This window comes from Tasmannia lanceolata, unplaced genomic scaffold, assembly GCF_043159265.1.
Source record: "Tasmannia lanceolata isolate RefF3 unplaced genomic scaffold, GAP_Taslan_0.1 ptg000026l, whole genome shotgun sequence".
In the NCBI taxonomy this organism is placed as follows: Eukaryota; Viridiplantae; Streptophyta; class Magnoliopsida; order Canellales; family Winteraceae; genus Tasmannia; species Tasmannia lanceolata.
The window spans coordinates 4,685,981-4,830,159 of record NW_027518703.1 but is presented as its reverse complement, the minus strand read 5'-3'; the positions used below and the strand labels follow the sequence as shown (position 1 = coordinate 4,830,159).

General features: G+C 39.9%; 2 protein-coding genes across 3 annotated transcripts; one reads left to right on the top strand and one right to left on the bottom strand.

Moving 5' to 3' along the window:
- Positions 1-35,846: 35,846 nt before the first annotated feature.
- On the top strand, positions 35,847-69,400 carry EMB2754 (Vacuolar sorting protein 39). Of its 2 annotated transcripts, XR_013238942.1 has the most exons (14): positions 35,847-36,367; positions 40,844-41,055; positions 49,532-49,663; positions 49,771-49,914; positions 51,137-51,249; positions 53,325-53,742; positions 54,488-54,817; positions 56,023-56,244; positions 57,165-57,407; positions 59,908-60,348; positions 61,436-61,534; positions 61,872-62,074; positions 68,572-68,799; positions 68,936-69,400. XR_013238942.1 is itself a non-coding variant. In XM_077369054.1 (13 exons), exons 1-12 carry the CDS (start codon positions 35,935-35,937, stop codon positions 62,070-62,072), a joined length of 2,988 nt encoding a protein of 995 aa, XP_077225169.1. In that variant the 5' UTR covers positions 35,847-35,934; the 3' UTR covers positions 62,073-62,074; positions 68,572-69,400. The 2 variants fall into 2 exon arrangements, 1 of the variants encoding a protein (XP_077225169.1); XM_077369054.1 differs by having other exon boundaries at positions 68,572-69,400.
- Positions 69,401-70,645: 1,245 nt separating this feature from the next.
- LOC143858507 (BAG-associated GRAM protein 1-like) lies at positions 70,646-134,759 on the bottom strand. The gene is made up of 18 exons (XM_077369146.1): positions 134,380-134,759; positions 122,001-122,051; positions 121,554-121,651; positions 112,331-112,406; positions 104,366-104,494; positions 104,230-104,276; positions 92,601-92,724; positions 92,327-92,443; positions 89,640-89,669; positions 89,448-89,547; positions 85,001-85,107; positions 84,040-84,183; positions 83,843-83,947; positions 80,982-81,128; positions 80,810-80,863; positions 78,339-78,402; positions 77,394-77,455; positions 70,646-71,167 (listed from the first exon to the last, which is right to left on the bottom strand). The coding sequence occupies exons 1-18, from the start codon at positions 134,581-134,583 to the stop codon at positions 71,048-71,050; spliced, it is 1,779 nt and encodes a 592-aa protein (XP_077225261.1). The 5' UTR covers positions 134,584-134,759; the 3' UTR covers positions 70,646-71,047.
- Positions 134,760-144,179: the final 9,420 nt, after the last annotated feature.

Below are 144,179 nucleotides of genomic sequence, written 5' to 3'. Positions count from 1 at the left end.
GACTGCGCTAGTCCACCAAGAGAGTAGAAAAGAATTACTAGGCAATCTCAAATTCAAATTCAAATTCAAATAGCATGATAAACAACATTAATTAGCCCAGACCAGCCGCTAGGTAGCCTAATGAAGTAAAAACAATATCAAACACTTCAAAACCAACCACAAACCCCAATACGGGGACTCCAATGAAATCAGATGATGCCAAAGTAATCATCTGATTTCCTACACATATAATATTCCTACAAACCGCCTTGAAATCAGACGATATTCGTGTCAAGGACATCGAATAGTGCAAATCGTCTGATTTCCTTCTTCAATTAAACAATTTATTTAAAATAAAAATTAATTAGCCCAGACCAGCCGCTGGGTAGCCTAATGAAGTAAAAACAATATCAAACACTTCAAAACCAACCACAAACCCCAACACGGGGACTCCAATGAAATCAGATGATGCCAAAGTAATCATCTGATTTCCTACACATATAATATTTCTACAAACCGCCTTGAAATCAGACGATATTCGTGTCAAGGACATCGAATAGTGCAAATCATCTGATTTCCTTCTTCAATTAAACAATTTATTTAAAATAAAATGAATGAGTATGATAAGCTTTGAGATAATCTCACCTGAACACCATTTATTACCGTCTTCAAACCCTAACTCAAAGCTTAGTACAAGAGAAGAATATTAAAAATTTTAACAGATTATACAAATGCATCAAATGATATTTCTGATTTTTATAAATTTTGATGCATAACAGGGGGCATATCTGAAAGGTTGGGTAGGCCTACTAAACAAAAGAGGGGAGCGCTACTTAGATTGAGCGAGTCCCCTAAAGATGGGCTTGGGCTATCGCCTTCATCGCCCCGACGGGGAGAGAGTCCAGAGATTCTCAATCCCAAACTTTAATGAAAATTCTGAAAATAAGGAGAAGTCCTAGAAATTGGAAATGAAACCCAAGCATCGACCTGAAATCCAAAGAGGAGGGAGGGAGAAAAGTCGAGGAAGGGAATCCTAGCAATTTCGTAAATGCCCAAACAACTAGAGTTCCTACATGCCACGGAAAAGCAAATCTCTAAACTACACATCCTACCACTTAGGAGAAAGCCTCAATGATTTTCCAAACACCCTAAATGATTTGACCCCTCATATGCCATGAAAGAAGTGATAAGATGGGCCATGAATATCTTAACCAAAGAGTGAATATGATGTACTCACTAGAATGAGGCAATGCCAATATCAACCTATGACGCCATTATCTGAACTAGAATATTTGGATAAAATCACCATTAGCATTGTCATACACTCACCTGCTTGAATGCTGATTATATGAATGGCATGTCATGTGAGTGATCAAACATTAAACCTGATGAGTGAAAAACAATATAACGATGCTATTATCATGATAGAGTAGCATAGACATCAGCCCTCTCATACCATCTTAAGGCAATAATATCACTTCAGGTGTATTTTCCAAAGATACACCAGCTTACCTTGCCTCCTCCACCCGATATAACATTCAAAGATCACCTCAATTTTTCCAAGAAAGCTTAAGGCGGCCATTCTAACATAAATGACAAGCTGAGATTAGCGCGCCTAGCGAACAAGATAAATCCAACTGTATTTGGTTGGGCTACTATCCTTTCTCACAAAAGATATTAAAACAAAACACAGGGCTCAAATAGCATGCCCGAATAAGAACAGGTTCTCCGATACAAATCATCTAATAGATTTAATGATTTAATCTTTCCATTCAAACAATCCCGACCTATAGGATTAAACCACACCAACAAAATACATTAGGAACAGGATAATTGGATCAACTGATCAATTTCTTATCAAATGAAAATTTCAGATGCAATCAACAAAGAAATGAGCTAAGGGAAAGAATTACCGAGAATTGTAGAGATGGAATCCTCGTCGGGAAGTCAGTTTCGAGACCTTTCTCCTTCTTAGATCGGATGCTAGTGATGGTTTGCGGCAATGGAAAAGGTCAAAAAATGGCGGAGCGAGGAAAACGCGGCCGGATCTCTTACTCTTCTTTCTGGCTCTACTCCGAACTCTTCTCTGCAATTCCCCTTCAAAAGCCTAAAATCTCTCCTCAGATCTGCTGAGAAGGTTAACAGATATGGAAGAAGATGGGAATGGGTTTGTTAGTGGGTTAAATGAAGGTTGATGTGGGTTTGAGAGAGTGGCTGCAAATATGAGAAAATCGAAGTGGGTTTGATGGGATAATTGATGGTGGCTGTGGAGATGGGAAAATAAGGATGAAATTGGGTGGTTGATGGTGGGGGAAATGGGTTTGGGTGGTCGGATTAAACGGAGGAAGCGGAGATTGGCCGGTGTGGGTGTGGAGGTAAGAGATGATGGCTGTAGCGGCGGGGGCTTTGATGTGGGTTTTGACGAATGGAAGAGATTGCAGAGGCGAGGAGGGAGTGGGAAATTAGGGTAGGGATGGTCGGATTTGGGGATTTCTCATCGGAGAGGATGGTAGGCGGAGGTGGGTTTCGATGGAGGTGGTGGCCGTGATGGATGGCGGGGATGATGGTGGTCGGAGGTGGTTGGGTGCGGCTCTGATGGAGGTGGTTGAAGCTGTGAAGGTGGTTGGGTGATGATCGGAGAAGGGTTTGCCGGGTTCCGACAGAAAATGAGGCCGGAGAAGAAGATGGTGGTGGCCGGCCGGAGTTGCAGAGATGGGTTTCGGCTGGGAGTAGAGATCAAGAAGAAGAAGAAGAAGAAGCCGGAGATGGGGATGGTGATCGGAGGTGGCACGGCCGTGGGAGAGAAAATGGTGGCCAGCCACCCAAAAACCCTCGTCCCTCCTCTCTCTGCCGTTCTTTACGAAGAAAATGGAGATCTCTCCTTTTTTCTTTCTTTCGAAACCCTAATCGGTTGGGTTTATAAAGAAAAAGGGAGCGATATTCGACCCCCTTTTTTCCCTGGACAGCCCCCCATATGGTGAATTTGTGACCATTTTTCTATACTAGCAAACGGGGCTAAACAGAAAACATGGGGGGGGAATATTTTTCTTCTCTCTCTTAATCTAAACCCTAGTTTGTTTGGTATTTATAAGGAAAATGATAAATTCTCACACCCACTACTTCATGGACAGCCCCTTCTGCAGATAGCTCACCCCCCCTTATACATTCGAACCACGCCTCTTTCCTGGCTCGCCCTATCTACCATTTCTCGGCAGATTTTGCTGAAACATTACGGGGACCTCGGTGGGACCCTAAGCCACCTCAGGGTTTAATTTATGATCCCAACTCACTGATTTGACGAGGTTAAGCATAAAACATGGAGGTGCAGGGCACGGTCAAAATGCGGTGTCTACACTCCACCACCATCCGACCGTCTCCGGCCACCATTTCTCGGGTCCGAGTAACCCAATCAAACCCTCTCATTTCCCATTTTCATCACCTCTATCCCCACAACCCATTACTCACAAATCTAACCTCATCCCCTTTTTTTGGAGCAGCCATCCCACCTCCATTAATCCCACCTTCATTTCTATCACTAATCCCCACTTTCAAACACACTCAGTCCTAGATCCGAGTGGATCCCACTACTCAGTGGAGGCGTTTTATCGAGAAGGGTTTCTTGGGCTGAAAATGGTAGTGTTGCAATGGCAAGGAGGGGGAGAGGCCTTTAGGGTTTGAGAATCAAAAAGAAGAGAAGGTCTGTTGATGGAGATGTAGAAGGAAAAGGGTTTTGAGATTAATAGAGGGGGAGAGGCCTTTAGGGTTTGAGAATCAAAAAGAAGAGAAGGTCTGTTGATGGAAGGGGGCTTCATTTTTAAACTGCTAATGGTCGAAGAAGGCGACCAAGGAGGAACTCTTGTTCAGCCGAGGAATTACCCAAATCAGTTTGGCTTGGGGTTAAGCATCGACTAAGGTAATCTTCTTTCTTCTTTCTTAAATGGTTGTTTAGAATGTGGGTTATGATGATAGTCTGAGCTTGGTGGTCTAATTTTCTTAAATTTAGTAAACAGGTGGTATGGTATCTCCCATTAGATCAAAGGGTTTCTTTACCCTATTTTGTGAACACCATTTGTCGTTTTAAAGTTTGGATGTTTGAGCTCAAGGCCAAATTCATTTTGGGTACAGTTCATGATCCCTTGAGATTATTTTTTTTTGATTTGGCAGTGTAAGCGATGCTGAGTCTTAATAGCTTATGGTTGAGTGCTTCAAACAAAAATGTGTTACATGTCTTGTCAACTCATGCATTTCAAGGGGGACATTTTGATGTCCAGTAGAGAATTATTCGAGTTCCATGGATTAATGCCATTAGTATGTTCTCTTACAACATGATTTCAAATTTCTTTATTTGCTAGTTGAATTCCTAAGGCATTAACTCTTTTTCAAATAAATAAAAAAGAAGGCTGCAAATAGGTGGTTTTGCCATGTTTCAATAATTGCATCACATCATCATGTCTTTTATCTTAGGTCACTATAATCTCCATAAAGTCGACAGAGATTGAAGGATAGAGTGAATTGGTACAATTAGGGAAACATGGCAGTGTTAATGCCCCGAGTCTAAAAGAGATTTTTCATTTTCTTCTTGCGAAAAATGTTATCTATCAGCACATGCATGCTTCGATGTTTGTACAAACAAATTTATCTCCTTGGTGGCTTGTAAGGATCTCTTCTGAGAATTATAATTACATGCAAAGATGAGATGAATCGTGGGAATACCAAAATGTAGTGGTACGGATACCATTTCTTTAGTTCTTTTTATGCCCAGGTGTTAACACTATCATGTTTTGAGTTCATCAAAGACAAGAATGTTACACTTAGTGATCTACAGGAAAACTCTCATGCAAGAGAGTCTACTGAACCAGAGGAACTTGTCTCCCTACCAGCTTATCAGGAGACTATCGATGGAGATTCAACCATGTCTAAGGAAGTTGATGTGAATGATGATTCCATCATTCCTAAATCTCATGAGCCTCGTTCAAAGCGGATCACAAAAGCTAAGTCTGTTGGGGATGACTTTATGACATATAGTGTTGAAGCAGATCCACAGACATTCAAAGAAGCGATGAGTTCTAGAGATGCTCTACTCCGGAAAGAAGTTGTTAATGATGAGATTGACTCATTGCTCTAGAACAATACTTAGGAGCTAGTAGATCTTCCTGAAGGTCCTAAGCCCATTGGTTGCAAGTGGGTCTTCAAGAAGAAGTTGCTTGCAAACGGTTCCGTAGAGAAGTATAAATCACGACTGGTGGCTAAAGGCTTCCCTCAGAAAGAAGGTATAGACTTCTTTGACACTTATGCACCAGTTTGTCGGATTACAACAGTTCGTGTTCTTATTGCTTTAGCAACAATAGAAGGAATGATTGTGCATCAAATGGATGTGAAAACGACATTCTTGAATGGTGATCTAACTAAGAAACTGTAAATGCAACAACCAGAGGGATTCTGTGTTGAAGGTCAACAGATCAAAGTGTGCAAGTTGATTAGATCTTTCTACGGTCTAAAATAAGCTCTAAAGCTATGGCACGAGAAGTTTGACAAAGTCCTTAGGAGTGATGGATTTAGTGTCAATAACTCTGATAAATGCCTATATAGCAAGGTTGGTGGAGAAAAGGCAGTAATCTTCTGTCTCTATGTAGATGACATGCTGATCATTAGGACAGATATACAGATTGTTACTTCTGTGAAAGGTTTTCTTTCATCACATTTTAGTATGAAAGACTTTGGAGCTGCCAATACTATCCTAGGGATCAGAGTTCTAGGGACAGAGTCTGGGATTGGTTTGTCTCAATCTCATTACATAGACAGCATGCTGAAGAAGTATGGATATTTTGATCTGGCCGAGTTATCAGTTCCATATGACTACAACCAGAAGCTCCATGCCAATACTGGAAGAACTGTAAAGCAAGTGGAGTACTCAAAGGTAATTGGTAGTCTGATGTATGCAATGAGTTGCACCAGGCCAGATATCACATTTGCAGTGGGGATGCTCAGTAGGTTTACGAGCAATCCAGGTAAGCAACACTGGAATGTAGTCCAGAGACTGATGAGATACTTGAAGCGTACTCTCAACTATTGTTTGTTCTTCTCTGGTTATCCATCAGTTGTAGAAGGTTTCTCAGATGCCAGTTGGTGTTCAGAGCCAGACGAGTCTAGATCAACTGGAGGCTTAGTGAAAACCTTGGGAGGTGCTACAATTTCATGGAAATCCAAAAGTAGACCATAATAGCTAAGTCTTCTATGGAGTCAGAGTTTTTTACTTTGGAAACTGCTAGAGATGAGGCTGAGTGGCTCAAAGATCTTCTGCTAGATCTTCCGTTGAGAAAATTGCGTTTGTCAGCAATTATTATCTTTTGTGATAATCAAGTGGCAGCACTGTTACAGAAAACAAACTCTTCAATGGAAGAAAGAGGACTCTTCATCTGAAGCACATTTATCTATCTGATCTGATAAGTAGAGGAATCATTGCAGTGATCGATGTTCGATCATCAGAGAATGTTGTTGATCCTATGACAAAAGGTCTGAAAAGGGGGTTGGTCCTACAAACATCCTCCAGAATGGGACTTATGTCCATTTGAGGTATGACAATTTGCATTTGAATTATGGTCATTTGCATTTGGGAATGATCATTTGTGTTTATATCTACCATTGTAATGTCATTTATGGTTCAAAGACTCGTCTACCTAATTATGTCATTCATGGTTCAAATAATAAAACACAAGTAGACTGATTCATGATTGCTTGCATTTGTTGCATAAAGGACTAAGTGCATGTGTTGCATAAGGGTCTAATTGCATGTGTTGCAAAAAGGACTATGCATTTGTTGCAGAGATAGTCTCTTTCCTGTCATGTGTGAAGGATGGTTTTTATACCTTAATCCCTTCAACAATCACAGTAATCCATTTTATTCATAACCAACAGGTTTATACCCTTATGAGCTGCACGAACCTCGCCCTCTGTCACGTCTGCCACTCCAATGGGGCCCTCAAAGTCCCAAACTACTTCCCCTTGGACATGTCTCAACACCCCTCTAATGCCAGGTGAACCCGAATTACCCAAGCTCGAACCATCAAAGTTTAATTTTAGGAAGTTAGGAAGTGGTGGCTCCCACTTTTCGAGATACTTTGTGCTTATTTTCTACACTCCAACATACTTCTCTCTATCCCTCCCATAAGTCATAAGGAGACATGGGTGAAAAGGACGAAAGGGATCTCACCCAAGAAATCGTAAGGGCAATCACTTTGATGAATGGGAATGAAGGGCCCTCTAGAGAAAGCTTTGAATAATCTAGCATTTCTTTCCTTCCAAAGAACCCAAATAATAGCTAAAAGAGATACATTCCATAAAATTTTTCCTTCTCTTCCATGGAAACGCCGACTAACCATGAAGGAGATCAATTAGGTTTTGAGGGAAAATGAAGTGAATACCAAACCTACTAAGAAGTTTGCCCCATACCTCCCTAACCACTCTGCAATGGAGAAGAAGGTGACTTGCGGTCTCTCCTACCTCTATGCATAAGGCACAGTGATCAACAATTAGCATCTTCATCTTCCTCAGAAAATTCACAGTTTGAATCCGGCCACCACAAGCTGCCCATCCAAAAGTACAGACCCTTGGCGGAGCTGGGATGGTCCATACTTTGGATATATATGCATCCACAGGGCATGCCACTACGTGATGATAGAATGACTTTACAGTGAAATCTCCTGATGAGTTCGAAATCCATACCCTTTTATCATCCCCATCTTACTTTGTATATCCCTCATTTAGCACTCCCGTGATTTAGTGATGGATGCAATCTCCCGGTCAAAGAAATTCGTTCTAAACATCGGTTGCCAAACCACATATCCTTCTATTTTTTCCATGTACTCTTTTACAAATCCAGCCTTGAGTGAAGCCATTGCATATAGCTTCAATGTTAGTTCAAGATTATTTTCAGTTTTTTGTTTGAGCACTATTAAATAGGTGTAACATGGAATGTAAATTTTTTATAGTGTTTGTTTGAGAACTACAAAGGGAGGATGAGATGTCCCTAAATTACAAAGGCTCTATTACATTCGACATAAAACGGGCATAAAACAAATTTTACAATCATTTTTTAATTGGAAATGGGTGTAAAGTTTGTTTATGCTCATTTTACACCGAAAGAAACAGAGCCAAAAAGAGCAAAAACAAGATTAACCAATGGGAATTTATTCTAATGACTAAACCATCTTGATCAATGACGTTCCTTGCCAAAACATCTGCTTCTTCATTTGCCCCTCAAAAATGATGGTTTAAACATCAAGCTCTTCAAGTCTGGTTTCCCAGGCTCCCCAGGCTCAAAATTTTGCTGATGCAGCATTTAGAAATCTGTTTTTTGCCAAAATCGTCGCTAGGTTTCAGCTCTTTTCCATGGTGAAGATGTAAAGAATGGTTCTACACCATTCAAACTAGCCCTTGTGGCCAAATGCTCTTATGGTCGGCCATCATTGTTTGTAATATAAGAGGCGATCAAACAGAAATTTCACATCTCTTCTAATCTTGTTGTATTGATCTTGGACCAAAGACATCTCATCAGGTTTGGATCTGAACGGGATTTTCTCTTAGTCATTAAGGCCACGTTTGGATACCCACAAGATTTAGATTTGGATTTAGTTGATATTTTGAACCCGATCAGATCCTTAGATTTCCAAATCAGCTACAACAATGCAAAAAAATCTGATTTTCAAATCTGTTCTGTGAGACATTATTTGAAAATCAATATTTGTGGCAACTTCCTTCACCGCCGTTGCTCTGGCAGGAGCAAGACATCCCTCTCTCTCTCTCTCTCTCTCTCTCTCTCTCTCTCTCTCTCTCTCTCTCTCTCTCTCTCTCTCTCTCTTAAAACATGATAACATGATCATGAAGATGATTGATGTATTTTGTATCCAAAACTCAAATCCAAATCAAAATACAAATGCATGAGGTATCCAAACGGACCCTAAAATTCAAGACTTCCTCCGGTTTCTGAGATGGTTGCCAAACTTCAAGCCAGGAGTGGAGCCTCCCATTGCTCCAATATGGATCATCCTCCTTGGCCTCCATCTGTATTTCTTCAATGAAGATTTCCTGGCAGATTTCCTGGCTTCGAAAGGAGGTCTCCTTGGGAGGATGCTCAAAATAGATGCTCCAACCATTCAAGGCATGATTTTCACTTCTTCTTTTATAGTTAAAGGTCTGTAAGTCCTTTCATCTTGCTTTATTCCATTTTCTAGGAAAATGATGCCAACACAGCTATGTGTCGTTAATTGCGCTAATTGGCTTACCTACTTCTTTTATTTGGCTTGGTCCTCTCACAAGAACCGTTGGAATTTCCCAACAGCCCTTTAAATACTAAGAGACCATATGGGTTGGTGCAATTAATTAATCATGGTGGTGCTAAAATCATTTTTTTTAGAGTACAGACTAGTGATGCCCATAGCAACCCCCATTCTATTGTGTAAATATAGTGACGAGATGCCTAATATCTTGTGGCTGAAATTAGGGTATCCTAGTAAAGTGGTTGAGAACTGTAACATGTTGGGCTATGGTACAAGAGTTATTTTAGTGGGATAGGGAAGAAATGGTTATCTCCTAATTGGAAATCCATTTGAGTTATTTGAGTAATAATATTTGTCATAGATGAATGTATAAGAACATGGGCATATATCTGTTTAATTTGTGTGAGGGAATATAAGAGTTTTAAATATGATAATCTTTCGTCTTTGTTTTTTCTCAAGTATTTTTAGATTCGAGATAATTGCATGACTCTTGTTTGATTCTCATTCATTTGGCCTAGTATATACTTATGTATTTCTTAGGGATTATTTTTGTTTTGGCCCTTAGGTAGTACGATTCTCATTGGAATTATTGACATTCAAATTGTGTAGCTGTAAATAATCTTTGGAGTTAATATAAATGGCATAAGAGACCAGGTGCTTGCACTTGGGCGGATGAGGTGCTCTTCGGACCTTCCAAATTTGTAACCAGGAACGAACCTTTTGTATCTCTGGTTATCCATTGCAACAGAGCATAGTATGGGATCCAGGGCTGACTTCCTTAGATGACTACTCTTCTTTGTTTAAGGTATATCTCGAATCCGGGCTAGCCCCCGAATCAAGAGGTATCTCACTTTACATCGCCACTCATGCTGTGAGGGGCACTCTTTCGAGAATTCCTTGGTAGAGCTCTCCCTCACATGGATGATCGAGAGACCTTCGGGGGCTCGTCCCCCGCCTCTCTCGGATCGGGGTCTACAATTGGTAGTTGATTATATAGAGAACACTATATTGTGGACCCCGAGAGCTAGGCAATGTTTCAAGAACTCCCCAGCAGAGTCGCTAGCCTGTGGACCCCGATCCGAGAGAGGACGAGTGCCGAGGACACGAGATTCCCCTGCAAACCTCAAAGATCTCCACATGTGAATGAGAGCTCTACCAAGGAACTCTCAAAATAAGTGCCACTCTCACAGTATAGCACGAGTAGCGATACATAACGAATGAGATACATCTTGATCCGAAGCCAGGGCTCGAAACCAAGATGTACCTAAAAATAACTCAAAGTCGCCATCCATGGATACGCCATGGAACCAAAAATAAATGCTCTGCTGCAATGAATAACCAGAGATACAAAAGGTTCGTGCCTGGTGACGAATGGAGAAGGTCGGAAGAGCGCGCCCAATTCGCCCGAGTACGAACACTTGGTCTCTTATGCCATTTATTTATTAACCTTTAAGAGTTTTGGGCGAAAATCATGTAAAATGGGAACGAAATATCCCTGAGAAGACGTCTATCTAATCATGCATAACTCGGGGATAAAATAATAAACATGTACCAAATAAATTGAAGAACTGCCGCCTAATTACTGCTAGGTTATGAGTGACATACCTAACTGGTGTCTAAGTTCTGGTGGACAAGCACATGCATACTACAGCTAAAGGCATAAGGTCTATACAGGAAAGTAAGAAAACACAACAAAACATACAATATGACTCGATACCACACACGAAGCAACACAACAAATCCTAAGACTCTAATGATTAAACTCGAGTCCTTGGATGGTCTGATGTTCATCCAAAGAAGCCTATGTATCCCCGCCTCCCCAAGAATCAGAGTCAGGTAGTTCTTCGCACCTATTCTAAACTATGATGCATAAAACATCTAGACCTCTATCCTAGACTCGATCTAAAAGACCGGACTAATTATTATAGCTTCTTGCGCGATTATTTAAATTCCAATGGATTGGGAATTTTAGGACACCCTATATGCCCTAACTAAATGCAGGTTAGCCCTAAGCTAATGCAGGTGGTTCCTACAACCTATGTGTAACTAGGCTGTGTTTCCTAGGAAAAATAAAGGGTGGACTAACGCATCCTATTCTAGTCATCAGTCGGCGATGTGGATCGCCAACTGATCGGACAAAGGCGCTCCTATAACTCTAGGACAAAATCCCTAACTCTAAAACAAGCACACAACAAACAAACAATACAACAAGGACAAACCCCTAACTCTAAAAACACTCTCTATCTAGGACAAAGTCCTAACTCTAGAGGAAGATCTTTTTTTTTTTAAATCAAGGCTATAAAGTTGTTTATTCAAAAAGGTTTAAAATGCTATTTACAAAAGTTTGGCTGGACTTGGGATAAAGATCCCAAGCTGCACTACGTACCTCGTGGAAGAGGATCAAGCCAACGTAGTTCGAAAGAAACTTCCTAAACTACGCCTCTAAAAACACTCAACACTTTAGATGGCTTTTAAGCTTTCAAATGTTTTTTATGTTTTAAATTTCTGATTTTTTGGAGTTTAAAGTTTTTCAATATTTTTGTAAATTCATATTTCAAATTATCTCAATGTTCTTATGATTGCAAATGATCTCAAAGTTCATGGATTTTAAAATTTCAAATGCTTTCACCCTTTTGGTCAAAGGCCAAAGGGAACACATAATGCAACACCCTAGGGTAAAACCCTTAGGGTAAAGGGGAAACCCCAAACCAGCAAACTAGTATCCCAAAACAAAATGCAACAATCCACAAACAAGTAGACGAGTCCCAAGAACAATGAAAATGATCTAAGATCCCAAGCCAGCAAGGCTCTAATAACAAAGAAAAAGACAACGACTCTAGAGGACTAACTCCTAAGCCAAGGATAAACTAACAGTCTATGAAATAGACTCCTAAACATTGCAATGTTACAGAATGGGGGGCAAACAAGTCAAAGCCTTGCTCTAGAGGAAAAGGTTGCTCTAATATGAGGCTAGGCAAGCCTCCTAAAGGGGAAACTCTCTAAATGAGACAGGGCTTGTCTCCAAATAGGGGCTTTATAAATTAGGCAAGGTATGCCTCCTATATGAAAACTCTTTACTAAAGCAGACTCCCTAATGGATGGGCTCTAAACGACAAGGCTTGTCTCCAAGGAGAACTGCCTAAATGAGACAGAGCGTGTCTCCTAGTGTAACTCACTAATAAGACCACAATGGTCTCCTAAATGAGGGCTCTAGATAACTCTTTCATCGCCCCTGCAATGAAAAGGAAGAAATACCATCTAATGGCGTCTAAAAGACTAAGTGAGTCTACTAAACTAAAAAGGGGCAAAGCTATTCGGACTAAGCTAGTCCCCTAAAGATGGGCTTCAAAATAACAAATCTTGAGAATCACCTCAAAGAAAATTACAGTTAACCAGCAATAGCAAATCAAAAATCTTATCCAAATACGCCATGATTCAAAGAAAATATCCTATTAACTAAAAACTATTACCTTTCTTAAATGACCAATACAGACCCAAAAGGTTTTCATTAGCTTACTTCACCATGAGAAAGACAAACATATAAGACTAGAATCTTCAAATTAACGACAAAAATATGAAGGTCTCAATCAATAATTGAATTCTACAAGTCAAAGACCATGCTGAATATTCATTTCAACAATCATAGTATACTAGGACTTCTTGTGAAGGAGTACTAAGACACCTGAATCATGACATTGTCCAGAAAGTGACTATACTGATGTTATAATTACAGGAACTTTTATGAATACAAAAATCAAAACTATATCAACTCAGATGTCTGTGGGACATGATCCCGCGAGAGGGGCGTGGGGCGCGAGCCGCCGCGCGCTCTCTCTTTGGTCTCTCGTTCCCACGCGATTGGCGTGTGCATTTTAATATTGATTTGAATTCGTCTTTCCTGTGAACTTGGGATCACTAAGGCAATCCGAATTCCACACGAAAGAGATTGACAGAGTCGCCACCTAGATGTGGGATCTAGGACCCATAATTAACCAGAAATCTAGACTCGCTACCTGGTTACGAGAATGGAAGGTATGGGGAGTTATCCACCACATGCACCATTCTTGCCCGATAATCGGTCTTCGATTCCAAAAGCTAACTCTTTTAAATTTATTTTAAATGGCTCATTCAACTCTATGTTATTGTGCGAACTAAGTGACATGCATCCTATGATCTAATTTCAATGTGAATCCTAAATGTGTATCTTGATTTCTTAATTTGTCTGGATTCAATCTAGGTGAAAGTTCTCCTAAAATTCTAATTTCATGAAAAATCCTAAGTGATTTGATTAAGCATTTACAAGAAAATTAATATACAAAACACCACAATTTGTTGTGGTGCCGACTCGCGGGTGGTATGCCGTCAGACATCCAAGCTGCCTACGTACCCAAGCCTCACTGGGATCAGAGTCGACGTAGTTCGGTGCACCTAAGCTAAGCTACATATGCCTAACTCAACTAGGACACCGACTTAGACGGATTTGACTGTTTCAACAGTTTTAAGAGGAATTATTTAATTCAAGTTGAGGATTTTATTATCTTAGGATTTCATCTAAGATGCTATATGATTCTTATCTGAATGCAAGTTGTCCCTTAGACTAATGCAGGTTTTGCCTACATCCTAGTTTACTAGGCTTGTCCTAGGGAAGGATTGGGTGACTAGTGTAACTAGACCTATGGTACGGTTGCTATTCATAGCAAGCGTCCGTGATGAGGCTGGACTCCTAACTCTAGGACTCCCTAAAACCTAGGACACGGCACGACACCAGTGTTCCTAAATTGGGCTCTAATGGTTCTTAGATTGGAAACCATAATCCAATGGTTCCGAAAGACACAAGATAAATCGATTTAAGTTCTCGAGGTTAATGAGTTTCAGATTTCGAAGATTTTCAGTTTCTAGACATTTAAGGATTACCAATGGTTCTAGGGTTCACCAATTTCGGCCTTGAATGGCATCCAAAGGAGGGAATCGTGCGCTCTTTCCTTGTGCAATTTAATACTTAGGTTATAGCATCTTATTGCCTGGCAGAATCTCAGGATTTCCGTGGACACTAACCTCGGAGCCAACAACATGCTATAACTTAAATATTCAAATTGTCAAAGATCAAGTTGCAATTGGGATACGATTATGGATGCACGGGCCATTTTTCCAGGAAAATCTAAAGATCCTAAAATTTCTGTTTCAATGGATTAAGGAGTGAACATGTGACAGAATTTTAAAGTTCTTTAGGAATTTTTATATGATTTTCAATTAATTTCGAATTTTCCATGGATTTTATCAATTTTAAGCATATGAGCGGTTTTACAAGTGAAATTGTTGCAAATAAATTCGAAATGATTTGAAATTTCTACAGCAGCAAGATGAAAATGTATGTAGCTTACAGGATGAGTTTTGCATATTTTTACATTAAATTCACATTTAATCTTGATTAAACCATTAAATGTCCAGATTGCACAATTAAGACATAAACTAGTAGAAATATAACTCTAAATTCTATGCAATTTCTACAGAAATACTATATGAATCAAAATAGCATGCAGTGAGATTTTCATGAATTTTAGAAATTATTTACTACCAATTTCGGATTTTACAATTTCCAGACCAGATTATAAATTAACACTACATCCCATATTAAAACAGATCCAAATCACACGAAACTTTTACAGTAACAAGTAATATGGAAGATAAGACTACTGTGAAAATTTTATGAATTTTAATGATGATCTGATGTTAGTAAAAATTCTCCTAAAATCTGATAAGTTTCAAAGAAAATATTAAATAATATACCAAATAAACTCCAAAAATCTTTACAAATTCATGGTAAAATGAATCAGTAACATATTATTTTCCCACGAAATTTCATTAATTTTAGAATCTGTTTGGTATATAATTTAATTTTTCTTCGTCAAAAGATGTTTTTTGAAGAGTTTTCCATTTTTAAAACACAATTTGCGGAAAAAATCAGAAAAATTCGGAAAAATACAGAAATATTTTAAGAACAATGCACCTACCTGTGGTGAAGATCTCTGCCCAATCCAAAAAAATATAAAAAATCCTGCCGCCGCCGATCCGCTCCGCCGTCTTTCGCTTTCTCTGGAGTGTTTAGAGGGAGTGATTGAGGGAGTGAAGAGATAATGGAAGAAGAATATTAGGGAGAGGGATGGAAGAATATATTGAGGAAAGGGATTGGAGGGAGTGATTAGAAGAGATAATGGAAGAGAAAGAGATAATGGAAGATAAATTTCTTTTTTTTTTCCTCCCTCTTATGGATGGGAAGGGAGATATATATAGGGAGAGAAAGAGAGAGAGAGAGATATGTTGGTGGAGAGCTCATCATGTTGTCCCTCTTAGCGGAGAATCCATCATTATTGTTCTTAGTGGAGGGCCCATCATGTTTCTTAGTGGAGAGTCCATCATTATTGCTCTTAGTGGAGGGCCCATCATGTTTCTTAGTGGAGAGTCCATCATTATTGCTCTTAGTGGAGGGCCCATCATGTTTCTTAGTTGAGAATCCATCATTATTGTTCTTAGTGGAGGGCCCATCATGTTTCTTAGTGGAGAGTCCATCATTATTGCTCTTAGTGGAGGGCCCATCATGTTTCTTAGTGGAGAGTCCATCATTATTGCTCTTAGTGGAGGGCCCATCATGTTGTCTTAGTGGAGAGCTACCATCATTGCTCTTCATAAGAGGCCTCACAAGAGGCCCCACTGAGGCCCCACAACGCGGGCCCCACAATGTGGGCCCCCGGTTGATTCGATTTTAAACAAGTGTTCAATGCGGGCCCACCAAACGGGTACAAATTCTCCCTAGTTTAGATTTTTCTGAATAATCCTTCTCAACATTTAGCGGGAAAATGCGAAACACGACGGAAACGACCAAAAATATTTAGAAATGTAACAAACGGATGCGGGAAAGAAAGACATTGGAAAACCGACGGAAAACAAACCCTAATTTCTTTATCGATTAAGGTAGAGCAAAATGGGGTGTCTACAGATGCCCCTCTTTGGTAGAGATGACGTAGTCATCGAATACCAAAGTCAAAATGACAGAGCCATTTTGCGTAGCTTTAATCGACAAAAGACTCTACACAAAACGGAACTTAGACGCAAACATTTACTACCTAATGCAAGGCCCTAAATGAAATCCTAGAATTAGAACATAATAAGAAATCCTGATGCGGTGCCGTTCACAAACGAGCAACGAGAGAATGAGATACCACTTTCGAATGGATTCCGAACAGAAAGAACAAAGATCGTTCTCAAGCGGTTTTTTTTTTTTTTTTTTTTTTTTTTTTTAAAAGAAAATGAGACATCTTTCACAAGCGGGCTCAAGGAGGATAAGAGACCATTCACAAATGGACTCAGACAATGAGGTACCATTCACAAACGGCCTCAAGGAGGATATGAGACCATTCACAAATGGACTCAGAAAATGAGGTACCGTTCACAAACGGGCTTAAGAAGAAGATGAGACCATTCACAAATGGACTCAGAAAATGAGGTACCGTTCACAAACGGGCTTAAGGAGAGGACGAGACCATTCACAAATGGACTCAGAAAATGAGGTACCGTTCACAAACGGGCTCAAGGAGAAGATGAGACCATTCACAAATGGACTCGAGAAACGAGGCACCGTTCACAAACGTGCTCAAGGAGAACATGAGACCATTCACAAATAGACTCAGAAAATGAGGTACTGTTCACAAACGGGCTTAAGGAGAAGACGAGACCATTCACAAATGGACTCGAGAAACGAGGCACCGTTCACAAACGGGCTCAAGGAGAATAAGAGACCATTCACAAATGGACTCAGAAAATGAGGTACCGTTCACAAACGGGCTCAAGGAGAAGACGAGACCATTCACAAATGGACTCGAGAAACGAGGCACCGTTCACAAACGGGCTTAAGGAGAAGACGAGACCATTCACAAATGGACTCGAGAAATGAGGCACCGTTCACAAACGGGCTCAAGGAGAATAAGAGACCATTCACAAATGGACTCAGAAAATGATGTACCGTTCACAAACGGGCTCAAGGAGAAGATGAGACCATTCACACATGGACTCGAGAAACGAGGCACCGTTCACAAACGGGCTCAAGGAGAACATGAGACCATTCACAAATAGACTCAGAAAATGAGGTACCGTTCACAAACGGGCTTAAGGAGAAGACAAGACCATTCACAAATGGACTCGAGAAACGAGGCACCGTTCACAAACGGGCTCAAGGAGAACATGAGACCATTCATAAATGGACTCGAGAAATGAGGCACCGTTCACAAACGGGTTCAAAGAAACAAGATAGCTTCAACAACGAAGAATTTGGAGATTTTTCATAAACTTGAATTTGACGTAGGATTGGATTTGATGAATTTTTGATTTTTCAGAAATAAGGCACCGTCCACAAACGGGCTCAAGGAGGACATGAGATCATTAACAAATGGACTCAGAAAATGAGGCACCGTTCACAAACGGGCTTGAAGAGGATATGAGACAATTTACAAATGAACTTCAGAAAATGAGACACCGTTCACAAACGGGATGAAGGGGAACATGAGACCATTTACAAATGAACTTCAGAAATGAGGCGCCGTTCACAAACGGGCTCAAGGAGAACACGAGACCATTCACAAATAGACTCAGAAAATGAAGTATCGTTCACAAACGGGCTTAAGGAGAAGACGGGACCATTTACAAATGGACTCGAGAAATGAGGCACCGTTCACAAACGGGCTCAAAGAAACAAGATAGCTTTGATTGATGAACTCAACAACGAAGAATTTAGAGTTTTTTCATGAACTTGAATTTGACATAGGATTGGATTTGATGAATTTTTGATTTTTCAGAAATAAGGCACCGTCCACAAACGGGCTCAAGGAGGACATGAGACCGTAAATGGACTCAGAAAAATGAGACACCGTTCACAAACGGGTTCAAGGAGAAGACGAGACCATTTACAAATGGACTCGAGAAAAGAGGCACCGTTCACAAACAGGCTCAAAGAAACAAGATAGCTTTGATTGATGAATTCAACAACGAAGAATTTAGAGTTTTTTCATGAACTTGAATTTGACATAGGATTGGATTTGATGAATTTTTGATTTTTCAGAAATAAGGCACCGTCCACAAATGGGCTCAAGGAGGACATGAGACCGTAAATGGACTCAGAAAAATGAGACACCGTTCACAAACGGGTTCAAGGAGAAGACGAGACCATTTACAAATGGACTCGAGAAAAGAGGCACCGTTCACAAACAGGCTCAAAGAAACAAGATAGCTTTGATTGATGAATTCAATAACGAAGAATTTAGAGATTTTTCATGAACTTGAATTTGACATAGGATTGGATTTGATGAATTTTTGATTTTTTTGAACTTAATGAAATCGAGGATGTTATAGATCGTGCCTGACAAAGATATCGGAAACTAGGACTTTGACGAATGATGAAACGGCAAACCGAAGAACCATTACTAACAAGAATGGATTAGAAACACTTTTATGAAACTTCAATAAGATTTTTCTCAAAGAGACTGCTGGTCTTGTCTTTGGGGATTTGGATGACTGTAACCTTGAACAAGACACTTGAAATTGGTAATCTAGAACAACGGCTCTCTTGGATATAATCATGGAAAAGTGGGACTTGCCTCTTGATAGGTGTTTAGATAAACATTTCTTGACCAGGAAAGTATTTAACTAACTGGAAGGAAATTCTGAATTTTAACGGTTCATCTTTCTGAGAAATTGGCTCGACCATCATTGCATCTGAGGCTCTTCCAAGCTTAAGATGCCTTCCTGGGGTATGATCTTTTTACGGAAGCTGGGCTTTCTGATGTTTCTACTTCTGAATTCTTCTGGGTTGATCATCTTTGAAATATAGCTGTTTGACTAGATTCTCGAACTTTTTCAGGTACAATCGCAGGGAGCTGACGAGGCCGGGCCTCCTTCACCGAGACAGTTGCATCATTTTGGACACAAGGACGACGATTGACTCTTTTTAAATAGAAAACTTAGATAAAAGGCACTACTCAAAGGATTGAGGAGCTCTAAAGGAGTGAACATAGAATAACAACGATTGATTAACTACACTGACAGACACAGTAATGCTTCTGACTTAGTTAACGTTTTATTTGGTAAGTCTATCCTTTCAAGGAATATTTTTTTCAATTGGTAAACACTGGACTTTTTCCTTAAAATAGTAATGCCTCAATGATTTAATTACAACTCCTAGGATTGCTTAGCTCCAATGCCCCCAGTTTTGAGGATGTCACTTGAATTTGCTTGAACTTCAGTTGATCTTCAGTCCTGATACCGGCTGTAGCCTTCTTACAATGATTCTCTTACCATGACCAAGTCACCTCTTCAGGGTTTTTAACTTGGCGGACCGTGGTAGCCTTAACTTTTGCCTGAACCGCCCTTCTAGGTTTTCGATTCAGCAGGCTATCCCCTTAGCTTTTGCCTGAACCGCCCTTCTAGGTTTTCGATTCAGCAGGCTATCCCCTTAGCTTTTGCCTAAGCCGCCCTTTCGCGTTTTCAACTTAGCAGGGAATGATCTTAAATTTTGCCTAAACCGCCCTTTCAGGTTTTCAGTCTAGCAGATCTTCAAACTCCATTTTTTTTTATTCATCATCATTTTTTTTTTTTTTTCGGGACCTAGATCATTAGTTCTGAACATCGGAAGGACTTTATAGGTAGGATAGGGCTTTTCAAAGAATGGCTTAAGGTTCAACAAAGATTTCGACCGAACCTGTGAACAGGTTGCCTACATATCCCAAGGTAGGAATCAGGTCGTGTGTAGTTCAGGGCGAATGCCCCTAGTTTGAAGATAAATTGTTCGAAGGTTTATTGATTTTTCTTTTTTTTTTCTCTTCTTTCTGGAATAATTGACTTCTCTTCTTTAGGAACTTGTCCCTCTTTTTCTGAAAGGATTGAATTTCTTTTTTTTCTTTTTTTTTTTTGGATTGATTGAATTGCTTTTCTTTTTTTAATCGACCGAACTCAGTTTAACCGAGCTGCCTACGTACCCCAGTGTAGGGATCAGGTCTCGCGTAGTTCGGGGCGAATGCCCCTAGTTTGATGGGTTTTCAAGAAAATTTTATTCAGGCTCGAAGGGTTTGCAAACCGGTATTCTTTTGACCTTGGGTTCTGATTTTGGGATTTATTCGGCCAAAGGAGGCCTTCCGATGTTCAGATTGAGAATCGATCTAGGTTACTAGAGTCCCTCTGGTACTGATTATTTTTTTTTTTTCTTTTTTTTTTCCACAGAGCTTGACGGCATTTCCAGATAAGAGATAATGGATCTTCTTCTTCCAAGATTCTTATGCGTGCTTTCGACTTTCATAGAGCGAAACTTGTTCTTTGACATCCTCCATCTATGGATTCGTACTCTTGATATTTGATGATCACTTTTCAATGCTTGCTCTTGAACTTCTTATCTTGAATTTGTTGGCTTTATATTATGAATTTGAGAACCAAGGTCATTGATTGGAAATATGAAAGTTGTTTCCACTCTATGGCCCTTGTATAGCATATATCTTCTCACTTTCTTCATTTTCTTTGAGCTTTCCATCAATGTCTTGCCCCTGGTATCAATTGTAGCTTTTCTAGACAATCTTCTTATTCTTGAAATAATTTTATCAATTCTTCACACTCCTCAGAGGGAAATGTATTTTCAATCGGCATTCACTGAATCAAAGTTTCAGTGCCAGTGTTTACCACTTCAATTTCATCTTTGAAAAGCTGGAATTGGCGCTCCTCCTCTTGTTCAAGTAATTGTTGTGACTCAAGTGGAGTTTCGTCAATTTTGTCCTCATTTGAGGAGGGAGTCTTATTTTAAGATCAGAAGCACACTTAAGAAACAGACACCAATGAACTTTTGGAACTGAAATTTTTATTTAAAGAAAAGGCTATTACATCTGATGACCTATCCTGAACATTCTCAGGATTCACAACTCTAAATAAAAAAGAGAAGCAGAAGATATCTTGCCTGGACTAGGCATTGACCTTGAAATGTAAGACCGGACTCAACAATTGTACTGACCATGATTACTGATTCGCATAGGGGAATGCCCCTAGTTCAAGGATTATGATAGTGAACTCTGAAGGACTTAGCAAAATATTCTTGAAAAAGGTTGCCCTTAGAGTAAGAAAAGACCAAGGGTACAAGCAAGATTGGATCATCTGGACCAGGCATGATCAGATCATGAGATTGCATAATCGAAAGATTGTGAGATTCTGCTCCTGCCAGTTAGGGGATGGCATGAAGATACGATCGAATCGTATGACAGAAGAATGAAAGACGCACGATCAAGAGATTAGATGAGATAGTATAAGATTGCTTTCAACGGATAGATCATGAATGACTAATCCTATGAGATCTTTGAAAATGATGGGATTTATATCCTAACCTCAAAGGGAAAATTTTTAATCTTCACACATTTTATCAGTGTTACCTGAAGGCATCAACCTTACTCCTAATCTAGCGGAGTGGAGAGAGGATCTCGACTCATGACTTTGTTCGTGTATCTAAGGACCGATCGTAGCCATTGGAAAATGGACTACGGCCTAATCTAGACACAAATGGGTAAGATATCCTAAACTAGGCTCACACACGTGATGCACATGTGTTCGTATACTACATGCATGTGTGGGTTAATCTAGGGGTAAGGCCAAGAGTTCCCCTAGCGCGAATCCCTGTTCGATATACTGTACCAGTGTCCGGCGTATCAGTACGTGAACAAGAGATCCGTTTACGTACCATAAAGGTACTAGGCTAAGGGTGGAATGCTTCTCTAGCACAGAGGCACCAGGTGATGAAATCCCAGTCAACCATGCTAGATAACACTCCGGGTTCCTAAAATAGGACGTGTGTGCATGTGAGATGCAGGGGTTTAGATGAAAGTGATGTAAGTGTGTGCAATAAGTTCGCGCAATCTATGATGCCTTCAGGTTTTGTTAAATTAAGTTCGAGTAAAATGTGATGAGAAAATAAAATGAGACAAACTAATCTAACAAGTATAGAGTTTTTATGAGCCAGTTAAATTAAATTCAAATGAATTATCTTTTGAAATTTTAATGAAGTTAGGTGGTCCCCAGCAGAGTCGCCAGACTGTGGGACATGATCCCGCGAGAGGGGCGTGGGGCGCGAGCCGCCGCGCGCTCTCTCTTTGGTCTCTCGTTCCCACGCGATTGGCGTGTGCATTTTAATATTGATTTGAATTCGTCTTTCCTGTGAACTTGGGATCACTAAGGCAATCCGAATTCCACACGAAAGAGATTGACAGAGTCGCCACCTAGATGTGGGATCTAGGACCCATAATTAACCAGAAATCTAGACTCGCTACCTGGTTACGAGAATGGAAGGTATGGGGAGTTATCCACCACATGCACCATTCTTGCCCGATAATCGGTCTTCGATTCCAAAAGCTAACTCTTTTAAATTTATTTTAAATGGCTCATTCAACTCTATGTTATTGTGCGAACTAAGTGACATGCATCCTATGATCTAATTTCAATGTGAATCCTAAATGTGTATCTTGATTTCTTAATTTGTCTGGATTCAATCTAGGTGAAAGTTCTCCTAAAATTCTAATTTCATGAAAAATCCTAAGTGATTTGATTAAGCATTTACAAGAAAATTAATATACAAAACACCACAATTTGTTGTGGTGCCGACTCGCGGGTGGTATGCCGTCAGACATCCAAGCTGCCTACGTACCCAAGCCTCACTGGGATCAGAGTCGACGTAGTTCGGTGCACCTAAGCTAAGCTACATATGCCTAACTCAACTAGGACACCGACTTAGACGGATTTGACTGTTTCAACAGTTTTAAGAGGAATTATTTAATTCAAGTTGAGGATTTTATTATCTTAGGATTTCATCTAAGATGCTATATGATTCTTATCTGAATGCAAGTTGTCCCTTAGACTAATGCAGGTTTTGCCTACATCCTAGTTTACTAGGCTTGTCCTAGGGAAGGATTGGGTGACTAGTGTAACTAGACCTATGGTACGGTTGCTATTCATAGCAAGCGTCCGTGATGAGGCTGGACTCCTAACTCTAGGACTCCCTAAAACCTAGGACACGGCACGACACCAGTGTTCCTAAATTGGGCTCTAATGGTTCTTAGATTGGAAACCATAATCCAATGGTTCCGAAAGACACAAGATAAATCGATTTAAGTTCTCGAGGTTAATGAGTTTCAGATTTCGAAGATTTTCAGTTTCTAGACATTTAAGGATTACCAATGGTTCTAGGGTTCACCAATTTCGGCCTTGAATGGCATCCAAAGGAGGGAATCGTGCGCTCTTTCCTTGTGCAATTTAATACTTAGGTTATAGCATCTTATTGCCTGGCAGAATCTCAGGATTTCCGTGGACACTAACCTCGGAGCCAACAACATGCTATAACTTAAATATTCAAATTGTCAAAGATCAAGTTGCAATTGGGATACGATTATGGATGCACGGGCCATTTTTCCAGAAAAATCTAAAGATCCTAAAATTTCTGTTTCAATGGATTAAGGAGTGAACATGTGACAGAATTTTAAAGTTCTTTAGGAATTTTTATATGATTTTCAATTAATTTCGAATTTTCCATGGATTTTATCAATTTTAAGCATATGAGCGGTTTTACAAGTGAAATTGTTGCAAATAAATTCGAAATGATTTGAAATTTCTACAGCAGCAAGATGAAAATGTATGTAGCTTACAGGATGAGTTTTGCATATTTTTACATTAAATTCACATTTAATCTTGATTAAACCATTAAATGTCCAGATTGCACAATTAAGACATAAACTAGTAGAAATATAACTCTAAATTCTATGCAATTTCTACAGAAATACTATATGAATCAAAATAGCATGCAGTGAGATTTTCATGAATTTTAGAAATTATTTACTACCAATTTCGGATTTTACAATTTCCAGACCAGATTATAAATTAACACTACATCCCATATTAAAACAGATCCAAATCACACGAAAATTTTACAGTAACAAGTAATATGGAAGATAAGACTACTGTGAAAATTTTATGAATTTTAATGATGATCTGATGTTAGTAAAAATTCTCCTAAAATCTGATAAGTTTCAAAGAAAATATTAAATAATATACCAAATAAACTCCAAAAATCTTTACAAATTCATGGTAAAATGAATCAGTAACATATTATTTTCCCACGAAATTTCATTAATTTTAGAATCTGTTTGGTATATAATTTAATTTTTCTTCGTCAAAAGATGTTTTTTGAAGAGTTTTCCATTTTTAAAACACAATTTGCGGAAAAAATCAGAAAAATTCGGAAAAATACAGAAATATTTTAAGAACAATGCACCTACCTGTGGTGAAGATCTCTGCCCAATCCAAAAAAATATAAAAAATCCTGCCGCCGCCGATCCGCTCCGCCGTCTTTCGCTTTCTCTGGAGTGTTTAGAGGGAGTGATTGAGGGAGTGAAGAGATAATGGAAGAAGAATATTAGGGAGAGGGATGGAAGAATATATTGAGGAAAGGGATTGGAGGGAGTGATTAGAAGAGATAATGGAAGAGAAAGAGATAATGGAAGATAAATTTCTTTTTTTTTTCCTCCCTCTTATGGATGGGAAGGGAGATATATATAGGGAGAGAAAGAGAGAGAGAGAGATATGTTGGTGGAGAGCTCATCATGTTGTCCCTCTTAGCGGAGAATCCATCATTATTGTTCTTAGTGGAGGGCCCATCATGTTTCTTAGTGGAGAGTCCATCATTATTGCTCTTAGTGGAGGGCCCATCATGTTTCTTAGTGGAGAGTCCATCATTATTGCTCTTAGTGGAGGGCCCATCATGTTTCTTAGTTGAGAATCCATCATTATTGTTCTTAGTGGAGGGCCCATCATGTTTCTTAGTGGAGAGTCCATCATTATTGCTCTTAGTGGAGGGCCCATCATGTTTCTTAGTGGAGAGTCCATCATTATTGCTCTTAGTGGAGGGCCCATCATGTTGTCTTAGTGGAGAGCTACCATCATTGCTCTTCATAAGAGGCCTCACAAGAGGCCCCACTGAGGCCCCACAACGCGGGCCCCACAATGTGGGCCCCCGGTTGATTCGATTTTAAACAAGTGTTCAATGCGGGCCCACCAAACGGGTACAAATTCTCCCTAGTTTAGATTTTTCTGAATAATCCTTCTCAACATTTAGCGGGAAAATGCGAAACACGACGGAAACGACCAAAAATATTTAGAAATGTAACAAACGGATGCGGGAAAGAAAGACATTGGAAAACCGACGGAAAACAAACCCTAATTTCTTTATCGATTAAGGTAGAGCAAAATGGGGTGTCTACAATGTCATGCGATTGAAGACCAAATGCCAACTACACAAAGAATTACTATAAAACCTATCGCCACAGCTTCGGTTTTAGGGGTAAACAAAAGATATAACAAAGTAAGGCTTTTTCTAATACACTCGACAAATCTCCATTATCACAGTCATAAGAATATTATATTCATTTTTCTCTCAATGACTTAAAACCCACTACTCCTTATTCAAAGCTCTTTTTACTGTAACTGCAACATCATCAACGACCACATATTCAGAAATAATAATTAATTTACCTTTACCTCCCTGTCGAGTGACCCCTTTTAATCCTCGAATGCAAATGCAATTTTATGAAAAACCTTTTTACAATTTGGAATGTTCTCGAATAATCTCATTCTCCCTAGGTATTTAACCAATAATGGAGAAATAAACTGAACAAGGCAAACTAGTACAAGGATTAAAACTTGATGAACCACAAGAGAGGAAGTATGTATCAAGTACATGACCCAAAACAGTGACTGGTTCAGAACAAGGCTAGAACAGAGATTATGCAAACATTTTATCAACTTGCTCAAGAAACAGGGAGTACTTTGGAACAGGGCTGAAACAGGAATTACACAAAAACCTCATCAGTTTACTCAAAAGACAGGAGCTGAATTGTGCTAGCAGGGTTGAAACATGGTCTCATACTAGTGTAGAACATGGGCTGAACTTGTGTGACTTGTAGTACCAAATGTGAAGTGAAAGACTGATTTTGTGCAACTTGTAATGCCAAATGTGAAGTGAAAAACTGATTTGGTGCAAGTGTCTAAATTGATTTGACACTAACAAAGCTCAAGAAGACTACAGATAACGTGTACATTGTGCAACTGTCCTCACCGACCTTCAGGTTTCATGATATCTCTAGATCAAGTAATGCAAACATCAATAGTCCAAAGATATTAGTATAGACACTATCCTATTCTCATGTCTGCTCATTTTTATTTTCAACAAGAAAGTATCTATACCATGAGGAAATGGAACCATATATGAGAGAATAATACTATTATGGACAGACAATCACTTTTAGAAATTCTGTTCATAACCTCAATATATAACACCTATCACCTTAGGCAAGGAAACCAAATATCATGATTCTACCTAATGTTTAAAATCAACAGTAATGTCCTCAAGATCACAATCAAATAGCTATATTACTTCGTCACAGAAAACCAAATCAACTAAAGGGTCCAGACCTTAAGTCAGCATCCAAGGGAATTGTGATTTCCAAAAAAAAATGCCCCAAGTCATGACAGAGCTTTCTCAAGTCTGAATAAAAATTATGGCTACATAAGACCAAACGATCATTAAACAAGCATGATTATGAGTCCTGTGAAATTCCCTAATCTCTAGATGAAGTCACAACCATGAAGCATCAATGGATTACCAAAAAGAAAATTACCGCAGAATCTGAGAGACTTAATAGATATTTCAGCACATATCTCATTCTAAAGAATTAACACATCACACACATCACTACATACAACCAAGTAATCCAGGAAATTCACATTGTTCGGTGGCTGGAGGACAGGGGGGTCACATGATATGTAAATAAAAATGGGTCAAATAGGATGCAAGTAAGATTGGGAACATGCTTAGAGTGACAAACTATAAGCATTAATCCATGAAGTTTTGACATTGTCCATCTAACATCTAAATTTTCTCAAACAAGAACAGCCACGAAACCTTCACTTCCCACAGAAACATTCTAATGAAAACTTGAAGTTTAGGATGCATAAATTTGAAGTCATAACCCCAAATTCATGCTCCAGACAATCATCCAACCAAGGAAAAGACTAAGTAAGAACAAAGATACTAATGCTGGATCAAAATAAGTAAAGAAAAGGGAGATGTTACCTGTGTAATAAATGACCCACAGCAATAGCATAATACCTTCCGGACCTTCTTACATCGGCGTAGCCTCTAAATGCTCTTCTGCTGATGAAGCTTGGAATCAACAGAATTTGCAATGCTTAGTGATGCGGCTATAAAGAAAAGGGTAGAAGGGAGGTGGAGATGATGGATGTTGGCGATGGAAGAGGGTGACCGATGATAGGGATGATAGATCCGGTCGGATTTGGGGATTTCTCACCAGAGAAGATGGAGCTAGGGAAGATAAAGGTGGGTTTTAATGGCTCAAAAGGGAAACAAAATGAAAGAAACAGGTCCAAAGGATTAAATCTACATGGAGTGACTGGAAGTTGGCCAGAATCCGGTCGGATTTGTGGGAGAAGATGCAGAAAGAGGGTTTGGGAAGTTAGGTTTTTCTTTTTGCAATTTTCTTTTACTCTCTATTGATTTTCCAGAAAATCCCCTTTGCTCTCTCTGATTTCGAAAGGTTGATTTGGGTAGGGATGATGGCTCGGTTAGGGTAGATGGTGGAGATGGAGGGTGATGGAAGAGGGCTTGGAGAAGAGAAGAAGAAAACGAAGGAGAAGGGGAAGATGATGGTTATAGTGGTGAGGGTTGATGGTGATTTGGATGGGTGACAGACCGGATTTAATGAGGGTTGCAGCCGATGATGGAGGTGGCCGGCTGGAGTTAATGGGGATGGAGGTAGAAGGAGATGAAGATGGGGTCGGTGATGAAGGTTGAAGTGGAGAAGAGGACCTAGATGGTGGAGGTGGGTTGCAGAGATGGGAATGAGATGGCTGCTATGGGGAAGAAGATGGGGTTGGATTTGAGGGGGGTTTTGGTCGGATTCCGATGGGTTTCCCTGAGATGGAGATAGGGTTGTAGATGGCTTAGGGAATAAAATGGGTTAATGGTGGAGGTGGCTGGCCGGAGTTGGGAGAGGTTGAAGAAATGAGATGGGTTTTGATCGGATTTAATGGGGGTACCGGATTCCGGTGAGAAACCCACCGGAGAAGATGGGTAGAGGGGATCAGATTCTCCTCTCTCTCTCTCTCTCTCTCTCTCTCTCTGCTGGAAAAATGGAAAATCCTCCTCCCCTCCTTTGATGCTCTTGTTTTTATATAAAGGGAAATGGTATATCCGAACCCCCTCCTCCCTACCTGGACAACCAACCCTAGTGTATTTATAACTATTTTTTATTCCAGCAGGGGGACCAAGTAGAAAACAGGGGGAAGAAAATTTGTACAAAATATCTTCTCCTCCTTTGGTCTTAACCCTTCAAATCACCTTTTTATTCAAGGGTTAAGATCAAAGAAATCTTAACCACCTAGGAAGCTTCCTAATATTCTCTCTCAACTAATCCTACCCTTAAACATCATTAGCTCATGATTAGCCCTAATTGAGACTTGAAAAGGAAGAAAAGAATCTTCCTTATTTACCAAACTGCCCTGCTCTCGGATAATGCACCACCTAATCATGCTGCACATTAATCTGCACTCCCATCCTCCCGGACAGCCCACCACAGCAAAATTTGAACTAGCTTTTCAGGTTCCGGCGCACCCTCTTTTCTGGCTAAATCGCCACCCTTATTTCTACACTACACTACTCTACAAACTTCGCTCGCTTGCTAGGCAAACCGCGACGGATTCCGATGAAATTTTATGGGGACCTAAATGAGACCCTAAACTATTGTAGGAACAAATTAGGGACACTAAAACACTGGTGTGATAGGATTTCTATCCTAACGACGTTAAAAGGGTTCGGTTGAAATGGGGTGTCTACATATATGCATTGAGAAAGAAAATGAAATATACCTTTGGGAATCTTGGTTGAACCTTATTCAACTCTTTTCTCTAACATCTATTGAAGGTAAAGGTCTTCAGATTCTTAGTCCAACTCAAGCAATGGTGCAACAGAAGGCAATACAAAATCTCTGTCAGACAACATGCTTATTAAAGTGGATGATGATGCAATACGTTCCATCTTTGATTGATCTGAACCATCCATTTTGTAGGAATTGTGTTGAATCTGTTATGGCTAAACAATCACCGTCCATATTAATGCCAAAAAATGGTTGCATGATAGGATCTGGTGATGATTGGCGCTGTTCTTGGCCATGGGAGATCCAAGGCAAGGCTAATCAACTTGATGGTTCAGATCAATCGAGGTTGGATCCCAATATACACGCCTTTGTTATTTTGATAAATACACTCGTAATTTACTTTTGTGACAGCTTATTGAGATTGTAACAGAGATGGTGGAGGGGTATCTAACGAACTAAGGTGGTCTACTTTGTGGTTAACAATATTAATAAAGAAATATAAACCTGTTCCCTTGCAATGATATTGTACACCACAAATAGCTTATATTATTGTGCCTCTTGATTAAGGCTGCACAAATAATCGGCCAAACCGATAAACCGAACCGAACCAGGCCTTTCGGTTTGGTTCGGTTTTTCTAGGCATTGGTTCGGTCACGGTTTAGAAATTTACCCATCGGTTCGGTTCACGGTTTTTTAGTTTTAATCCGAAAATTAACCGAACCGAACCGAGAAATAGAGGAAAAGAAAAACTGATTTTTGTGTCATTATCAAAACTAAGGTGAGTTAATACTTAATATCATTTGCAAAGAGAAGAGGGGTGATTTAAACAAGAGAGGTGTGCCTATACCAATTCCCTGCATTCAAACGTAATGATACATTGATGCATTCACCCCTTCCCCTTAGACCACCCCTTAGAAGTGTAAAAGAATAGTCGTAAATACTTAGAGGGGCTGTCCAAGAGAAGTAGGGGGGGGGGAGGACATGGATTGAGTTACTTTATTCGTATTAAATTTATGTATGACTGTGTATTTCTGTTGATGACTTGTGTATTTGTGTTGATGACTTGATTTGGATATGTTCTAAAGTTGATGGTTGGATTGATGGCTGATTTGGATTTTTTTTTTTTGGATAGATAAACGTATTTAACTACTTGATTTGGATCTGTACCGGATAAACCGTGAACCGAACCGAACCGGTCAAAATCAGTTCGGTTTGGTTCAGTTATACCCCCCATTGGTTCGGTTACGATTTGGATTTTCTCCAAATCAATGGGATCGGTTCGGTTAAAAAAAACTCCCTAAACCGAACCGTGTGCAGCCCTACTCTTAATGGCAATTTCCAATGACCCAAGATTGATTAAGCGTTTTAACATGGTTGAGCTATTGTAGGGTTCATCTCTAATATAGTGGGTGTCAATATTATTTTATGGGCTGAGCCGTTGTAGGGTTCAAAGGTATAAGAAGTGGGGTTTCACGAAAAAAGCGTGGTTTTCAGAGTTTGGGCGATCCGATAGAGAGCGGGCTGGTGTACTGCGCGATAGGAAGAGAGATATGGCAACGAGCAGTAGAGAGAAGAGGGATATGGCAACGTACAGTAGAGAGAAAGTGGGTTGGTGGGTGGCAAAGAGCCAAAGAGTTCGGCTTGCCGGTGGGTGAGGGACAGAGTGTTGTCGATGGATTAGAAAGAGAGAAAGATGGCAATCCTCTGAGTTTCTTATGGCTGGGTGGAAATATAAACCTAGCTACCTGAGTTTCTTTTTCCTGGAAATAAATATTATTCAAGAAATATAAACCTACCTATATGCCTTCCCCACCATGGTCTTTCATGGCAGAAGCTTGCCATTTCTTGAAACAGAACGATGGCAATCCTTTGAGTTTCTTATTCAACAACCCTGCCTCGATGGGGCTTCTGAGTTCTCATCTATCATTATTCAACAACCCTATTTTCTTTCGTTTCTTGGAATGTTACCTCAGTGGGTCTTCTGAGTTGTCATCTATTTCCATGACGGGTTCTCATAACAAAGCAGGTACTTCATTCTGAAAAATAAATTAGGTCATGTAAGATTATAAAATGAATCAGCGACAAAGATATAGGTGGACTTACCGAGCTGATCATTCCTGCTAAGCATGCAAAAACTCTATTTGGGTCGATTTTCCTCTCATTTTCTCTGCCTATTTGGGGTGGATGGGAAGCTGTAAGGGGAAAGCCATAATTTCTTGCCGAAAATCCGATTTAGTTGCCTAAAAAGTTGAAAAACATAATTAGTTGGATTAAAATTAGTTACGGCCTTACGGGTCAATATTAGAGGGAAATCAAAACAAATCTGATTTGTTGCCTAAAAAGTTGAACAACGTAATTAGTGGGATTCAAATTAGTTACGGCCTTGCTTAAGGGTCTCAATTTTGGCTCGGGCTCACAAGCTCGCTCGAGCTCGGCTTGGTAAAACTCGGCTCGAGCTCGGCTCGAATCCTTAACGAGCTAGCCGAGCCGGCTTGCCAGGCTCGTTAAGCTTAATGAGCCGAGCCGAGCGAGCGCTCTAGCTAGGCCAGGCTCGCTCGGCTCGGCTCGTTAAGGATTTAATATATTTAAATATATATATATATATATATATATATATATATATATATATATATATATATACGCTAAAAGGGTTGTCTATGGAGTGGAAGGGGGAGGCAAAATATGTTACTTCTTTTTTGGAACCCCATTTGTTACTTGGACCACCCCCCGTGGTGTAAAAAGAGTAGTCCTACACTAGATAGGGTTGTCATGGGAAGATGAGGGGTGTGAATATATCATTGCCCTTAATATAAGCAAAGCTCGATAAGGCTCGCAAGCCGAGCTTGAGCCGAGCTTTTGAGCTTAACGAGCCGAGCCGAGCTGGGGTCGGGCCAAGCTCGGCTCAGCTCGGTTACACCCCTAGCCTTACGGGTAATACTAGAGGGAAATCAAAACGCAATTGGCAACTTCTATTTTGAAAGCAAAACTGAAACGGTAAGGGATGATTTTTAAGGAGATCCAAGTGGCAATTTTGATTTTGTAGGTGGCAATCCAAAAAGTTAGCGGCAAATTTGATTTCGTAGGTGGCAAACTCAATTGTGAAGGGGAAAAACCTTTTCCAAGAAAAACTATTCTCGGAAAAGGCGAATGACATTTTGGAATCCTACAGGCTTAGTATATATTATAGATAGATAGATTAGATAGATAGATTATAGATAGATAGATAGATATTTATTTATCTTTATATATATGAGAAATTATATGCTCATTACATGCTAGGCCCATCAAATGGATGGTTTGGATCATCCTATGGTGTGGGTCGTACAGTAACATTAAGGACCAATTGTAGGCCCTACTCATATTTTTCAAAATGAAGTGTATGGTCCACACCATAGGATGATCCAAGCCGTCCATTCAATGGGCCACAATGTAAATAGGTTGTGTTCCCAAAATCATTTCCATAGGATGATCGCAACCATCTGATCTATAGAGGTTCCATAATATGCAGTTTCTCTTTGGATTGGAGGGCTAGGATAATCCCGTTGAAATTATTTTTTGGGACACAACCTATTTACGACGTGGCACATCAAATGGACAGTTTGGATCATCCTATGGTGTGGGCCATACGGCTCATTTTGAAAAACATGGGTGTGGCTTACCTTGCTCAAAGATTTACACAAATTAATTGTTGGGCCCCCCAACCGTTCATATCGGAGAGAGAAGAGACCGTTGGAGGAGTGTTGTACCAGCTGTGGAACAGAAAGGGGGGGGGGGGGGGGGGGGGTGGTGTTATCCTCTGTAGGGGGGAAATATCACTGCCTTATTTTTAATATAAGCCTTTTTAGCGACCCTAACATAGGCCATCACTAAAAGTATTATTTGCGACCCCAATTTTAACTTTGTCGCTAATACTCTATTTTTCTTTTTTTTTATGGGTAAGCTGGGGTTAGGCAGAGCCCGACCAGATATATTAGATAAAATAGAAAGATACATCATGAAGGAAAATAAGGCAACACCCTCCACATGCGGAGGGAGAAACAAAACCGAACAACAAGGCTCAGGGAATTCAAAGCCAAACCAGAAAAGACAAAAAGATAATCAACACCAAGAACAAAACACAACACCACAAGATCAACCAGAAAAGCCCAAAACAAGGCACCCCATAGATCAAGATCCTAAGGACCCAAGGGAAGAGATCCCTAAAATTTCTTGGGCGGGAAGGGGAGCCTGCAATGAGTAGAGGATAGGAAGGGGAAAGGGGACTTGGACTTCCTTTTCTGAACTAGATGCCAAGGCCCAGGATCAGAAGCCCTTGCAGGAGATTGGAGGGGATCTTGAGAAACCTGATCTTCAACAACAGAAGAGCTTGGAGCCATATCATTGAGGGCGGAGAATCTGTTCTTGTGAACATCAAATTGATCCCTTGAGTCTATGGTTTTTCCGCCAGTAGGATCTCGGAAAAGGCCATGATAGGCTGAATCACTGAACTAGTGACATGACGAACTTGCCTGGGCTGAATAGGAGTCAATTCTTTTACAGGATCAGACGAACTGATAGCACTCTTGGGAACCCAGATTTGCATGATTTTATGATCTGTTAAAGGATGAAGAGACTGGCATCTATCAGTGGAATGGCTAAAGTCATTACAGGCTGTGCACGGCTTGGGCTTCCAGTCATATTCAACCTCTTGGGTTTCATCTCCAGTTGGGGTTGGATATGGATAAATTCCGGGAGAGGTTTATCCGCAGAGACTTCTACACAAATTCTTGCAAAATTCAGTCTTGAGGCTTCAGTTGTAGCTGTATCCATATATAAAGGTTTTCCAATGATGCTGGCCACCTTCCCCAACCCTGTAGGAGTCCAATAATTAAGATGTAAAGCCAGAAGTTTTATCCAAATTGGTATTGTTGTGAGCTTCATCTTTTCGAGGGCGCATCCTGGGGAACATTTCTGCAAGATTAGAGCTCTCCCTCCGTAAGTTGTAGTGGACTCTAGGACCTTAGAGCAATCCTCTGCATTGGAAAACTTGAAAAGAAAGAAACTATTTGGGAGCCCAATGAGCTAAAAGTCTCCTTTTAGCTACCAAATTCTAGTCAAGTGATTTTTCATAGCAACATAATAAGGTCTTTTACCTTGTCGCTAATACTCTTGCGCCACAAGGAGCCAATTTTTGGCGCCAAAATATTCACTTTACGTATCCACTTATTAGCTATCCCATCAAAAACCGTTGGTAATACAACTATAGTGACCCAACCATTGGTCGTCGTTATAAGTGTTATTTGTGACCCTAATTTTAAATTTGTCGCTAATGCTCTCACGCCACAAGATGCCAATTCTTGGCGCCAAAAGAATCACCTTTTGCTTCCAAGTAGTAGCTACTACAAAAAAGCCGCCGCTAATACAACTATCATCGACCCATTTATGGAGTCGTTGCAAAAAAAAATGTACCTTTTTAATTTGTGGAGACGACATTAGAAAATGGGTTGCAATTATTACCATTAGCCACCTCTTTTTAATTGGGTCGCTAAAAAACAGTCGCCAATACTACCTTTTCTTGTATTCCAAGCCTTTGATACATAATATCTCTATCGAGACTTGTTATGACTATGCTAAGAACATCTAAAAGGTTGATATATTTTGGAAAAGGGAATTGCTAGCTTGTCTCCATTCATGAGGTGGCTGGTCTGGCATGCAACAGACCAGCCGCAAAATGCGTTTTACGATGGAACCTAGCAAATCCGTTTGGAAAATACAGTTATGTTAAGTGCACAAACCAGTCAAAGGTTATCACGGTTCCCCGTAAAGCTCTTTCAGGGTGAAGGTTTGCAAGCTACGGTGAGAAGTGCTACAGTATAAATGATTAAATGAAGCCATCTCCGTCAGCTCAAGCTTTTGGAGTAACTGGTCGTTTCACATGGTATCAAAGCCAAAGTTCCTAATTTCAAACCTCCTTGATAGCAAAATTCCACATGCAATAGCCAAACCTAAAAGAGGTGCCCACATGTTCTACGTGTAGACCAACCCTAGGTCACATGGCCCACATGTGCCATGTGTAGGCCAACCCTAGAAAGAGGAGCCACACCCGAGTGGGAGTGTTAGGGTATAAAAGATTAAATAATGCCATCTCCATCTCCATCTCCATCTCCATCTCCATCTCCATCCGCTCAAGCTTTTGGAGTAGCTTGTAGTTTCAAAAGAGGTCTCTTTTCAGTCCAACTAATTACATTCACTCATAAACAAGCCAATTAGAAAAGAAAAGAAAAGACAAGTTGAGTTAGTGTAATTATGAGTGGCGATGCCATACGAAGAAAGGAAGAGACATGGGCGTGCTGATATCATTTCTCTAATTTTTTTTTTTTGGAAAGTGATATCAGCACAACCATGTTTTAATAACTACAATGACTAATTTTGCCTTTAATTATCTAAATTCTAAAGAGCTGTCAAAGGTTATTATAGTTCCTGAAAAGCTCTCTTACAAGGTGATTAAAAAAGAAAAGAGAAGCACAGATAGTGCAATTATTAAAACGTATTTGTGCTAATATCAATTCCTTTTATCTGCTAGACTCTCTCACCAATAATAACGAAACCCTTCCCCGCAACTTTCTTCTTCCTCTCTCCTCTCTCCTCTCTCTAACCTGAAAAAAAAAAAAGAGAGGAAAAAAACAAAAAAAATGGTGCACAGCGCGTACGACTCCGTGGAGCTCGTAAAGAACAGTCCGACGAAGATCGAGAGCGTGGGATCGTACGGATCAAAGCTCCTCCTCGGATGCATCGACGGCTCTCTGAGGATCTACGCTCCAGAATCCGACCAATCCTCACCGTCCGATCCGGTCCAAACCCTAGCTGACATTCGGAAGGAACCCTACGTTCTAGAGAAAACTATTGTTGGATTCTCGAAGAAGCCTATGATATCCATGGAAGTGTTATTATCAAGAGATCTCCTTCTCTCAATGTCAGAATTGATTACATTCCATCGATTGCCGAATCTCGAAGCGGTGGCCGTGATATCGAAGTCTAAGGGGGCGAATGTTTACGCGTGGGACGATCGGAGGGGGTATTTGTGTTTTGGACGGCAGAAGAGGGTCGGCATTTTCCGGCATGACAGTAAGATTTGTGGATTTCTGCGGATTAAATTGTGAAACAACCAATTACTCCAAAAGCTTAAGATTTAGGAGCCGTCTGGATACATGGATTTTAGAATTCAGGTTTTTAGTTTGAAAATAGTGTAAAAAAGGGTTCATGATTGTATGCTGCCCTGACTCCTGACAGCGTTTCTTGGATTTTAAGAAATTCAGATTTTAGAAATCTCTCCCGCATCCTGAGATTTCTAAAACATGGAAACATGGGATGATCTGCTACTCTCTTGCTGACGGAAAGAAGGCGAGAAGTCAGAAACGACGGCTTCTTCTCTCGTCTCTTATCTACAACCCGGATTCTAAAATCCGCGTATCCAAACGGCCCCTTAGAGTTGGTGTTATTCAATCATTTATACTTCAACACTCCCCCTCACGTGTGGCTTTTTTTTCTTTTTTGGGTTGGCCGTACATGGGTCACATGTGACCCCTCTCTTGGCTGCACATGAATTTTTAGGGCACGTTTGGTGAATTGTTTTTCATGATAAATCTGTGTCTGAGTGAGGTGAGGGGGAAACAGCTAAAAATCAGAAAACAAAAAACATGAAATTAGTGTCTCCAAGTGGTAGACAAAAAACTCACTCAAAATTTGATTGACTGTTTCCTGATTTTTGCCACTTCTCATCTTGGAGATGCTAGTTTCCTGTTTTTTTTGTTTCCTGAGTTTTAGCCACAGTCAACTCAGAACTGATACAGACATGAGGGATCCGATTGTTTAATTAAAACAAAGCATTGCGATGGTCCCTGCGGATGCTCACGCAATGTGATTTCTGCCTAGTGCTCTGAATGTCAAAGTGAAGAAATTCAACCAAGCACGGTTAAATGGCGGGAGTAACTATGACTCTTATGGTAGCCAAATGCCTCGTCATCAAATTAGTGACGCACATGAATGGGTTAACGAGATTCCCATTGTCCCTGTCTACTATCTAGCGAAACCACAGCAAAGGGAACGGGGTTGGTAGAATCAACGGGGAAAGAAGACCCTGTTGAGCTTGGCTCTAGTCCGACTTTGTAAACCTATGTGAAACAACCAATCACTCCTAAAGCTTTAGCTTTTAAAGTTGGTGTTATTTAATCATTTACTTCAACATTCTTAAATAGTGGTTCCATGACAAATTACAAAGAAATAAGCTGCTTAGGATTGTCAAGTTTTGGACCATGGGTATTCCATGGCGAGGCCTACTGGGTGGACTATCAAGGGGTAAACAGGAAAGGCAACAAAGGGTCCCCATGTCGGATGCCTCTAGATGTTTTGAAGAATCCTTTGGGAGGATCATTGACCTGGACTAAGCATCTCGTAGATGATAAACACTTCCATATCCAATTTCTCCATTTGGCTCCAGAACCTATTCTAATCATGTTGTACTCAAGGCACCCCACTCCTATTTCACTCTATCATAGTTTTTTCTTTTTTTCTTTTTTTTCAAATCCACTTTGCACAGGAACCCTGCTCTGCTCGCATGATGATAGTACTCAATACCTTCATTTGCTAACAATTCCCCATCTAAGATTTGTCTTCCTTGTGTGAAGGCACATTGCGAACTAGAAATGATCTCTCTGGGTACTGACTAGAGACGTTAAGCCAACACTTTGCAAGAACTTTATTGACACTTCCCACTAGACTTATTGGACGAAAATCATTTAGGCTTTCTGCTTCATCTTTTCGGTGGGTGGGGGTTGATAAATGTAGCTCTCATACCTCTACCAAGATGGCAACCCATATGAAACTCTTAAAAAAAAAAACCTATAGGATCCTTTTCACCCATTCCCAGTTTACCTGGTGGAAGGATATGCAAAATCCATTGGGTCCAAGTGCTTCATCTCTTTTCATGGAGAAGATAGCTTTTAAACTTCCTGTTCTGAGAATGATCCGTTGAACACTCTCTTAGCATCCTCGTCCAATTACTTGACCAGGATCATTTCCAACCTTGGGAAATGTCGATCCTCTGACTTGTACAACTTTTTTAAAAAGTGATACAATTTCCACAGCGATGGACTATTGGTCTTCGATGGACTATTGCTCTTCAATTCCAATCCCTTTCACTTTAGGGAATGAATTTTATTACCGCTTCTTCTAGCACTTGATGTGCTTTGAAAGTAGTCAGTATTCTTGTGTCCCTCTTTCAACCATTTTGTTTTTTTATCTCTGTTTCCATTTCATCTCTTCCTAAAGAATGATATGATTGTATTCTTCCTGGAGTTTGGATCTCTCTAGTGCTTCTTCCTAACTAATATCTCTCCCCTCGTTGATTGTCTCAATCATATTCAGATTCTCTAGGATTGCTACCTTTTTCAGTTCTGCTTCACCAAACACTTCTGTAGCCCTTATTTTATGTCTGGTTTTGACAAAGCGGAGCTTTTGACTTACTCTGACATCAGTCAGACCAGATCCCTCCGCTTCAGCCTACCGTTTCTTAAGTTTCTTTTTGTGAAGAAGGCTCTTCAAGCCAAGTCCATTCAAATCGAAACGGGGATGATCACCATGAGCCAAGTGAAGGGTTGAGCAGCTATGGCTTATGATCCGAAATTAGCTTTGGAAGAGTGATTTGAATGGCGCTCAGAAATGCTGCACTTCAAAGAGGGTAGAAGAGGAAGCGATCGATATGGCTTTTGCTATTGTTCCTCTCCGAGGTAAAACGAGCTCTAGTCAACGGTAGATCGATCAAGGACTTTCTACTTCCGAAGTCTGATAAATACAACATATATTGAGACATCCTTAATCTCCTGACTTTATCATCCAGGAAACGAGTCATATTAAAATCTCTCCCCTACACACAAGGGGGTGTCCCATTTATCTTTGAGTTGAATTTCCTCCATAGGAGCTCTCGCCACGCTCCACTTCCTCAGTCCATAAACCATTGCTAATGCCTAGCAAGAATTATCCTCAACTCTTCTCGGTCTGACCGAAACCAAAAAAGACTCGATGACTTCATTTTCTAGGTGAATGTTTGAAAAATCTTAGAATAATCCTTCAAGGCGAATGCTTGAAAAATCTGGCAAATCTTTTGTATGAGTTCGGGAAAAAATTGGAAAAATGCTTGCACTTTTCTATTTACAACTCATATATGTACTACATATAACTTTTCTAAATAAGACACAACAAAACCATGGGGGATGTTTAACTGCACGTGTTTGCTAGATTGGGATGCTTAGTTTTAATAACAATGCTTCAATAATTATGAATTTCTAATGCGATTTACAAATAATATATGAGAATTTGACAAATAATTTGTCAAATTTGCTTTTAATTTGGAAAATTAGCATAAAATTTGAAAAGCACAAGAATTTTTTGAATTATTTTGGATTTTTTGAAATTTAAAACAAGGCATTAAAGATTCGAGATTTTTTCAATTATTTGGAGAATTTTGTGACTATGACCGCATAAAGTACCCTCTTGTGTTCGATCATGTCCAGATATTCTAGACTGTTTCATTCACTCGGGTTGTTTTGGTCAATTTTGAGCATATAGAGTGAAAGGGCATTTTATCATGTCCAGATATTCTAGACTGTTTCATTTGCTGACACTAAGATCATGATGGCTTGTTTGAGAGACATGTATAACCCCTTTTTCATGGATTTTTGGTTGATTCTTACCGGAGTGAGGTGTTTCAACTGGAATTTTTGGAACATCCAAATCTGACCGGAACACACGGTATTTCTGGAATTTCAACTGGAAAGTTTTGATTGGGTTTGTGTTTCTGAATACATTCCAGTATGGAATTCCCTGAAAATTTTGACTGGAACGGAACAAAATTGTCAGATATGTAATTTTATGTGTTTTCTATTACTTTGTTTTTTTAAGTTGGTGGAATTTATGAAAATTATACTGCATTGCTTATTTTGCGTTATTTTTGCTCCATCTCTACTTTGTTACTTTTGTTTATTTATTTCTTGAATTTGAGTTTTGGGCGGTTGAGGAAATCACGATGGTTTTGGGGCAGAGTTGGTTATGTTGTCCGAAATTTTGAAAACTCTCGCCTTTTTCTTTTCTGAAGTATTTATTTTTCATGTGAGAATAGTTGGAACTTTCATGGTTTTTCAGGGGATGCTTGGATTTTCTATGATTTTTTTTTTTTGGGAAATTGGTGTTACTGATTGCCATAAAAATAGCCTTCGGAATTTTCTTGGAATGGCAAGTTGTGTTTTTTCTCCTCACTCTTTTTTTGTTTTGTTTTTGTTAATGAAAATGCACAAAGAGGATTACATTTTTGAAATCTGTTGAACATTTCATTGTAGGAATACCCAGATTTATTTGCATCACATTGTGGAAATGCTGGGGCATTTTGACGGTTCTTTGAGAAAACTGTTGTAGCTGTATGAACGTGGATTTCTTCTGTAATTTTTATGAGTGAATTTAGTATGAATTGATTCTAAAAGTATCATTTTTCTTTTACCAACCTTATGCTTCATAATAATTGGTTCTATCATGTTTATGTTTGTTTCTTAGGGGGGCGTGAATTTGTGGAGGTGAAAGAGTTCAGTGTCCCTGATGTTGTGAAGTCGATATCTTGGTGCGGTGAAAATATATGCTTGGGGATTAGAAGGGAATATATGATATTGAATAGTGCAAATGGTACATTGTCTGAGGTATTTCCTTCTGGTAGGATTGCACCCCCGTTAGTTATCTCTCTTCCATCAGGGGAGCTTCTTCTTGGGAAGGTACTCTTCTTGTAGCTTTTCATTGAACTTCCTTTAACTTGATTCCCTTGTTACTCATTTTCACCTTTGATGCTATTTGTACACTGTCTTTCTTATTAGTAACTAAAACCCTCCATCATCAAAAAGGGAATGGTCATTGAGGGAGCCAAAATGGCATAAAAAGGAGGGTTGTGGTCAATCATGCCTTGGGAAGGTTTATTTGTATCATAGTTCTTGTTTTAGTTTTTTTTTTTTCCATTTTTGTTAATTGGTGGTCTGGTGATGGTTGAAGTGGGCTTTTAGTTTTTTTTTCAAAAATGGAGGTATACGATTTCAATAGGTGAAAGGCACTTAACCAATAAACAGATATGTTCAATTTGTGAAGCTGTTTTTTGTCAAGCTTTGTCTCATTCAGCTCAAAAACTTAACCAATTCTAAATTTAAACACATCTTACTGTAAAGCCATCTCAGTCACTTTGTTCCACTAATAAACACAGGGACCTTTACCATTTGAAAAGAAAAAACAAAAAACAACCCTGGTCGTAATCAACTTATCCAATTTAATTTAAGTCGTTCTTTGAACTTTGATATTGGTAAATAATCTAGGGTTTGGCAGGACCCCTACCGGATTTATTAAAGAGAGAGAAAGAATTACAATATGGTGTATTCCACCCCATTGCAAGTTTGCAACTATCTTGTATAATCAGTAAAAGATCATTGGGAACAGAGAAAAACAATTATCGAGGTTGTGAATCGGAAAGGAATACAGAGTTTTTTTCTTTAAAAAAATTGAATGCTTAAATTCATAATATGAAGCAATGCATGTAGACCATCAGCCAAGAAGGGCATGAGAATTGGGAAGTGCCCAAGGAGACCAACCTCGCTAAGGAGAATATGTTTATCCAATATTAACTATCTGATAAAAGCCCACGAGTCTTTGTGCCTCTCAAGTCAAACCGTGTTAGCTAGGCCATCCACAGTGGTGGCTACTTTGGTTCCTAGGGGCATGTTTGGCTACCATGGATTTATTTTCGCGATAAATTATCTTCTCCGAGAGGTGAGGGAGAGTGGGAAAGGGATAGATACAATAGGGACTAAGTGAGGGGAGGGGAAGAAAAGCCTGGAAAGCCAGAAAACAAAAATCTCACCGCAAAATAAGATCGACTTTTTCCTTGTTTTTTAGCTACATCTCTCCCTCAACTAAGTCGTGCCCTCTCAAGTCTTCCCTTCTCCCACCCGCACTACCCCTCTCTAACCACTTGGAGAATCTATTTTATCATGAAAAACTTTAATGGTTGCCAGATATGTCCTTGATGTCCTCACTAAGAAAAAAATGTCTAAAAGGGGTAAAGAACAAATTTGGAAAGGCTTCAAGAGAGTGAAATTTGCTATGGAAATACTAAAAATGACCGACCTGACGAGACAACTGGGGGCTTGGATTCCAGTGGCCGTCTAGGGAGGAGGTGACATTGGCTGCCGTGGAATAGTAATTCTCCATGCGAGAGATGCCCGATTTGATGACAAGGCAAGCCTTCCACAATCCGGTGCTCTCGTTCATGTATTCGTTAAGTCATTTATCGCGGGTTGGCAATTGAAGCTTTTTCACCAAGTGGATGAACTGCAAATGGAATGATTAAAGAAGCGAGAGAACCCGTTGAAGGAATTGAATGGACATGAAATTACTAGAGTTGAAAATGCGCTCGAGATCCTCGAGGCCCATGGTTAAGAAAGAGTAGTAGCCATCAACATAGTTAGAAGAGGAAGGGTCCATGGAACAAGATTGAAAAGGACTAGAAGATGAGATTTTGTGAAGTTTCGCAAGAACATATACAACGAGTTATATTTCTTAGCTAGAAATATATAAAGTTTCTAAAACACAAAACCGTAAGATTGTGACGAGGAAAGTATCTTCGCGAATAGGAAAGGAATACAATGTGTGTGTGTGTGTGTGTTTTTTTTATTAAAATTGAATGCTTAAATTCATAATATGAAGCAATGAGTGTAGGCTATCAGCCAAGAAGGGCATGAGAACTGGGAAGTGCCTAAGGAGACTACCCTTGCAGTGGAGAATATGCTTATCCAATGGTAACTATCTGATGAAAGCCTATTAGTCTTTGAACCTCTCAAGTCAAACTGTGTTAGCTAGGCCATCCACAGTGGTGGCTACTTTGGTTCCTAGGGGCCCTTTTGGCTACCATGGATTTTTTTCATGATAAATTAGCTTCTCCGACTGGTGAGGGAGAGTGAGAGAGGGATAGATACAAGAGTGACTAAGTGAGGGGAGGGGAAGAAAAGCCTGGAAAACCATACAACAAAAATCTCACACCAAAATAAGATCGACTTTTTCCTTGTTTTTTGGCTACATCTCTCCCTCAACTAAGTCGTGCCCTCTCAAGTCTCTCCTTGTTACACCCGCACTACCCCCTCTCTCACCACTTGGAGATTCTATGTTATCATGAAAAAACTTTCATGGTTGCAAGATTTGTAGCTAGGCCATCCACAGTGTTGGTTACTTTTGTTCTTAAGGGCACGTTTGGCTACCATGGATTTATTTTCATGATAAATTAGCTTCTTCGACTTGTGAGTGAGATTGGGATAGATATAAGAGTGACTAAGTGAGGGGAGGGGAAGAAAAGCCTGGAAAACCAGAAAACAAAATCTCGCCCCAAAATAAGATCGACTTTTTCCTTATTTTTTAGCTACATCTCTCCCTCAACTAAGTCATGCCCTCTCAAGTCTCTCCTTCTCCCACCCGCACTACCCATCTTTCTCTACTTGGAGAATCTATTTTATCATGAAAAAACTTTCATGGTTGCCTTATATGTCCTCACTAAGAAAAAAAATTGAAAAAAAATGTCTGAAAAGGGTAAAGAACAAATTTGGGAAGGCACCAAAGTGTGGAATTTGCTATGAAAATACTAAAAATGACCGACATGAAGAGACAACTGGGGGCTTGGATTCCAGAGGCCGTCAAGGGAGGAGGTGACATTGGCTCCCTTTTAATATTAATTCTCCATGCGAGAGATGCCCGATGCGAGAGATGCCTGATTTGATGACAAGACAAGCCTTCCACAATCTGGTGCTCTCGTTCATGTATTCGTTGAACCATTGATCGCGGGCGGGCAATTGAAGCTTTTTCACTAAGTGGATGAGCTACGAATGGAATGATCGAGAACCCATCAAAGGAATTCAATGTGCATGAAAGTACTGGAATTGAAGGAGCGCTCGAGATCCTCGAGGCCATTGGTTAAGAAAGAGTAGTAGCCATTTACATAGAAGAGGGATCCATGGAACAAGACTGGAAAGAAGAACAAGATGAGAATTTGTGAAGTTTTGCAAAAACATATACAACGATTTCTATTTCTTAGCTACAAATATATAAAGTTTCTAAAACAAAAAACTGTAAGATTGTGATGAGGAAAGTATCTTCGCGAATAGGAAAGGAATAGAAAGTTTTTTTTTTTTTTTTTTTAAATTGATAATATGAATGAAGCAATAAATGAAGACCAGCAAAGAAGATCACGGGAACTTGGAAGTGCCCAAGGAGACCACACCGCAACGGAGAATATGTTTTTCCAATAGTAACTATCTGATGAAAGCCCATGAGTCTTTGTGCCTCTCCAGTCAAACCGTGTTACCTAGGCCATCCACAGTGGTGGTTACTTTGGTTCCTATGGGCACGTTTGGCTACCATGGATTTATTTTCATGATAAATTAGCTTCTCCGACTTGTGAGGGAGAGTGGGAGCGAGATAGATACAAGAGTGACTAAATAATGCGAGGGAAAGAAACGCCTAAAAGGCCAGAAAACAAAAATCTCACCCTAAAATAACTTCGCCTTTTTCCTTTTTTTTAGCTACATCTCTCCCTCAACAAAGTTGTGCCCTCTCAAGTCTCTCCTTCTCCCACCCGCACTACTCCTCTCTCACCACTTGGAGAAGCTATTTTATCATGAAAACTTTCATGGTTGCCAGTTACGCCCTTAATGACCTCACTAAGAAAAAAATTGTCTGAAATGGGTAAAGAACAAATTTGGAAAGGCTTCTAGAGAGTGAAATATGCTATGGAAATACTAAAAAATGACCGACCTGACGAGACAACTGGGGGCTTGGTTCCAGTGGCCGTTCTGGGAGAAGGTGGCATTGCCTCCCATGGTATAGTAATTCTCCTTGCAAGAGATGCCTGATTTGATGACAAGACATGCCTTCCACAATCTGGTGCTCTCGTTCATTTATTTGTTGAGCCATTTATCCAGTGGCCGTCCGGGGAGGAGGTGACATTGGCTCTTGTGGAATAGTAATTCTCCATGCGAGAGATGCCCGATTTGATGACAAGACAAGCCTTCCCCAATCTGGTGCTCTCGTTCATGTATTCGTTGAGCCATTTATCGCAGGCGGGCAATTGAAGCTTTTTCACTAAAAAGATGAGTTTCAAATGGAATTATCGAAGAAGCGAGAGAGCCCGTTGAAGGAATTGAATGGACATGAAATTACTGGAGTTGAAAGAGCACTCGAGATCCTCGAGGCCCTTGTTAAGAAAGAGTAGTAGCCATTAACATAGTTAGAAGAAGAAGGATCCATGGAACAAAACTGAAAAGAAGAACAAGATGTGATTTTGTGAAGTTTCGCAAAAACATATGCAACGATTTCTATTTCTTAGCTAGAAATACGTAAAGTTTCTAAAACACAAAACCGTAAGACTGTGATGAGGAAAGTATTTTCGTGAATAGGAAAGGAATACAATGTTTTTTTTTTTTTTTTTAAATTGAGTGCTTTGCTTAAATTCTAAATATGAGGCAATGAATGTAAACCATCAGCCAAGAAGGGCACGAGAACTGGGAAGTGCCCACGGAGACCACCCTCGCAATGGAGAATATGTTCATCCAATAGTAACTATTGGATGAAAGTCCATGAGTCTCTCAAGTCAAACCGTGTTAGCTACTCCTCCACAGTGGTAGGTACATTGATTCCTAGGGGCATGTTTGGCTACCATGAATTTATTTTTATGATAAATTAGCTTCTCCGAGTGGTGAGGGAGAGTGTGGGAAGGATAGATACAAGGGGGACTAAGTGAGGGGAGGAAAAGAAAAGGCTGAAAAACCAGAAAACAAAAATCTCACCCCAAAATAAAATCAACTTTTTCTTGGTTTTTAGCTACATCTCTCCCTCATCTAAGTCGTTCCCTCAAGTCACTCCTTCTCCCACCCGTACTACGCCTCTCACCACTTGGAGAATCTATTTTATCATGAAAAAACTTTCATGGTTGCCAGATATGTCCTTGATGTCCTCACTAAAAAAATGTCTGAAAAGGGTAAAGAACAAATTTGGACAGGCTTCAAGAGTTAAATTTGTTATGGTAATACTAAAAATGACCGACCTGATGAGACAACTGGGGGCTTGGATTATAGTGGCCGTCCAGGGAGGAGGTGACAATGGCTGTCGTGGAATAGTAATTCTCCATGCGAGAGATGCCCGATTTGATGACAAGGCAAGCCTTCCACAATCCGGTGCTCTCGTTCATGTATTCGTTAAGTCATTTATCGCGGGTTGGCAATTGAAGCTTTTTCACCAAGTGGATGAGTTGCGAATGGAATGATTGAAGAAGTGAGAGAACCCGTTGAAGGAATTGAATGAACATAAAATTACTAGAATTGATAGAGCGCTTGAAATCCTCGAGGCCCCCGGTTAAGAAAGAGTAGTAGCCATTAACGTAGTTAGAAGAATAAAGATACATGGAATAAGACTGAAAAGAAGAACAAGATGAGATTTTGTGAAGTTTTGCAAAAAACATATGCAACGTTTTCTATTTCTTAGCTAGAAATATATAAAGTTTCAAAAACACAAAACCGTATGATTGTGATGAGGAAAGTATCTTCGAGAATAGGAAAGGAATACAATGTTTTTTAAAAAAAAAAAATTTGAATGCTTAAATTCATAATATGAAGTAATGAATGCAGACCATCAGCTAAGAACGTCACGAGAACTAGAAATGCCCAAGGAGACCACCCTCGCAACGGAGAATATGTTTATCCAATAGTAACTTTCTGATGAAAGCCCATGAGTCTTTGAGTCTGTCAAGTCAAACGTTAGCTTGGCCATCCACAGTGGTGGCTACTTTCTTTCCTAGGGGCACATTTGCTACCATTGATTTATTTTCATGATAAATTAGGTTCTCCGTTTGGTGAGGGAGAGTGGGAGAGGGATAGATACAAGAGGGACTAAGTGAGGGGAGGGAAAGAAAAGCATGAAAAACCAGAAAACAAAAATCTCACCCCAAAATAACATCGACTTTTTTCTTGTTTTTAGCTGTATCTCTCCCTCAACTAAGTCGTGCCCTCTCAAGTCTCTCCCACCCGCACTACGCCTCTCTCACCACTTGGAGAATCTATTTTATCGTGAAAAAACTTTCGTGGTTGCCAGATATGCCCTTATGTCCTCAGTAAGAAAAAAAATGTCTGGAAAGGATGATGAACAAATTTGGATAGGCTTCAAGAGAATGAAAGTTGCTATGGAAATACTAAAAATGACCGACCTGACGAGACAACTGGGGCTTGGATTATAGTGGCCGTCCAGGGAGGAGGTGACACTGGCTCCTGCGGAATAGTAATTCTCCATGCGAGAGATGCCTGATTTGATGGCAAGACGAGCCTTCCACAATCTAGTGCTCTCGCTCATGTATTCGTTGAGCCTTATACTACGGGCGGGCAATTGAAGCTTTTTCACCAAGTGGATGAGCTGCGAATGGAATGTTCGAAGAAGTGAGAACCCGTTAAAGGAATTGAATGGACATGAAATTACTGGAGTTGATTGAGCGCTCGAGATCCTCGAGGCCCCTGGTTAATAATTAGTAGCCACTAACATAATTAGAAGAAGAAGTATCCATGGAACAATACTGAAAAGAACAACATAATGAGATTTTGTGAAGTTTCGCAAAAAACATATACACCGAGTTCTATTTCTTCGCTAGAAATATATTAAGTTTCTAAAACACAAAACCATAAGATTGTGATGAGGAAAGTATCTGCGCGAATATTAAAGGAATACACAGTTTTTTTTTAATTGAATGCTGAAATTCATTACATGAAGCAATGGATGTAGAGCGTCAGCCAAGAAGGGAACGAGAACTGGGAAGTGCCCAAGGAGACCACTCTCGCGACAGAGAATATGTTTATCCGATAGTAACTATCTGATGAAAGCCCATGAGTCTTTAAGCTCCTCACCTGGATTTTGATATTTTTTCTTTTATGACTCTAGTCTGAGCTATTGATCGTTGGTGGAAGCCTCCACCACCAATTTGCTAGAAAGCGCTTGGTTTTGAACACAAATATTTTAACCTGAATAGCTTCCTCACTTTAGAGAGGGACATCTGACATCAGATAATTGGGTGAACCTTGTTGAGGATAGGGGTTATCGTTCCACCAGAAAATCCTCTGAAAATTTTCAATATGATCAGCCGCCTTGGGAGGAATCCTAAACATAGATGAAACAAGTAGGGGATATTGGCCAGTGAGGCTTTTAATAACATAATTCTACCAAGAAGAGAATTTTCCTTCACCTCTGTCCAACTTCGATTCATTCCTTTCAATCACCAGATCCCCAATCGCGGCTGCAAAGGAAGACTGTGATATTTTACTGCCAATCTTGATGTCCCATTCCCGAGGGTATCTGCAATGGATGATACTAATTCATCACTCTCAATGAGCATATCTTTTGTCAGAAGTAAACTCAAATAAATGAAACCCTGTATGGCGGCCTCCATAGTATGTCATGACCCCACGATGCTCATCATGAATGCTTGCGCTAGGATACCTCTGCCTGCTTCCATCTTGTTAAAATATAAAAGATTAAATAATGCCATCTCCAACAGCTTAAGCTTTTGGAGTAATTGGCCGTTTCACATGGTATCAGAGCAATTTCCCTAGGTTCAAAACTCCTTGATATTAAAAATCCACATGTAATTACCAACAATGAAAAGAGGGGCCGCCTGTGCCACGTATAGGCCAACCCTAAAAAGAGGGGGCCACACGTGAGAGAGAGAGAGAGAGAGAGAGAGAGAGAGAGAGAGAGAGAGAGAGAGGGGTGTGGTGTTAAACTGTTGAGTATAAAAGATTAAATAGCGCCATCTCCAACAGCTTAAGTTTTGGGAGTAATTGGTCGTTTCACACATCTAAATTCAGAATGGTGGCACCAAACAAAGTCTACCTGAACATGTTATAAGCTGAAATACTAACTTTTGAAAGTACGCCCTGTAGTTGCATATTAGCGGTCAATGCATGTATTAAATACATCTATGCAAAACCCTGCTGAGAAGGTTTCCTCCTTGGGGGATAATGCAACATATAGGAACTTGCTCATGATGAAAGTTTCTTATTCTACATGTTTTGACGCTTAAATCCTTTGTTTGTTTCTGAATGCATTAAATGTTAATAATGGAATATTAACATTTAAGTGCATCTGCAACAGGATTGCTGATAATTCAATGTGTTTCTTACATGTTAGGATAATATTGGAGTTTTTGTGGACCAAAATGGAAAGCTTCTTCAAGAAGGCCGGATATGTTGGTCCGAGGCTCCTGCATCTGTTGTCATCCATATGCAGTATGCAATAGGTTGCTTACCAAGATATGTTGAGGTAACCCTGACTTTTTTTTAATGGTAACCCTGACCTGTTTTAGCTGGTAAAAAGATCATCCTTGTTCCTTCTGTAATTTAAATTTTTTTAGTATTTGGATGTTGCAGATAAGGTCTCTCAGAGCCCCTTACCCATTGGTACAGACAGTTGCTCTCCGGGATGTTCATAATCTTATTCAAAGCAACAGTCATGTCATTGCTGCATTAGACAATTCTATTTTCGGGTTGTTACCCGTTCCTCTTGGTGCACAGGTACATCACCTTGTTGCAATTACAGAAATTCTTTTGTTGACTATGTAGGAAGTGTTGTGCACTGGGCTGCCCTTTACTATGTACAGATAAATAAGGCACAATTGCACAGTGCCAATCCAGTGCTGTTGCTTTACTTAATCCTGAAAGATGATTCTTAGCACATTGAGATCTTATATTAAAAATCTCATGGTGGTTTTTGACAATTGCTGCTTTCAAGTTGCAAAAGTTGTGGGGTTGGATCACTGTATTGATTCCACAGTATTCGGTTTTGTTAATTCAAAACATTAGAGAGACCACATGCTAAAAGAAAATTCTGTCTGGGCTAATCTGAAACATGAGTTAGGAGGGAGGGAGCTCAGAACTAAACATGAAAATTTGATAAGTTCACACTTCCTGGTCCTTACCATAGCTGTCAAACTCTTACGACTCGTACGAGTCAACTCCCGAGTTGAGTCGAGTCGCATGGGTGACTCGTCTCTGTTGAAGACTCGTCCGAGTCGTCTGACGAATGAGTTACTGGGAGTCAACTTGAGAAAATAAAACTCTTACGAGTCCAGTTGCTGGGCCTGAGCTTTCTTGTTTTGATGGTTGAAAAGTTAGAAGTTGGAAGTTGGAAGTTGGAACTTAGAACTTAATTATTTTTTTGCGTGCAAGTTACAAGCATATAGTTATTTATATTTTTGGCTTTGTGCTTTATCTATGTGCAAAAGGTTATGTTTTACATGCTTCATCTTTTGATACTCAACTCAACTCAACTAAGCCTTTGTCTCAAACTAGTTGGGGTCGGCTATGCTTCGTCTTTTGATATAGTTATATTTTTTCGACTAAATTTCTGTTCTTGTCAAAAACTGTTACGAGTCACGAGTCATAAATGTAAGAAATCGAGTCACGAGTCAATTCATGGGATAACAACTATGGTCCTTACCTTAATATTGTGGTACATGCTTTGTCCAAGTATAAAATTGTGGCCTATCTGCCCAACATTTTGTGGATGCACATCAGTAACTAGTCTGTGAGCACATATGATTGGATTGACACCTGTTTTTAATGGAGTGTAAGGTAGCATTCTTTACCTGTCACTGTATCTCATTAGATGACACCATTATTCTTGGCAGCTGCCCTTCAAATTGCCTATGTTTTTACTTAGGCCAACTTTGTGTACTGGTAGTGACACCCGTCCATTTTTCTTTTCTTTTGCCTTCTTGTGCTTCTATAATTGCAGATTGTGCAATTAACAGCTTCTGGGAATTTTGAAGAGGCCTTGGCTTTATGTAAACTACTTCCAGCAGAGGATTCAACCCTTCGGGCAACAAAAGAAGACTCTATTCACATCCGGTGACTATATTTTAAAGCCTCTGAGAAACTTGGATATGGCATATTCTAGTATTGGCCGCTATGTTCTAATGTAAACAATGATATTTAGTATAAACATTCTGCTCCAAAATAACAAAAAAAATTGTAGTTATAAATTTGTAAACATGCACATATACTAATAGGCGCAAAATATATCTATAATTTATAACCAATAGAAATCATATTGTTGTATCCTGTACAGGGTGTAATCTATTTGTGTACCTTGCCTTCATTGTTGATGTTTCTTTTTTAAGTTTTTATGATTTTATACCAAGTGTAAAGAATAGGGCAAGGGGGAATCTTTCCAAGAATGTTATCTTTATCTCCTTTGATTAAATGCAAATGAGTGTATTATTTATCAATTTCCAGTATATACTATATGTATTTTCTATTTTGTATTGGATTTATGTATGTTCATAATTCTTTTTGGGCAATGTATGTGCTGATCCTTTGTTTGCATCGTCTTGCATTCATGCTGACATGTGTGTATAATTCCAAACAATCACTGAAGTTCTTTCATTAGTACACGAAGATGTAGGAAACGTAGTGTGATCCGTAAATTAAATGTGTTTTTAGGTTGGTTAATGTCCCCACCAAGTCAACAATGGGTAGGAAACTAATTGTTTTGATCTCATTAGTAGCAATTTGATTTCTCCATAAATGTAACAATATGTCAATTACTGACGATCATGTGAATTGTACTGGCCGTTAAGCAAATCCAACAGCCCATCTGTTGATGAATCTGGCCTTCCCATCAGAATCCAATAGAAAATGGGCGTCAAACTGGGTTTTCATCTTTAAGTAAAGAAATTACTCGCCGAAAAACACTTTCTAGGCGTTTTTTCTCTCAACGCGTGATTGGTTTAGTTAGGTAAGCCCTCCAACCATTTGTTGTTAAGCCTTGGCGAGGGGCATGGTAAATCCAGTGGAACCTCCCCTGGTGGAGTTTCCCCTTCCTCCCCCGCTTTAGGTGGTTGCAGTTCCTGGTGCTAGATCTGCTGGCCCATCTTCTGGTTTGGATGAGGAATTCCCCCTTTGCGATCTAGCGGAGGTGCGGCAGTCTCTTGGTTCCCTATCTCTCAGGTTGTGATCCCTCCTACTTTGGCCAGCATGCGAGGCAATGAGGGCAGCAAACTGTCTACAGGTGAAAGTTTTATTTCTGCTGTAACCAGGAACATTTACCTTCTGAAGCTGTTCTTGGGTTCTTGGGAGTTGAGAAGCCTGCGAAGACCTCACGTGGTGATCCGGCTTTGTTTTTCTAAAATGAAGAGATCCTGGAAGGGTCGAAGCATTCCGTTTAGCTTTGGTTGCTATATGGCTTCCTACACAGATACATGTTGCCTCTGAGATTGATTAGGTCTGCCTCAACCAGAGAAGAGAGGGGAAGCGTAGTGTTTGATGAATCTCAGCCATTCTTCTCAGCTTCTTAAACGACTTTCCTGCCTGAATAGAATCAATCCAAATCTCCCATAGGCTCTCTTCAGTCAGCAGTAATTACTAATTACCTGGATTCAGGAGACAGTAAAACAGTGAAATATCTCTGGATCTCCAATAATATATTTCCTTTTGAATGTGCTTGTGTGAATTTTTTATCGCGTACATGCTGAGAATCGTGCTTGGTAGAAATGGCATTTACTTTAGTTTCATTTACTTCAACTACGGCACTTAGGTTAGAGTAGACAATGAAAGTCGTATACATTATAAACTTGACTGATTAATTTTGTTGCGTACATTTGAAACTTCACTGATTATTTTGTTCTGACATATCCTATTGGTAAATGAATGAACAAATGATATTGGTATGTGCCACTTTAACATTATCTAAGCCAAAATCTTTATAAAATTTGCTTCATTTATTCATCATAAGAATATTTGGCATTAATCGGACCATGTCATTTATCTTTACCACCATTCTTCCAAAAGCCTAGTGCTCGACAAGGGTCTATCCTGATCTTGTAAACTTTTTATCACCATAAATTCTAAGCACTAACTTGTTTGGGTTCTTTTTTGGGAATTTCTTCTACTAATTTAATCGCCGTGATTGGTTGTTTGTTCAGATATGGACACTATCTGTTTGACAATGGGAGCTATGAAGAGGCAATGGAACAATTTTTGGCTTCTTCAGTCGATATCACCCATGTACTATCTTTGTATCCATCTATAATTCTTCCAAAAACCCTAGCGGTTTCTGAGCCCGGGAAGGTTCTGGACTTTACATCAGATGTGACATATCCCTCGAGAGTTTCGTCTGATGCATCAGATGAGATGGAATCATCATCTCCGTCACAGGAATCTGATGATAGATCAGCTCTTGAATTCAAGAAAATGAGCCACAATGCTCTGATGGGTCTCATCAAGTTTCTGCAAAAGAAGAGATATGCTATTATTGAAAGGGCCACTGCTGAGATAACAAACGAGGTTGTGCAAGGCAGTTTAAATACATATGATTCTAACTGGTTGAAAAGTTCAAGCAAGGTAGGGAACTTGTTTTGCTTGCTCAGCTGTTTTCTTTTGCTTGCAGTATGAATTTTTCATGGTATTGTAATGTGAAACCCGTTGCTGGGTACCTTTGTTGGTATACTATTTGGTGAATGATCATAATAGCTTTAAATTGATACTCGTAGACTATATAACTAGGACACTTCATTTTTGTACATTGCCATGTCGGACACACATTGACTTAGCAATTTGGACAAAATCTAAATGTATATATTTATTTTCTCGTTTTTTACTTATGTATGCGATTTATACTGTTTAAGTCTCTCTCTCTCTCTCTCTCTCTCAAATATAATCATTATATCATATATAATATTCTATATGTAAACCGGGATTAAGCCTCTAGCTCTATGGTCTAGGCTTTGTTCTTCAACTTGGAGGACGGAGGTTCAATCCCAATTTACCTACAAAAAAAAGTGCTCCGTACACCTGGGTTTTGGGCTTGGGCTTGTAGCTCAATGGTTGAGCCTTTGTATCTCAACCTTGAGGTCGCAGGTTCAATCCCAGCTTACCTACCAAAAAAATAAAATAAAAAATTCTACATATAAACACATTATTGTTGTACCAAAGTGTTGGTGCACACCAAAAACCGGTCCGTGTCTAATATTCATTACCCATAGAATGTGTTAATGAATACACAAGTAGATAAATCTCTCACCACTTCTCTGAGTGTAACAGTTTGTGGTACTTCAGTTCTCTAACCAGGGTTTCTATGATCCCTCAGAGCCGTGGTCACATCCATATTAACTCAAGTGCTAGGGAGACAGCAGGTATACTGGATACGGCACTCATCCAAGCTCTTCTTCTTACTGGACAATCTTCAGCTGCATTAGGGTTATTGAAGGTTCCCAACTATTGTTGTATAAAAATTTGTGAGCAATTTCTGCGGCAAAGGAATTGTTACACGGCCTTGTTAGAACTATTCAAGTGCAATGAAATGCACCATGAAGCTCTCAAACTTCTCAATCAACTAGTGGAGCAATCAAACACAGAACAGACACAACCCGAGCTTGGCCAGAAATTCACAACAGAAATGATTATTGAGTATCTCAAGGTATATAGTTGCTCAGTACTTGATATTTTTCGAGCGGAAGTAAAAAAGAAAAATCATTAAACTTTTTAAAGCAATTCAAAAGAACTGCAAAGTTTTTCCATTATTTCTTTAACTTTCCTCGATTTTTTTGAATGATGCTCATGGATATTTATTACACAGGGAGCTTCTTTGCTCCAGTAAAAAGCTTTGCCTTTTCTACTTTCAAAGCAAATTCACTAATGCACAACTCAGATTTTTCTGGAAACACCTAAAATCAAAACAGAAAATGTTGGGTGTGGACCCTCCTTTGCTGATTTCATAATAACCATACTATAGGTATATTCACTAAGAAAGTTTAGCACCTTTGCATTTTCCACCTTTGTGACCCACCTCACTTTATACGTACCCCAGAATAGTGGTTGGTAATTCATTCCTTACCATGTGTCACTGTCTGCATGCAAAGGTGCGCAGCCGCAGACTCTCTCTTCACTTAAATATATTCTATGTTTTAATGATTTCCAAGAGAAACTTAGGACTGGCCTTTTGAAATTGGTTTTGTTTCCCACTAAAAGTACCAGTACTATTACATTTTCTACAGGCAGATTCCTCCTAATCTTTTTAATTTGTTGGTTTGTTCACTAGTGCATTTTCTGAAGTCATATAAATAAATAAAGGGGACTGATATCAACACGACCACATTTTGTTAATGGGACAAACTCACCTTGTTTTACAATTTTTAACCAGCTGTAAAAGGCTATCAGTAGCCAATCATAGAATTGCAAGACAAAGTGAGTCGTCCCATTATCTAAACATGGTTGTGTCAATATCAGTAGCCTAAATAAAAGCTGAATTTTCTTTTTGTGCCACTTCTGGCAGGATGCAGAACCCAATACAAACCAGTGTTTACAAGCGTACTTAGGAAGAAAATTATTTTCATTATAGCATTTAGAGGTTCCGAAGTTAAAAGGCACTGTGAACCCAATTTTCTTCCAAAATACCTTTGTACCCAGAAAAAACTGAAATTTTGTCCGTCCTCTCATTCCATTAATTTGTGTACTCTGGACTCTTGGCTTTCCAATACCCAAATCTGTGCCAAGGATTGGTTGGTTTTGACTGCACGCATTCCTTTGAGATCTATAAGGTTAAAATACTAAGGGCTGATAAGCTTGGTTGGCAGTCTATGGTTCTCAATTTCTAACATGATTTTTATGGATTTTCATATGCAGCCTCTTTGTGGAACAGATCCTATGCTTGTTTTGGAATTCTCAATGCATGCTCTTGAAAGCTGTCCAATGCAAACCATTGAGCTCTTTTTGTCTGGAAATATCCCGGCAGACTTAGTCAATTCTTACTTAAAACAGCACGCGCCAAACATGCAGCCTACATACTTAGAGCTTATGCTTGGGATGAATGACAGTGGCGTGTCTATGAATCTGCAGAATGAACTGGTGTGATGAATTCTCCTCTTCATAATCCTTTTTGAGATTTTATTATTATTATTTTGGACAGGCATACTTGTTAATAGAAAAATGTTCAAAAAACAGGCATGGCAAAGTCGAATAAGCTCCTATAAATTGGGGGGGGATACCCTATGTCATAAAAAGAAGTCCAATAAGCTGCAACCGCAGATCAGTTGTGCTGTGCCTTCTCATAAGATTACACTTATCAGTAGAATTTATCCATATTTACTAAATCTCAGCCTTCAAGTTTTCTTTTGTATAAATATGAAATGATCTTAGGAAGAAGGAAGCTCTTCTATATCTTAGTACTTGAGGACGAATCACCATTGGATAGAGGAAATGGGGGGTGGGACTGGAGAATCTTTTTGACTGAACCATATCATTTTAATTACTAGCGTAAGGATTATACTTCCTTGTATCCATGTATCCGTGAGGAGTTTAATCATATTGCAGAGGGTACCTCAGCATCTCTTACATTCTGTGTCACAAATATCTCCGATATTTTCAAAATATTGCGTTTTTATCGCGACATTTTGATAAAATGACAAAATCCCAAAATAATCCCGATATTTTAAAAATATAGCGATATTTTCATTTTTATCATAAAATATTGAGATATTATCCCGATTTTTTTACGATATTGTTATTTTATATTTTTCCTTAAATTTATATATTTATATATTTTTAAAAATAAATTTTTATCGTTTTTCCCAATATAAACCCAATTTTTTTTAATATATCAGATTTCGGCATTTCTCTATATGCTGGGTGCTTATTTTGATTGTGAATTATGCATTCTTCTCACTTGTATTATTGATTTACTGGTGTTTTCGCATTTTCAATGTGAGATTTTTAGTGGTTGCAATTTTGGAAGTCCCATTCATTGATTGAGGACTGATGTATGCCAGGTGCAAATTTATCTATCGGAAGTGCTTGACTGGTATGCAGAACTTATGGCTCAACAAAAGTGGGATGAGAAAGTTTATTGTCCAACTCGGAAGAAATTATTGTCTGCTTTGGAGAGCATCTCAGGATATAATGCGGAGGTCCTGTTAAAGCGCATCCCATCAGATGGTTTGTATGAGGAACGTGCAATTTTACTAGGGAAAATGAATCAACACCAGCTTGCGTTATCTATTTATGTCCACAAGGTATTATACTTCTCTTGTAAGTTAATATAGAGAAAATTACTAAACTTCCCTTGACCAGATTTTCTCAACCAAAATCCCTCTTGTTTGTTATACTAAAACCACCCATTATTAACTTCTAATATTTTTTCGACCTATTGAACACTTTTCTAGTGATAGATTTTTTTTGGAAACAACACTAAAAACACTAATAAAAGAAATAAATAAGAATGCCTCTCTCTCTCTCTCTCTCTCTCTCTCTCAAAACGATGAAGCTCCTCTCTTTCAAGAAACGAGTTGACAAAGACAAAGTATACTAGGGGCTGAAATCCTGTCCGCCACTCTGGACCTCCTGCCGAGGACCGAAGTAGACAACTCATAGCATGTCAGTCTTTTGTCTTTGCAGCGTCTTAGATCTAGAAGTCGTAGTATTCATGATTCTGAAGTGCCTATTATTTATATATATATATATATATATATATATATATATATATATATATATATATATATATATATGAGGAAAGTGTTGGTGAGCTTAAGCTCACCAAACTTATGGTGAGCTTAAGCGCCCCAATCACATGGGTCCCGCATTTTCTGTGGTGATCCAAACCATTCATTTGCAAGGCCTTATCATAGATAGGGTGTGTACCAAAAATCAGCTCCATAGGATCATCCTAACCCCTCCATTTGTGGAGGACAAAAATGGGCAGATTGTGGACAAATCAGTGTTTAAAAACTCGTTGACTCGGGTCAGAACTCGGCCGAGTCGACTCGGAATGGTGGTGGCCGCATCAAGGAGTCACAGACTCGGCCGAGTCTGAGTCATGTCGAACGAGGATGATTCAGGAAAAAGAAAAAAAACAAGATTTCATGTGCAGAGAGTTGATTCAGAAAAAAAAAAAAGAAAAAAACAAGGGCAACTATAAAATCTTACCTATACATTTTGGTAGGGAGTTGATTCACATTCATCCGGAGAAAAGCCCTACTTGATTTCTTGCACAAACGCCTTTCACCGTCGCTTAGCAAAAATTTGTTTTCACCGCCTGGTTTTGTTGGTTGTTTTCACATTGAAAAGAAGAGGTTTCAAAGAAGAAAAGACTGTTTCACTTTTTCTCTTTCCTAGTGCTTAAAGATGCAAGAGATACGAGCCGTTGAATCATGCCATACGATCATGTCCTGTGTGGGACTCAAAAGTTGAAAAAATATAGGCGATAATTGAATTTTTAAAGGGAAATGATATATTCAGCCCTTTTTTACTTGGGAATTTGGGATAGCCTGAATAGCTATAAATATATTAAATGGGGATGTCCCAAGTAAACAAAAGGGGGGGGATATCTCATGCCTTATTTTCATTATGTGCTGGCACACGCTACTGCTGGATGTGTACCAAAAATCAGCCCTTTAGGATCATCCTAACCCTACCATTTGTCGAGGGAAAAAATGGGTAGAAACAATGTCTGTCCATTTTCCCCTCCAACTTTGATTGGGTTAGGATGATCCTATAGGGCTGATTTTTGGTACACACCCTATCCATGGAAGGGCCTTCCAAATGAATGCTTTGGACCCCCCCAAAAATGTGGCCCCCACTATGGTTTGTGCTGCCATGCACAGATAGCTTATTTGTGCAGCTGCACACAAACCATTTCATATATATATATATATATATATATATATAGACACACATACACTAGTAAAAAATCCCGTGCGATGCACGGGCATACAAAGAACTGTACGGACCACATCATAGGGTGATCCAAACCGTCCATGTGATGGAACACAACATAAATAGGTTGTGCCCGTAAAATCATTTCCATAGGCTGATCCTAGCCCTCCAATCTATAGAGGTCTCCATAATTGTTGTTCCTCTTAAGGTGCCCGGAATTCGTCAATATTTTTAAAGGTGTCCTGAATCCGTAGTATTATGTAATATGTTATAAAAAATCCGTAGTATTATGTAACATATGCACCCAATCCGTAATTTTGCAAAGAAAACACGCCACCATGTTGTCTTTGTGGACAAAATGTATAATAAAAAAATCATAAAGAAGGGTAAAATAGGTATTGTGAAGGGGGTAGGATTGAAAATATGGGGCTTTAATGGGGGCCTTTGTTAACAAAAGCAAAAAAAAGTTCTGTAATTTTGGAAGAAATTCAAATAAATGTTTCCTTTTCTCTTCTGCTATATATATATATATATAGTGTCCTTACAAACCCAATGGATCTGTGTCACCCAACCACATTTATCATTACTTTAATTTTGCATTTTCAGTGCCGCTATAAATGCGGTTGGGTGACATGGATCCAATGGGGCGCCTTTGCGGCTGGGTTTTGCAAGGGCACCCTTCAGTTTAGAACTACGCGCGTGTGCGCACATATCTGTGTATCAGATTTTTAATTGATGTTATTCTTTTGAAGAAGTTCCATCATTTGCATCAGTATATTGCCATGTCATTTTGAGTTTCTAATAGTTGACGCTTAAGTAGTTCCCTAATAATCAAAGCTCTTCTGGTGTTGAATTGTGTAGCTTCATGTACCTGAATTGGCATTATCCTACTGTGACCGTGTTTATGAGACCGGCCAGCACCAACCTTCTTCGAAATCGCATACTAGCATTTATGTCACTCTTCTTCAAATCTATCTTAATCCTCAGAGGACAACAAAGGAATTTGAACGACGAATTGAGAATCTTGTATCATACCAGAATTCTAGCAATCAAAAGGTTGGTCCGGTCAAACCCAAAGGGACCCGTGTAGCTAAGAAAATTGCTGAGATAGAGGGAGCAGAGGACATTCACATCAGTCCTAGTAGCACTGATAGTGGGCGGAGTGATGGTGATGGAGATGAACCAAATGAGGACGGAAGTTGTATTATGCTTGATGAAGCCTTGCATCTCTTGAGCCAAAAGTGGGATAGGATCAATGGAGCTCAGGCCCTCAAACTCCTACCAAGAGAGACAAAGCTACAGGTATGAATTGATTTAAGAGATTCTTCTAGAATGCTCCTTATTTCTTATGAAAATTGCTGAAACTCTGTAACTTGGATGAGGATAGGCGAGGTCATAAATGGCATCTTCATGATGCCTACTATTTCAGTGCATCTACGAACGTGTGAAGATATTAAATATGATATAATAAACAGATAATAAAATATTATTTAATTAACAGAAAATAAAATGTGATTTAATAAATAGAAAATCACCCAAAACATATGGAAGAAATGGAAATATTTTGAAAATTAGGAAAACTAGATTAAACTGTGCCCTTCAATGTCAATCCGTCTTTTGATATGTTTTGAGTATTGACATGGCTTAAAGCCTAAAAGTATCCTATCTGCTTTATATGGCTGCTGAAATATACTGTTTGTAGCAACAAGAATGCTCACTCCGTCGCTTTTAATTATCTTCCACATTTGCAAAAATTGGTGGCTCTTTTAGTATATGGTTTGCAATCCAATAGGCTGATATGTTGCACTTTATTGCTGAATTTGGTGGCCAACTACTTGCTCCATGTAACTTGAACATGGTTATGAATTATCAGGTACCTTGAGAAGCAGGCACAGCCATACGGTTCTATGATGTCATTTTAAGACATGTTACATGATATGCAACATATAAATATTTCAAATTGGTTGAAACCATATAGTTAGTGACTTAGTGTATGAAATTCACTTTACAAGACCTAGTGTATTAAATTCACTTAACAAAGGGAAAACATAACCATTCAAAAAAAAAAAACAAAACAAAGGGAAAACATAATTGGGCTTGTGCCCTAAAGTCTTAATTGTACAAAACAAGTTTCTATGAACATAGAAACGTTTTGAAAATTGCATCATTTTTGTTGGATAGGTATCTTTTTATCTGCTTGAATCCTGATTTGCTACGTTTTGGCAATATTTTGTTGTAGAACTACATGCTCTCATTCGGGGAGAGCCTCGTCAATTTTATCTTGTTGTTCTCTCTCTCTTCTTTTTTTCTGTTAAAAACTCCATTGTGTAGTTTTGGTTTTTCCAATATCCATTTTAGGCATGATCTTTGGATTCTTTATTGTTCACAGAACTTGCTTCCTTTTCTTGAACCCCTCCTGAAGAAATCTAGTGAAGGTCGCCGCAACTTTTCAGTGATTAGGAGCCTGAGACACAGTGAGAACTTGCAGGTATGTCTGTGTTTGAATTTGTGTAATTTTGAGACTGAATGGTGATTCAGTAAAATTCCAAATCCATGTTGACTTGAAACTCACTAGAGTTTTTCAAATTCAAAAAGCCTACATTGATGTCCAATTTTTTGTATTTTCAAGTGCCTCAATCACGTTTTCTTTGGTTTTATGGAAACAAGGCCAACCTGGCCTTTAGAACAAGCCGATTCAAGTCAGTGAGTTTGTGAGTGCTAGGTCAAGTTTTAAGTCGTATAAGACCACAACCTATTCTGTTATTCAAAGTACTTGGAAACAATGCTTTTTGTTCACAAATTATCTTATTTATTTCTTGTTACAGGTGAAAGACGAGCTTTATAAGCATAGGGGAACAGTTGTGAAGATTACCAGTGATAGCATGTGTTCTCTTTGCAACAAACGAATTGGGGGCAGCGTTTTTGCTGTCTACCCTAATGGGAAAACACTAGTGCATTTCGTTTGCTTCCGAGATTCCCAAAGTATAAAAGCCGTGAGAGGCACACCGCTAAAGAAGCGGGGATAGAGGTAAGAAAAATCTAAAAATCTATTCCATCTCATTGAAGGGTTTTCAACTTGACTTGACTGTGGCAGGTTAGTTACCAGACATGGCAGGGACCAGGAGCCGCAGTGAAAAAACTAGGAATGATCTATTTTAGCACCCAGAGCAAAATACCTGGTTCCCATTTAGTGCTTGACATGGTTTGGAGTTCACTATATTTCAGTGAAATTAAAAGAGAAATAGCTCAGTCTAATTAGTTTGCCTAATCAATTGCAATTTATTAGGAATTAGATTGAACGGTAATGTGAGATTTCAAACTCTGAGCAACACCCTTAGTTGAAGGTTCATGCACCAATTAAAGTGAGATTTCAAATTTCAGAGCTCTAAAAATTGAATTGATGGAGAAAATGGAACTTCATACTGTAGAAAGTATGATTACCACAACATTATGAAAAGAAAAATAGTAACTGTATTTTGCTATTAAATTATGATAATAAATGTCAGGGAAGTATTGATATATTGAGTGTTGCTCGTAGACTGTCTGTGAGCTTTAAATCTATAGTGGACATCAACTGAACTGAAATTGAGAGAATCAATACTTGTATCATACCAGTCAACCTGTAGTTAGCAGAATCTTCTACTAAGACTGGTACTCCCTCTCTGGTATTCTTGCCAATTATCAGGCGGTGCGGAAAAATGATTTATTGCCTACTATGGCCAATGTCCTCCATTTTTGGTATGTAAAGTTTGGAATAGCCATTGGAAAGACCAATAGGAAAATACTTAGAACCCATATAACAAGAATAGGAAAATACTTAGAACCCTTACAACAAGTCTGTGGCATTTCTAGTTCTTTTAGCTTTGATGTAGTACACCCTCTTATTGAGGTTGAGGATGAGGTTGATCAACACGTGCGGAACTTAGAATATCCGAAGGTTGGTGAAACCTAGCCGAGGAGAGCCAAGGCAGGGACTTTTTGTGACCTAGAAATTGACCAGAAGCATGAACACAAGAAGAGAGAAGTTTCTACTGTTTGTGAGGGAAATTCTGACACAGATAGGGCTCACTTCAATGTGAGACTGTTTGACGCAAATAGGGCCCACTTCAATGTGCCACTGATGTAGATGTTATAATTCTGTTTTGAGTTTAGAGAATTTATATATTGGATTGGTAGTGTTTATAAAGTCAGAAATTCTTTATTCCTTTTTGGATTCCATTCTAATTAGGTCTTTAGGTGGTCGATGGGGTGGGGTGGGGGAGGAGGGTGGTATATGTTTTTTTTTTCATTCTAGTTGGCTTTTGTTTTTTCTTCTTCTTCATATTGTAATAAGAGAGAGGAAGCGAAGGTTTATGCACAGGTTTTTTTACTATATTTAAATCATTAAGTATTTGAGCGGGCAACATAAGTTAAACCCAAGACATATTAAATGCCTTAACTATTTGTAGGAGTTTACCTTTTCTCTTGAGCACAAGTCCGGTACTAAATATATGGTAGTCGATGCCTTAAGCAGAAGATGTATTTTGGTAAAGTCAATGACTGGTGATGTATTTGGGTTTGTGTTACTTAAAAATGATGTATTTTGGTAAAGTCAATGACTGGTGATGTATTTTGTGTTACTTAAAAATGGAAGATGAGCATTTTTGCAAAAAGTGTGGCCGGGGTTGAACTTAGAATTAATCCCAATTACTTGGTGGAGAATGGGTATTTATTCAAGGAGAATTGTTTGTGCATTTCTAACATGTCTCTTCAACAACTTAATCATCAAAGAAACACAATTTGTGGGACAGTTTGAAAAGGACACTAATATTGAATTAGTATGAGAAAGATTCTTCTGGTCGAGCTTGGATCGTCACATTTCTCTCTGTAAATAAATGTAGAATCTATCAAATGTCCAAAGATACTTCCACTAATTCCCATTTATACCACGCCATTACCCATTCCTTCTTTCCCTTGGCTGGAGGTTTCCATGGATATTGTACATTATCTTCCTCAGATTTCAAGGTGTGGAGATAGCATTTTTGGTTGTCAATCTATTCTCAAAGAAGTTGCACTTCATCCCATGCAAATCCATATATAATGCTAGTAAGATTGTGGATTTATTCTTCAAAGAAGTGGTACAGTATCATATATTACCAAATACTATTACTTCAGACCATTAGGACACTAAATTTTTTCTTTCTTTTGGAACAATCTGTGGCGCAAACTTGGGTTTTCTCGAAAATTCAGCAGCTCTTATCATCCTCAAATCGATAATCAAACAGAGGTGCTGAACCGTACATTGGCAAATATTTTGAGGTCTCGAGTGAAGGTCATAGGCAATTGGGGCGTTCTACTTCCGAAGATTGAGTTTTAGTTTAATTGCTTCAAGAATCAGACTATAGCTTTGTCTCTATCAGATGATAGGTTTCTCATTATTTCAAATTATTCTTGGTCATAATTCAAAAGTTCCGCTTGATCTTTTTTTGAAAGACGAAATATATATATATATATATATATATATATATATATATTATAAATCGAACCGAATATTTACAGAATATAGGGACCAATAGTCCCCTACATATTTACAGCGTCAAGGACGCCAGGAAACCAAAAACCCAAAAATCCTTAAGATTTTCCATTTGTCAAGGACCACCCTTCCAAACTCAAAAGGAAATGCCTCGAAAACACTAAAAACCAGAACCCTGAGAAGAACCTCCTATAGTGGCTCCCCTTAATATGAGCATCACTATTTCAGAAGTAAATATCTCCTCATCAAGACTGCTGACTGAGAGTTCCTCATCCGATGGTTCTTTGTCTCTTAATGCCTTCTTCCTAGAAATCATAGTCTCCAATTTCTGAATCCCCACCTCTTTATCCTCCTCCCACTGAAGAAGTCTTGCGGCTTTTTCCTCTGACATCACCTTGATGAAGAAGGGATGTTTGTGCATGGGAGAATGAGTTTCTTTCACATTGCGTGACCCAGTCAAACTAAAAAATACTTCCGGCCTTCTGTTGGCCGCCTCTTTAAACAGCTTCCATTGACGTTTTAGAAACTCTCTAATGACTTCTCTATGCGTGGGCGATTGTTTGGAGGCTAGTTCCTCATTAAACACCATCTCTTTCATCCTTCTCAAAGAGTCCTCCATCTCCGATAATTCCACCGGTTGATTCCTCTTCTGGCCTGAAGCCAGGGGGTTCGAAGAAGACGGACGATAAGAGGACGAAGCATTTTGGTTTCCAATCTTGTGTATAGATGTGATTTTCCTCCATTCGGATATAATAGAGGGAAAACGAAGACACGGGAGATGGTATGATGAACCGCCTCAGAGGGATTACTGACTATATGCCAGGTGTCCAAACTCGCATTAAATATTGCGTGCAAGATCTCCTTCTATCATACTTGAATATTAATAGTGCCGTAGTAGCCATATCCGGCCATCCCAATAAAGATAATTCTTTACGGCTTCCCATCATATATTAAAGTTCCAAGAAATGAATATTTTACTCATGTCTCGAAGATTTCCTTGGGGGTTTGTCTTAAAGCAAGTGTTTCAGTCATTCCTTTGATAAATGAGAGTAATCATTCATCCAATCGAAATAAAGGATATTACCTTCCCAGACACAATCCCCTACCCCAACCAAGAGGGGCACCCCTTCATCCACAAACGGCGCATACATTGGGTTACAAGGGAGCTCCAACGCACCTCGTTTTATTTGTCTTTAAAGCCTCAACCCCTTCTGTTGTGAATTTCAAGGGGGTGCCCCTTTCGTCCTTGGATAGTCTTCCACAAGATGACCTCCCGACGGAATCATATGTATCTATTTTGAATCCTTGTTTCCCTGGACGCACATTTTTCGTCTTTCTAAATTCTGGAAATGTTCCCTGAGTGGGAAGTCCAGAAGCCCCAGGCCTGTTGATACCCAGATCTTTCCTTAACTTTGTAAGTCTACACTTCAGTAGCTTTTGGCGCATAGAATTGACATGCCAAGAAGTCTGTTTACTCCTTCTGGGCCCTCTCTTAGTAGGTTCTTATGACGTGGGGAAAGGGCAAACTAGACTGGGAGGGTTTGAAAATCCCAAGGCCCTGCCATCATTCATAGGAAGGACAAAAAGGAGGAGGACGCAATACCCTGCAAGTGACCTGACGCTGCTATTAGGTGATGAAATTTGAAATTTGAATTCGTGGACCCCATAGGGTCAACGGTCTCCCTGCCTAGGGTTGCCGAGCAATGTGATAACATCGGCCCTGGCACCGCTGGTAGCTTTTACCATTCTTCGAGGGCCCAAAGTTCCGCTTCTTATCCCTACTCCTATTGTTGGGAGGCCAAATAACATGGATGAGTTGATAGCTGGTTTGGTGGCTGTTCATGAACAAATGGGAGCTATTATTGAATCTAGCCCTGCGAAGTACGAGGACAATGCCCATCATCGTTTCCGGGAGCTTACTTTTATGGTTAGGATGAAAGTTCAAGGGCATGTTCTTTCAAGAGTGGGTGGCTGATGTGGTACAACCCTATATTGAGGTTGAGGATGCGGTGGATCAACATGTTTGAAAGTCCAAAGCTTGTTAAAGCCTGCGCAAGGAGAGCAAATGTGGGACTGTTTGTGACCCATAAATCGACCAGAAGCATGAGCCAAAGAAGAGAAAAGCCTTCTACTGTTCTTGATGTAAATTCTGATGCAGATGGGGCTCACTTCAATGTGAGATTGTTTGACGCAGATAGGACTGACTTCAATGTACCTTAGATGTAGAAGTTATATTTCTGTTTCGGAACTTCATTAGTTTAGAGAAATTAAGTATTAGACTGTTGGTTTTTAAAAGGTCAGGAAGTCTTCCTTTCCTTTTCGGAGTCCATTCTAATTATGACTCTAGGTGGTTGACAGGATGGAGGGGAATATATTTGTATTTGGATTTCATTTTGGATTTTTTTTTTAGGAATAAGAGAAAGGAAGCTAAGGTTTGTTCGTAGGTTTTATTGTATACTTCTGTTGTGGGCCTGCATTGAGAGATTCCAAAATTCAAAGATTTCTGCACAAATTTCATAGGGTCTGCTATAATCAACCTAGCTTAGATTTATGGGGAGTGATAAATCGACTCCCCAAATTGCTAAATCGACTCCCCAAGTGTCTTTCTCTCTCCTCTAGGTTAGAGAGAGAAAGAGGAGAGAGATAGACACATGGGGAGTCGATTTATCCATTGGGGGAGTCGATTTATCACTGCCCAGATTTATTTCTTCTGTAAATTTCCATCCTTTTAGTTTGTTATTAATTAAAAGGTTAATTGCTGTGATTTTCCGCAATAATTATCTTTTAGTTGTTTTCGGATTTGAATCATATTTTTTATAGTTGTAATCAAGAGCTACCCATTGGGTTTGGGCCTCCCGCTCAATTGGTAAAGACTACGTTCTTCAATCATGAGGTCGGAGGTTTAATCCCAGCTTACCTACCAAAAATTGGACCTACCCGTTGACACTTGGTTCATATTTCTATTATATCTTGCATCAAGATATTTGAGACGAATCTGTCACTCAACACTGATGAACATTGTTCTCTTTCTAGTATATCTTTTATGTATATCTTTTAGTCTGACTGGATCGCGTAATGTGAAAGAACTCACTCTCTCATGCACAAGCATCCTTTATCAAGGTGATGGAGGAGGAAAAGACCTCAATACGTCTTCAGTGGGAGGAAGATAAGGAGGTAGGGATCCAAAAGTTAGAGGCTATGATTACCAGGGAGAGAGCAACAAGAGAGAAAGAATGATCTGATGAGGAACTCTTGGCCATCAGCCTTGACGAGGAGATATTCGCCTCTGAGATTGTTGGGCTCCTATTGGATTTACAGAAGTGCTCACCTTAAGGGGAGTCTCTTTAAGAAGTTCTTAATTTTGGACTATCTCAGACTTCTGGTGCATAGTGCTTTTAGAGATAATTTCTGAGTTTTAGAGTGGTGGTCTCTGATGGAGCAACGATAGTTTTGTTTTTTGGTCTGTTGGCATCCTTGACGACTGTAAATTGCAGGGGACCGCTGGTCCCTATCTTCTGTAATTTTCGATTTCATCTATAATATATATAAGAGGAATGATAGATACAAGGGAGCCCTTGCATAAAGAGCCAAAAAAGGGCTATCGATTGGATCCATGTCATTTTTTCAACTGATTTTAAAATGTAACTGAAAATGATGTGGATCCAATGAAGAGCCCTTTTGCGGCTCTTTATGCAAGGGCTCCCTTGTATATGTCATTGCTCTATATGTAAACTTGGCTTTTCAAAAAAAAAAAGTATATTTTTTATGTAGTTTTGGGTATTCTAGAATATGGAGCTGTCATTCAACGCTATTAGACACACAAATTTAGGAGGGAACCCAATTTCCAATTTCCTCATGGTTAACTGTTTCAAGCAAAAAAAAAAAAAACTGTTCCCTGCCTCTGCTCCTTGCTTCTAAGTTTTAAATGTAATTTTATTTACCTTATGCTATGTCATATTTTTACCTCTTTTTATTGATTTCTTTGCTTTAATAATTATAGTAAATTTGTACAGGTGTGTTGTGAATCTTGTGATTACGGATTCTCCAGCATTGCCATGTCTAATGATCCATGTTTGTGTCCAACACCAACAGAGATATATTACTGTGGTGTACACTGTTCAGTTCCTGCTTCATGTTGGTTTCCAAGAGAGTATGGTTGTCATCGAGGATGTCCAATTGTGTTGTTTCTATTGCTTTGCTTGCTGAGAAGTAATTTGGGCTTGGCTCATCAGTTTTTTTGGGTACACTTCCATAAGCCCATTGTTATTTTAGCCAGAAAATTGTGCCTATTGTTACTAACTTGGGGGTCTACTCAGTTGAAGTCTCCAATATGAACTGAGGTCACTAATTTTTGTGCCTTGCTCACACTATGACCAGACTTCAATGCTTGTGGAGAAATTATTGTTGGTGGAGCTGTTAAAAGTGCCCCTATTTAGTTCTTGACATGTTTGATCTTCTGTTATGTCAAGCTGGGATTCAAACCTGAAAGCTATGCTGTAGCACTGGATCATCACTCATGACACCTCGAAGTTCTACACTGTAAAGATGTGAAGTATTTTTATTTGAGTGTTTGTATGGTTTCTATTTTTCACCTCTTAATATCTATTTGGTTTGTGCCCAAAACGTTGGTGATGTTGGAAATTGCTTGTAAATTTTTATAAGTTGTAATGTTAGTTCTTCCTCCAGATCAACTATTGTTTCCCTCTCTTTATTACCTTCTTATTAATCTATAAAGCAGGAATATAAACAGGTTCTGATTTTCTTATTAATGTAAGGCATCTAAAAACAAAGGTGGAAAGCACAAATTTTAAAGGAAATTAAGCATTTGGCAATTCTTACCAATAGAGAAGCCGTGGGACATAACCATGTAACAACTATCCTATTTCGAATGGGCTATGCTTTTATCTTTTCATTTTTTTTCCATTATACAAAATGTCAATTTTAAGAGCTGTTTCATTTGATTGGGGAAATGGCACAAATAATTCCGCAGAATTATTTCGATGTGGGATTTTTTTTTTTTTGGGGGGAAAATAGAAATTGAATGGCAGTTTAAGTCATTGCTTATACTGTAAATAATTACTCATTTTTTTACAATATGAGCTTTATTTGTGAAAAATTATAGATCATCCTGCAGAATCTGTGAAAGAAATTACAGGGGATAAGTCAGATTTGGCTGCTCTTTATCTTGTACAGACAGTATCATTTACTAATAGGACTCTCAGGGGCTTTAGGGCCCTATTTGGCCTTATTAGCTGCTAAATGCTACTATATTTTTAATAAGGGTCTTTATGGGCCCTGCCCTTATTAGGCCTTCTCATGCCTAATACACAATCAGAGTAGATCTTGACCTTAACTTGTCTTCTCAGTTTCTCACGTTCTTTCTCTCGAGAATTGTTTGAAAATGAGATTTATGGATAATTTAGGTGTGCCACCCAATTGCTACAGAGCAGCAATTTGTGTGCAATTGCAAGCTAAAAGCCTTGTATTGCAAAACAATTTGCACACCAATTGCACCCAAATTGCAAAGTGGCTTGCACACGAACACTGATCCTTGGTTCTTAAGCCTTTCAAGTAACTCTTAACGCAAAAATTTTTGTTGGGTGTTGTTACTTATTATCTTCTCCATTGGATGATCCCCACCATTTATATTATAACTATAAAATGAGAAAGTCTGTTTTGGGCAAATCTAACCTCTTCGAGTCTGCTCAGCTATGTGGATGCTCTACTTTTTGCGGAGGTTCAAGCCCTCTTAGCAGACATACACTTAATAGATTCTAATGATTTTAATCATGTCATAGTATAAGGGGACTCAAATAACATCATAAGCTGGATAAACAAGGCTTAAGAGTTTCTCCTGAAGATGTGCGGATTCGATTGAAGAGATTTAAGACGATTCGCGCTCAATCGGGGGTTAATCGGGGTCTTATCTTTTGAGCTGTTTGATTTTTGCCCTCTGTAACTTGTATTCTCTCTTCTTCTTTTTTGCTTTGCTTTGTATTGAACATCCCGGTCCCGGTCATTGACCTCTTTTCCTATTAATATCACCGTTGCCATTCAAAAAAAAAAAAAAAACTAAAAAATGAACGATTTATGAAGTAAAAGAAGTTATGGCACATAAATCAGAAGGTTAGAATTTTCACCACAGTAGAATTTTGATCTATGATACCTTTTCTGCTCATAATATCTCTATGGAATATGTGGCTGATGCAGAGTGATTAGGAAACAATAGTGGCGAATACAGAACAAGAATTACATTGTACATAGACAGAAACACACCACTAATTCTCGTGCAAGAAAGCATAAGTGGAATCAGAGCAACATTTCTACATTCATCATGTTACAACAACTTCCCATGGCCATAAATATGAAGTCATTATTCATTCCTATTGTATAATGTTGGAGAGAAGGCGTAGTATAGGGACATAGAGAGAAGGCGTAGTATAGGGACATGGGCAGAAAAAAATGGCACACCTGAGGTGGGGAGAACGTTTAGCTGCTTTGAGTTGGAGAGCCAGTGGGCTCCAATGCCTGATCATTCTCTCTACTTGAAGTCTTTGACTGAATATATGAGCGGGCGAACTCCAACATCAATTCAGTTTCTTTCTTGTACTGCAGCAAATAAATGAATGCCCCTATGTCATCAGTTTTGTAGCAATGGGCAAATTAAAAACACATTGGCAGATAGCGCAGTCATTGCAACTGACTATCACTATTATTATTTTATTACAAGAAATATATGAAATAAGCAGAAAACGTAAATAATCGGCTAGCAATCGTAGGAATCTGATTCATAACTTTTCATACTAGAAACAAAGAAATGTAGGAAATATTCGGAGGTCCACATAGTGTAGGTGAAGCGAAGCAAAGTTTTTTTTTTCTAACTCACAGTTGCATTGCAAAATAGAGTGAATACATATGACCAGCTGTCCTAAAACATCAGAAAATGATGTAATACAAGATGAAAGTAAAAAATAAAAAACTATGCTATAAGGAACATATTGCTAATGACCAGTCCGCTCCGGACTGGACCTTGCTTAGCCTCTGAGTTGACCGACTTCCATTGAAGAAGGGATTTCTGAGGGTACATAAATCAGAAATTTCAAAGAAGATCAATGAAAGCTTCCATGGCCTCTCTAATGTCCCTTTAGCCCATGAAACCACCACGTTTGAATTCCCTTTGATAACGCAATCTCCACTGAAACATTTCTTGAAAATACGAAGACCAATCAGTAGTGATTTGGCCTCTGCCTCGTAAATTGATGCAGGACAAAAAGGGAATGCACAAGTATTATAGCTCTGATACCAATTGATGTAGGACTGACAATGGAATGTGACTTAGGTAGGTTAACCTTTATTACAGCTAAAAGAAGAGAGGTATTGGCTAAGGTTCAGGTCTAGTAAGATGGGAATAAGGTAACTTTCAGGGACTGGATAAATAGGGAGTAGGAACTCGTAGGTGAATACTAGGTAAGGTGGGGGTGTTGTGACAGGTTTGGATAATTGTAACAGTTCTGGACATATAGTTAAAAATATAATGTTCTGTGACAGATCTGGAGGTGTAAGAGCAAGGATCGTGTGGGATAAAGTAATCACATTTCGGTAACAAAGTTTTAGATTTAAGGACGGATGCTAGTATTCGCTAGAAACAGGTTGTAGGTTGAGATTTAGCGGACTGTTGCAGGGCTGAAAGGGTGCAGTTACAGGTTCTAGGTAATAGGCTGCTATGAAAATCAATATAGGTTAATATGGTGGATTGTTAAACTGTTTAGCACTGGTAGAGGTTACAGATTGTGCGTGGTTAAGTTGGGTAATTAGATAGGGATTTTTTAACAGGTTCTTGACTATGTAATTAGGCCAATAAGTTAAAGAAAATGGTGGGATGTAAAGCTAGTTGTTGCAGGTTTGAAAAGATAAAGGTTGATGTGCTACAGGTTGCAGTTTTTAAGGGTTCATGAAGTGTCATGGGTCTGGAAGTGAGATTAAGGTAAGATATAAGTAGAGTGATCGACAGTTTTAAGCAAGGGTTCTTGGATGGGTGCAAGGATAAAAGGGGTAGGAATGTTGGTCGGCTGTGGTGAGCTATGGGGCTGGTTACTTTAGGCAGAAAAATCTCAGATCAAGGTTGGTAATGGGAAGGTTTCAACATCAAGGTTGGTAATGGAAATGTTAATTAGAAATTAAAGAGAGAAGAGGAAAAAATGAAGAGTAAGAAGCATAATAAATAAGGAAAATCACTTGAAGTAAAGAAGAGAAGGGAAGAACCCAGAATCACTTCAGGGTTCCTAGGAGTCACACCTAGGGCAGAACTTCACACTCCAAGCAAAGGAAGCACACTCCAAGAATTCCTAGGAGTTACACATGGGGCAGAACATCGCACTTCAAGCAAAGGCGTCACATCCAAGAAGACAAGCAGTCTTCATTCAAACCCCACAAAATTGTGGGTGTGAGCTTAGTAGAAGTTTACTTCTACTCCAACTTTAAAGCATAAACCATCTCATAGGTTACCACTTGCGGGTGTGAGCTAGTATAAGTCTGCTTCTACTCCAAATTTAAAGCATAAAACCATCTCATGGGTTGCCAATTGGACTTGGACTAACTTATGGGATCTTATTGGACTCAAATAATGGCTCTTAATATCCTACTACGAGGATCCTTAACTGTAAACAATACTTGTTTTTTGAAAATGGTGACTATTTATTAATAAATAAAAAAGGAACAAGGAATCCCCGATTACAAAGCAGTCTCATCCGACCGGGGTCAGATAGAACAGGAACAACTAAGATAGAAGAGAATCGGCTACATTGATAATCATATCTTCCCTATCAACACCCGCCTTGGCGAGAGAATCGGCCCAATCGTTTGCCGTTCTCCTCCTGTGGTGGAGGGACGGTCGAAGAGTAGCAACGAGGTCCCTGATATGGTCTAGCTTTGATGCTAACCGCCAAGGTCCACTGATCTTGTTAGATGGCCACGCAATAGTGTTGGAGGAATCGCCTTCGACTATTAGGGGGCCCAATTTATGAGTCAGGAACCACTGTAATCCGAACAGAAGTGCCGAAACCTCGGCCTCATTCACGTCACAGATCCCAATTGGACCCGAAAAGGACATAATGAGGTGCCCCAAGAAGTCTCGAAATACCCCACCAATTCCAACTAAGCCCGGATTTCCGCGGGAACTCCCGTCAAAATTAAACTTTAACCAGCCTTCAGGGGGAGGGATCCACTGCGGTGAGATAGATGATCTAAGTTTCTTTTCGGACAGCACCGTGGTGAGGTTTCTAAGGATCATTCCCACTGAGTAAGGGATTCCGCACTTAGCTTTCGCCCACCTAATAATAGTTAGCTTGATATCAAGGGTGTCGTAGGCTGTGCTTCGTTCCTTCCCCCCGAAGATCCTGTTGTTTCTTTCCAACCATATATGCCAAACGATAGCATACGGAATAGAGAGCCACATTTCTTCACCAACACTTCCACCAAAGAAGTTGCACCAAAACATTATCACATTCTTCACATCCTTCTCGCTCACCCAAGACACACCAAAGAATTTAAAGATATTCATCCATACCTAAAAGGAGAAAGGGCATAGGAGGAACAGATGGTTAGTCGATTCTTCCACATTTTTGCACAATGTGCACCACTGAGCCATACTAAAACCCTGATGTTTCGGCCTATCACATGTATTGAGTCCATTGAGAAGCAAGGTCCATGTAAAAGCCCGCACTCGAGGGGGAGCCACAACGCTCCAAACTGATGCACAGTGGGAGGGCTGATCGCAGTCATCATTTAATTTTCGGAAGAAGGATCTAACCGAGAAAGTCCCTTGTGGGTCCGGAGTCCAAATCCACCGGTCCTCGACAGAGCCGGATAGATAAATAGTAGACAAGGTTTTCATGAGGTGACCATACTCAGTCACTTCTGAATCCTTAAGATTGCGACGCAATCGGATGTCCCACAACAATTGCCCAGTTGAAGAACAACGAGAGTAGTGATCTGCAATAGGAGCTTCCGGCGAGCAAGCTAAGCAATATAGATGTGGGAAGGACTCGGCTAACGGACTGTCCCCCACCCAGAGATCCCGCCAGAAACGAATATGGTTTCCCGTGCCAGGCCTAAGTCGCACAAGGGACAGGAAGGAGTCCCTAGAGGAATGGATGGACCTCCATTCGCCGGATCCCCGCTAATTGGAGGGGCCGTTACAGACCCAGTCCGCCCATCCCCTCCCGTATTTGGTCCCAATTACATTGTGCCAAAGGACATCCTTTTCCATGCCGAATCGCCACAACCATTTACCCAATAAAGCCTTATTCTGAAGCTTTATCTTACCGATGCTGATGCCCCCATTTCGTTTTGATTTGCAGACTTTCTTCCATGCAATCAAATGTTTCAGTCTTTTTCCTTCTGCCCTGCCTTCCCATAAGAAGTCACGTTGGAGCTTTTCAATACGGTGAGCAATGGTGGCTGGAATTTTGTACATGGACATGAAATAAACGGGCATATTCGCAAGGGCAGACTTAATTAAGGTAATCCTACCCCCAAAGGATAAGTAGCTTTTTTTCCAAGATGATAGTCTCGATTACGATCCTCTCGATTACCGGGCCCCATTGGGCCGCTTTAGGGATTCCATATCCAAGCGGCAATCCAAGATACAGAATGGGGAAGTTGGCGACCCTGCATTGGAGACCCCGGGCATACCTCTCTGTTAGCATCGGTTCCAAATTGATTCCAGCCACAACACTCTTGGAGAGATTAATTTTCAAACCCGATATAATCTCAAACCAACCGAATATACGTTTCACATTGACGACATGAGTGCTTTCAGCAAGAAACAATACTGTATTATCCGCATATTGTAGGTGGGAAATGGAGGAAGTAGAGTGGCGACTAGGTTTAAGTCCAGTAATATACCCGCAGTTTTCAGCTTTGGAAATGAGGGAACTGAGAGATTCCGCCACGATTATGAATAAATAGGGAGCAAGTGGGTCTCCCGGTCGAATGCCGCGGCTGCCACCGAAATACCCTTCAGGAACTCCATTAATTAGTATAGAGAACATAGCCGAATTCAGACATGCGGAGATCCACGATCGCCATTTGGATTCAAAACCCATCCGTGAAAGGATATAATCCAAGACCCCCCAGTCCACATGGTCATATGCTTTTTCAAAGTCAGACCTTAAACAAAATCCCACGTTCACCAGATCGCTTCATCGTATCGAGCACTTCATTTGCAATGAGAACGCCATCTAAAATTTGTCTATCCCGAACAAAGGCCCCTTGATACCAGGATATTATTTCCCCCATCACCATGCAGATGCGCCTAGCCAGCACTTTCGATAATAGCTTCTACATACCGTGGATCAGGCTGATAGGCCGGAAGTCTTTAATTGCGGAGGCACCATCCTTTTCGGGATTAAGGTAATGAAGGTAGAGTTCATTTCCTTATTGATCACCCCCCCTCATGGAATTCCAGCATAAAGGCGAGGACATCACCTTTGATCAGCTCCCAGTATCTCTGATAGAAGGCCATAGGAAATCCATCAGGCCCCAGGGCCTTATCTTTCTGAATGGATGTTAACGCCTCCTCAATTTCATCCATAGTGAAGACCCTTTCGAGCCAGTTAGCCCGCTCAGGCGAGAGACATTTAAAACTGAGACCTTGAAATCTCAGGTGCCTTTGGTGTTCCTCGAATAGAGGTTACGATAGAAATCCACAATTCGGCGTCGAATGACCGCCATATCGTCCACCATATTTCTGTCAATTGATATAGTTTACACATCAACGGTGACTCGTCATCCTGTGAAAGAACTTGGTGTTGTTATCCCCCTCTTTCAACCATATAGCACGAGATTTTTGACGCCAACTGATCTCCTCTCTTCGCAGTACTTCATCAAATTCAGTTTTGAGGGCGAATCGTTGTTGGAGCTCATTTTCCGACAAGGGATCCTGTTCTGCTTTGCTTTCCAGCAGTTCGAGATCTTGAAGGATGGTGAGCTTCCTTTGAGCCAGTCTCTCCTTTTCCGTCTTGGCCCAAATTTTGATTTTGCTCTTTATTTCCTTTAATTTCTTGTGAAGCATGAATCCCTACCCTTGTTATATCGACTGTCATGTGGGATCTTGTGGTCACTTAAGTGAAATAACAATATAATGACTGAATTGATCTCACAACTTTAAATTTTCGTAACAGAGGTGTCGGGCCCATTTCAAACACCTCTAATCTCTAACTTGAAGCATATAGGTGGTTTAGTTGGGAAAAGATAACATTGCCCCCCTTCTCCCATCCCCCCACCCACCCACTCAAATAGCTCAAAAGGGCTTAAATGACAGTTTAAAAGTAAATAAGGGATCAAATGTCTGATCCCTCAAATCACACGAGTCAGAATTTACCCCAACACTAGCAGCTCTCACATTAGAAACCCCTCAACGGTCAACATTGCTGCTTGCATGGAAGAGATGAAGGGTATATGGTTTGTGAATTGAGTGAAGAGTCAGATTATTATGGATAGGCACCAATAATTAACATTTTATCACGACGGGTGCTGACAAAATCCAATACCATGCCCAGCATCAGCCATTTCCATTAATCAAAGCATCAAAATCATAAATCCTATTTAAAACAATGAACTTTAGTTTTCTAATTCTGTATTCTATTTTTTGATTGAGAAGAAAAAACTTGAAGGTTTTTGGACCAAGAAAATTGGAAGCAATGATTTAGTAGTAGGCCACTGACTAGCACAACAATACTGACCATTAAGCTGAGAGGGGCTAAACACTTACATCAATAATCAATTAAATCAGAAATGGAAGAAATCATAACGGTTCCTTTAAGGATATACAAACCTCATCGACAGCTCCAGTCCTTATCTTAGATTGCATCACACACCATTTCTTAAAATGTGCACCTGTAAAATTTCTGCTAAATTCAGCACCGTTTTGAGACCAAACTTTACTGCCCCTAAAAATGTAGCAACAGTCGATCTCTAAAACTAAAAAATCAATATGGAAACGAGTCTTCAACTTTCAAGTTCAGCGTAGCTGTCAATGAAAAACTCTGTGATGGCGGAGTAATGAAAAATTGAAAACAAAATTCACTAAAATAACACCAATAAGAATAAATGAATAATTTAACAACACCAACAATAATAGTAATAGTAATAAAATAGAAATTTTATGGGCTGTTGCACACCAGCGCAGTTACAGGGTGTATGCACATATATAACAGCCAAGTCATGGGACCAAACAGTTCTGCCTAGTCTTTCAGGTGTTATGCCCAATCTTTATAGCTTATATGCATGCACATGCCCCTGCAATTGGGCAGTTGTGCGACTGCCCATAGTAGTATAAGAAAAAAAAAAGAGAAGATAATTATATGGAGAAGAAAAACCATAGATGTGGGTTGGGTCCTGGTTACGTTAGAGAATCGAAAAAGATAATAAATAAATAAAATAAGGGTGTTTTCTCAGGTTTTTAAAAGGGTATCGGGCATTTTCAAGGAACAAAAGCAACCACCAAATAGAGAGAAAAAAGAAACATATGGAGATAAAATATTAACTTTCAGCCCTCTTTCATAAACACAGCACGTGACATGAAAAAATAGTAGACAATCTTTACCGCAGTTGATTTTCCAAATAACAAATTTTTTTTTTTTTTTCAGAACTACCAAATTGACAGACTCTCCAAGTTACTGGTCCAAGAGTCCTAATTTTTTAATACATTGGTAGCAATACAGACAGCAATAATACCAAACATAATAAAGTTCGTGGAAAAGAAATATCTGAGACTTACCGACTTTTATATCTAGAGTACAACAAGATTCAGAGGTTGTTTCAAAAGACCACCTACAGTGAACCTGAAAAACGCCAATATTCGTGCCATTAAGTATTTGATTGAAGAAACGATGGAAGAGAAAAAATCACAATACTTTTTCATAGTAATGAGAACATTAGGAAAAGAAAAATGAAAAAGAGTCAAATGGACAAGTGAAAATCCAATTGCCCTGTGAAAACACAAGCCAATGTTTCCTCCAAACCATATCAGCTAGCTTATCTCCCTTCTCTCAAACCCAACCATCACAAAATTCATCGTCCTATGTGTTCATGTGCCTTGAACAAATTTGATATAAGGAGAGTTCTAACAAATTTCTCCAAAGTGAAATATTAGATGATGACTATTCTTTCTTTATTTTTTAATGGCAGATGGTGACTATTTTGTCTGAATTATGAATCATCCACCGATGTTAAGTTTCAAAAGGGCTGGTAGTGGCATGCTACTTGGCATCAATAATTATGGTCATCTCCTCAGCTCAACTCAACAAAGCCTTTGCCCCAAACTAGTTGGGGTCGGCTAAATGAATCCTTTAGAAAAATTTCATGAAGAAGGTGAATCTACCCGCCTCTAATCCTGGCTCTAGTTGGGTTCTTCTACGTGGATCATTTTCTTCCATTCTAATCTATCCAAGGTCAAGTTCTTTGTTATGTTCCTAGCTGTAAAATATTGAAGATTTCCACTAATCTTTGCTTATCTTACAATCAAGCCTAATGAGTGTTTATATAGAACACTCATGAGGATAAACATAGAAACTAGTATCACAAGATTTGTGGAAAGAGATTTGACAAGATATGAGAAGATAATCTCAATACCTAATCTAGCCTCCCTGCATAATCTTCCCCAATTAATCCAAATCAAATCTTGGAAGATGTGATTTTATTCTACCTAATCAAACCATAGTTGCCTAATCTAACCTATTGGTGAGATCTCACATATTCTAACATGCCTCCTCAAACGTATATGGATTGAAAATCGATATACGTTTGATTACAATGAATATCCCCAAAAAAATGTAAAAATTTGCCAATTTTGTTGCACATTGTCACGATTGATGTCTGCCTGATGTATGTTGCCAATATTGTTGAAGATGATGGATGATGGCCGCATGTTGTTGAAGAATGTGTCACATTAAAAAGGTGAGTCGCAAAAAGCTTCAATGAACTGGATTGGACTCAAGCCTGAATGGGCCAGTCATTAGGCCGATTAGAATATCGAACCTTCTGAAAATGGGTCACAATGGACCAATGCCAAAATGGGCAAGAAATGAGTCACAATGGACGAATGCCGGAATTGGCAAGAAATGGCCTCTATGGGCAAAAGAAATGGCCTCAATGGGCAGACTTCATAGGTCAGCTTGAGATACCAATCCTTATGAAAGAGAGAAATTGCTCTCTCAGGCACGAACCTCAAGGACTCTCAACTGAGTAGAGCTCCTATTTCGGGCACGCACCACAAAGAGGTACCTCAACCGAAATAGGCGAAAGACAAAAATATAAAGAAAGAGAGGAAAGAAATAGAAGAGAAAGCGACAAATAGCAGCTAGGAATGGTGGCAACAACTATCGACAAAAAATTGGACATTGGGAAAAAGTGTGCAAATATCAAATATGTGTTTTGAAAATGCAAATCCCTTTTTTTTTGTGAAGGTGTTGACAGCAAAATAAGGAGACCATATAATTGGCACAAGATGATGAGAGGGGTGCATTCAACAAGATGAGGGGTTGTTGAAGGCAACCAAGAAAGTCTTGAAAATTAGATGAGAAAAGAATGCAAGGAGATTGAACAAGAATGCTAAGGAATTATGCTAAGGATGTAAGGAAATTGAAACTAATGAAGTTGGTAAGGAAGACAGTACTAGTGGTGTTAATTTGAGAAAGAGAATGTGAGAGCAATGGTGGCCGGGCGGATGGCTAGATCAGCCGTCCGCCGGAGAGAGCAACTAATTGTCTTGTGGTCACTCCAAGATCGGTGGCTCTGATACCATGTAAAATATTGAAGATTTCCACTAATCTTTGCTTATCTTACAATCAAGCCTAATGAGTGTTTATATAGAACACTCAAGAAACACTCAAGAGGATAAACATAGAAATTAGTATCACAAGATTTATGGAAAGAGATTTGACAAGATATGAGAAGATAATCTCAATACCTAATCTAGCCTCCCTGCATAATCTTCCCCAATTAATCCAAATCAAATCTTGGAGATGTGATTTAATTCTACCTAATCAAACCATAGTTGCCTAATCTAACCTATTGGTGAGATCTTACATATTCTAACACTAGCTATCAAGTCTTTCCTCATTGTTTCTACCCAAGTTGTTTTTGGTCTGCCCCTGCCTGAACCAACTATACATTTGAAAGAAGCATCCATTTTGAGAAAAGAATAGATAAAAGATCATAGCTAAATTTATTCTACAAAATGCTAAATACCTCGAAGTAAGAGCCAAATGGAACATCATGAACCTGTTGCACTGTCTCGAACACCTAAAACAGGAAGATAGAATAGGTCAAAGTCCCAAGAGTCATTAGACGAAAATCAAACAAATTAAACAGAATCCAAACAGACAAATTAACAACAGAACTAGTTGTTAACCAATCACACCAGGGTTTTCTTATTGGCTGACAGAACAGCATGCTGCCACTCCGTCATGGCTGAGTCTGGAGGACACATGGGACTGTTACAAAGAGTTCTGAATGTTATTTCCCGAACCTGACCATCATATTCATCTGCGACATGCCACTGGCCCAACTAGAGACAAAACAAATATAACACCAAAAACATCAAAATAGTACTTCAGGTAGTCATTAGTCAGAAATTACGTACGATCTTCAAATATTGCCTCATGCATATGCGCAAGTAAATTTCAGTCACCAGAGATTTTTATTTGAGTAATGTTACAGAAATATTATCACTTTATCCTAAGGGCATGTTTGGATCTAGGGAAAAGAAAATTATGGAAAATTATACTTTCCAAGATTTTTATTTTTATTTTTTTGGAGTTTTTCTCTCGAATTTCATTTTTTACAGTTTGGCTAAGGCTCATTGATTTTCAAGAATTTCTAATCCTAAGGTTTGGCATTGCTGTTTAAAGAGCATATGAGAATCAGAATCTACGAAGTTCTTATATCCTTTATACTTCAGTATGAAGAAGATTAAGAAGAAGATAGAGGCCAAGGTTTTAAATTTCGGTGTCAGTTTCGGTTTAGGTTTAGGTTTTGGTTTCACTACGAAATTGAAACCTTGTAAAATCACCAAAACACTTCTGTACAAAACCACAGCCAAAATCCAAGCAAGATTCTTCACCACTAGTTTTTCTTTTTTCTTTTGTCCTTTTTAGAAATATCTTAACGGAATCTCATGTTTCTTCCCTTTTCTACGAGCGGAGTTGATTTTTGTCAGGGTTTCTGTCAAAATGTCTTTTTTATCTGAAAAGTTGATTGTTTCGCATATTTCGACCGAAACATTAATGAAATCCCGAAATTTCAGGCGAAATCTTGTATTTTTCTGAATCCAAGTGAATTTCATTTATGTAGCAGGTGAAATTGAAATTTTTTGTCTGAAACTCGTTTCAACCAAATATAAACCATGATAGAGGCAATTGCAAAGTCTTATGGACAAAACTCATCTGCATGACCAAAACCCAGTATTCATTTTCATATGTCCCATGTCAGAAGAAAGCACCATATGGATTCGTTTTAGCAATGAGAGATGTGAGGGACAATATTAGAGCTGGATTCATATATCCCCTCGTTAGAATGATGAATACAATGATCTTCATCTCCTGACGATTCTCCGCCCGCCATCAAGAACATCAACTACTTCATTGTTTCTCCTTCATCTCCCGACGCCATCATGAACATCAACTACTCCATCAAGGACATCGACTACGTCACTGTTTCCTTTTCCAGCTTTGTTTCTCATCACTGTTGATGGCCAGACCAGTTTCTTGTCGCCGAGTTGTTGATCCACGGTAGCAGGAAGTACAAGGATTGCCCGATCGACGACTCAAATTGTAGAGGAGCTATCAGAGCTGACGAATCGGCTGAAGATGCCCAGATACTACCATTTCTCCGCCGTCCCAAAATCAATCAGCCAAGACGCCCAAATTGCAATGAAATTAGGGGTTTTATTAATAGTTGAAGAAGACTGAAGCATGACCGTTGCTTCTATTTTCCCGATCAAGGCCTAGCTCTACATTGAAGAGATGAGTTCACAATTCAGAAATCCGATAGCAGAAGAAAATTCCAGAGTGAAATAAAGATTGTCTCTGTTGGGGTCGGTTAGAGGGGCGGTCAAACGACGGTTAGCTCTACCTTTCCTGTTTTTTGTAATCCCGTGAACAACAGTTTGCTCCCATGACAACGGGATATTTGCCAGCATATTTTCCACCATTTTATAGGGGGTGAGGGAGGGGATATGGTTAGAAGGAGAGAAGGAAGAAGATACATCCGGAGAAGAGAGCATGAGAAGTATGATAGCATCTTGATTTTTAAGAACTTTATTTTCTTGGGAAGTAAAATAACAAGTATGAGTGGGTTTTTTCCCCTTATTTATTGAAGAATGTTTTTTTCAAGAATAGAAATTTCTCATTATATGGGATCACCAAACCATGGCTTTCTAATTTTAGGGAGAAAGTTTTTCCCGAGAAAGAAAAATACATACATCCAAACATGCCCTAAGTGTACTAATATGCACATGACATATGCACCACCCACATAGACACGTACATGCACACATATTTTAAGAAGCAGGGATTTCTTCGTAGTATACATGCAAGACCACTGGAATTTAGATAATTGCAGGGTGTGAACCAATAGGCATTGGCTGAATTTTCAAAATAGCAACGTGCATTTCCATCTTAGCAAATAAGAAACACAAGTTTGAAACTTAAATACATGAAATAACAAGAGATAATCTTGATTTTTGAAAAGGCGGATTTTACATTACTCCTTTCGGCAGCCATAATAAACAGCCACTTCCTGTTCTAAAAATGTTAGGTCAGAAAAGTGAATGATTTTTCCAGTGCCAAAAAGTTACTATATTACATCATCTTCAAAACTCGCAGGCAACCATCCTAACAAATGGATGGGATATCAGTATGCAATTCAGATTATGAATGCACGATAATAACAAGCAGGAAAAAATATCATAATCTTTTTTTTTATGAATAAATAGCATAATCTTACAGCCCACTTTCTCTACTTAATTTCAAGGTTGGAAAGGTTAACAATTTTTTTAACGCAAAAAGGTTACTATTTTTTTATTTTTTATTTTTTTGAATAGCAAACACCAAAAGATTATTATAGTCCATCATCATCTGAAAATTACAGGCAACCATTTTAACGAACAGACATGAAACAATTTCATCTATGACTGCATGATAGTTGCAAGCAGAAACAATGCCTCCAAGGTTAAATTTTTTAAACATAATACTCTTGGATGTAAAAACCATAGCTACTTACATTAAGATTAGTATCCTTCCGCCTTGTCCGATACTCATAGAAGAACTTTGAATCATCACTTAATAATAGATCAAAGAACTGTTCAGCTGTGCATGGGAAAACTTCCTGGGAAGAAAGGTTGATGAATCTGATTAAGAACAGGGCTAATTAATTCTTTGGAATCAGCTTTCACCATAGATGGAAATGTAGAGGCATACATTGATAATGCCAACTAAAACTTCTTCTTTGATGAAAGCCTGGAACTTCTCAGTCTTGGGTATATTATCTTCAGGACTTTTTGTCTGCCTTCTACTACCTTTAACAGAGCTGCTATGTGCACGCAATGCAGAATGTGCCTTCTCCTATAATTCACAAAAAAAAAAGGGTAAAGGAAAGCAACTACTAGACCAGCTTGAGTAAACTGAATACCGGTGAGGGACCAAACTAATATGACTGGAGTAAAATAGTTGCGTCAAATCCGCAGAGAAAAAAAAAATACTTTGATGTAGGTTAGTTAAAGAGTTCAAATACTTCAATGAATAAAATAATTATTGATCACAAAGTCATATCATCCAACAGAGACAAAGTTATGAGAACAGTACAGCGTTTACTCTATGAGTGGTACTAAATTTGGAAACTAAATGATTGATGAGAAGGGAGAACTATAAAGAATAAGATAAAGCAGATATTTGCAAATTCTACTGCTAGTGCAACAATTTTCAAGTAACTATTGAACTTTCAAGCCAAGTGATAGAATTTCGTAATAAAAATATCACATCCATAAAAAGAAAACTAAAACACAGGTATCAAGCTCCTTATAATCTCCTGATAATACCAACCATGAAGCATTAACTCAAGAAATTACCCATTATATTTTGAATGCAAATTAATACGCTGCATAGATGATACAAAACAAATATCAATTATGAGATCAAAGAATAAGAATTTTTAAACAACTGCTGAACTTTCAAGCCAAGTGATAGATTTCATAACATAAATATCGCATCCATAAAAAAAAAACTAGAACACAGGTATGAAGCTCCTTATAAGCTCCTAATAATACCAACCATGCAGAATTAACTAAAAAAACTACCCATTATATTTTGAATGCAAATTAACAGGCAGCATAGATGATACAAAACCAATATCAATTATAAGATCAAAGAATAAGAAACAGACCTTCTTTTCATCTTCTTCCATCACTTTAAAGTTCTTTGCTGCATGTTGTAAACCTTTTATGGCATGATTTCTGTTCCAAAATGATGCAAATTTATATCTGACTCTACCTGAAAAGTGGCCAAATGAAAACATGCACATAAATATCTCTGTTTCTTAAAATATATTGCAATTGAATATTATAGAGCTTAAAGAAACTGCTTTCTCAAATCATTTTTAATAAAAACATTCCACATATATCTACAAATAAATCACAAACACATCACCAAGGTTCAAAATTTTGGTATATGTCAACCTATCATCGAGAGGCTGAAACGATATGTATCGGCCATATTATTGTCACACATTCCCAAAACAGACGACCTGAGCAGGAAGAACATGGAGATGTTCAAGCCTAAAAGAAAAATAGAGCACCAAGAAGACTGAAACAACAATTAACAAGTATTAGAGAAATAGTAGGCACGCGCGCACGCACATACACGTATATCTGTGTGTGTGTGTGTTGAAGTGTAGTTAGGGGTATTTTAGTTATTCCAATGTATGTGAAGAGTATGATTGTCATTGTACTTGGTTGCCCTAGTTGGGCCTTATATATACATAATTTTACATGGGAGCTCCCTAGTGGAGTCTCACCATCTTCTCCACTCCTCTTATCCTTCTCTTCCTCTAACCCTATGATGGGGTCATCAACAACGGGCGTGGATTCAAGGTTACAAGCGCAGACGTGGACGAGACTGATGGCGGAGACTCTAGCCTGGGCCACTGACATGGGCATCTTTTTATTATTATTTACTTTCTTCGTCATTTTCTTTGTACCCTCCTTTTTAAGCATCAAATCTCATCCGTTTGGCGTGTTTTTGGTATTATTAGAAATGTTTTTCAATTACCTATCTAATGAGCCCAGGATCACATGATTTGGATGTGTATCGAGCAAGTTATGAGTGCTTTAGGAATTGGTATAGGTTTATTACGGGATTATTATTTTTGGTAAGTTTTTAACTTTATTTAGTTTACTTTGGATTATATGAATGGTTGAGATTAGTTGCTTAGGTTTTAAGTTATCTTCTAGAGTTTCTTTTTTTTACAAATACATCTTATAAATGCAATGTAATGAACCTTTTAGAATATTGAATAGAATTGAAGTTTTGCTTAAAGCTTGTGGTTTGGAACCATCTTCTCTCATCTCTTGTCATCTATTCTCTTCTATTTCTTCAATCAAATTAGCACAAACAAGGTTAGTAAATCAGATTTTCTATTTTCTTTGTTCTTGAACCCTAAAACTAGAAAAACCCAAAATCCAAAGATCTCCCTTGTTCTTCAAGATCTTGTTTTGAGATTTTGAGGGATTGTTTTAGTGATTAAACCTCACCTAAAATCACAAGAATCTCAACTTTCAAACCTTTTTTATCCCTATTGTAAGTTCTTACCCTTTTCAAGCCCGAAAACTCTTTTTAAAGATCCATAGCCTAAACCTACCATCAAATCAGAACCTAAACCCTAGAATTTCCTTTATTTTACCTACCTAAACCCTTACCTAAGATCTGGACAGCAATTTCCTTCAATTTTCAGATTTGCAGAAATTAACAAAATACCCCTATGGCCTAAATCTGAACTGTTTTGACCCAATTCCACTGGACATTTTTTTTGTTTTTCTTCATTGATTATTATTAATTTCTCATGCTTTTGTTACATCTAATTGATAGGTCTTACATTATCTTTTAGTTCTTTTATTTGTTATATGTGTAGGCCTAGTTTCAGAGTAATCCTTATATTTATCAATTCATCTTACGAATCCTTATCGCTTTAATTAATTTGTATAAGGTTTAGTTCATGCTTAATTACAATCTTTACAATTATTTATGCTATTTAAGTCTCATTATTGCTGCTGCCCATAGATTAATAGGCATTAATTCAACCCTCATTTTTTTATATAAAATATAAATACTTGAATCCATAACAATCCAAACCATTTTATGCATAAGCACTAAACATTAAATAATAACAAAAAGTCAAAAACATAATAAAAAATTAAGCATAAAGTACTTAATAATTTAAATATTTAACAATACAACACAAATCCATGACCAAAAAAAGATTAAAATCCAAGCACTTCTTCAGTCTTCACCAATCATTGTCCTCTCCCTCCAAGACCAAGACTCTATCTTCATCTGAGTCTTCAAACCCGCCCTGCCCAGGCGCCGCCTCATCGCCTGGGCGCCCGCCTAATAACGCCTGGGCGGCCGCCTAATAACGCCTAGGAGATGAGAACGCTTTTTTAAACGCAAAAAAAGCGCCTGGGCCTGGGCGGTGCGTTTTTTCTGCGCCTAGCGCCTAAGCGGTGCCTGGGCGGCTTAGGTAGACGCCTTTTAGAACAGAGCATAAAAGAAACCAACAACACACCAACCAACAAAATCCATATGCGACAGAATCAACAATAACATAAACTATGAGAAGGGAACAACTCACATTACAAGAGGATAGGGTTAGGGTTTGGGTGAAGGGCTTCGAAAAGTGTATAGGTTGGAATAGAGGGTGTGGTTAGAGTTTTGGGTGTGAAGAGGAGGTGCGGCTAGGGTTTGGGTTTTGAATAGGGGTTGCGGCTAGAGTTTTGTGTGCTGGGGAGGTGAGGCTAGGGTTTTGGGGAGTGGAGAAAAGGAACGAACACAACTCAGAAGGGTGTGGGTGGCGAAAAGAAATGAACACGACTCAGAAGAAGGGTTAGGGTTTAGGGAAAGAAGCAAAACCTACTTTCTTCAGCCATGGCTCTGATACCATGTAAAGTTACACGGTATATTAACTTTGATGGGAAGGGAGAGCGATACAAAAGAGGTAGAGGGTGAGAGAGAAAACCAGTCGAGAGAGAGAGAATAGGCGTGCGTATAGGAGAGAAAAATTAGTTCTCTCCCTCACGCACGACTAATATATATATTATGTTATATATGACTAATATGCCCTTACACATGTGTATTTATTCAACATCTTTGAGTTCTTGGATTTATGCCTTATCCTCTCTTTTCAGCTTTATGCCTTATCCTCTCTTTTCCAGCGATGGTTTCCATTCCCATCATTGGTCGGCTCTCTTACAGGCAACAGTCTTTTCGCGTCGACCTCACTTTTCCAGGCGATGGTGTCCCCATAGCGGGTCAGCTCTCTTACAGACGGCTTAGTTGTCCCATCGACCTCCTTTTTTCTGGACGATGGCTCCCTATCGTTGGTCAGCTCTATTACAAGTGACGGCTTTATTTTCTCGTCGACCTCTCTTTTCTGGGCGATGGTTTCCCTATCGTTGGTCGGATCTCTTACAAGCGACGGATTTGTTTTGCCGTCGACCTCCCTTTTTCCGAGCGATGGTTTCTCCATTGTTGGTCGGCTCTCTTACAGGCGGCGGCTTTGTTTTCCCGTCGACCTCCCTTTTCCGGGCGATGGTTTCCCCATCGTTGGTCGACTCTCTTACAGGCGACGGCTTTGTTTTCCCGTTGACCTCCCTTTTTCTTCTCTATCTCTTCTTCTTTCCAGGCGACAGTTTCCCCGTCGACCTTGTCTCCGATGGTTTCTCCATCGGTGGTTATCTTCTCTTAGCATTGTGCTTGTTCGTCGATGTTCGTTGCGCGCACCTTTGGTGTGCCCTTTGTGCTCGTTGGACCATTGTTACTCCTGCCATGGCGCCTCCATTGCTCGTGATATGCAGATCTGTTTGTTGTGCTCTCATTCAGGGGAAGGCCCTGTTTGATCGCTCTCATTGTCGTGCTACTTCAGGGGAGCTGCTTCTTTTGATATCCTTTGAGCTCGAAGTTGTTCATTGTGGCCGTTGTCGTCCTTTATTTCTTTATTATGCTTTCATTATGTATTCTCCATACTAGCTTAAGGAGTGTTATACCAAGCTGGATGTGTGTATTGGCTTATTGTACTTTTTGATTTATGGTCCTTTGTTGTACTTTCAGTTGTTGTTGTAGTCTCCATTGTAGTAAGCTGGAGTTCCATAGTGTATACACTCCAGCTTGAGGGGGAGTGTTGAAGTGTAATTTATGGTATTTTAGTCATTACTGTGTATGTAGGGGTATGATTGTCATTGTACTTGGTTGTCCTAGTTGGGCCCTATATATACATCATTTACATGGAAGCTCCCTAGTGGAGTCCCACCATCTTCTCCACTCCTCTTCTCCTTCTCTTCCTCTAACCCTAACTCTATTCTAACAATATATAGAGAGAGACAGAGAGAGTAGGGGATCAATCCATAATGGAGAATTAAACGTTAAGCATGTGCATTGTGAAATATTTCTTGCATTCTTGAATTGACATTAGATAAATGTACAACATCTCATAATTCCCCAATTACCATAGCTTCAATCTAGGATTGATATCACAAACTAAAAACACAAAAGAAAATAAAATAAAAAAGGGTATGTGAAAAAAAATCAAGAGGAATTTTCATAAGAAATTAATCACTAACCATCTGGACTCCCCAAAGGTGGTACACCATGTCCACCAGAACCCATACGAAGAATTATAGTAATAGCAGGATTAATGAATGCATGTTGGCTCCTTTTTATCTGCAGTGCCAATAATATGTGGCTTTCCAATGAATTTACGTATAAATAAATTCAATTCATTTAGCTCACAGACCCAGATAAGAAGTGCATACCTCATGAATATCTTCAAATGGAAGGATAACCTATAAAATGGGAAAGAATCAATTTCAAATGAAGCAATTTGTGAAAACGTGTTATGAGAAGGGTGTCAAAACCATCAATCCATATATGGGGATCTACAACATTCTTTTTTATTAAAGTCCACTTTTGATATTAATATAGAATTAAATATACAATAAAGCATATAAATGGAATTAGAAACAAGATATCATGTAAGATGGTCACAAGAACAAAAAAAAAATTAATCCAGATTTGCTTATAGGAACACTGTAAAGAACACAAAATTTATAAAAGTAGACATATGCTAGATTGAGTGCTTTTATTGCATTGAACATGTCACATGGTGGTTTATCATGGCTTTTCTTGATTAGAGAACTTCTATTTCTTTTATGGCATGTTTGATTGGTAGAAAAGTGGTGGGAAGAAAAACCATTTTCGAAGTTTCTACCATTTTCTCTTGTTTGGTTGCGTAAGAAGCAGTTTTTCAGGTGGATAGGCCTTTCCAGACAGGAAAGAAAATACCCCTTTTTCGTCAAAAGAAATTCCATCTCAAAACCCCGAACACAGCTTTCCTTTCCATCTAAAAAGAAATATCATTCATCATAGGTAGGAAAATAATTAAAATCATCTAATTATATAAATATTAAATAAAAAGGTATAAAAATAAAGCCTTCCTATATAAAAAGATAAATTATTTAAATAAAAAAACAAATAAATCCTCACAAAAAAAAAATCTTAAAAATTTAATGTTAACCTAATAAAAACTTTAATACGGGGAAGTAAATAAAAATGAGAAAAATGAGAAAATAAGGCCAAATAATATACAGAATCATGAATCTAAATGTGGGCCTCACTTGGCTTCATACATTATATTATTACTTAGTCTCGCACTCGCTTCCCACTCTGGCAACTACGAGAGGAACATCTACATGAGTTGCTTCTAGATTAAATGTGATTGCAACTAGATAGAATCCCTTGATTCCACCGCAAAGATGCTATGAAGTTTAACTATGATGGGACATTTTGTTGCAGCATAGGTTCGGCCGGTATAGGTTGAAGTTCTAGAAATGCTCTGGAAGAGATCATCAAATGCATTCTGGCTCTTTTGGCATTAAAAGGTCGAATGAAGAAGTTTTGCTCTATGTACAAGGTTTCATGTGTTGGCTGTTTTCTACTTATTGTGTTTGATATCTTCAAGGTGAAACTGCAGAGACCTTTGATATCCTCAGCATGGATGTTTATATACAATTCAACAAATGTGATTACTTGGCATAAGGATTGAATTAAAGCACTTGCTGTTTAGGAAACACTATTTTTAGACAGATTACATTGCTAGAGAGGGCTTCGAGACCATGATCTTTAAATTGGACAAGGGCTGCCCCTCCTGTAGTATTTGTTTATTGTGGCTGCTTTTTATTTTGAAGTGATCTCGTATCCTTAGTTTATGTATCTTTGGCTTTCCTAATCAAGTCCCAATGTCGTTATCTTTCAAATAAAAAAGGAAGTAAGCCCAAAGATGGAACAAGCCTATGGGCGTAAATAGTGAAACCATCAATTCCAGGACTTCCGATAACAACCGTACACTTGGATATAAAGCAACAATAAATTGAATAACTCGCTGAATAGAGTATCATATTAGACGAAGAAAAAGTGAAACCCAGGAGTCGTCTCATCTCCTCCTTTGTTTATGTCTTTGGCCTTCCTAATTTAGTTCCAATGTCATTCTCCTTCAAATAAAAGAAAGAAGTAACACCATAAGATGGGACGAGAGTGATGGGCACAAATAGTGAAACCATAGACCCTGCAACTTTTTATAAAAATCGTACACCAGGATATTAAGTAACCAATATATTGAATAACTCCCTATATATAGTTCTCAATATTAGGGGAAGAAAAAGAGAAACCCATGTATATGCTTGACCATGTCCTTGAACCATAAGCAACAACTTGATGTTTGGTTCCTAAGAGCACCAAGAACACACACTCTATGTCCCTTTCATGGAAAAATAACCCAAAAACCCATTTCTCACTCCAATTAAGATGCTTTTCTTAGTTTTAGATGCAAAGAGCTCTACTAGTCATCTCTATGACTTTCAACATACAAGTCTGAACATTATAGGATGAAGAGATGCTTAGTTTATTGATTGAATTTAATTGCCTAAATGAGATGAATTTGGAAAACTGGCACACGGTAATATTTTGTGTTGGACTTCCAGTCTCTCAAGCCTAACTTGGGTTGGAATGGGCATGGATTTAAGTATTTAACAGTTTAGACACGGGCTCTACATGAGCATCCGTCAGCCAACTTTCACCCTCTGTACACACCACTTTGGTTGTAGATAGGCACAGAGCCCATCAATATATGAGAATTGAATGCCCACATTGATGCATGAATTGGATGGAAACATCAAATCTAAAACAAGAAGCATGTGCTACCTGATAAATATAAAAAAAATCAATGTCTAGCATTTTCTCTAAAAGTTTCAAATTGATAGTTTCCAAGATATGATCATATAGAATAGATGAAACCTGTCATAGTTTGTAAGTTATCAATTCAATTACTTGTGTTTAGTTTTAAAAGTGTCACATTTTCCAACCTTCTTCAAACATGTCATTACAAAAAGGAACATATCTGAATACAACAAGCAATAGATCCATAAATAACCAAGGGTGAGCTAACCTTCATTTGCTTAGAAAATACATTAGAATGGAAGCAAATGTGCCACGCAGAGACATACAAGCGCCCATGATACAAGAATGACCTCTCAAGAGCACATGAATAGCTATGATCAACAACCTGAAATAAAAATTCCTGGTCATTAGGTTGTTGGTCGCTTCGACCCAAAATGGTCTTTCAAAACCCATAGAGGTTCACCATTCTTCTGAATCGATTTAACCATATAAATGAATTTCACTAAATAAATGAGTCTTCGACAGAATGTAGCAAGCCTTGCCTCATCCGGGGGAAGGTTAAAAATAGTCTGCAGAGGCCCAGGTTTTTGATGAACCAATGTGGGCCCCTGCTTATCTGATGAAATCCTTCTCCGAGCATTGGCCCCAACAAAGCCATTCAAAGCCCTATCACGAATCTTAGATTCATCAGTCATAAAGAAAGGATAAATCCATGATAAAGTGGCAAGAACTCGTTCATGAAAAACAAATATCAATGTGTTTACAGTTAAATTGAAAGCACTGAACATTATCAGTTACCTTCTATGGTTATGATACTTGAAAACTAATGCATAGATAAGAACTTGCTTTTATGGTAGATGAATATATAACTCAGCATGCAGCTATATGAAGCCCATGGTATAACCACATGATCACTCTTTCTCTCATTCTTCTCCTCATTTCACTTCGTCTCTCCTTTTCTCACGAACCCTAGATCTAGATCCACTACTTGGTATCAGAGCACTCAAGCATACTGGGATTTGTTTCTTTTACAATCGAGATTATAAGAGGCAGACCTCGCTGATGTGATCTCTATATACGGCCACCTGTACTGTCATATCTACCTGTATGGAGATCTACCTAGCTTCGTCGAAATCGGTATGGCTAGTATGGCTAGTTAGAGCATGGGTTATATAATTATTTGGGGCATTTCCCATATTTGTCTGCAACTGCACCTTCAGCTGTGATCATTTTTCCAGAAAACATCAGATTTGAAATAATTGGTTTAGGTTTTTTACGTGGGGGTTACTTGATGTTTGAATGGAATGTACTTGATTCATTTTAAAGTTTGAGTTCATGGGAAGTGGTTTCATTGTGATCGGATCGGATTTTATCAAGTTATGATGTCTTCTCCACATCCACGTTGCCACCCCACTGGTTTTCTCCTATGATTGGATGTTTCAACATCATCAGCAACCTGTATTTTCAAGTGAATTCATCTTACGTGAATGTGAATTCAGATAGGAGTAAATGTCTGATGACAGTAGTTTTAGAAAGTCACATGCTACACCTGGTGTGGTAAGTGGGGTGTCACACATAAGTTCCCATGGTGATAACAAGGGGCTGCAGATCACCAGTTCACCACAATTAAGTTGGATGGAAACAATTATGTGGAGCGGGCCGTCTGACCATATGTTTATCAGTTCAAAAGGAAATGGGGTGACATTAAATCACTAATGGGAGGATAAAAGAACAAAATCATTTTGATCCCACTTATGATAAATAGCAGGAAACAAATTGGACAATGATGTCATAGCTGTTTTTTTTTTTTTTTGGGAAAAATGACATATTTCATTGATAATGGAATAGCATTGGGGACCAGGAGTCCCCTCCTGCATTACAGAATATCAAAGAGAATTGGAATGGGCATACCCAGGGGACCAGGAAAAAGAAATAAGTAAAACAAAGCAAGAAACAATCACGTATATTTTCTTCCCTTCATCATTCCATTAACAATCTTCTTTTTAAGACTCCAAATGATTCTTTCTACATCCTCATTCCTCCCTTCAAAAAGTCCTATTAGATCTTCAGTCGGCGCACCTATGCCGAGCACTTCTCCAACTCCTCCATTATGTGTTGGATTTGAAATCCGGCATGTCAATGAGGAGGTGCTCCGGAATCCGATTCAAGAACTCAGGGTTTTTTCTGCTGGCAATTTTCTCTTCCACCATCCGGATACCTACCACCTTGTTGGCTTCCCAATTCAGCCGTCTCGCATCCCTTTCTTCGCTTAACAGCAGATTGAAGAAAGGGTGTTTGTACAACGGCAAATGTGTATCCTTGACCGAGTCCATCCCACAGAGGCTGTACATAGTGAAGGGGCGATCTTTGGCCTCTAGTTTAAATAATTTCCACTGCTTTTGGAGTAGATCACCCGATATCTCTTTGTAGATCGGATCATTTATGGAGGCCCTCTCTTCGTTGTAGGTCATCGACCTCATTCTCTTGAGGATGTTTTCTAGAACCAGAATCTCCATGAATAACCGTCCATTCCTACCTCCAGGGCATGAAGAAGATTCGTTATCTATATCTGCTTGATTAAGGTTAAGAGAAATTTGCCCAGAAAATCTAGAGGCTCCAAAAGCTTTCTTTTGCGCTTCTTACTCCTCTTCAAGACTCTATACCCAGGATGCCCTAGAAGTCCAATCCCCAGACCTTACAAAATCCCGACCCTTTATTGTAAAGATAAGTAAGCAAAAATAAAGAGTAGTGCTCGCCGATCACGGGGACACGTCGCTTAGGCATGGATATCTCTTTGTGGGTCGGATCATTTAAGGAGGCCCTCGCTTCGTTGTAGGTCATCGACCTCATTCTCTTGAGGATATTTCCTAGAACCAGAATCACCATGAATAACCGTCTATTCCTACCTTCAGAGCACGAAGAAGATTCGTTATCCATATCTGCTTGATTAAGGTTAAGAGAAATTTGCCCAGAAAACCTAGAGGCTCCAAAAGCTTTCTTTTGCGCTTCTTACTCCTCTTCAAGACTCTATACCAAGGATGCCCTTGAAGTCCAATCCCCAGACCTTACAAAATCCCGCCCCTCTATAGTAAAGATAAGTAAGCAAAGATAAAGAGTAGTGCTCGCCAGTCACGGGGACACGTCGCTTAGGGTAGTGTGTTCCTAACAGGGAAAATTTATGGCCCACTCCCCCTTAGCAAAAAAGAATAGATTTAGGAAAGCTTGTGCAGTACAATTTAACCTAGAGGCCTCTCATCAGCAGAAAATACTAGAACGTGGGTCCCCTGATATAGGACCGTGAAGAGAAATTGAGAAAAGGGGAGAGAAATAGAAGAATAGGGGAAGAAAAGACGAAAATAACCTGAAGAAGAGACGAATTTAGAGAGAAGTAGAAGAAGAACAGAAGAATAGACGAATTTAGGGAGAGGAGAAGAAATCAGAAGAGGGAAGAAGAAAACCAGAATTAGAGGGAGAAGAATCTTTATTCAATATCAATCAAAGTTAACAATAAAGCTCTAAAGAGGCCTATATATAGGCAAATAAGCAACCTAAGAAATAGAAACCTTCTAAAATAAGAATTCCCTAAAAGACTAAACTTCCTAATTCTAAATAACATGGAAAATAAAATCCTAGAAACTAATAACATGGAAATAAAAATACTAGAAACTAAATAATACAAAAATAAATCCTAATATCTGCATCATTCTCCCCTGCTTGAAAAAGAACTCGCCCTCGAGTTCTAGTCCACCTGGGTCAAAGATGTATACAATCCGCTGAAGTAATAGAACACGTAAGCCGGCGGGAGCAATCATCATTTCTAACGCTCGAGACAATCGAGAGAAGCATCTGCAAGGTCGGCGGAAGAAGAGGAAAGAAAGGGCCCATGTAGACTCATGCGAACAGAATCTGCGCTGGAGAAGTAAACTAGCGAGGAAGATCGCAACATACTCCTCTGGATCGGTGGGATCGGCATAACAGCAATGGGCAGTACCAATCCATAACTAGCCTCAACAAGGTCATCATCTACTGGTATCACATCGGGCGCAATGGAATCAACAACAAAATCATTTGCTAGAATCGTATCCGGTATAGTGATATCAAACGGGTAATCCTCCTGATCAATCTGCATAACAAGTACCTCTGTGTCAGCACAAATCTCGACAATCTGCTCAACTGGCTCAAAAATAGTGCAATCCTCCGTAATATATTCTCGATCATCTGTCTCAAGTAATGGCTCGTCAAGCAAGGCACTCGCCTCTGACTCATGGTGGTGCTCGGTCGACTCTGCCAATGGATCAACCTCATGCGGCTCTGCCAAAATATTTGTCTCGACTGTAGAAGTGGCAAAATCTCTCTCTAGATGCTCGGCAATCGATGCGGCAGAAATCTCATAAGCATCATGTGCAACGATGTCGATATCGGCAATCAACTGAGTCTCTAACTCTGGATCGTCCATCTCAGAGCCTGAATCTGAATCTGATGGAATCAAAGGCTCAACGTCGATGATCGCATCAATACTAGCATCGTGCTATGTAAGAATAGCAGCAACGTTAGGTGGGATGGATGAAGTAGTGAAGCAGCTCTGCAAATATGACTAGCACATGCGACGCTCGACATATCGGTTTCAGCTGCAATTTCAGCATCTCATGCACGACGTGCTGCGGCTTGTTGTTCACGGCGAGCTGCTTCTTCTCGTCGAGCGGCTTTTTCATGTATCAATCTTTGGTCATACGTTGCTCGCTCACGTTTCAATCTCTGTTGATTTTGATAGTGGTATGTAAACCCATAACGAACATCCTTCCATCGACGAAATGGAGGCTTACAAAACTCACGGCGCTCGTTAACGAAGAAATTTCATCTCGACTTGGCTTCGCGGCACACTGTATCCGTAACTTTGTGAATTGTGATTTGATGATCATAACCACAGTACCTATGGTATGCATTAAGTGCCTGGATCCAATCTAGACACGCATTCTCAACATCTCCATAGGGATAGGTGCAGTCATCATAACCATAGAAATATGGAACCTATGGTGCAGAAGAATATCGATGATCATATCTATCAAAATATGGAGCAGCTGGAGGAGCCATAGGGATCGGCGTCAAAAACTGAAATCAACCGTCGGATTTGTTTGTCATGTCGAAAGGAACACAACGTCGACCGTGGATCTGAAATCGAATGAGTGAAAGATACTGATCGGATGATGGCACGTAATCGACAACGGAGATTGCTCCTAAAACTGTGCTGAAAGTCAATGTCCGCTGCTGAAAATAGGCTGGATGCGCTCTAAAAGTTGTCACGAATAACTTTCGAGTTGAGGTCGAGGGCCGATTTTGAGCAGAAATAGCTCGGGTGAAGAGAGAGAAAATGCGATGGGGTAGAGAGAGAAAGTAGAGAGAAGGGAGAGAGAAAAGAAAATTCTAATTTTCTTTTTTTTCTGTTTTTTTTTTTTTATAGAAGGGGGGGTGCCTGAGGTAAAACAGGGGGTTAAATCTAGTAATACTAATATGAAGGGGTGTGCAAGGAGGAAAGGGGGTTGGTAAATAGATACTTGTTAATGTAAGGGGCAGTGGGGAGAGACACTAGAGAGAAAAGAAAGAGGAGTGTCCAAGGTAACTAAAGAGGGGGTATAAAGATTTTATTGTTTTGCTTTTGTGCTTCATGCCTCACTCACGTGTAAGGGTGTCAATTTTGGCTCGGGCTCGGAAGCTCGCTCGAGCTCGGCTCGAATCCTTAACGAGCCGAGCCGAGCCCGAGTTAGGCCAGGCTCAGCTCGGCTCGGCTCGTTAAGGCTCGTTAAGAATTTAATATGTTTAAAAATATATATTATATATTAATATATACACTAAAAGGGTTGTCTAGGGAGTGAAAGGGGGAGGCAAAATATGTCACTTCTTTTTTGGAACCCCATTTGTTACTTGGACCACCCCCCTAGTGTAAAAATAGTAAAAAAACACTAGATAGGGCTGTCCAGGGAAAATGAGGGGTGTAAAATTAAAATAATTCGAGCTCGATAAGGCTCGCGAGCCTGGCCGAGCCTGACCAAGCCAAGCCGAGCCAAGCCGAGCCTGGTTCGAGCCCGAGCCGAGCCTGGCTTTTGAGCTTAACGAGCCGAGCCAAGCCTGGCCAAGCTCGGCTCGGCTCGGCTCGTTTACACCCCTACTCACGTGACTGAAAAGTCACATGATAATTAAAGCAAGCAAGAGGGAGTGCCTGGGAATAAAAGGGGTTGGGAAATAGCCTATTTTTAGTGGCCGCATGAGCTAATTGAATCATAAAGTGAATGTGCTGGTAAAGGAAATAAACTCACGAACTGTATGCTTGCATTAAATGGGCAAAAGAGCAGTATAGGCTGGGTCCCACATGAGAGTGATAATAGCCTTTGACCAAGTCAGTTACTTTATTGGGAAGGAAATAAAGGTAAGGTAACTTACCTTTTTTTTTTAATTCTAGCTTCTCTAGCAAGTTATTTATTGACAAGGAGACTTCCCACTTTATCTTTATTTCTTTACAGCTGTCACGTGACCACTTAAAGAAGGTTTCATCTATTCTACTTCCTCGATTCCTTCAAGGAAAGAAACCTCCTTAGTACCAATCGTGACTTTCCAAATGAGTCTAACAAATTGCCTTCAATATAGGAACTTATGGGTTTCCTATTACCTCACGCAATCAAAGGGCTGGAGAAGGAGATGTGAGGATGGAAGCAACAGCAGCTTCTTCCAAGGGCGAGAGTTTTGCTGGGGCCAAAATTTGATGTAGGACCGGTCTTGGCTGGGGCTAAAAACTATGGCAAATGACTGTGAAAGCATGAGTTTTAGGGGCTGAGTTTAAGTCAAGGAAGAAGGTGGTGTAACGATGGGTTGACAGAGGATAAACAAAGATGGGTTTCAAGGGCTGATATGAAAAGGGCCATGGGTTGCAGATTTTCAAAAGGCAGCAAGGTGTGAAAATCATAAGGGGAACGATGTTATGGCTGATATTTACGCACCACGGACGGTCTCCTTGATTGGCAACAAACTTGCTGTTGGTGAAGCTTGGGCCTGATAAAACAATGACCTTGAAACTTGGATCCTTTGCTTTAATCGTCGGAAGAAATCTTGGATCTTTAGCTCTGATACCAAATTGATATAGGACCGTGAAGAGATTGAGAAAAGTAGAGAGAAATAGAAGAATATGGGAAGAAGAGACGAATTTAGGGAGAAGTAGAAGAAGAAGAGAAGAATAGATGAATTTAGGAAGTGGAGAAGAAATCAGAAGAGGGAAGAAGAAAACCAGAATTAGAGGGAGAAGAATCTTTATTCAATATCAATCAAAGTTAACAATAAAGCTCTAAAGAGGCCTATATATAGGCAAATAAGCAACCTAAGAAATAGAAAAATTCTAAAATAAGAATTCCCTAAAAGACTAAACTTCCTAATTCTAAATAACATGGAAAATAAAATCCTAGAAACTAATAACATGGAAATAAAAATACTAGAAACTAAATAATATAAAAATAAATCCTAATATCTGCATCATCCTCCCATCCAAACAGCCAAAGTCTTCTAGTGACTGGGGGGAATTATAGAGAATTAGCAGTAGGCAAAAACAACACTGGGCAGGTGGGAGATTAATTTAAGAGATTTTGGAAATCGACTACTGCTTTGCACCCTTATTGCTCCCGAGGACTTCTCCAGAAAAGTTGAACAAAGTTTTTCTTTTGATCTTGCCACCCTCGCCTTAAGTTTTATACCAAGATTGGTCTCGCCAGAAGAAATATTCCTTGCTCTTACTTGGTAACCACCTTTTTTGCTCATCTTGGTTGATAGATCCAGTCACGAAACTTTCCGTCTAGGGGTAGGAGGGTCAATTGACTCGGACCCTACTAGAGAAAGGCAGGATTGACTAAGGCTCTTGCTTCCAGGTCCCATCACGGCAATGTCAAGACCTTTGTCAGATCCAACCTTGGGCAACGCGCTCTGGTCCGGTTCGAAATTTGAATTCTGCACGGGGGCCAAGAGTTCATCGAAAAGCAATCCCAGAGGTTTCAGATGGCCTTCAACCAGAGACAATGTCGAAATGTCCAAACCAGCAGGACCTAAATAGGATTTAGTCAAAGAATACTCGTCTGATTTTTCAGGATTTCAATCCCGATGGAATAGACGTGATCTAGAATTCTAATTCTAACAAAGGGACCTGAAAATTTCCATCGGGGGGCTAAGATTTTGGCCGAAACAAAACTTATACAGTGCCGATGACTGCCTTCCATCTTTGTTTCCAAGACCTTACCAAAAAGGTTCCCTATAGCCTCCACTGTAGATGTCGCCCAAACGTGTAATGGCATACCATAGAAGTTGACCCACATAGGTTCCTCTCCTTGAATGATTTCCCTATTCCATGGTGAAAGGGAGAGCTAATGGTTCCCCAAAGCCTCAGGGCCCTTGGTGAGGATCTGGGAGGCCTGCAGTTCTGATTCAAACATAAATAGGAACTCATCCTCTGCCAAGATACAGGGGCATTGTAGATAGGGTTGCAACTTGGGTCGGGCTTTACCCGACCCGCATCGACCAGACCCGAAAATAGCATTGGTCGGGTTTAGAAATCATGGGTTTTGGGTAGGGTCGGGTTTTAGTTTAAAAACAAGGCTCAATTTTGGGTAGGGCCGGGTTTATAGAAAAAAACCCGAAACCCGACCCGACTTACGTATGTGTACTATGACATTTTTAATTAGCTCTTGAATAACATAGGAAATTACTTTTCAATATATTGATATAATTGTTTTCATTGAGGCGATCATGTTTGTGATGTGGGAACATAGTTTCCTTCTTAAATTCATACACTTGATTACATAAATTCAGAGATTTTTGGTGTGAAGATTTGTTTTTTTTTCTACAACATGTTAACGTGAAAAAACCCGACCCGACCTGACTCGGCGCGAGAATTATCATGGGTAGGGCCGGGTTTGGGAATCATGGGTTTTCAGGAAAAAAACCCGACCCGGGATATTTCTTGGGTAGGGTAGGGTTCTTCAAAACCCGACCCGAGCTGCACCCCTAATTGTAGAGATGGAATATCCCAAAAATTTTGTGCCCATAGCCAAAGGTCCTCTAAAGATCCTTTGTGGTCTTTCTTTTTCCCTATCAGACATGCTTTTAGGGAATCCATTCGGACTTCCACTTCCCTATGCGAGATGGTCAACATCGAGTTACCTCCAATCTCATATGAGATTATTTTACCAGTATCAGGCCAGCGATTTCTCTTACCATAATCAATCTCCAATCGAGGTGAAGGGCGAGCAGTAGCACATGTTACCCAATTAGAACAGTTTCTGATCCGTCGACACCAACGGCAGTTATGCCTCCACTTGAAGTTAAGATACCTATAGGGGGAGCAGAGCCAGTCCCCAAGGGTAGAACCTGCTGATTTAACTTTGAAATCACCTCCCCCCGAAGATAGCGAAGCCAATTTCCCTTTATCTTGCTTACATGTTCTACATCTTTTCCGCCAACTGAAATTATGGTAGCGGCAATAGGAACACTTCCAATCCTCCGGCCATCTCTCGGTCCTCCGGCCATCTCTCAATCCATTCATTCTCCTAGTGACGATGTCATAGCTGTTAGTAAAGGGCTAAAGGCTTTCTATGCAGCTAACTATTAGTAAAGGCTTTCTGCTCTTAAAGATAGCAAAGGAGATTTGGGATTCAGTTGAGCAGACTTGTTCACAAGTGGAAAATTTTGCAAGCTTGTATGAGTTCCAGGTTATGAGCAATAAAAATTTAGTGGAAATGACACAGTTGAGTTCCTTGCTGGTTTGAATCCAGATTATGAGCATGCCAAGATAAATTATCCCGTAGAGATCCACCCCCACATCGTTGAGTCTGGTCTCTTCTTACATATAAAGTGAGTAGAGTAGGCAAAGTGTTATGTTGCCAAGTCTGGACAGGATAGATCTGCACTTCTGACAGTTTTACAGAAGTGAAGGGGCTGGGAAGAAGCTTGGTAAATCCTCACATGCCGAAGATAAGCTGAATTGTGAGCATTATGGGCATACAAATTGTTAGAAGATGTATATGTAACTAAGGGTAGATTAGTCATTGTACTTATCTTTCACTTATATATACATTAGTGAGGGGACGACACTCTCCAACTCACTTTCTCCTCTCATTGTCTTCTCTTCTCTCAACATGGTATTAGAGTCCTAGGGTTGTGATGCCCTAGGGACCACCATTGGAAGAAACCCCTACTTCTTCCTCTCCTCCACGCCCAAACCCTAACGCCTACCACGCCCAAATCCCTAACCCTCCACCAGCCCCTCGCCTCCAACCTCTCTCACCCTGCCCCACTCTCGCCTCCACTCTCCTTGCCTCCACCACCATCCTCGCCTTCACCCTCCTCGCATCAACCACCCTCCTCGCCTCCCTCCTCTCCACAGCCCCTCGCCTCCAATCCTCCTCTCCACCTACCCTCCCTAACCCTCCAAACTCCGACCCCATCATCCCCTCTACCCCAAACCCTAACCCTAACCCGGCCCTCCCTAACCCCTAACCCAACCCTCCCTTCTCCTCTAAACCCTAAACTGACCCTCCCTTCCCTCTCTAATCCCTTGAAACTCTAATCTCATCCCTTTCTTACCACCCCCCTCCCAATCCCTTGAAACCCTAATCTAATCTCTCTCTCTCTCTCTCTCTCTCTCTCTCTCTCTCTCTCTCTCTCTCTCTCTCTCATGACCTAAATTATCTCTGTCATCGTCTTAATCCTTCTCTGCGGCTCCGATTTCCTCTAATACTTTCTATCCTCATTCTGGCTAGCTATACTATGTCTGCTTCTACTATGTGTCTGCTTCAGAGACGCGGTATGGTGTCTAGGCCCATCTATCCCTTCTCTATTGTTCATCTGTCATAGTTGTGGTTGTGAGTTTCACTTTATTTCTGTCCTCATGGATCCTCCTGTCATCATGGATCCTCCTGTCAGCATGACTCCTCCTCCTCCGGCTCCCTCTTCTAGTTATTCCTGTTTTGTGGAGGCTCGTTTCCCACATATGACTTCCGTCAAACTCGATGGGTCAAACTATCTTACTTGGCGTACGGCCGTTGAGACCTACCTCCTGGCCCAAGGTAAGGTTGACTTCATTGAGCCTGATCCTCCCTCTTCCACGGATCCCTCGTATGCTAGGTGGCGGCAGGATGATGCACCGATCTGCATTCTCCTCTGGAACAGTATGGAACCTCACATCTCTGGAGTGGGGAATTTCATTCCATATAGTCCACCTGCCATTTTCACATATCCATGGTCCAGATAAGCCTCACCTAGGTGGACAGATTTTCGCATGATGAATCTGTAGAAAGTGACCAGTGGATATAATATGTAAGTTGGGAAAAAATCATATCTCACTTACTGGCATAAGATGCAACACGACTCCAATGATGTGGCACGTTATTCAGGTTAAAAACAGGATACAGATTTTAAATCTTTAATAAGCTAGGGAATCATATTTACATGTGAGAGTCGGTGTACAAAATAATTTCCCACCTAAGAATTACATGCATGGTCCTTTTGTCCTCACATTTATCTTAGTATTTATCGTCATCTCCCACTACTAATCAAATCGAACTTTCCTAGGCCTTTTTGTTGTTATATGTTTCAATGTCCAATACTAAAACTTGCCTTTTGTTGTGAGATGTTTCAAGGTACAACAATAAACCTTGTTCTCATTTTTAAAAACATGGAACAAATTGATATATTTAACAGATCCCTGGAATGAAATTTGTACAAAGGGACTTAGAACCGGTTCTGGACAACAAATGTTATCTGCAATTCAGAATTTTGTGTGAATCAACAGATAATTTTTGCCACCAAATAATGATTTCGAGCTCCAAACAATCAAGAGGAAATTTGACTAGCATTCACCACAAGTGTATAGAGAACATGAAATCATAAGAACCAGCTTGCATTATTTAATCAATGTGGGTATTTGAATATTAGTCAGGAAGGGAAAACAAAATTAATTATCAAGAAAAACCGACAAAACGGAACCTGAACAACATATTGCAGACCAACAGAGGAATAGTATTTTTCAGAATAGAAGTTCTATGTGGAGTGCAGTTATGGATTGTATGTTATAGAAAGAGGATGACTCTGAGTGATTAGAGGAAAGAAACAGCGAGGAGCTGAAAAATCAAACCAAGCAATTACCTAGAAGAATTCCCAGGGAGTTTAATTGATTTAATATGAAGACAAACCTGAGGGAAAAAATACATATTCTCTGTGAGAAAATTTTGAATGGAACTCTAACCATACAATGACACTGATTCAAATAGACTAGAGCTACCTGCCCTGATGTGCTATCCAAAGTGTGCCAGACTGCTCCGGTTTGACCTTCACCTTCAACAGGGACAGTCACAGCTCCAAGAACTGTGCTTTTCCAAATTATATCCCAGTCATATATTGTCACATTAATCTACAGAGATAATTAAAAAAAACTCAAATCAGCTAGGCTGAACTACATATAATAGATAATACAAAAAAATGGACGCAATATAATGTAACATGTATCCGCTCTTCAGGATTCTCGGTCAAAGCCCAGTCAAGAAAAACAAGACCTTCTTCTACAAGTAAGCTTTCAGTGCACAAAAATCATGCATTCCAACCTGAAGACGTGGATGAAAGAGAAAACATGTAACTATTTGTTAGAGATACACTCAGTATTTTACATAATTTTGTTATTCTTTCAATACGAATACGCAAGCTATTTGGGTGTGTGCACGTGTGTGCAGGCAATTGATCTTTTTCGGAAATAACTGCTGTACGTGACAATTATGGCCTTTATTATCCTTAATTATAGAGCAATATGAAATAATAATCAGAGCATTTAGTTGATTTACTCGGATTGAAGAAGGTAAGGACAAAATGATAAGATCGTCCTGTAACACCCCACCCACAAAAAGAAAAAAGAAAACCCTTCTTGGCATTGTAGATTAGCAAAAGCCAAAGACTACAGAGATAACAAGATGCGGCTTTCTGTTGTGGTAAAGACGAGTAGAAGTCCATCATGAAGTAGAGTATGAAATTTCATATCAGGTGATCTCCCATCAATGTAAAGTCAACTTAAAGCACCAAAATGTCTTCCTTTCCTCTTCACCTAATAAGAAACCTGATAGAACAAATAAAAATGACAACTATATGACGCTAACTTCAAGATTTTGGGATTCTTCATATATCTTGCTTCATCTCTGATGGGTAGACTATGTTCTGTAAGTGCCACCTAAACAAACTGTAATAAGAATGTGTTTTTCACGTAGAATTGCTCAAATTTTGTTGGAAAAAAAAAGCTAAGTTGAGTCAATTAGTTACCCAGGGATGGTCCATGACAAGCAGTGGCTTGTGGTTATTTGTTCTGTTAGTCTGATGAGAGATTCAATGTGACTCATGAAAATGGAGGAACTTATACATGGCTTCAAAACCATCCGTATTTTCAGATCTTGTAAAATACTAACTTCAGGGTGTAATTTGAGATTCAATGTGACTCATGAAATGGAGGAACTTACACATGGCCTCAAAACCATCCGTACTTTCACCTCTAGTAAAATACTAACTTGAGGGTGTAATTCAAGGCATCTGCTCGTGAAATTAAATCTAGAAGAAACTGATATGTTCCAGAAAATATGAATATGTTTTTGCCTATGGGTGATACAGAGAATATATGCATCGCTAACTTACATATGTTCGAAATGATACACAACAGGTTCCGAACAAGCTTCACGTGCAACTCGTTCTCAACCTCACAGGCATCAACAAACCAAAGCATAAGACAGTTAATACTAGTATGCATTTGTAGTTAATACTAGTATGCATTTGTTGGATATCTATGTGTGTTTCTATGTATGTATGCCATAAGGGCATAGTAGTCTTTTCCTCTTTCCCATCTTATAAATACTTGAGTGAAGGGGAGAGACCCTAACTCATTCTATTCTCTCATTTTGGTTCTTCTCCAACATGGTATCAAAGCCTTAGGGTTTTGTGCCCTAGGGACCAAATTGGAGATTCTTCTTCTTCTTCTTCTCCACCCAACCCTATGACCTAAACCCATTTCCCATTCTTCTTCTTCTTCTCTCTTCTTCTCTCTCTCTCTCTCTCTTTTTCCTTTCTTCTTCTTCTTCTCCTTCTCCTTCTCGCCCCCTGCGCGCCCCCCTGGTTGCCCCCCCTGCATCCCACTGCCGCCCCTTCTTCTTCCTCTCGCCCCCCTGCACGCCCCCAGCCCTCCACTACTGCCCCTTCTTCCTCTTGCCCCCCCTGATTGCCCCCTCTCTCTCTCTTTCTTCTTCTTCTACCTCCTCCACTCCCGCCCCCCCACCTGCAGTTCATCTTTCTCCACTCCCTCTTTTCTTCTCCACCCAACCCTATGACCTAAACCCATTTCCCATTCTTCTTCTTCTTCTCTCTTCTTCTCTCTCTCTCTCTCTCTTTTTCCTTTCTTCTTCTTCTTCTCCTTCTCCTTCTCGCCCCCTGCGCGCCCCCCTGGTTGCCCCCCCTGCATCCCACTGCCGCCCCTTCTTCTTCCTCTCGCCCCCCTGCACGCCCCCAGCCCTCCACTACTGCCCCTTCTTCCTCTTGCCCCCCCTGATTGCCCCCTCTCTCTCTCTTTCTTCTTCTTCTACCTCCTCCACTCCCGCCCCCCCACCTGCAGTTCATCTTTCTCCACTCCCTCTTTTCTCTAAACCCTAAACCCTATTCATTACCTTATCTAACTCCAACCCCATACCCCTCTAACACTCAATCCCTCTCTTTCCCTCCTTATCTATAACCTAAATCCCCACCTTCTTTCTATCCCTCGTCTTCGCGGCTCCGCATGACTCGGTATTGGCCCGAGCCTTTTTCCTCTTTGATGCTACATGTGGCTTGTCTTTCTATGCCTCTTCTCGTTCTCTTTTGTCGTCGGAGCCGCGCTCGTCTGATGGAGTCGCCCTTGTGACTTCTCTTTGTCTCTTCTATTTCATCTCATTTCGGGCCGTCGTGAGCATTTTCTCTTCCGATGGATCCATCGAATACTTCAGATCCTCCTCTCTCACCCTCCCTTATTGACAGTGTGACTGATCCTCCCGGGGCTTCTTCTCCTTTGAGCTACCATCCCACAGTGTACTCTCCCTCGTTGAGCAGTCATTTCCCCAGATGACTTCGGAGCGCCTTGACGGTTCCAGTTATCTTAGCTGCAGTAGGGCTGTTGAGACATATCTTCTCGCTCGCGGCAGAGTGTCTCTCATTAGTGTCTCTCATTGAGCGGGGTCCTCCACCCTCCTCAAATCCATCCTATGACCGGTGGCGTCAGGATGATGCGATGGTTCGCACGTTACTATGGCAGAGCATGGCTTCTCATATTTCTCGGCCGATGATGGACTTGGCGACTGCCAAGGACATTTGGGAGCATGCTGCTCTCATGTTCTCTGGGGTTGATAACCTCACTCGCATCTGTGCGACCTACTCTGAGTGGATTCGTCTTGAACGTCGCGACTTATCCCTCTCCGACCATTACAGCCTGTTTATCTCTCTATGCCAGCAGCTCGATGTATTTATGCCCCTCACTTCAGATCTGACGGTTCTAGCTCGTCAGCGGGATCAGCTTAGGGCCATACACTACCTTGAGTCCTTGGGCCCGGACTTCTTACCATTCCGTCAGTAGATGATTCGCTCAGGGGCCATCCCCTCTCTCCCAGACATTTACTCCCGTGCTCAGCATGTGCCCCAAGAGGCTCCTCCACTATGCTTCCTTCAGAGGGTTCCGCTCTTGCTTCTTATGATACTGGGACTTCTTCCGGTCATGGCACTGGTTCTTTTGGTCGTGGCACTGCCTCCTTTGGCCGTGCTAGCGGCTCCTTTGGCCGCGGTCGTGGTCGTGTGATGGGTGGTGGCAATGGTACAAGTGGTCGTGGTAGGCCATATTGCACTCGCTGTCAAAGGGATGGTGACCGTGTTGATACTTGCTTCGTGTTTCACCCAGAGCTCCGTCATTCCCGCGCTGCCCACCTCTCTGCGGCGTCCCCTACTAATGGCACATTCCAGTCTTCTGCTTCAGATCTTCCAGACGAGCCTTTTGAGTTCACCACAGCTGATTATGAGGAGTTTCAGCGTCTCCACCTTAGCAGCCACCCTCCATCCGCCAAGGTTGCCCGGTCAGGTAATGCACCTGCTTCCCTTCTCACTAGCTTCAGCTCCTGGATCATTGATTCTGGGGCATCCAACCATGTGACAGGTAACTCTCAATCCCTTACATCATTTCAGTCATTTCCTTCTCATTCTCGTTTTGTCACTCTGGCTGATGGCACCAAAGTCCTCATTTCTGGTACTGGTTCTCTGTCACCCCATGAGGGTCTAACCCTATCATCTGTCTTGTGTGTTCCCACCTCTCCTTTTAATTTGCTATCAGTCAGCCAGCTTACTAAATCTTTGCATTGCTCTGTCTCATTTTTCCCTTTCAGGATCTCTCGACTTGGAAGACGATTGGAACGGGTCGTGAGCTGGACGGCCTCTATCACCTCCAGTGCCATCCCTCTCCCACCATTTGGTGTAGCTCTATTGATGCCTATCAATGGCATTGTCGTCTTGGTCATCCATCTCTTCAGTGCCTCAGGCAGACCTCCATTGTCTCCTCTAGCTTTCAGCCATTTCAGTGCGAGTCGTGTGAACTCGGGAAACATCATCGTGTGTCGTTCCCTTCTAGGCCTGATAGTAGAGTTTTGAGACCTTTTGGGTTGGTTCATTCCGATGTATGGGGTCCCTCGAGGACCAAGTCATTTTTTGGATATACATACTTTATTGTCTTTGTGGATATTTTAGTCGAATGACATGGGTTTACTTACTTAAAAATCGTTTTGAAGTGTTTACTGCTTTCCGCACCTTTTATGCTGAAATTACTACTCAATACGATTGTCCCCTTAAGTGTTTACAAACAGATAATGCTAGAGAGTATTTTTCCTCTTCGAGTGGGTTTCAGGACTTCTTAGCCACTCATGGCATTCTACACCAATCCTCATGTGCATACACCTCTCAGCAAAATGGTGTCGCTGAGAGGAATTTGCGCTACCTTCTGGACATGACACGTACTCTTCTTGTTCAGATGCATGTTCCTAAGGTATATTGGAGTGATGCAATTCTTACGTCATGCTTCATCGCAAACCGTCTTCCTTCGTCAGCCTTAAGCAATCAATCCCCATTTTTTGTCATTCACCCTCACGGTGAACCATATCCTCTTACCCCTCGCGTGTTTGGCTGTGTGTGTTTTGTCCACAACCTGGGCCCAGTTGTGGACAAACTAGACCCTCGGGCTGAACGGTGTGTATTTCTGGTTACTCTCGCACCCAGAAAGGATACAGGTGTTACAGTCCTAGCCTTCGTCGGTGCTTTGTTTCAGCCGATGCTACCTTCTTCGAGTCTGTTCCGTATTTTGCGAGTCTGCCTCCTCCACAGGTCCCTTCGGTCCTCTTCCTCTCCCAGTACTTCCCGATGTGGTAACCTCTCTTCCTGCCCCCACGCAGGCTCCTCCGTCTCCACCTCCTCCTCCACAGGTTCCAGGCCCCATTAGGATCTACCAGCGCAAATCCCGTCCTCCACTGTCTCCAGCTCTGCCTGCGCCAATTTCATCCCAACCCAGAGATCACAGCACCTACTTCACAGGTATTGCCGCCTTCCGGCCCTCCACTAGATTCTCCCATTGCATCTCGTACACGCTCACGTACTACTGCTCACCCTCTATCGTCTTACGTCTCTTATGACCGTTTCTCACCTGCATTTTGTGGCTTTGTAACTTCGTTGTCTTCTGTCTCCTTGCCTAAGTCTTTGCAGGAAGCACTGGCACACCCTGGCTGGCGGGCTGCTATGGACGATGAGATGAGCGCCCTTTAGGCGAATCAGACTTGGGCTCTTGTTCCCCCTCCTCCTGGAGTTCACCCAGTTAGATGCCGATGGATCTATGCCATCAAATATCTTCCTGACGGCACAGTTGAGCACCTCAAAGCGCGCTTGGTTGCTAAAGGATACACTCAGACTTATGGGATTGATTACACTGACACATTTTCCCCTGTTGCCAAAATACCCTTTGTGCGTGTCCTTATCTCATTGGCAGTCAACTATGGATGGCCTCTTCACCAACTTGATGTCAAAAATGCTTTTCTCCATGGCACTTTGGTTGAGGAGGTGTATATGGAGCAACCTCCAGGGTATGTTGCTCAGGGGGAGTTGACCACCTCTGTCTGCCGTCTTCACAAGTCCCTATATGGCCTCAAACAATCCCCTCGTGCTTGGTTTGGCAAGTTCAGTGATTCTCTCATAGGATATGGTATGAAGCAATGTGAGGTGGACCACTCTGTCTTTAACCTCAAATCTGATGCTGGACATGTCATTCTCATAGTCTATGTAGATGACATTATCATTATAGGGAGTGACTCTTGTGGCATTCAACTATTGAAGAGTTTTCTTCAGAAGCAGTTCTCTACGAAGGATCTTGGTCATCTTCGATACTTCTTAGGGATTGAGGTATTGCACTCTGGTACAAATGTTTCCCTATCTCAACGAAAATATGTGTTGGACCTTCTGGATCAAACCTGCTAGTACTCCAATGGAACCAAATAAAAAGCTCCTTCCGGAAGAGGGAGACTTATTAGAGAATCCTAGCAGATATAGGAGACTTGTTGGAAAGCTCATATATCTTACTGTCACTCGTCCTGATATTTCCTATGCTGTCGGAGTGGTCAGCCAATTCATGAGTGACCCTCGTACCTCTCGCTGGGCAGCTGTAGTGCATATCCTTCATTACTTGAAAAGTACTCCAGGGAAATGGCTACTTTTCAAGAAACAGTCACATGAAGATCGAGGCCTTTTGTGATGCTGATTGGGCTGGCTCTTCGGCTGACAGACGATCCACTACTGGATGTTGCACCTTTGTTGGGGGAAACATTGTGTCATGGCGTAGCAAGAAACAAAATGTTGTATTAAGTCAAGTGTTGAAGCAGAATACAGGGCTATGTCTCACACTTGTAGTGAGCTCATTTGGCTACGTTCTCTACTATCTGAGATTGGGTTTCCTCCATCTTCTCCTGCAGAGTTGTATTGTGACAACAAGGCGGCTATCTATATTGCGAACAATCATGTCTTCCATGAGCGCACCAAGCATATTGAAGTGGACTGCCACTTCATTAGACACAGGATCCAGCAGGGCGTCTTACACACTATTTTCACTCGATCAACCGACCAACTAGCGGACACCTTCACCAAACCATTGAGCAAAGCTAAATTTATTGATATTTGTAACAAGCTAGGAATGTGTAATATATACATTCCAGCTTGAGGGGGGGTGTTGGATATCTATGTGTGTTTCTATGAATGTATGCCATAAGGGCATAGTAGTCTTTTCCTCTTTCCCATCTTATATATACTTGAGTGAAGGGGAGAGACCCTAACTCATTCTATTCTCTCATTTTGGTTCTTCTCCAACAACATTGAATGGACAATCTAATAACTACCAAAGCATCATTGAAGCATGTTAATGTAAATTCCTTTGATATTTCTTGAACGAGATTTGCTATCGTCCATCGCAGAAGGCATTTTGCAGATGGTATGTCTCATGTCAGACCAGCCAACTCGTGAATGATGACAAAATTTGCTGAAAAGTGATCTTCTGTGGCTGGTCTGACATGCGACAGACCATCTGTGAAACGCCTTCTGCGATGGATGCAAGCAAATCCCTTCTTCAACATTTTTTACTTTCCCCTTTTCTCATTATTTTTCAGCATCCTAAAAAAGAATCTTGAACATTTCAGCCACAACCAAGTCAAGATACATGCAGCTTTGACCAGTTTTGACTAACGAAAGTGCTATCTCAATCCTTGCATCTACTGGACATACAAAGCTGTGGCTACCTGCGTCAATACTCCAGGAAATATTTGACTTGCTCATGTATTTACTTATTTCTCATATTGACATAAAGGCCAATTAAGTTCAAGTTTTCGATTTCTTTCTTTGAATGAATTAAGTTCTAGATTTCTGGCTAAGAAAGGCTAGAGACAGCCTCCCTCATAACATGACTTCACCTACCTCAGTTGGGCTTTCTAGTGACAAAAAATAGAGATGGTGCACTGTAAAGAGAAAATGAGATGACCAGGCCTAGGACAGAAAATTACAATTTAAATGCAGATAAGATTATACAAAACCGATTCTTAATATGAGATCCCCACAATAACCATTTATAACTAAAACAAGTAGCCTCTCGTAGTGTCAATCAAGTCAAATGAGAACCTAGAGGCTCTACCTTGACAGGAAGCTCGTCAACAAAAAAATTGAACTCCTCTCCCCACATCGGATTTCTTGAACCAGGAACCATGGAACTGTATCAACAATAAGAAGAATGAAAATGTTGACAATCCAGGATTGATAAATACCAGGCAAGAACCAGAAAAGTGTATGTCCAACCACAAATAGAGAAAAAATTGTGCCAAAAAATCACGTATGGCAAGCAAAAAAAACACAGAAGACATTGGCTTTATGCTGTTTAAATGGACACTGGTGATCCAAGTATAGATGCATAGGTAAAGGGGAAAATATAAATCTTAGAAACAAAAATGATGCTAAACTAATAAATTGACATTATTTATTAAGTTCAAAAAAGGAAACAAAAAAAGATGGAAGATAACTGTGTTGATAAAGAAGAGATAATGGATACAGTTGCTGTGTGTGCTATGCGTTAATGAATAAACATGAACCGATGAAATTTTGGACTCCACATGCAGTAAAGTATACCCTGAACATGTGAAATAATTACATGAAAGATGAATAGAAACAATGTTCAACCAAGCAAATTGTCTTGATCAACAAATTGCCTAAAACTATTCTCTCGGTGATTAATGCTGTCAAGAAGAATGAAAGAAGTTTGGAGAAGAAAAAATCAACATTACTAGTCGTGGAGATGGCCTTTATTCATAAGCTATTGAGACATTAGTATAGTTTTAAGTTTTCACCGAAATCCACACAAAACAACTGAAATGTTTCTGCTTCTATCCCCACTAAAACGCATACCGAAACCAAAATGCATATCGAACCAAAAAATCTTGCAAAATTATGGAAATGTATGCATATATATATATATATATATATATATATATATATATATATATATATATATATATATATATATATATATATATATATATATATATATTCTAATGATGGATATTTAAGATGAAAGTTCAGGAAGTGCTAGAATAAGCACAAATACATACTAAAAATCATCATATAACCAAAAAATCTGTTGAATGAATACATGCCCAAGTGAGGGCAAACTTGGAATATGAAATAATACATATATATTAGTCGTGTGTGAGGGAGAGAACTAATTTTTTGTTCTCTCTCTCTCTCTCTCTCTCTCTCTCTCTCTCTCTCTCTCTCTCTCTCTCTCTCTCTCTCTCTCTCTCTCGTCTCTTTGGTTGATCCACCATGTAAATTAAAATGGTATCAGAGCATAAGAGTGAAGAAAGGTAGATGTTCCTTCTTCCTTTCTAAACCCTAACCCTAATAGCCATCTTTTGCTTTTTCTTTTTTCCTTGTCTTATTTTTTTGGGTTTTTCAATTACATCCTAACCCTAGCACCTGTTACCTCACAACCTTCCACTATCTCTATTTCCTACCCCTCCCCACCAAACATATATATAATAGTCGTGTGTGAGAGAGAGAACTGATTTTTTGTTCTCTCCCACACGCATGCCTATTCTCTTCCTCTCAATTATTTCTCTCTCACACTCTCTATCTCTCTCGTTCCACTATCTCTCTCTCTCTCTCTCTCTCTCTCGTCTCTTTGGTTGATCCACCACGTAAATTAACAAAACCCACCCATAATAATTTAATAACAAAAACCTAGTGATAATTCAGCACATAACCATATTTCATGTCTGATAATTATCAGACGGCACATGTCTGATAATTCAGCACATACCACATTTCACCTGAAATTTGTATAATATTCATACATAATACATACGCCACATTTCGCATGCAATTCATAAAATATAATCACATAAAACATGCTGGTATACTATACCAATAACACACCTATGGTTTTGGTCTCACTATGCATTTCAGTTTCGGTATGCGTTTTGGTGGGGATGGAAACGGAAACATTTTGATTGTTTCGTGTCAGATCCGGTATGTCAGATGTGTATTATGTGTGTATAAGTTGCCCAAGGGCATAGTGGTCATTGTAACTTCTCTCTTTATATAAATACATAAGTGAGGGGGAGAATACCCCAACTCACTAATTCTCTCTTCTCTATTGTCTCTCAACATGGTATTAGAGCCCCAGGGTTCTCTACGTAGGGACCACCATTGCTTCTTTTTTTCCATCCTCTTCTCCCCCCATCTGAAACTCAACCTCCACCACCAGCTCCTCCCTTGCAACCCCTTCACCGCCAGCCCTCCCCTAACCCTCGAAAACTCTATCCCCTTGCAACCCGACACTTCCCCAGCCCCACTGCAGACCCAACCCTTCCCAACCCCTCCCCTGCACACCCGCCACTTTCCCATACCTCCCCTGCAAAACCCGACCCTCCCCACCCCTCGGAAAACCCTCCCCTTACAACCTAAACCTCCCCAGCTCCTCCCAGACCCTCGGCAACCCTCCCCTGCAAACCGACCCTTAGGGGTGTGCATTAATCGGGTATAACCGAACCGACCGAACCAAAATGGTTAATTCGGTTCGGTTGTTTTTCTATTCGGTTCGGTTTCGGTTATTGCTGGACCAAAATTTTGGTTTTCGGTTTCGGTATCGGTTAGCAACAACACAAATTTCGATTTACCTGAAAACCGAAATTTTATCATGCAACACCATTTCGTTTTTTACTACTGATAGATTTATGAATGATATATTTACCCCTTTGGCCCTTTGTTTTACTTGGGACAACCCACACTCAATCTGTAATAATGTAATATAGTGATAGTGAGTTGTCATGAGTAAAAGAAGGGGATGAATAATTAAATGAGAGAAAAAAATCGACTTAAATAGTTAAGTGCCTGGAAAGTTAGGGTTTTCACTTCTCATTTTTCATTTCTCAACTTCGCAATCGCTATTCGCTCTCTGTGTGACCGCTCACATGACGCTCCTACCTGCTTCTATTACTCCATAAGTCCCGCCATCACCAACTTCCTTACATCAAACTTCTCTAACTCTTCAAAGTACTTCATTGGTGCAAGCACAAAGGCTTGTGCATCTTCAGAAAGCATGAGGAACGAGTGCACATAAATGAAGATGGTGAAGATAGTTAGAAATTAATGTTTTTAATGGTACTTAAATTTTGACAAGTGAAAACGGTTATATAAACTATTATTTTTTGATGTACTTGAATTTTGAAAGATATATAAATAAAATATTACATACACGCTCCCAAACGTTGACTCTTCTAGACCCTACGCTTCCCCGCACCCGCTTCGTGCTTCTAAGGTTTTTCCACTGCTCTTCCTACTGAGGAATCATCCCTCGCTACCTATGATAGTAGTTCCCGCTCTGGCCGCGGAGGTGGCCAGGTTGGCCGGGGTAGAGGCCACAGTGGCAGAGATTTTACTGGTGGTCGCAATTCTGGTTGTCGAGGCCGTTTTTCCTGCACTCATTGTCGCCGGGAGGGCCATCATGTTGATATTTGCTATAATCTTCATCCCGAGATTCGCCCCTCTCGCTTGGCCCATCTGAATGTTGTTGATCCCATTGAGGCATCATCGTCTCCCTCCATCCTTCGCAGCGCACCTTTGGCCACCCCGCCTAAGTCTTTCACCATCTCTAGGGCTGACTATGAGGAGCTCCAATGCCTTCGTCTTGGCAGCCGTCCACCCACTGCTGATTTTGCACATCTAGGTAGTTCACCTACTACTCTTCTTACTAGGTCGAGTCCCTAGATCATTGATTCTGGGGCCTCCAACCACCTAACTGGTAACTCCTCGTCCCTTAGTTCTTTTCGTACCTTTCACTCTCTATCTCGGACAGTTACTCTTGTTGATGGGACTACAGCTCCCATCTCTGGTGTTGGGACTCTTACCGCCTTCACGGCTTTACTTTATCCTCTGTTCTTTGTGTTCCCAAGTCCCCCTTTAACCTATTTTCTATTAGTCAAATTACTAAATGTCTTAATTGCTCTGTCTAATTTTTTCCTTCTTATTGTCAGTTTCAAGATCTCTCAACTGGGAGGACGATTGGCTCGAGATGTGAGGTAGACGGTCTCTATCAGCTTCAGTGCACACCGTCGCCCACCATTTTACATAGTTCGATGGACGAACTTTCAGTGGCATTGTTGTCTTGGTCATCCGTCTCTTCAGCGACTCCAGCAAACTTCTGTTGTCTCTTCATTGCTTCAGCCCTTTCAATGCGATTCATGTGAACTCGGGAAACACCATTGTGTGTCTTTTCCCCCTCGAGCTGCTAGTAGAGTGTCTAGGCCTTTTGCGTTAGTTCATTCCAATGTATAGGGTCCCTAGCGGACCACCTCACTTGCTGGATAAAGATACTTATTGTTTCTGTGGATGATTATTCCCGAATGACATGGTTGTTTTTATTAAAGGCTGGATCTGAGATTTTTACTGCTTTTCGCACTTCCTATGCTGAGATTGTTACTCAATACTCTTTGCCTCTTAAATGTTTACGCACAGAAAATTCTAGGGAGTATGCCTCACATGCCTTTCAAGATTTCTTATCCTCACATGGCATTCTCCATCAGTCCTCTTGCGCTTAGCAGAACGGTGTAGCTGAGACGAAGTTGAGGTATTTACTTGATATGGCTCGCACCATGTTCTTTCATATGCATGTTCCTAAATTGTATTGGAGTGACTCTATACTTACGGGTTGTTTCTTAGCCAACTATCTCCCCTCTTCAGTTCTAGACGGCCATTCTCCCTTCTCGGTTCTACACTCTTAGGGAGACCCCTTTCCCCTTACTCCACAGGTATTTGGTTGTGTCTCCTTTGTTCACAATCTTACCTCGGGTTTGGATAAGTTAGACCCACAGGCTGAGCGTTGTGTCTTTCCGGGGTGCTCTCGTACCTGGAAAGGTTAAAGTGTTACAGCCTAGACGTCGTCACATTTTTATCTCTGCAGATGTTACGTTCTTTAAGTCCCTTCCCTTCTTCTCTCCTACTTCTACACCTGGACCTCCTACCTCTCCTTTGTGTCTTCCTCTTCCTTTTCCGGTTCTTCCTGACCCAGTTCCCCACCTCTTCCTTCTTTAGATGTCCTTGTACCTCCATCTGTCTCGGACTCTCCTCCTCAGGTTTCGACAATTCCTCCTCCGCCTACTACTACGAGATTCTATCAGCGGCGTCCACAACCAGACCCTCCTCTCGAGGCGTCGTCTCTTCAGCCGGAGATTCCAACTTCTACCTCTCAGGTACCTTCATGTTCTTCTTCTGATGTAGCTACAAATGCTCATATTGCCTTACGCACTCGTTCATGCACTCTGCTCATCCTATTCCATCTTATGTTTCGTATGATCATCTTACCCCGTCATTTCGGACTTTTGTCTCTTCTTTGTCCTCTGTTTCTTTGCCTAAGTCTGTGCAGGAGGCTCTTGCTCACCCTGGGTGGCGTGCTGCTATGGACAGCGAGATGGCCGCTCTCCAGGCCAATCATACTTGGGATATAGTTTCCCCTCCTCTTGGTGCTCATTCTGTTGGCTGTCGATGAGTGTATGCCATCAAATATTTTCCAAATGGGACGGTTGAGCGCCTTAAGGCACGCTTGGTTGCCAAAGGATATACGCGGACCTATGGGATTGACTACCATGAGACCTTCTTTCCGGTTGCCAAGATTCCATCAGTGCGCGTTTTTATTTCTCTTGCAGTCTGTTAACTTACCAACTTCTCCAAAAGCTTAAGCTGTTGAAGAAGGCGTTATTTATCTTTTATACTTCAACACTCCCCCGCACTTGTGGCCCACTTGGCAAACACGTGACACATGTGGTCCCATTTTGGGCCGACCATCGTATGTGGATTTTTGCTATCCGGGAGGTTTGAACTTGAGACCTTTAGCTCTGATACCATGTTAACTAACCAACTTCTCTAAAAGCTTAAGCTGTTGGCGAAGGGCGTTATTTATCTTTTATAATTTAACACTCCCCCGGACGTGTGGCCCACTTGGCAAACACGTGGTACATGTGGTCCCACTTTGGACCGACCATCGCATGTGGATTTTTGCTACCCGGGAGGTTTGAACTCGAGACCTTTGGCTCTGATACCATGTTAACTTACCAACTTCTCCAAAAGCTTAAGCTGTGGGAAAAAGGCATTATTTAATCTTTTATACTTTAACACAGTCAATCATGGCTGGCCATTATATCAGCTAGACGTCAAAAATGCCTTCCTCCATGGAGAATTGGTTGAGGAGGTGTACATGGAGCAACCTCATGGTTGAGGTTGCTCAGGGGGAGATGTCCTCCTCAGTATGTCGGCTTCGCAAATCTTGTATGGTCTCAAACAATCCCCTTGAGCCTGGTTTGGATGGTTCAATGAGGCCCTCATGAGATATGGCATGAGGTAGTGTGCAGTTGATCATTCAGTTCTCAGCCATCAGTCAAGTGTTGGTCATGTCCTTCTTAAGGTGCTGGTCATGTCCTTCTTATTGTGTATATAGATGACATTATTATCACAGGGAGTGACACAGTTGGCATTCAGCAGTTGAAGACTTTTCTGCAGAAAAAGTTCTCCACAAAAGATCTCGGCCGCCTTCGATACTTTTTTTGGATTGAGGTAGCTTACTCAGGTACTAGCCTCTCCCTCTCACAGAGGAGGTATGTGTTGGATCTTCTAGATGAGACAAAGTCGTCGAGTATGAAACCAGCCACTAACCCCATGGACCCAAATACAAAGCTCCATCCAGAAGAAGGTGACTTATTACATGCCCCTGGTAGATATAAGAGACTTGTGATGAAGCTCATATACCTCATAGTGACTAGACCCGATATTTCTTATGCCATGGGAGTTGTTAGCCAGTTCATGAGCGCTCCTCGTACATCCCACTTAGCAGCCATGAGTCAGATTCTTCGATATTTGAAAAGTGCCTTGGGAAAAGGGTTGTTTTTCAAAAGACATGGCCATCAGAGAGTAGAGGGTTACAGTGATGCTGACTGGGCAGGCTCTCCAGCAGATAGACGCTCCACTACTGGCTATTTTACCTTTATGGGAGGTGACTTAGTGTCCTGCCGCAGTAAGAAGCAAAATATTGTAGCAAAGTCTAGCGTTTGAAGCCGAATATCGAGCCATGTCATGTCACATACTGGCAGTGAGCTTTTCTGGCTACGATCACTTCTGTCTGAGATCGGATTTCCCTCCTCATCCCCTGCTCAGCTATACTGTGACAACAAGGCAGCTATTCACATTGCTACCACTCCAGTCTTCCATGAGCGTACAAGGCATATAGAGGTGGACTGTCACTTCAAACGTCACAAGATTCAGTAGAGAGAGACATGCATACTTTCACTCGGTCGGTAGAGCAACTTGCTACTGTTCTCACCAAGACACTAAGCAAGGCTAGACTTAGTGATATTTGTACCAAGCTTGGAAGGCTCAATATTTACATTCCAGCTTGAGGGGGAGTGTTTGATACTTAGATGTGTATTATGTGTATATATGTTGCCCAAGAGCGTAGTAGTCAACTGGTCATTGTAACTTCTCTCTTTATATAAATACATAAGTGGGGGGAGAATACCCCAACTCACTAATTCTCTCTTCTCTATTGTCTCTCAACACGGTGGAAATTTAAAACTATGCCCATAACTCATATTCTCAGTCCACAATGCTAAACCCTATACCACATCCATCGAACACCCTACTGCCCAACCAATTCAAGAACCCCAAAATTAGTCCCCTTTTCTTGGTCTGTCATAACCCAAGAGCAGTCCTAACCTATACCTACAGTCCCTTATCCCCAAATTGTTACCTATAAATCTGTTTTCCCCATCGATTACCTAAGCTATCCCCTAACTGAAAAATTCCCATCTAAATTTCATACCACAGCTTCAACCCCAAACCCCAACCTAAAAATTTAAGAAACCTGGAACGAATAATCTGTTTTTTTCCTGGATCTATCATAAGCCACCGTTATTCCCCATTGTCAGAAATCCCAGACCAATCCTAGATCTATCACGACTGCCTCTACTCAACCCCAACCATAACAGTCCACAGATCTGCTATCACAGTCCCAAAATCTGTCACAAACAGTCTCAACAGTTTAGGATCTGTCCAAACAGTCCAGATCTGTCATAACATTCCTCCCTATTTACCCTACCGTTTATCTAATTTGTTCCCTACGCCCTGCATATCATGTTTACTTATTCCATTTACCTTATACCCATCCGATTAGAGACCATAAGCTACCCTATTATCCCTTAACAGCTTCCAGATGTGAATAAAATCAGCAGAGCATAGTCATCCTCCTTTATCTGACGCACGTCAAGTGGTATAAGAGCTACAATATCTAGTTTTTTTACCTTTTGGTCCTGCATCAGGATAATACCTTGATGTGCAAGTAGTTCGTCATACAAGCCATGAAAGAGAGTCCCGACTCCCGAATGACATAGAAATTTTTTTTTGGCAGTTGTCAAAGATATAGTTTGTTTAGCAATATTGACTCTATTGTTCTATGGCTAAACTCGTATGTCATTGGAAGATGTTTCTTTTCTTTCACATGACAACTTAATAAGTGTCCCCGTCTCTAAAAGTAATACCCTTCCATCACAGAGAGTGTACCTTATAAATCCTGGACTTCTAGAAAACATGTTGAGCACAACAAAAAGCTCCTGGCATTATCACTAGCCTGTAAGGAAAATGCTCAAAATTCTCTGGGATGGCCATTTCATCAATTATATGCTGAACAACCTTTACCCAAATCAAGTTTGATAAGGAAGAATAGAAAAATAAGTACTAACTTCAGCAATCTTTTCGCATAAAGTGCACCATTCTCCAAAAGTTCAAAAATATATGAATTGATTCAAGTCAGGTTAGTGATCACTATGACTGACGTCAAATAGAAAAGCAGCCTTAATCTTGGGTTTTCAATCCCCGGGGCCGGGATGCATTTTTCACCTATTAATTTATTATGCAATCCATCTTCATCATTTTATCTGTTGTTCTTCGCTCCACACAAACGGTTTCCAAACAAATACTTTCACCACCATGTGAAAGACAGTAGAAGCACCATAAATCTAAACACAACACACACAGTTTCCCATCACAACAATATCGTCTCCTCTTTATATGCAATCAATTGTCCATGTCACTAAACACAAATAGTATCAATTACCACGAAACACAAACACTATGGCTTATATAATAGATAATGAACTCATATTCTCTATCTTATGCGAGAGGAAAGTAAAGTAGCATTTATTAGAATAAACTAACAAACCAAAATGCTAGTCTAACATCTCATAGGCTTCCATCATCTCAATATAAATGAGGGGAACACATTAAATATATTTAAAAAGAGGCAGGAAACAGGGTGGAATCACCTAAATCGTTTTTCTGAACCGCATCTAATAATAGCATAAGGATCTGATGTTCCATTCAAGTTTGCACCAATTAGATTCTTTGCTGCTAACAGTTCCAACTGTAACATGGGAAAAACCATTTGCCTTGTTAAAAAGGCTAAAAAAATTATAAAAGAAACATTATTAAAATCCTTTTTAGCATAAATAAAAAGGAACTCAATTCCATAAAATAAACAGTATTAAAATTCTTTTCAGCATAAATAAAAATGAAAGAAATTCCCTACAAACCTAATAACACTTCCGTCAGTACAACATAGTAAATAGTAGTACGATAAGAAAGAGAGAAGGCATGATAAGTTCAAATTCACGTCAGAGAATACTTATAATATACATGTATAGACATACATGTATAAAAATGCATGTTATATAATATATGCATATATGTATATTATATAAGATCAGAAATACCTTGATGATGTATGCAGAAGGGCCTTGGGAATCTCCTTTCAACTGGCCCATCTACAAAATAAGTGCAGAACTGCATGTCAAACAAATGGGAAAATTACCCCATGACACAGATGACAAATTGCAAACTGGATTAATATCCAGCACAAGCTGAAAGGCGAAGTGCACCATTGAACAAAGCATGAAGATGTAAGAAGTGGTATTAGTTTCATAGCTAGAAAAAGCAACTACATAACAAGGCTAACAACATCCACTTGCAGAATAACAGTTATTACTTAATGCGCACACTGCAACCAGAAAGTATTCCACGGTAAGACTGGTGTTTACCTATCAATCATAAAAACAGCAATATATCTACAGCATTGCTACCCATAGCCAAGGATTGAAATTTCAGTTTTGGTTTTGGTTCTGGGTTTGGCCTCAGCAGAAAACAAAATTTCGGTGGCAATTTCGGTTTCGGTCGAAATTTCAGTGAAAATTTTATAATTTCGACCGAAATTTTCAAATTTAGGTTTCGGTTTTAAATTTCGGCCCTGGCCGAAATCGGCCAAAATTTAAAAACATGCCCAGAGCTCAGAGCAGGAATCTGCTGCTCTGTTCAAAAAGTGTTTGAAAATTTACAGCAAAATACATGTGGGAGTACAATGGCTAGCTGCCCGTAACCCCAACTGTATGATGCCAAGTTTGCAGGATGTGAAAGTAATATAGTAGGGTGCTAACATGGTGACAAACATAAATGGCTGATATGCTGACAAGGTGAAAAACTCGCAACTATGAAGCAGCTGAACTGGTTAGAATAATAGATTAAGTGGAACCACATCAAAGACCACAAGGAGCCATATAAGAACCACATAAAGAAAAACACTGACTTGGTTTTCTGGGTTAATTAATGCTTCCTGAACAGAGCAAACCTTCTACATTGTGATATCTTGTTGTAGCAGTTTATGTTTTTTTTTTTTTTGATAGGTTGCAGTTTATGTTTTGTAAGACTGATAGTAAGCAAACCATACAACACTGTTCATACTTGTAAGTTGTAACCCTTAACCAACAAACACCATGACCCAACCACAACCACCCCTTGTTTTATTTATCATGAGAATACCAGAACACAAGTGCACTCATAGATTGATGTTTTCCAATCATGTATTTGAGTACGCAGATCTACATAGATGATAATCTAGACAGGATTCCTGTGATCCTTGGCCTGCAATGAGTGACATCTAATAAACACAAGATGAATCTTCACCGTGCCCGCTAAATTAGTTAGATTAGCGTTTTACATGTATGGGGGACTGATATTTGCACGCCCATGTTTTGATAATGGACGACTTATCTTGTTTTACACTTCTCTAATTGGTTGCAGAGAGCTTTTTCGGAATCGTAATAGCTTTTTACAGCTGGTTAAAAAAGTGTAAAACAAGATGATTCATCCCGATAGCAAACCCCTCCAGAGAATCCTTGATCTCCTCTACAGCATCTGCAAACCTCCAAGGAAACCTAAGTGCCGTATGTCATCCTCAAGGATAATGTGATATAGCCTAATCTGATTAGGGAAACAAATCCCGCTAAGAAGTGTCTAAACCTCTGCCTCTCTAGAATCCTTTTCCCCAATTGGTCCCCAAAAAGCCCAAATCACCAAGCTATTAGTGCTCCTAGGGAACCCAAAATGCCAATTGAGCCTCGGTTGCCAATACTCAAACCGTCAAAGTTTAGTTTCAACCTCCTAGGAGAGGGTGGGTCCCATCAAGGGGCGAGGTCTCCCATAATGAAAGCTCCTCAACCTAATCACCTCCCAAAACCTGCGAAAGTAACAGAAATGCCGCTGAAAGTAGATAGATTGATGCCCTCTGAACGACTTAAGAGAAAATTTGCCTCTAGATATTTCGTGCACCTCTTTATACACATTACTCTCTTGTTTCTTTTTTTTCTTTTAATAATAAGAATTTTATTAGATAAGAGTAGAAGCGCGCGAGGGCGAGCCTTGGCGCAACGGTAAGGTTGCTCCATTGTGACCTGGTGGTCATGGGTTCGAGTCACGGAAACAGCCTCTCTGCAAAGTAGGGGAAAGGCTGCGTACATCTAGCCCTCCCCAGACCTCACAATGGCGGGAGCCTCGCGCACTAGGCCGCCCTTTCTAAGAGGAGAAGCGCCCGACCGAGAGAGTCAGCAGTACAAGAAGAAAGATGGGTATAAAAGGAGAAAAGAACACGGCCGAATACAACCCGACAAGAACAGCCAAGGTAGGAGAAAATAAAAAAATCTCCAAACTTGACGATAAACCCTGCCCCGAGCCTGACAATCTGTATCACTATTCAAAGATCTCCGATCATGCTGGAATCTAACTGGAAAATCAGTAATACGGTCCTAGATCTTATCAAATAACTCTGCAAAGCTCTACGGGGGAGGGTGCGATCCGAACGTCCACCTAATAAAGTTGCGGGAATCTCCCTCAACCAATAGATGGCCTATCTCTGCCCTCTCAATGATTCGGATTCCTTGAAGAAAAGCTCTGATTTCTGCCTCATTAGAATCCTTAATGCTAATTGGGACCGGAAGAAGACCACTTAGTGCTGCCTGTCTCATCTCTAAGAAGACCTCCAGTACCATCGGGTATAGATTGCCTAAGCTAAATCCATCAAAGTTTAGCTTTAGTCAACCTGGCTAAGGGAAGATCCATCTAGGGAAATTGGGCTCCACCCTTTCCGAGCTGTGACGTATCTCCTTCCAGAGGCACCTTATATCCAAGCTAGAGTACAGATTGAAGTAAGGGATGATCCTTACCCATGAGATAATAAGGGATACAATCTTTATAGAGACGAATGCAGCGCTTTTGGACTTATTATTGAATAGCCGAGCATTTCTCTCCTTCAAAAGAACCCAAATAGAAGCTAATAAAGCAACTCTCCATAGGATTCCTCGTTTCCTAGGCCAAGGAAATGCATGCTAAACCTCTAGAAGGTCACTTAGACAACCAGGGAAAACCCAATTCATGTCAAATCTATCAAGTATCCTGCACCAAACCTCTCTTGCGAACCTGCAATGCAAAAGCAAGTGATCGACAAACTCTCTGGCTTCCACACAAAGGGCAATAGTCATTGATTAGCATATTTCGGTTTTGCAGGTGACCCACAGTCAGGATCTTGTCTAGGAATGCAGTCCAACCAAAGGCGCATACTCTGGGGGTGTATGGATATTCCACTCTCTGGCCAGGTACGAGGCCAAGGGGTTGGAAGAGATGTGAAAGTAGAAGGACTCGACGCAAAATTCCCCAGGTGTGGTAAAGATCCAAACCCTTTTATCACTACGATTGTCCCTAATGTACATAGCGTCCAAGATACCTAAGAACCGAGCCACTCTATCAATCTATCATACTCCCTATCAAAGAAGTTTCATCCGAAGCCAATCTGCTGGACAAGGTGCCCCTCTTCTCTCCCAAAACACTCTTGGACCCAAGCATCTTTATTGGTGATCACTGCAAAGAGATCTGGGAATGCATCTTTAGGAGCAGTGTTTGAGCATCACTTATCATGCCAAAATCTTACTCTGTCGCCTTTGTGCACTCTATACCGGATTCCTTCTTGAAAATTGAAATAGGTGTTTTTACTTTATTTTGTCCCTCCTACTCTCTTGTTTCGTTCTTTCCAAGTCAAATAGTGGCAGCTAGGAATAAGCTTCACAGAATCCTTTCAAAAAGACCAAAGACGAAGTATCACACAAATCACGCGTGGTCCGCGTGGAACAAAAATGAAGGAAATGATCAACGAACTCAACATCAGCCATGCATAATGCACATCCATGCATAAATTTACATGCTAACCATGCCAACGAAGGATTGGTCTTTTGTACTAGATATTCAAAAAAGGATTTGACCGTAAAGATCATCATCATCAGGGCCCATTTCAAAACTCTTGTATCCTCTCCCCTTCTCCTAAAGTAAATCAAGTTAATTCTGGACAAGAATGGCACTATTTCGCCTAGTTCCAGGTCAAAGAAATCCCTTCTAAATTTGAAGTTCCAATCCAGTTGTCCATTCAATCTACACATAGATTCAGACACACTTATTTCTTTGCGTGATGAGACCCTAAATATGTATTAGTATGCATTATAAGCCAGTACTGATGTAATAAACCTTTATTAATTGATTGATTTCATGGCATATATTGGGTAAATAAGAAGGAAAGTGTAGCATGTTTTATATACGGAACAGGAATGTCATGCCATGGATTCAGAGATCCCAAGGGAATATTTGGATGCACAGCATAGACTTAGAGTAGTGGAATAAGAAGTCAAAAGGGAAGCGACAAGCATTGGATTTGCCTGGAATTACCATGGAGAATAGTTGTAAGTGGTGTTTGGTTGCGCGGCAAAGACTCGAGTAGGTGAATAAGGGGTGTCATTATCGATATAGAAACAGAGAAGAGAGAGAGAGAGAGAGAGAGAGAGAGAGAGAGAGAGAGCATAATTCCCAAGATCTTTCAAGCAAAATTCCACCTTTTAGGGGGGAGGGAATTTGGTTCGACAGCTATAAGGAGGGGCAAGAATACCACCTCAGTAGACATGCAATAATTACCTAAGAGACATGCCAAGCAGTCTCCCGAGATTTCAATGCAATATTGGTAAACAAAGGGGGAATGGCATCCCAAATCCAAATAAAATTCTGACGGCTATTGGGGTTTTGTGCTTGACGAAAACCAACAAAAAATAATAAAATTATGGCATGTGCTTGAGAGAGCAATGGCTAGCAGGTCTCGAAATCTTCAGTTTTGTGCAACTTTGAAATCATTTCGGGTTATGCGTTGGGTCGTGTTGCCCAAGAGCCCAACCGCAACCCAACCGTTGGGTCGTGTTGCCCAAGAGCCCAACCGCAACCCAACCCGACATCACTTCGGGTCAGTTTTCTCCAACTTGAACCCAACCCAATTTGTAAATCCGCAAACCCAACCAGCTCAAAATTCAGGTTCAACCTAACGGGTTCGGTTTGAGCCCTACCTAAGTTGCACCCCTAACTGCAGTGCATATTGGTGTATGAAAAGTGATTGCCTAAATTAATTAATTATCTTGGGAATCTAATTTGGCAAAGGATGCAAAGACATATTTAAGGTGTGTAGAGAATAAAGGAGGAGAGAGAGAGAGAGAGGATGCCTTCTGATAATCAAGGGATATTGGAAATCGTGCAAGGAAAATTCCAAATTTGGAATTTGTGCCAAAGTGAAAATCATCGCCTCTATAAAAGTGCAAAACGTGAGAGGAGAAGGAGAACGAAAATTGCAAAGCCCTCTCTCATTTCTCACTTCTCTCCTCTCCTCTATCTTTCTTGGCCTTGATCCTTTGGCTTGGAGCCCAGAAAAGGAGCATCGAAGATCCCGTGCACAAGAAGGAAGCCACTACTTCGACTTCCGAATTATCATAGTAGAATGGAAACCACGCAGTGAGTGGATCAAGCAAAGAGATCATATCTTCGATCTTCATGTGTGTGGTTCTATATCTACTAAATTTATTTTTCAGAAGCAATGAAATCTAATAACAAGGATCTTGGGAGGGATAAAGAAAAGAAAAATTAAAATATGGTTTGTCAAAAACATTATTCAACTTTTGGTGGGTTTGCGACCCTTTATCACAACAAAATAGTCTGAAGCAAGATATATCTATTCATAACCCAATCATCTCTCTGTCTCCTAGCGTGAATCAGATTACTTTCTAAGAGAGGACCAAGAAGTTCATGATATCTCGCCAAATAGGAGCTTGTAATCGTCAGCTGGAACCTACAATCCATAACTTAATCTGTATTTAGCACAAATCACATATCTCGATTCTATCTTCACCAAATTTCCAGAGCCATTTCGCAAGTAAGGCCTTGTTCATCATTTTAAGAAGGAGAGAATGATGAGGATTGTAGGCCCAAAAAGTGGCATATTTGCCCAAAAGGATTTTAGGGATTTTTTTCCGTGTTATTTAGTTTTTAGGAATTTTTACTTCAATGGAATTTAGGGTTTTTTTTTAATGGTAGAGATTTCATTAATGAGAAAGGAGAAGACCGAACTGGTCAACACTCCAGAATACAAGAAAAAAATACAATAATAGAAAAAGCAAACGCAAGAAAAACAATCAGGGGGGAAGGAAATCAAACATCTCCAAACTCGCCCACCCACTCCTTATCAAGAAGACTATCTGCCACCTTATTAGCCGATCTCCGAATATGGTCGAAAATGATCGAAGAATTGCCAATTTTGTCTTAGATCTCTTCAAAGAAGTGAGCAGAGCGCCCAAAGTGGTCCATGTTATTTAGTTATAAGGATTTAGTTATATTTTCCATGTTATTTAGAGTTAGGGATATTATTTATTTCTGTTGTAAGTTGTAACAAGCTGACTATGTATATGAGATTATTGTTTTTATTGTATGGGTATTATAGTTGTTTGTTGTAGTTTTCATTGTAACAAGCTGGAGTGTGGAGTTGTATGGTATATACACTCCAGCTTGGGAGGTGTTGAAGAGTGTTAAAGAGTAGTTTAGTGATTACGTGTATGTGTGAGGGTGGGGTATTTTAGTCTTTGTGCCATGTTGCCCTACTTTGGGCCTATATATACATCATATTCATGGGAGAGCTCCTTAGTGGAGAATCTCTCATCTTCTCTCTCATTCTTCTCCTGCACTTCCTTCCTTATCCACAACTCAACAATTTTCATTGAGTTTTATAAGGCCTCATGTATTAGAGATTTTTAGCTTTTGATGAAATAATATTGATTGAAAATTTCTCCTTCATCCCCAGACTTCTTCTTCTTCCTCGTTCCCCTCTTTCTCCTCTATTCTTCTCCTTCTCTTGGTCTCCTATTCTTCTTATCTTCTCTTATTATTCTCTTTTACCCTCTTTCTTCTCTTTTCCCCTCTTTCTTCTATTTCTCTTTCCTGGCCTGCATCAACACTTGGAATGGGAGTGTTTGGACTATTAAATGGATAGAATAGGTTTCAGGAAAAACGGAGACAATGAGTCAAGATTCAAAAGGTGCCTATCTTCAGCCCGTTTTTCCATCCGAGTTAGTGGCTCTCCCCAAAGCTTTTTCAAATCTTCTCGCAATTTAAGACAATGAGACCTTTGTCTTCTTTCCTCTTCACCGTAGTGTCAGAATGTTTAATAAACTGTTGAAAAGGGAAAGAGTGTGGCCTCATCCCAGGTTTCAGGTTTCATAATGGAATACCCGAGAATCAAAATTTCTCATCTTCAATTCAAATATGATACCATGCTTCAGCCGAGCATATGACGACAAGGTATTAAAGTTCAAGAGCCATCTTGAGATACTATGAAGTAGTAAAAGGACAAAGGACAAACTTCAGCAAGTCTCAACTTATGGGTTGCAGGTGTCTGTCTCCCACTATGTTTTGGAAGACCTAAAGAAAAGTTTGTGGGATACTGTCATCGAAAAAGTGGATAGACATTTGTCCACTTTGAAGAGGAATCTGGTCTCTTTGGAGGATTGTATAATGTTGGGTTGCAAGTATTTGTCTCCCACTATGTTTCGGAAGACCTAAAAAAAGTTTGTTGGATACTATCATCAAAAAAGTGGATAGACATTTGTCCACTTGGAAAACCGTATAACGTTGATAAAATCAATCGTATTCAATCTCCCTTTATATTATTTCTCTCTATTCAGGCATTCTATAGCCGATATGCATCGCATTGAATGGATGCAGAGAGACTTTCTTTGGGCTGATTTGCAAGAGATGAGAAGGTTTCACTTCGTTAGATAAGAGGATGTGTGAAGTCCTAAAGTTAATGTGGGACTAAGTTTCCATAATCTTAATGCAACGGAAAGCCTTGCTGAGCAAATGGCTTTGGCAATTTGAGGAGGAGAGATCTCGGTTATGGACCTCACTCAATGTGCATAAGTATGGTTTTTTTATTTGGCAGAAGGTTATCGTGTGACAATTAAAGGCATAGTGACACCACAGTGTGGAGAGGCATTCTGAAGCAAAAGGCCTCTTTTCTCAAAGGAATTCGGTATTAGGGCATACAGAGGAGACAGTATCCAAATACGGAGGCACTCATGGTGCAAGGATGAGACTTTAATAACTTTATTCCCTGATCTGTTCGCAATAGTAAGTTGTGAGGATGCTACTATTCAGGTATTGTTCACATTTATGGCAAGGTTTCCTGGAAGATTCCCTTTCGCAGCAACTTATTTGACCATGAAATCAATGGGATTGCCGAGTCTATGGAGATTTTGGGGTCGACTATCATTAGGAGTGTGAAGGAGGACAAAAGGATCTAGAAATGGAATTTCCACCGTTAAATCTTTCTCCCACAATCTGCTACTGGCTCTACTTGTCTTTCTAGTTGACAGCATTTGGACGATTCTCGTCCCGCCCAGAGTGTGTGCATTCAGCTGGATAGCGATACTTAACAGCATCTTGATGGTGGACCACCTTCGAAGCAGGAAAGTCTTGATAATAGATCAATGTCCATTGTGCATTGTGCATTGAGGCGAGAGAATCAGTGGATCACATCTTCATTCATTGTTGGTGTGCTAGAGAGATCCGGTGCCAAACACTCACGTTTTAGTTTTTCGTGGGTCTTCCCAACTCTCTTAGATGGTCTTTTTGAAGAATGGATCTTCAATCCTTCGCCTCGGAGAGGCTGCATCTTGTGGAGATTGGTTTTGTTTTTGCCAACACTTGGAAAATATGGAAAGAAAGAAACAAAATCGCATCTTTAATAGCAACGCTAAAAGGGCTCATTGAACTTAAAGGCTCAAGCAATGACTATCTTTTGGGGTGGATCTTGTCCTTGTTTTAGAGGTGTCCCATCCTATGCATTTTGGTAATTTTTTTTAGTGAGATCTGTCGCAGCCAACTCCGCCTGTGTTTTTCACAGCCTGTCCCAATCCAGGATAAAGGAGGGTTGGCGTCAGGTTGGCAGTCGGTCGTAAACTTTGCCACTCTTCTATGAAATGAATCCTACAGAAAATTCGTTGGGGCGTAACCCTCTTCGCAATGCGCTGCATCAGCTCCCGGATGTAGTGTTAAATGAGCAAGGGTCTTTGCACGTTTATGGGCGGGTGCGGGGAGTGAGGAGGCTAGTCCTGGGTCGTCACTCCCTTAGTGACGTGCCACATCGGCGCCCGGGTGTGGTGGAAAATGGGCAAGCGGTCCTCGTACTTTACTGGACGGGTGCGGGGGGGGCGAGGAAGCTAGTTCAAGAGAGTAGAATTCTTTTAGCCAGTTGGAACATAGGTTCACTAACAGGTAAGCTGAGGGAATTAGTTGATACGCTGAGTACAAGGAGAGTTAATATAGCTTGTCTTTAGGAGACTAAATGGGTAGGAGGAAAAGCTAGGGAAATAGAAAATACGGGTTTCAAGTTATGGTTTACAGGGAAGGAGAGGAATAGAAATGGTGTAGGGATTATAATAGCTAAGAGCCTAAGAGATGAGGTTGTAGATGTTAAAAGGAAGGGTGACAGAATTATTCTAATTAAATTAGTATTAGGTGAAGAGACGATTAACGTTATTAGTGTGTATGCCTCTCAAATAGGATTAAATGATTCTGTCAAGAGGTAATTTTGGGACGATATGGATGAAGTAGTCCAAAGAATACCACATGGAGAGAAGTTATTTATAGGGGGAGATTTAAATGGACATGTGGGAAGAACTAGTGGAGGTTTTGAGAGGGTTCATGGAGGATTGGGTCGTGGCAATAGGAATGAGGCAGGAGAAGATATTTTAAGGTTTGCAGTAGCATATGATTTGATGTTAACAAATACATTTTTTAAGAAAAGAGATTCACACTTGATAACCATTAGCAGTGGCACCAACTGTAGCCAAATAGATTTTATCCTCACTAGGAGAGAGGACAGAGCTGCGTGTAAAGAGTTTAAAGTCATACCCGGAGAATGTTTAGTCACACAACATAGGCTGGTGGTATTGGATATATGCATCAAACATTGGAGGAGAAAAACTAAAGATGTTTAAGGATAGACTGCTTAAAGAAGGACCTTGGAGTCTTGACGAGGGGGCTAATATTATGTGGAATGGGATGTCTAGTTATATCAGGAAAGTGGCTAGAGAGGTACTTGGAGAATCTGGAGGAAGTGGGCCGCCGTCTAAAGACATGTGGTGGTGGAACGAGGAGGTCCAAAAGGCGATTAGGTCTAAAAGAGAGTGTTATAAATGTTTGCATAAGTGTAGAAATGAGGAGAACATTGAGATGTATAAATTGCATAGAAAAGAAGTAAGAAGGCAATAAGGGAAGCTAGAGGCAAAGCATATAAGGATTTGTACCACAAGTTAGGGACGAAAGCGGGTGAAAAAGATGTCTACAAGCTTGCTAAGATGAGAGAAATGAAGAGCAGGGACTTGAATCTTATAAAATGCATCAAAGACGAGAATCAAAGATTGTTAGTAAAAGAAAACGAGGTTAAAGAGAGGTGGAGAAGTTACTTCGATAAATTGTTTAATGGAGAACCTGTAGCGAATTTGGGAGAACTTGATAACGCTTTTGATGATAAACACCAAACGTTTGTTCGTAGAATCCAAACATCAGAGGTAAGAGTATCTATGAAAAATATGAAATTAGGTAAGGCTAGGGGGCCTGACAATATTCCTATTGAGACTTGGAGATGCTTGGGTGATGTGGGTTTGGTTTGGTTTGGTTAACTAAATTATTTAACAATATTTTAAAGATTAAGAAGATGCATGATGAGCGGAGGAAGAGTACATTAGTACTTATTTATAAAAATAAAAGGGATATTCAGAGTTGCACCAATTACCGAGGAATTAAGCTAATGAGTCACACCATGAACCTTTGGGGGAGGGTAATTGAGCATAGACTAAGAAAAGAGACTAAGGTGTCAGATAATCAGTTTGGCTTCATGCCCGGACGATCGACTATGGAAGTTATCTTCTTGATTAGGCGGTTAATGGAGAGATTTAGAGAAAATAAAAAGGACCTTCATATGGTTTTCATTGATTTGGAGAAAGCGTATGATAGGGTTCCCAATAATGTTATGTGGTGGGTCCTTAAAAGGAAAAAAAAATGCCTACTAAATATGTTGATGTGATTAAAAATATGTACGATGGAGCAATAATGAGTGTCAAAACCACGGATGGCACATCTAATGAGTTTCCAATTACAATAGGACTGCACTAAGGATCACCTCTAAGCCCTTATTTTTTACACTAGTTATGGATGAGCTTACGGAGGGTATCCAGGATGAGGTGTCGTGGTGTATGTTATTTGCAGATGACATAGTATTAATCGACAAAACCAATGCAGGAGTAAATGCTAAGTTAGAGTTATGGAGAACTACTTTGGAATCCAAAGGTTTTAGACTGAGTAGGACTAAGACATAATATATGGAGTACAACTTTAGTAATGTAAGCAGACGGACGAGGATGTAGGAAATAGGACTGGACAGGAGGTACCTAAGAGGGATATCTTTCGCTCTCTTTGTTCAATTCTACATAAAGAAGGAGAGATTGAAGATGATGTTAACCATAGAATAAGAGCAGGTTGGTTGAAGTGGAAGCTTGCCTCAGGAGTTCTGTGTGACCATAAAATCCCTACCAAGTTGAAGGGAAAGTTTATAAAACAGCCGTGAGGCCAGCCATGCTGTACGACTCAGAATGTTGGGCCACCAAGAAGCAGCATGTGCATAAGATGAGTGTATCAGAGATGCGAATACTTAGATGGATGTGCGGCCACACAAGGTTCGATAGAATTAAAAAAGAAGACATTCGTAAAATGGTGGGAGTGGCACCGATTGAGGAGAAGATGAGAGAACATCGCTTAAGATGGTTTGGACATATCCAACGTAGGCCTTTGGATGCTTCATTGAGAAGAGGCGACTCGTGCCAAATTGATGGAGTAAAAAGAGGTAAGGGCAGACCGAAAACAACTTGGGTAACTAGTTTGGGACAAAGGCTTTGTTGAGTTGTTGAGAATCTATCGCAGCCGGGAGTCAACTTCTCTTTTCCTCTTTTTAGGGGGCAGTTTTTGTGCTTGGTTGTATGTATCTTTTACTTGTGTTTTGCCCCTTGACTACCTCGGTCGTGGGCCTTGTACCTTTTCTTTGATTTAATAATAATCTGCTACCATTACAAAAAAAAAAAAAAAAATTTGTGAGAAACTTTGAAATAAGTCTAAAACTCTTTTGGAACATGAAGTTGATGAAAAGTAAGCGTTAGTGTCACTTTGAGTACTAAGTATCTAATATCCCCAAGATTCTAAACATAAAACCTCAATTCAAGAAAATAAATCATCTGAAACTAAATTTTCATAAAAAAATCCCCAACCAGATTTCATTCCATCAAAGTGAAACTGGAATTCATTAAGGTAACAATCAATCCTCCATCAGAACAACAAAAACACCTAAACGATCACACAACTGACCTTGTCTTTATAATAAGAATCACGAAGAAACTCATCTCTTGCTGAATCATCATCTTTTAGATCATCTCCAAATCCTCCATTTTCAGAAGAAAAAATCATCAGAAAAGAATACAAAGCGATCACGAAAAGCGCGGCCGAGACTGCAATCGTGATTTCCCACCATGACGGGAAGAAGAAATCAAACGAGAATTCTACAATTTCCATTATAATTATTCGTACAAGGATCGGTGAGAAGGAATTCTAGGGTTCTTCTGGATGAGGAATTTCTAGGGTTTTGACGATTCAGAAGATCCATGCGAGAAGAAAATGAGAAGAGCGTGGGAGCATTTTGAGGGAGAGAGAGAGAGAGTCGTTGGAGGGAGAAGCGAAATGACTATGAAATTAAAGGAGGTGGGAGGAAAAAAAGGGGGGGTGTTAATTTATAGGCGTAGATTTCCTAAAATACACATGGTCAATAGTGAAATGTCGGAAATGCCCGCAGATTTGACTTGAAACAGACGTAAGAGACAAGGGGGTTTGGTCCGTTCAGATGGGAATTTCAACCTTAGTTTTTAATAAAATATCGAAGATGCCACGTTACTGACTTTTTCCATGGCGTGGAAAAGTTTTCCACACTTCCGACGAGGACGGAATGTGTTTCGTTTGAAATGAGACAGCCAATGAAATTGTTAATGGGGCATTATATTAGAGTTTCGAAAGTACCCCTTTTATATCTATAAATATCGAAAATGACACTCGATGGAGACTTGGAATAATGGGGGTCGTGGAATACTGGAATATGTGATGGGCCAACTTTCCAATATGACCAAAATACCCCGAGTATTAAGAGTGAGAGAAGGGCATTTTTGTGATTAACTCAGTCTAAATTTTAAATTTTCAAACACCTCCTGGCACCCTCTCAAAGTTCAATGAATAATATCAACGAATTGGCATCACAAGGAGATTAGGGGACTGTTATCTTTTGATGGGTAGATTTGGGAAAATACCACTGCTTAATCTCATATTTACAAGCAAAAACACCGATGGTAAAGAAAAGAGAAGAGAGGCCTTTTGTTTTTATGACATAGGGTATCCCACTCCAATTGTTAGGGCGGGACTATTCCCTACGAATGCGCGCAATCACCTATAAACCACGTGATCAAGCCCAGGGGATTCGAACTCACGTCACTAGAGAGCATACCCATGACTTTGAGCCGAAGAGCCACACCCATATGTGTTAAGACTTAAGAGAAGAGGTCTTTACCATTCAAAAAAAAACAGGTGGACTTCACTCACAAGGTCGTTTTATATGATGTGTGCCCCTGAACTCCGCTGTTTGTCGGAAAGTACAGTGGGGCCCACTTCTTAGGATGATCCAAAGCGTTCATTTGATGGGCCACCACATAAGTAGACCGTACCCTCTAAAAGATTATCCCAACCCTCCAATCTGAAAAGGGACTGCACATTATAGGAACCTGTACCGATCGGAGGGTTAAGATCATCCCAAGGAGATGATTTATGGGATATGTCCTATTTACGTTGTGGCCCATCAAATGAACAGTTTGTGAGGCCCACTACTTAGGATGATCCAAACCGCTCATTTGATATGACACCATGTATACTCCAGAGAGCAAATTCTTTTGGGTGAACCAATCTATGAGCTGTAAATCAATGAAACATGCAGGTACTACATATAGGTGGGCCTGAACCATTCATCCATCGAGGCTCCAAGAAATAGAGCTGATTGATTGGATGATAACCATCTGATCAGGATCCTACAAATGAATGGTCAAGGAGATAAATAATCAATGGCCAAAATACATTTGATCATTTGGATGTGGAAAAAACCATGTGGGTAGTGCGTGATCTAGATTTGTCGAAGGATGTGTCATTTCATTTGGTGGTCCCTACCTTAGATAGGCCGTGCCCCTAAATGGCATGTTTTGACTAGGAGTGGACATGGTTCCGATTCAAACCGAGGAACCGAACCGAACCAGCACATTTGGTTTGGTTCGGTTCGGTTCCATATCTACATGGTTCGGTTCCGGGTTTGAGATCCTGGAACGGTGGAAATTCGGTTCGGTTCTAGGTTTGGGATCTCGGAACCGAGAACCGACCCTCAACTTAAAACTCAATGCCTCAACTGATAAAATCACCCCACCCCCTTTTAATTCGCCCCTCTTTAACGTTTTGCTTGCCTTTTAAATTCTAATTCACCCCACTTTTAGTCTCTAATGGGATTTTCTCTTGTAATTATGTCTCTGATGCCACTCACTCTTAAGTTTCACTGGATATACATTGGCTTGCACTTGTCTTAACTTTACTATGACAAATTAGAGTGATCTGGACTAAGGATTGCATAATCTGTCTTAAGAAAGTATGAAAGAATATACATTGGATTGCATGACGCATAAACTGGATAAATGGATATACATTGCACATGGGTAAACCCAGAACCGAACCGATCAGGTTTGGTTCTGGTTCGGTTCGGTTCCAACGATATATGGTTCGGTTCTGGTTCCAATTTATGGGAACCGATTATATATGGTTTGGTTTTGGGATTACCCTAGAACCGAACCGAACCATGTCCACCCCTTTGACTCCAGCATGATTTTATTTAGAATAAGCTCTTGTCTCAAACGGTCATTGTATAGCTTTATCTCGGTTTTCAATTACACTCATTTTTCAGGGTTAAAGTGGCAACAATAGATATGACCTGTCCTGGATAGTCTTGGAAAAATACGGAATAAGCTCTCATTCTTGCATATATGTTATTCTAGCCAATTTAATCTAAAATCAAACGGGCCCAAAATCTTCTTGGATATCCTAACCATTTATATTAAGGGAAGTGATATTTACGCCCCTTTTCATCACCAGGGACACCCAGCGTCAGTCTATCAATGGCAAAAAGGGGGCTCATGTACTTTATGTCAGAAAAATCCAGAGGCTTTGATTGCAAAGTACACTGGCAAATGGGTGTCCCCGGTGATAAAAGGGGCGTAAATATCGTTTCCCTTATATTAAATGTCGTGAAATGAATGATTCAAATGTAAAAAAAAAATAATCAACACTAAAAATATTGACATGGTACAAAAGAAAACAGCATTGACATTATTCACGCAAAAATTATCTGCTTTTATTACTAAATTTTGAGAAGATAAAAAAAATATAGCTCTTAAGTCACCATTCAGAGTAGTGATCATCTCACGCTATCTGATTTGTCTATTAGTGACGATGTGGATGGGATTATACGTGTAGCTTTTTAAGAGGCATAAAAAACTTTTCATCTGTAAATTATTTAATAAGTATAAAGAAATGTACATGATGTTTAATAACTATAAAGAAACTTATATCTATAAGATATTTAATAATTAAGGAAGTATGTTTGATAATTAAAAGAAAAAGACACTTATAATATGTGTTCTCCATCACCCTGCCCCTTACCGCTAGTCGTGTGGCACTTTCTTTGTCCAACCTCTTACCATCACTTCTAGGAGTGGGTCTACTTGTCAACATCTCCCATTGGTGTTGTCGTCAGTTGTCACTGACATGCCAGAAGCAATGGTTGTTGCGAATACCACAATGAATTCCACCAAAGAGCATTTCATATGTACCTACACACCTTATGTACTTTGAACAACATTAGTGTTCACATGTATATACTCCAGAAAACTTTTCTTGGGAAAGTACTCTCTTTGTATAACTGGATTTTTGTATTAAGTATTTCAAAATAAGAAAGTATAAATTATCACACTACAAGACACAAGCTCTTTAGTGGCAAAAAAAGCCGTCACTAAATATCTTGAAGTCGTCACTAAAAGGTTTTAGTGGCGGCAAATTCGTCGCCACTGAGTCGCCACTATAGGTGTGTCACTAAATATAGTAGTGACAACTTTAAAATATCGCCACTAAATAGATATCTTTTAGTGACGACACAATTGTGTCGCTGAAAGATATCTATTTAGTGGCAAGACTTGTTGCCACAAAATTATGAAGAAGCCGTCACTAAAAGGCCTATAGTTGCCACAAAAAAAATGGCTGAAGAATCTTAGAACTCGCTTTTAGTGGCGACAATTGTCGTCACTAATTATATACTATCAGTGACAAGAATAGTCGCCACAAAATTGTAACGTAGTCACCATTAAAAGTCATGCATCGCCAATAAAAGAATTGATTAAGAATCTAAACCATGTATTTAGTGACGACAAATGTCGTCGCAAATTATTCAGTGTATTTAGTGACGACAAATGTCGTCACAAATTATTCAATATTAGTGACATCTTAAAGTTTGTCACTAATATTTAAAATTTTAGTGGCTACTGGAGTTACTTCAGTGACGATTATTTCCATACCACTAAAGCCTTTAATAATAATAATTTCTCAATATTTATTAAATAAAAATTTTAAAGCCTGTTGTAGGACCCGATCCCTCGAGAATGTCTCGGGGGCGCGGGCCGTCACGCTCTCTCTTGGTCTCTCGTACCCACGCGGTTGGCGTGTGCATTTTATTATTGATTTTAATTCCCCAACCAAGCCGGCAGCTACCAAGCCATAGGGTGCAAACAAACGTGCAATCCAAGCTTAATAATGAAGGAAATTTATATGAAATGTTCATTAGTGATCTTTTTTTGAATGGAATGTTTCCTGTTCATTAGAGATTTTTACCAACAAATCTCTCATATGATCTTGGATTCTTTCATAAAAAGTACAGGCTTGAAATTACATAATCAGAGACCCTAATTCTCCAACCAAAGAGAGAAAATTGCACATAGACAATACTTCAAATCTTGATCCAGGCAAACTAGACAATACTTTTTATTAATAAATCCATACACGAAGAAGAAATGCACACATCCATTGAGGAAGCTGAACTACAGAAACCAAGAAAAAGCATAAGCTAAGAAGGGAAATACCTGGAAAATGGTGGGATGAGAATGGAGATCGATAAACAGAGAGATGGAGGTGGAGAGAACACCAAAATTGTGAAATCCTTGGTCCTTCTTTCTGAGAATGATCTTTTTATATGGTGTAAGCCATAGTCTCGTATTTTTTTAAAAGTACTTTACAGACCCTACTATAGGATTATCCGAACCGTCCATGTGATGGGCAACAATGTAAATAGCTTTTCCCCCAAAAAAATCATTTCTGAAGGATGATCTCAACCCTCCGATCTACAGTGGAACTGTACAGTGGAACTGCGTATTATGTAAATAGGAAGAGCATATGTCAGGAAAACATTCACAACTACTAATGAAATGAAAAGGAAAATTAGAATTCCTAGAGATAGAAACGACGAATGATTCCAAATATGACAATCACGTGGGTCCCTTTTTGGTTCCTTTTTCCTTCTGTGATTCTCAACAAGTTTTTACAGTCAAGTATTTTCAGAAGGTACTCTACGGCTTACAATAAAGGATGATCCAAACCGTCCATGTGATAAGCCACAATGTAAATAGGTTGTGCCCATAAAATCATTTGTAAAGGATGATCCCAACCCTCCTATCTATAGTGGAACTGCATATTATAGAACCTCTATAGATCGGAGGGTTGGGATCATCCTATAGAAATGATTTTTTGGGCAAAACCAATATAAGCTATGGTCACTAAGGACGGTTTGGATCATCTTATAGTGTTGTCTGTACAGTAGTTTTTTTTTAAAAAAATACGGACTATAAGGGCTTACATAGGGGTGCAACTCGGATTGATTTTTTGGAATTCGAGTTGAACTTTTATCTTAAAATGGGGTCGGGTTCGGGTGATTCCTATTCATTTTAAGCAAAAGCGCAACCCGACATGACCCGATTTTAAACTCGTGTTTTGGAGCCCTAATGGATTGAGTTATATAGTGCTTATTTACCGGTGCGCAAAATTGAACGCCATTTAATACCAAAGCCAGATTAGCTCAAGTAATTACCTAATTAGCGACTTTTCATTTATAAAGGGCAGGTAAATGTTAACTTTCAGGTGCATTTTCTAAACACAGCAAAATACATACGATGAACTTTTTTGGGGAACAAGGCTACGGCGCAGGAATAAACCCTACCAGCGTTCAAATTTATGAAAACCAGTGTATGTATGCTAATCAGGGGCGTCTTAATGAAATGCCGGTAAAAAACCATTTTCTTATTTGATTAGTTGGGTTTATTATGAAAACCGGTGTATATGTCCTAATTAGGGGCGTCTTTATGAAATGCCAGTAAAAAACCTTTTCTTGTATTGATTAGTTGGGTTTATTGGGCCAATCAGTGTTGATGCTGTAAACGAGATACTTAGAACATGAGATTTTGTACCGTGTAAGACTGTAAGCCCTTATAGTCCCTTATTTTTCAAAAAGTACTATATGGACCACACTATAGGATGATCCAAACCGACCATATGATGGGCCATAACGTAAATAGGTCGTGCCCAAAAAATCATTTACATAGGATGATCCTAGCCCTCCGATCTATAGAGTAACTGCATATTATGGAAACCTCTATAGATCGGAGGGCTAGGATCATCCTATGTAAATGATTTTTTCTGCACGACCTATTTACGTTATGGCCCATCAAATGGATGGTTTGGATCATCCTATAGTGTGGTCCGTACAGTACTTTTTGAAAAATAAGGGATTATAAGGGCTTACACTATATAAAATCTCCTTAGAACATAATATAATACAAATTAAAGGAATGTGAACAAATCATTAGTGGCGACTTATTAGAATGCGTCACTAATATTATTCCCGCCTACATTCCCCGTGAAAATTTTCCCGCAAATTTCCCCGCGTGTGGATATAGTAGGAAGATGTTCAGTGACAAGATATATGCTGTCACTATATTTAGGCAATTACTGGCAACATATAAAGTCGTCACTGTAGAAAAGATTTTCCATTAGACCATTTTAGTGGCGACTTATGAAAAGTCATCACCGATATTAAACCCGCCAACATTTCCCATGAAAAATTTCCCCGCCAGCGACAAGATAGGAACCCGCCACTAATGTTTTAATTATAGTGACGACTTTATTTGTCGTCACTATAAACTTGATATTAGTGGCGAATACTAGGTCGCCACTAAATTAAATCGTTAGTGGCAACCAAAACCTCTTGTCACTAAAATCTAATTATTAGTGGCGACTTATATTTCGCTACTGAAGAAAGACCATTATAGTGGCGACTTTTGAACAGTCATCACTGATATTATTCCTGCCAATATTTCCCGGGAAAAAATTTCCCCTCCAATGGATAAAGTGGCAAAATGTTTAGTGATAAGACAAATGTTGTCGCTATACTTAGGCAATTATGTACGATTAGTGACGAGATATAAAGTTGCCACTAACTTATAAGCTTTTGTGGCAAAAACTTTTTAATTATTGAAAAAATAGGAAGTCGTCACAAATGTTTTAATTTTAGTGGCGCAAAACGATGTAAGAGATTATAAATTTAGGGAAATGATTTCAGCACTCCACTCCTTTTATAAGATGCAGACACATCTTGTCGTGTAGTATTTAAAGGGCTGCCAGGATCAATATTACGCTCTCAGGCTTTTACGAGCCCTCTAAATATTGAACGATAAGATGTTTTCCCACATCTTATCAAAAGAGTGGAGTGCTGAAATCATTTCCCTAATTTTATGGAGCATGAATTATTAGAGTCAAGCTATAAAATTAAACTTCATCAGTATTTCTTAATGAAAATAATATGGGAGGTGGATTTTAGTTCCATTAGTGAATGCACATTATGTCTTGTGGACCATAGGCTTTCAAGGATCGTATACGGTAAGGGAAATGATGTTCCTTGTTTTATATGATGGTATCCATCAATCTGCTAGATGACACTAGACGACACTTTCTTATTGGCTTTTGTTTGTTTTTTCGAATTTGAAAAGCATACCTCGATTCGTGTGCGTAGCGGACGACCAATCTATGGATTTGGAGAAGAATCGCCAACTGAAGTGCCGACCACTCTTGATCCACCCCCTATTCAACTGTGAGTCCGATGGTGCTCTCTTCCAATCTCTAAATTCCAGAGATTGTAAGTTTTGAACCGTTGCCAGGGAGTGAGATCTCATAGCTTTTATAGGCTTCCCTAAAACCCAATACCTAGGGTTAGGTCTCCCTGATCAATTCCCAATTTGTGAGGGGCAAATTGGTCATCCCATCACCAGTACATAATTACCAATATAACCATCATCAATCGGTAATTACAACAAAGCCAAAGTGTGCACACCCTCATATAGTTTCCCAATCAATTACATCTATTATACCCCTCACTTTGAATCGAGTGTAAATATGAGATTTTTCTGTTTTTCCAATTCCACTGTATATTTCCGGGTTTTATCAATTCAAAATGTTCCTTGACTTGATTAGCCAAATTGTAAATCGTTTTTGTAAATTTCCGCGATGTAATTATTTGAGAAAATAAAATTTTAATTATACACATTATTTTAGAAAAAATACATCACTAAATTTTTCTTCAAAAATATTCCGATAAAATTTCCAATTTGGCTCAATCTATCATCAAGTACAATCAGGGTAATTATATTCAATTATCGTGTATCTGTTGAGGCCTCTAAACACACTCATATTGAATATAATTAAATATAACTTAATCGGAAATTCCACAGCTAATTCTTCAATTTCGATCGGCACATTGCAATGAGTCCTAGCATGGGCATTCGTCACTCTGCCCCATGTAGTGCCCTATGTCCCATACCAAAGAGTTCACCACAACGGCTTCTCTAGTTAAGTGTGCTGCGTACACACTATCGTAATATAGTGCACGTAATTCGAACGTATTCCAGAAAAACGTACATTAGCCCAATTCCGTCAAATTACTTTCTGATCCCTCGCACATGTGTATATTTCCACATGTTGTGTGAGTACTTTCCAGTGTGAAACACACCAACACACTATCCACATGTTTCCTCAAACACATAGGGCCACCAGTCTTCAGGAGCCGATCCCTTCGGACAGACCCTAGCGAAAACATTCCAAGTACCACGTTTATGGCTTAATTCCATCGGTAGGTCACATGGTCCTATCACCACTGCCTGATGTATTCTGTGGCCTTGTTCCGGCACCAATTTGGTCAGTACAAATTCTTGACACCCCACTCACCGTGGTAATATAGGTCCAAACCGGATTTTCCAAGATTCCATCAAAAACATGATGTACATTAGAGTATGATAGGGTGAAATTAGATTAGTGGCAATGAAATGGTCTTCCAAGGCCACACAAAATGCCATAAATCCTAACAGCTTTTGCCTTTCGAGACATACAAGTCTTTATTGGCTGACTTATGTATGTATGTATGTATTGTAAGAGTTTTGAAAGGCGAGAAAAGTTACCTCGGCTCATATGCAACGGATGATCGGAACTTAAATCCATCGACAATTTTAATCCAATGGAGCTGATTTTTGGTACACACCCCATCCATGATGGGGCCTTTCAGATGAATGCTTAGGATCACCCAAAACATGTGGGCCCGAAGCAATATAAGGCGACGTCCGCAACTATGATAGCTAACCCCCCCCACCTCTCTCTCTCTCTCTCTCTCTCTATATATATATATATATATATAGAGAGAGAGAGAGAGAGAGAGAGAAAGAAAGAGAGAGAGAAGTGTAGTTACACATACGTGTAGCTAATAACTTAGCTACACCGACGGCTTAAAATACAGTGAGCCCCACATTGTTTGGGTGATGCAAACCATTCATTTGATGGGCCCTCACATAGATAGGGTATGCCCAAAAAATCAGCTCCATACGATCATCCCAACCCTACGATTTGTGGAGGCAAAAATGGACATGTAAAAACCTTCACAAATCTGTCCATTTTTG

Excerpts from the sequence above, each read along its gene's own strand:
- LOC143858507 (XM_077369146.1), bottom strand. The coding sequence starts at position 134,583 with ATGGAAATTGTAGAATTCTCGTTTGATTTCTTCTTCCCGTCATGGTGG. Across the intron at positions 121,652-122,000 it reads CTTCTGCATACATCATCAAG|TTGGAACTGTTAGCAGCAAA; the intron begins GTATTTCTGATC and ends CCCATGTTACAG. Across the intron at positions 104,495-112,330 it reads TTGACGAGCTTCCTGTCAAG|ATTAATGTGACAATATATGA; the intron begins GTAGAGCCTCTA and ends TTATCTCTGTAG.
- EMB2754 (XM_077369054.1), top strand. The coding sequence starts at position 35,935 with ATGGTGCACAGCGCGTACGACTCCGTGGAGCTCGTAAAGAACAGTCCG. Across the intron at positions 41,056-49,531 it reads GGGAGCTTCTTCTTGGGAAG|GATAATATTGGAGTTTTTGT; the intron begins GTACTCTTCTTG and ends CTTACATGTTAG. Across the intron at positions 54,818-56,022 it reads TGATTATTGAGTATCTCAAG|CCTCTTTGTGGAACAGATCC; the intron begins GTATATAGTTGC and ends TTTCATATGCAG.